The 144,179-nt window shown below is 39.0% G+C and overlaps 6 protein-coding genes and 5 pseudogenes across 6 annotated transcripts in view; 5 read left to right on the top strand and 6 right to left on the bottom strand.

Moving 5' to 3' along the window:
- Window positions 1–24,077: 24,077 nt before the first annotated feature.
- LOC132344537 (RNA-binding motif protein, X chromosome-like) lies at window positions 24,078–37,439 on the bottom strand. Its single transcript, XM_059884225.1, has 9 exons — window positions 37,345–37,439; window positions 34,886–34,998; window positions 34,257–34,363; window positions 31,799–31,973; window positions 29,995–30,141; window positions 28,722–28,833; window positions 27,420–27,542; window positions 27,255–27,343; window positions 24,078–26,634 (listed from the first exon to the last, which is right to left on the bottom strand). Exons 2-9 carry the CDS (start codon window positions 34,992–34,994, stop codon window positions 26,330–26,332), a joined length of 1,167 nt encoding a protein of 388 aa, XP_059740208.1. The 5' UTR covers window positions 34,995–34,998; window positions 37,345–37,439; the 3' UTR covers window positions 24,078–26,329.
- Window positions 37,440–39,850: 2,411 nt separating this feature from the next.
- LOC132344568 (etoposide-induced protein 2.4 homolog) lies at window positions 39,851–40,803 on the top strand (annotated as a pseudogene).
- A 7,215-nt stretch (window positions 40,804–48,018) lies between these two features.
- Window positions 48,019–58,961, bottom strand: LOC132344536 (RNA-binding motif protein, X chromosome-like). The gene is made up of 8 exons (XM_059884224.1): window positions 58,822–58,961; window positions 58,193–58,299; window positions 55,735–55,909; window positions 53,931–54,077; window positions 52,663–52,774; window positions 51,361–51,483; window positions 51,196–51,284; window positions 48,019–50,575 (listed from the first exon to the last, which is right to left on the bottom strand). Exons 1-8 carry the CDS (start codon window positions 58,928–58,930, stop codon window positions 50,271–50,273), a joined length of 1,167 nt encoding a protein of 388 aa, XP_059740207.1. The 5' UTR covers window positions 58,931–58,961; the 3' UTR covers window positions 48,019–50,270.
- A 4,824-nt stretch (window positions 58,962–63,785) lies between these two features.
- LOC132344567 (etoposide-induced protein 2.4 homolog) lies at window positions 63,786–64,738 on the top strand (annotated as a pseudogene).
- Window positions 64,739–71,954: 7,216 nt separating this feature from the next.
- LOC132344535 (RNA-binding motif protein, X chromosome-like) lies at window positions 71,955–82,896 on the bottom strand. Its single transcript, XM_059884223.1, has 8 exons — window positions 82,757–82,896; window positions 82,128–82,234; window positions 79,670–79,844; window positions 77,866–78,012; window positions 76,599–76,710; window positions 75,297–75,419; window positions 75,132–75,220; window positions 71,955–74,511 (listed from the first exon to the last, which is right to left on the bottom strand). The coding sequence occupies exons 1-8, from the start codon at window positions 82,863–82,865 to the stop codon at window positions 74,207–74,209; spliced, it is 1,167 nt and encodes a 388-aa protein (XP_059740206.1). The 5' UTR covers window positions 82,866–82,896; the 3' UTR covers window positions 71,955–74,206.
- A 4,824-nt stretch (window positions 82,897–87,720) lies between these two features.
- Window positions 87,721–88,673, top strand: LOC132344566 (etoposide-induced protein 2.4 homolog; annotated as a pseudogene).
- A 7,215-nt stretch (window positions 88,674–95,888) lies between these two features.
- Window positions 95,889–106,836, bottom strand: LOC132344534 (RNA-binding motif protein, X chromosome-like). Its single transcript, XM_059884222.1, has 8 exons — window positions 106,697–106,836; window positions 106,068–106,174; window positions 103,610–103,784; window positions 101,806–101,952; window positions 100,533–100,644; window positions 99,231–99,353; window positions 99,066–99,154; window positions 95,889–98,445 (listed from the first exon to the last, which is right to left on the bottom strand). Exons 1-8 carry the CDS (start codon window positions 106,803–106,805, stop codon window positions 98,141–98,143), a joined length of 1,167 nt encoding a protein of 388 aa, XP_059740205.1. The 5' UTR covers window positions 106,806–106,836; the 3' UTR covers window positions 95,889–98,140.
- A 4,824-nt stretch (window positions 106,837–111,660) lies between these two features.
- Window positions 111,661–112,613, top strand: LOC132344565 (etoposide-induced protein 2.4 homolog; annotated as a pseudogene).
- Window positions 112,614–119,836: 7,223 nt separating this feature from the next.
- LOC132344533 (RNA-binding motif protein, X chromosome-like) lies at window positions 119,837–130,778 on the bottom strand. The gene is made up of 8 exons (XM_059884221.1): window positions 130,639–130,778; window positions 130,010–130,116; window positions 127,552–127,726; window positions 125,748–125,894; window positions 124,481–124,592; window positions 123,179–123,301; window positions 123,014–123,102; window positions 119,837–122,393 (listed from the first exon to the last, which is right to left on the bottom strand). The coding sequence occupies exons 1-8, from the start codon at window positions 130,745–130,747 to the stop codon at window positions 122,089–122,091; spliced, it is 1,167 nt and encodes a 388-aa protein (XP_059740204.1). The 5' UTR covers window positions 130,748–130,778; the 3' UTR covers window positions 119,837–122,088.
- Window positions 130,779–135,605: 4,827 nt separating this feature from the next.
- LOC132344564 (etoposide-induced protein 2.4 homolog) lies at window positions 135,606–136,558 on the top strand (annotated as a pseudogene).
- A 7,215-nt stretch (window positions 136,559–143,773) lies between these two features.
- The window catches only part of LOC132344532 (RNA-binding motif protein, X chromosome-like), a 10,947-nt gene continuing 10,541 nt past the window's right edge, over window positions 143,774–144,179 (bottom strand). The window contains exon 8 of the mRNA XM_059884220.1: window positions 143,774–144,179. This exon is cut by the window's right edge and continues 2,151 nt beyond it. The gene's annotated coding sequence lies outside the window, so the exon portion shown is untranslated.

Below are 144,179 nucleotides of genomic sequence, written 5' to 3'. Positions count from 1 at the left end.
TCTCTTTCAGAATTTTCCAGTTTATTGTGATACACATAGTCAAGGGCTTTGACACAGTCAATAAGTCAGAAATAGGTGTCTTTCTGGAACTCTCTTGCTTTTTCGATGATCCAATGGATGTTGGCAATTTGACTCTGGTTCCTTTGCCTTTTCTAAAATCAGCTCAAACGTCTCGAAATTCAGTCCATGTATTGTTGAAGCCTGGCTAGGAGAACTTAGAGCATTACTTTACTAGCATGTGAGATGAATGCAACTGTGTGGCAGTTTGAGCGTTCTTTGGCATTGCCTTTCTTTGGGATTGGAATGAAAACTGACTTTTTCCATTCCTGTGGCCACTGAGTTTTCCGAATTTGTTGGCATATGGAGTGTTGCACTTTCATAGCATCATCTTTTAGGATTTTAGGATCAACTGGCATTCCATCACCTCCACTAGCTTTGTAGTGATGCTTCCTAAGGCCCCCTTGACTTCACATTCCAAGATGTCTGGCTCTAGGTGAGTGATCACATAATCGTGATTATCTCAGTCATGAAGATCTTTTTTGTACAGTTCTTCTGTGTGTTATTCGGAGAAGGCAATGGCAACCCACTCCAGTGCTCTTGCCTGGAAAATCCCATTAGACTGAGGAGCCTGGTAGGCTGCAGTCCATGTGGTTGCTAAAAGTCAGATACGACTGAGCGTCTTCACTTTCACTTTCATGCATTGGAGAAGGAAATGGCAACCCACTCCAGTGTTCTTGCCTGAAGAATCCCAGGGATGAGGGAGCCTTGTGGGCTACCATCTATGGGGTTGCACAGAGTTGGACACTACTGAAGCGCCTTAGCAGCAGCAGTCTGTGTATTCTTCCCACCTCTTCTCAATATCTTCTGCTTCTGCTAGGTCCATACCATTTCTGTCCTTTATTGAGCCCATCTTTGCATGAAACTCCAATACTTTGGCCACCTCATGTGACGAGTTGACTTACTGGAGAAGACCCTGATGCTGGGACGGATTGGGGGCAGGAGGAGAAGGGGACGACGGAGGATGAGATGGCTGGATGGCATCACTGACTCGATGGATGTGAGTTTGAGTGAACTCTAGGAGTTGGTGAGGGACAGGGAGGCCTGGCATGCTGTGATTCATGGAGTCACAGAGTCGGCCACGACTGAGCGACTAAACTGAACTTGTATAAAATGTTCCCTTGGTATCGCTAATCTTTTAAAGGATCGCTAGTCTCTCCCAATATATCATTTTCCTCTATTTTCTTGCATTGATTACTGAGGAAGGCTTTCTGATCTCTCCTTGCTATTCTTTGGGACTCTGCATCAAATGTGTATATCTTTCCTTTTCTCCTTTGCTTTTCATGTCTCTTCTTTTCACAGATATTTGTAAGGCTCCTCAGACAGTCATTTTGCTTTCTTGCATTCCTGTACAATGTTATGAATCTGTCCGTAGTTCATCAGGCCCTCTATCAGATCTAGTCCTTTAAATCTTTTTCTCACTTTCACTGTATAGTCATGAGAGATTTGATTTAAGTCATACCCAAATGGTCTAGTGGTTTTTCCTACTTCATTCAAATAGACAAGGGGAAAATATATAATACTTATTTGTTTCCTCCTGCTGCTTAAGAGAGAGATAAAGAATCTCTGACATTTGCAGCCTCTGTTTGAAGACCCTTGGCCTTCCTGCCTGTTACCCTCAATACTTATCCAAGAAAAAAGAAAACACATGTCTATATAAAGACTTTTAGATAAATGTTTACAAAAGCTTTTTTTGTGATAGCCACAACTGAAGCAATTCAAATACTGAATAAATGAATATGGTGCATATGAAATAACCAAACAGAAGTGGTATATCTGCACAATGTAGTAAAGTCAGTAATATAAACAGTGAGATGCATGAGTCAAAATAATTATGCTGATTGAATGAAGCCCTACAAAAAAATTTATATAAAACTTTAGAATGTGAAAACTAATCTGTTGTAACTAAAAACAGATCAGTAGTTTCCTGGGAAGAAGAGTCCATGGAACCAGAAGGACACATTGGAAAACAAGTGATGGATATGTTTGTTGCCTTCAATGTGGTGATGATTTCATGTGTATATACACATGTCAAGAGTTGCCCATTTTACACTTTAAATGTACACAGTTATACCAATTATGCTTCAGAAAAGCTGTTTTAAAAGTTAGAAAACATACACCATATCAGTTATAGGGCCTAGATATATTTCCTTGCCTTAAACAACTAGAAAATGAGAAAATACATATGAAACAGCCACTTACAACACTGGATGACAGTCAAAGCAAGACTGTGAAGGGAAACTAGCAAAGTATCTCCTTCAATGGCACCAGCTTGTTGTCTAAACGGAAAGAACCCAAATGAAGCTGTTGGGTTTGTGGAGTTGAGACAGAGTTCACAGTTGTGGGAGACCAAAGGCATTCAAATTTTCAGGGCGTCGTGCCAGAAAGAAGGGTTCTACACACAGAGAAAAACTCCATTGTCAGGTTAGATACCATGTCTTTGATCTCTGATGATTGCTTTCATGTGAAAAAAATTCTTAAGCAAGAAAAAAGCCAAATGAAAGGAGCAGATGGACCAATACTGGGAGTTTTTACAGGGCTAGAAATTGTTGGCATTATCACCAGCTGGAGTGCAGAACACATAGATTGTATCCTCAGAAGGATATTGCCTTAATCACGGTGCTAAATTAGTCCTTGACTACGTATTGTACTGGACAACATTGAAATGCAAGCCCTGAAAAGATTAAAGTTTCCAAGTAACTGTGAACCAGAACAAAGTCCAGCATTCTCTCCAGGAATCAAACCAAATTTTATATCTAATACTGCAAAACGTCCATTACCTATCATCCAATAAAAAATGACCAAGCATGCCAATCAGTAGGAAAATATGACTTGTAACTGGGAGGAAAACAACAGAAATATGCCCAGGAATTAGAGAGATGATGAAACTGGCAGGCAAAGATGTTTAAATTGTGATGATAAATCTTATAAATATATTCTATGATGTTAAAGGAAAACATGAACTTAATTATGAGAGAAATAGAAGATATAAAAGAAAACCCAAGTGGTACATCTGGAGGTGGAAAGAAACAGTAGCTGAGAAACAAATTGTGAACAAAAATTATCATCTCATTGTTACTGGAACTCACTTTGAGGACATCAAGTGACCATTGCATCATAACTTCCTTGGAGACACTTCCTTGGCTGGGAAAAATATATTATTCTGTGTTCTCAAAGTGCTTCAATCTCTTGTTTCAAGTACTTGCCATGGTCATAATATTTCCATTATCCATGAGACTACACATGTCTGTAAGGTCCATTAGAGCAGGAACAATTTTTTGATTACATATATGTAAATTTTACATATATGAAATTTTTTGACTACATAAATGCCAGTGCCAGGAGCAGTGCCAGACTTCAAGAAAGCACTCAATAAATGTATTTTGAATGAATGAATTGCTATCATTAATTTTGTAGTGGATTCATTCAGCCACTCTTATTTAAAGCATCACCTCTGATTGTTCATCAGCATAGTGACCCTGACTGATCACAGGATACGATTCTTACATAACTGCATAAAATGTGCTACCTGCAGGCACTGTTTAGCACAAACAAATGATTCATTGAGTGACCTGGAGTGAGTTCCTTAATGTCTTTCACCTTTGGTTTCCTCAGCTATTGAATAAGGATGTTGAAACCAATGATCTCCCTGGCTCTGATGCTCCAGGACACTGTTATGGTCTGTCTCCAGAAACAATCCCCATGGGGTTCTTGCCTCCTAGTGCCTATACCTTTGAATATGATCTCTCTGCCTTGAATCATGGCTTCTGCTTTGGGCTTTTGGATCTCCAGCCACCAAGTCATGAGAACACTCAAGCAGCCCTTGGGGAAAGGTTCTCATTGAGAGGAGCTCGGACCTCTTGCTTATGCCAGATGAGCAAAACATCCTGGGACAGATCCTCCAGCTCCAGTCAGACCTTCACTTGACTGCAGCTCTACCCACATCTGACCTTAACTTAATGGGAGGTGAGAGCTGCATTGTCCCAGCCAGACTGCTCCTGAATTCCTGACCCACAGGATCTGTGAGTGGTACTAATGGTTTATGCTCTTTTTTTTTTTTTTTTACAGGGATAAATCTTTGCCATTTATTTATCTGCAAAAAAGACTTATCTTGATTATGAAACTCGTGGGCATATACTGATAAAGATACCAACAATCCACCAGAAAAAAATGATTGGCAGAAGATTTGACCAAGCACTTCCCCAAAAAAGATAACCACCCTGTAGGGGCAAATGGCAACCCACTCCAGTTTTCTTGCTTGACAAATTCCATGGGCGAAAGATCCTGGGGGGCCATAGTCCAAGGAGTCACAAAGAATAGGACATATCTTATGACTAAAAGACAGCAATGTGGACTTTTCAGTTTCTGTTATAGGAGTACTGTAAGAAGCTAAATAAATAAAAGCATTATTTGTGATTTAAAAACAAAAATAGATTACCAAAAGGAAATAAGTATATTAAAAGGTGCCCCATATTATCACCCATGAGAAAATGACAAGGCAAAACCACAGTGGCTATCAAATCCCTGACAACATGTACTGTTTTAAAGAATTAAGTTTTGTGGTAATTTATTATGCAGCAGTTGGGTGCTAGTCCACTGGTAGTTGAAGTTGTCCCTCCTTCACTTCTTCATTATTTCTGCTGTAGAGAAAACACTAACTCAGTCTCCAAAATGGACATCTTTCCCAACTTGGAGATCAAGTTGGGGGCTTGGAATCTTGATCAAAATGCTCCAGGAAGGTACAAGCACCTCTTTTCTTCATTGGCCCCAGCAGGTCTGATACTACCTTGTCTCCACTCTTATTCTCCCCATTCTTTTCCCTCTTTTTATCACCAGCAATTTTTACACAGTTTCAACTGCTTCACTCCCATTCTGCTTCTGATTTTCCAGGTGACCTTGGTCCTTTTCTCCTGAATGATTTTTCCAAGTTCCATAATCAGTTTTGAATGTCCTTGGAGTCCCTGTGGACACAGAGCAGGTGTTGAACAAGTATTATTTAGCACTTTGGTACAGGTTCTCCAGAAACCTGACCCTGAGCAAGGACTAAGGTTCTAGTGATTTGATTTGAAGGTGCAAGCCTAGGGCAATGGAGGCAAGAGATACAAAGAAATGGGTCAAACAGTGGTGTGATGCTATGCAACACTTCACTGTGGTGGTTTTGTTTCCCTGCAAGTTTCCCCTGAGCAGTGATGGGACACCAGGTTTAATCATCCCAGAGCTTGTTCAGAAGGGCTTCAGGAATGAATCATGATCCAGGGTCATTTATGGAAGAATCGAAGGTGGAGGAATGTATCTACCCTGCTCCTGCCTTCTACCTCTAAGGTTAACATTCACCCAAAGGGAACTTAGCTCCCTACCATTCTCCACTTCCTTGATGACTGCCCAGGAAGCCAGAGTCTACACCCTTGATAAGAATTTCATCTGCATTCAAAGGTGGAAGGAATCCAGGGGCAAGTTGGACACCAGGTGAGAGAGAGCACAGTCACTGAGGAACCTGTGAAACCATACAGGATATGTGTCTCATACAGTTACCTCGTGGCTGGTTTGAAGGCCTGGCTTCTTGTTCTGACTGTATAGGTTCCTGCAGTGTGTGATGTGGGGGGAGATCAGTGGAGCTGCTTGTTAATGGGAGCTGGCCCTTGCAGGTTTCAAAACAGATGGACACAGCCAAATCCTGGCACTCAAAAATGTGGGATTTCTTTCTGCAGCCAGCTGGAGGGAAGATCTTATCTCTCAACTGAGAAGGGTCTTTGAAACAGTTGCACCCACCAGCTTAGAAAATGGAATTTAATGGAGTACAACTGGAGTTTTTGAGCAATCACTGGGTTATTGTAGATAAAATTTAAAGGCTCTAACACACCATTTCTTTTTTGCTAGAAAGACAGGTGTTTCCTCCCAAGAGTTCTTCACAAACTTAAAAGCAACCTCAGGAAACTGGTTACAACCAGTAGGTGGAGGTACCCATGGTCCCTCAGAATCACAGTGTGCCAGAAGGCCAGTCAAGTTCTCATTAACAGATGAGGATGGATGATTGGGTAGGTGGAGACTGTATGGATGGATAGATGGGTGAGTGGGTGGATAAAGTTGCTGCTCAGTTTTGAAAAACTACGAGGTGTTGTCCTCATGTTAAAAACCATGAGGTGGTATTTTATAGGACATTAAATGCCCATTTCCTAGAGGCAATCAAATAAGTCATAACTGGATTTTTACCATATGAGTCCCTCCAACATTTAGTTTTCCTGTCCCTGACACAGCTGCCCTCTGTGATCACCCAGTCTTCGGGCTTCTTATCAGCTCCATGCTTTATCTTTGCTTTGGAGAGGCAAGAAGCAGCACAAACCCTCCAACAGGAGTCTGGAACTGTAACTTGTACTGACATGCACTGGTGTTATCCACTTAGTGCCTGGTAACCTAAATAGGAGATCTGACTGATTTTGATCCCAGGAAGAGAAGTAGGAGCCCTGCCCTGCTCCTGCCACTCAAAGCCAAGCATCAAGCCAGTACTTTGGCCCCAAGTCCTGCCTGACAACACCAACCTTTATGATGTGGTATTGTTTTCCTTTCCTGTGCCTGTCATTATGTTTCAGAGCTGATATCTGGCAAAATACTGGTTGAGGGAGCAGTGTCTATGGGTAGGGTAGGCCATGCAATCCTCTCAGCTGCTGACAGTACTCACCACAGATGGTTATAGGGCCTCAAAAGACCCTCTGGGGGACCTCAGTGCCTCCTAGAAGTCAGATCCTAGCTGAAAATACCCCAGCAGCCCTTCTCCTGCCTCCCTTTCCACCCTTCAATTCTTCCAGCTGTAAGAGGGATGAAACTGAAGGAGAGGTTTTTGAGAAGATCCCCAAGGAGTCACACTGTGGTGAAGCCCACTACATAATTTATAAAATTAAGATGTGGGGCCCCTTGTTTGAAAAAGCAGGAAAGTGTTGTTAGAGGTCCTAAAACATAAGGCCCTTTACCTTTTTTTGTAGTCTCCTCTGACATGCTCATGGTGATTTTTATTTGCTATGCAATGCCACTCCAAATATAAAAACATACATATTATTTATTAATATTAGAATGATCTTTACCCTTCATCTTTAGATTACACAATGATGGTTCTAGATGTACACAGAACTTTTAGCTCAGATGCGGCACCACCAAGGTGACACAGGGGATATTTCATAAATATACATGGATCTCTAGTTCATTGCTTCCAGAACAGTGTAAAAGCTGCATCAGACTATTCTTATTTCCCTTTTTGATACACAGATATTTTACCAAAATTTTCCACCCTCAAGGGAAAATAAACTGTGGTTGCACTTTTTGTGTGTGTGTGTCCTCATTTTGAGTGTAAAGTAAACGGTCAATACAGGGAACTAATGCTAGAGTGTGGCTGAGTTCCTTACCCTTTCTTAGGACATGATCATTTTCTTTATGCATTTCAGGAAAGTTGAAGAATGCTTACAGTGGTGAGCTGAAGTCCATACCCTCTGTGTACTTGAACTCATTGATCCTCTTGACAACACCACATGGCAAGTTACTTAGATTTTTCAGAAAAAAATTGGAGGCACTGGGAGGTTAAATGACTTGCTCAGGGACTTGCACCCCTCCCCCACCAGAGCTGGGATGCAGGCTTAAGTAGCTGGCCCTGGAGTCCTAGACCCACCCACTAGGCTCACCTGCTGTTCAAGACAAATCAAGGGAAGACCTGGGGGAGTCATAACCTTCTCCTTTCATCCTTCTTCTTTATTTGGGTCTATATATCAGGTCTGGGGTGAGTGGAACATCTGTCCCATTCAGGGGGAATCCATAACATCACTTTCTTAAAAATGCACCCTTGCTTGAGCCCAAATCAAGGGGCTTGAGTGACATTTTAAAGATGATAAGGTGAGTAAAGTTCAGTCTTAGAGTCTGATGGGGCCAAATGAGTTGGGGGAGGGCATCTGGGGTTCTCAGAGAAGGCAATGAAACTCCACTCCAGTACTCATGCCTGGAAAGTCCCATGGACAGAGGAGCCTGGTAGGCTGCAGTCCATGGGGTCCTGAAGAGTCGGACATGACTGAGCGACTTCACTTTCACTTTTCACTTTCATGCATTGGAGAAGGAAATGGCAACCCACTCCAGTGTTCTTGCCTGGAGAATCCCAGAGATGGGGGAGCCTGGTGGGCTGCCGTCCATGGGGTTTGCACAGAGTCGGACATGATGGAAGCAACTCAGCAGCAGTTGGGGTTCTGAGGAAGCCCCTTCCTCCCAGCCATTCTTGGGATCAGAGGTGGAGGAGTTTGCATGAGAACTAGGCAATGAAGCCCCAGCTTGGTTTTCCTCACCTTTAGTGAAGGACACATATGAGAACATGCACACACACACACACACACACCTACACACACACACACACACACAGGACCCAGCTCCACTTCCAGGACATGTTGTTAGAAAATGACTTCCTTCACCACCACCTCCTCTTTCCCAAAGTGACTCACAGGTGGTTCCCACCTGCCTGGAAAGGCCTTGCCTACAAATTCACTGAGTCAAAGGAAAAGCCAGAATTCTGGACTGCAGAAATCAGCAAGGAGCAACAGGATAAGGGAGCTGACAATTCCCTGTGGGTCTTGTGTGAGTAGGGAACGGCAGAAGGATAAGTAGGGCAGGGGTCCTGGAGCAGAATGAAGAGTTAGGGACCTCATAAAGGAGGGATGGGCAGGATAAGATAAGAACTTCACCTAGAGTACCTGGGAGCTGGAGGGAGCCCTTCTATATCCAGTGATTTTACACTGGCCCGAAATGGTTCCTCAGCAAACAGCCATCTAGTCCTGTTCAGTCATATTTATGACATAGTTATAACAATGCTAGTTACTTTTGCCCCAAGTAGCATGCACTTTTCTAGTTAGCCATCCAAACAGGGTTATGCCAGATGAGAGCCGAACCTCACTGCTCTTCACACACAGATTAAGAGGCAGAAACCCCTAGTCCCTTGTACCATAAAGACATCTGTATCTGGTGCATTGACACAGTTTGAGGTTTGTTCCCTAAACTAGTCTTGCAGACACAAACTTCAGTATTCCATCATTTAGGAAGTAAAGACAAAAAGTGCAGTCATTCCCTCAGTATCCACGGGTGATTGGTTCAAACACCGCCCCCCACCACCACCAGCACAATAAACTCTGTGGATGTTCAAGTTCCTTCTATACAGTGCCATAGAACCAGGGTTCTCTGTACCCATGGGTTCCACAGACCCTGAATCCAGGGATGGGGCACCCTCTGTGAGAAGACTGTACAGAATAACTGGAAACTAACTCCCACAGACTGGTGCCTGGACTTGGAGAAAGGATATCAATGAAGGGAAGCTCTGGTATAAAGTGATGTTGTCATGATTCTCAGAGCAGTTACTTTCCGCTGTTAGCTTTTCATATTCCCAGAATGCAGAAGTCATTCCCTGATTTTCTCCTTCTTTTCTGTGGTCAAGTGCCTTGAGGGGAATCGTACTGATTAGTGAGAGTCAGGAGCACAGAAGACTTTCTTTCCTCTCCTATGTCCTTTTTTGAGTTGTAACACTCTATTTATCTCTAAACATCTTGTTTGGAGACCATCAGGCATGAATGCCTGACACAAATGTCATATAACGTTGTTAATGTCATATGGCTGACAAAGACAAGGAAGAGGGCCCTGATAGATGGACAGGTGTTAAATTTCATCCCCCCCACACAGACCATTACTGTCAGTGCAAAAAGATGTGATGTTTTCTGTTGCCTCATACAGTAATTCCGGAAGGGCTATTGTAAGGTCATTACTCACTTCTCAGGAAATTTTCTGTTTCTGGGTTCTCTATTACCCTCCTCAAAAAAGTGGTTATGGACCCAGGGTTGAGGGACAATAATTGCTGTTCCCTTTCAACATAAAGGTCAGGGGTCCTTCATTTCAAAGGCCAAAAAGATTTTGTGGCCCAGATAAAATTTATCTCTCTTAAAGGGCAGTGGAAAATTAATTCACCTCCCAGCTGTCATGTCTGGCCAGTTTGAGTGACAAAACGGGTTTGAGCTTATGAGAACAAACAATAACATGCTCTCACTTTTCTTTTTATAGACAAACAAAGGAGACCCCAAAATGTCAGTGTTGCAGTTGAAGAACAGTTCTGTAAAAACAAAACAAAACACATTTTTCTCCCTTTGTTATCAGTTATCTTCTGTTAACTGTTTCTTTACAGTTATCTGTCAATATTATTTTGTCTCTAGCAAAGATACTGACACTATGATGATATAGTTATGTTTATAGAAGATAGAGGACAGACTTTCCTGCTTGTCCTGTGGCTAAAAATCTACTTCCCAATGGAAGGAATATGGGTTTCATGCCTGGTCATAGAGTTAAGGTCCCACATGCTGAGGAACCACAACCACTGAGTCCATATAATGCAAGTACAAAAACCTTCACACAAGCAGAGCCCACACTCCACAACAAGAGAAGCCCACACACCATAACAAAAACCCAGAGCAGCCAAAAAATTTAAAAAATGATATCTGTTTTCATCTTGGCTTGCAGATTTCCAGTTTTCTTCTGGCTTTGACACTGGAGAGCTGGGATTTTGAATGACCAGCAGTTGGAGGTTGACCCCTGGCTGGCTGACCCACCCATCCCTGAGTTCATCTCCATCAACCACCAATGAGATTGAACATATCACTTGGCAGTACAAACACCACAGACCATTCCTTTCAGGTTGTTGTGGGTCACCATGTAAACAAAGACATCTTAATATTAAGAATAATTTGCTCCTTAATAGAAATGGTCTCTCTGTAAACAAAGATTAACCTGGAAACCATCAGAGTCATTCCTTGTTGCCAGCCCCATCACATGCCTGTCCTACTTTCATCTGCTTGCCTAGAGGTCTTAATTTTCATGACATATGAGGTGCCAGGCATAAGGTCTTGGACTCTGTTGCAAAGCACTATAAAAAGGCAGATGAATGACTGTGTCAACCATAAATACCCTAGAAAGTTAAGTGTTAAACCAAAGTTAATAATATTGTCCTCCAATGTAGGTTATGGCAGCATCACCAGAGCTGTTTAAAATGAAAACAAAACAAAACAAAAACAAACAAACAAAAAAAACCCAATAAACTCTCAGGGAGCTAAAGGATCCCTCCACTGCCATTGTCCCTGCAGTGCAACCAGGAAAGTTATTAAATGTCAGTCCATTTGGTGTGCTTGGAAACCTTTAGTCTGATGGAAAGAGGACCTGTCCCTACAAATAACTGAACTTGATCTCTTTAAATGAGAAGTCTCAGGACCAGAAAGCCCTTATGGAATGTAGAAATGACTCTTCGAATGTCTTTTTGAGGAAACAGGGCCCCTGACCCTTCACCCTGACTCAGCCTGCCCACCCACACCAGTTTGTGTGTGGGCTTTCTTGATGTAAATTGTGGAAGAAGGTGAGAAAACATTCTCTGCTCAAGGTCCTCTCGGAGGAAAGCTTGGCAACCCACTCCAGTATTCTTACTTGGAGAATCCTATGGACAGAGGAGCCTGGCAAGCTATATTCCATAGTGTTGCAAAGAGTCAGACACAACTGAAACTATTTAGCACTAATGCCCACTCTAGGTCCTGCCTGACCACCCATCACTAGGTGCAGTGTTGATAATTTAGTAAGCACTGTGCTTGACTTCCACCTCCTGTAGGGGCTTGTCTGTAAGGATTTGCCAGGTGGGGAGCCTGTAAAAAGAACTGCATGCTTATGTGAATAACCAGAAGCTTACTTTGCAAGGTTCCATAGTTGTGCTGTCTTTGCCCAAGTAAATTCCAAGCTGAAATTCTATATTCCAGCCCCTGTTAGGAAAGTCCTAACTGTTCTTCATCTCTTGCTCATCATCCAGTAGTAAGATGGGTAGCTGTTGTGGTTTTTGTTGTTTTCTCCTATAAGTTCCTTCCAAGATCCAAGAAAAAGAGTCAGTGTCATTGAGAAGATGAGTCAAAATGCTCCAGTGGCAAGCTGGGTTCACCAGAAGCAGACACCAGGGGGAGATTCTAGTGAAAATGAGTCTTTAGGAAGTGTTTTGTAGGATAGGAAAACAGGACTGGGGAGGGGAGGAGGACAGACAAGGGTATGATGTCAGTCCATGTCCCTGGGAAGGTAATGCTGGCACAATCCCTCAGGGACACCATGTAGGTGACACCTAAATGTCCCCATCTGGGATGAGGGAGTTGGACAGTTTATAGCTATCTGTCATCAGTTAAAGGGCTGCAGGGGCAGGACATGCAGGGAATGTGGCCAAGGCTATGCCCATGGTCCGTCTTCTGATATAGATGCAGGTGCTGCTGGGAGCAGAAGCCCCAGGGGAGATATTGTGCTCAGAAATGCTAAACAGGGACTTCCTTGTTGGTCCAGTGACTAGGACTCCATGCTCCCAATTCATGGCACCCAGTTTGACCACTGGTCAAGGAACTAGATGCCACATGCTGCAACAAAGCTAGAAGGTCCTGTGTAAGATTCAGCTCAGCCAAATGAACAAAATTAATAATTAAAAAATGAACATTTTTAAAAAGAAAAATCAAGTTGTCAAAGGGGAGAAAAGTTATATAAAGAAAAGAAACACTAAACAATCTTACTACTACTAAGCCACTTCAGTCATGTCTGACTCTGTGCGACCCCATAGACGGCAGCCCACCAGGCACCCCCGTCCCTGGGATTCTCCAGGCAAGAACACTGCAATGCGTTGCCATTTCCTTCTCCAATGCATTAAAGTGAAAAGTGAAAGTGAAGTCACTCAATTGTGCCCAACCTTCAGCGACCTCATGGACTGCAGCCTTCCAGGCTCCTCCATCCATGGGATTTTCCAGTCAATGTTGACATTGGACTGACAGCTGCTGCCACACACCCAACACACAGTAAAATAAAGCAAATAAAGGAACTAAAGGTTTACTTCTATGTTCAGTGACTTGTTAGTTACTCAGTCATACAGCAAACACTTATTGAACACCTGCTATGTTTGTCATTGTGCTAAACGCAGAGGATTTTTAAAAAAGAAGGTAGTACCAATCGTGTGCTTGAGGAGTATAATAGTGTGGGGTAGGGAATATGTGCCTAATGTCCACCACCCAGCTCAGGTTCAGATCCCACTAGTCCTAACTTCCATTCTGGTCTGTTCCACCTGGAAGAAGTTTTCTTTAGAATGATGTAGTTCAGGGGCTTCAGGGCTGTACGAACACAGCACCTGGCATCTGTGGATGAGAAGCACAACTGGAGTGTGGGGTATTATTAGTAATAAAAGTGGCATTTAGCAACACAAAAAATGAATAAGCTGAGATCAGAGTTTTGCTCTGCATTGAAGGAAATGTTCTGGCTCTCAGAGATACTTTATCTAAGAATCAAAGTCTCCCATAGTTACAAAACATGTCTTCCCCAGATTGATTTGGGACCTGAGAATTTTTCTGATGTCTTCATATTGGTTAGTGCCTTGCTGATTCCAAGCAATGTGGCATGTAGGCAGCACTTCAGCTACAGCTCAGGTGGGTTTACTTAAGGTCATGTCCATCTATTACCCTCAACCTTCCAATCATGGTCAGGAGGGAGGGACAAGTTCAGTCACTCATTCGTGTCCAACTCTTCACGCCCCTGAATCACAGCACACCAGGCTTCCCTGTCCATCACCAACTCCCTGAGTTCACTCATACTCACATCCATCGAGTCAATGATGCCATCCAGCCATCTCATCCTCTGTCGTCCCCTTCTCCTGCTGCCCCCAGTCCCTCCCAGCATCAGTCTTCTCCAATGAGTCAACTCTTCATATGAAGTGGCCAAAGTACTGGAGTTTCAGGTTCAGCATCATTCCCTCCAAAGAAATCCCAGGGCTGATCTCCTTCAGAATGGACTGGTTGGATTTCCTTGCAGTCCAAGGGACTCTCAAGAGCCTTCCCCAACACCACAGTTCAAAAGCATCAATTCTTCGGAACTCAGCCTTCTTCACGGTCCAACTCTCACATCCATACATGACCACAGGAAAAACAATAGCCTTGACTAGACGGACCTTTGTTGGCAAAGTAATGTCTCTGCTTTTTAATATGCTATCTAGGTTGGTCATAACTTTTCTTCCAAGGAGTAAGCGTCTTGTAATTTCATGACTGCCGTCACCATCTGCAGTGATTTTGGAGCCCCAAAAAATAGAATTTGACATTGTTTCCACTATTTCCCCATCTATTTCCCATGAAGTGATGGGACCAGTTGCCATGATCTTCATTTTCTGAATGTTGAGCTTTAAGCCAACTTTTTCCCTCTCCACTTTCACTTTCATCAAGAGACTTTTTAGTTCCTCTTCACTTTCTGCCATAAGGGTGGTGTCATCTGCATATTTGAAGTTATTGATATTTCTCCAGGCAATCTTGATTCCAGTTTGTGTTTCTTCCAGTCCAGCGTTTCTCATGATGTACTCTGCATAGAAGTTAAATAAGCAGGGTGACAATATACAGCCTTGACGTACTCCTTTTCCTATTTGGAACAAGTCTGTTGTTCCATGTCCAGTTCTAACTGTTGCTTCCTGATCTGCATATAGGTTTCTCAAGAGGCAGGTCAGGTGGTCTGGTATTCCCTTGAAGAATTTTCCACAGTTTATTGTGATCCACACAGTCAAGGCTTTGGCATAGTCAATAAAGCAGAAATAGATGTTTTTTCTGGAACTCTCTTGCGTTTTCCATGATCCAGTGGATGTTGGCAATTTGATCTCTGGTTCCTCTGCCTTTTCTAAATCCAGCTCAAAACATCTGGAAGTTAACAGTTCACGTACTTTCAAAGCCTGGCTTGGAGAATTTTGAGCATTACTTTGCTAGGGTGTGAGCTGAGTGCAATTTTGCAGTAGTTTGAGCATTCTTTGGCATTTCCTTTATTTGGGATTGAAATGAAAACTGACCTTTTCCAGTTCTGTGGCCACTACTGAGTTTTCCAAATTTGCTGACACAAGGAGTGGAGCACTTTCACAGCATCAAGTTTTAGGATTTGAAACAGCTCAATTGGAATTCCATCACCTCTTCTAGCTTTGTTCATATTGATGCTTCGTAAAGCCCATTTGACTTCACGTTCCAGGATGTCTGGCTTTAGATGAATGATCACACCATCATGGTTATCTAGGTCATGAAGATCTTTTACTACATTCTAATAAGAGGGACTGATATTTGAGAAAGATTATCAGACATCCTCAGACTGCTCTTTGAACCAAGTAGTCTGCATACATATTTTGTGGTTACAACAGTTGAGCCCCTTCCATTTGCGAACTTTAAATTCTCAGTCACTAATATACCAACACTGCTATGAGTCTGAGATAATGTGAGCATCCCTGTGCCACTAATTCCTTACTTAGATAGGCTCTGGAGATTTAATCATTTCTTCTAAAGCTACACACTTTCCTTCTGTGACCTACAGATTAAATTTATATGTTGTGGCTAGACTATGAGCCAGGGCCTGAGGCAAGGCATTTTGGAGGATTTTGAAAGTATTTTTGGCCCTGGGGTCCACAGCAACTGATCAGTATTTGCTTTTTGAATCTTACTCAGTGAAAATCACTTGGTCACGTTCAACTCTTTGTGACCCCAGCCAGAATACTGGAGTGTGTAGCCATTCCCTTCTCCAGAGGATCTTCCCAACTAGGGATCAAACCTCAGTCTCCTACATTGCCAGCAGATTCTTTACCAGCTGAGCCACAAGGGAAGTCCAAGAATTCTGGAGTAGTTAGCTTATCTCTTCTCCAGGGGATCTTTCCAACCCAGGAATTGAACTCTGGTCTCCTGCATTACAGGTAGATTTTTTACCATCTGAGCTCTCAGGGAAGCCTGAGACTCAGTAAGGAGATGATATATAAAGCAACTATCCATATCCAGGAATCCAAATCCTACAGTTGCCCATGACTCCTAAAAATCTTGTCTCAAAGTATCTGGCTTTAAGCTTTGATCTGACTCTCATGTCCTAAGGCTTTGGTGCCCTGGAGGATTATAAGACCCAGATATTGGACCAAAATCTGATGTATTTGTGCTTTAGTCTTTGACACCTTGTAATTACAGTGTGCTAGGAAATTTAATAGTCACTCTGTGGCTGAGGAGCTTAATTCCTCAATGGCCATACATAACAAGACATCATTCAAAACTGTAGCCTGTTGATATGCAAATCTCTGTAAGTCCCAAGACAAAGTCAATCCGAACAAGTGAGAGATGTCTCAAAACCCTGTGGTAACACAGCCCAAGAGAGTTGCACACTTGGACAAACAAACAAAACTGACTTACCTTGGCTAATGGAATGTTGATAGAGGCATCTTTTAAATCTAGAACTGTAAACCATTTGGCATTTTCAGGTACAGTTGAGGGCAAAGTATAAAGATTGGGAACCAAGGGGTGAAAGGGCACAAGTGCCTCACTGATAATTCTCAAATCTTGAACTAGGTGTTACTGACCATTAGGCTTCCTAACACCTAATATGGAGGAATTACAAGGGTTATAACAAGATCCTAATAACCCTTCTTCTAAGTTCTATGATTGATCACAGTCCTTCCTTGGCCTTTGACCTTAGGGGATACTGTTTTTGATAAGGGAAGGAAGTAGGGTCTTTAAGTCTGATAAACTTAGCTCTGCATACTTAGCTATTCCAATTTGTCCTTCTCAGCCCATACTTCTGGATCCACCTGAGGGGTGGAGGGGTTCATGTTCATGTGCACAGAAGCTTAAATTATTACCAATATATTTCATCCCAACAAGGAAGAAGTGTTCTCAGGCATTATTAAAAAGGCATGTGAGTTTAAAAAGAACCAGAGTTTCAATTACAGCTATGAGGTTGACTAAAATAGTACTTTTTTATTTGGCCAGTCCTCTTACAGCTGCAGATGCAGAGAGCATACTGGAGGTCTCTGTGAGAATGGAGAATGTAGCCCCAGTATCTAAAAAGAAATCAGTAAGCCAGCCACCATCAGTTGTACCCTGGACTCCTCAGATGCTTTATAAAGGGGAACTGTGTGGGTACCCCAGGCCTCATCAGTCTTGGTTACTGGGAGGTTCCAATTACTGGAGCCTCTGTCTCTGGGGATTGTTCCTCCTCCAGTGTGTTCCTTTACAGACCAGGCCTGGGGCCAGGGGCAGCATTTTCACATGAAGTGTCTCTCCTTTCCACACAGATAACATATTTGTCCCTTACCTGGGGCTCCCCTGGGCTTGAGGCACACCTTGAATCACTGACTGCCTCATTATAGCCTGTACAGCCATGACTAGGACCTCAGTTTTTCCTTAGTCCTTGGCTGTTTACATTTCTCTTCCTAGTGCACACCCATAGGTGGAAATCAGTGTCATAAGATTGTCCCTCCATCTTTAGACACTAGTGCAAAGTGGTGTGCCAAACTTGGTTACCCACACTTCTGTCAAACTTGGTTAAAAATTATAGGTTTTCATTATCCCCATCTTTGGATTCAATAATTTACTGTAGTGATGTATATAACCCAGAAAAACATTTCTTACATTTACCATATTATAAAGGAAACAAATTGAACAGCCAGAACAGAAGACAAAGATCTGGAAAGATCTCAGGCTTTCCATGGAGTTTGAGTTGTACCTTTCTGGTACATGAATTCATTTTTTTCCACCAATCTGGAATCTATACAAACCAGTTTGTTTGGTCTTTAAAAGTTCTGATACACATGTATAAGTGGTGAAGGTAGTCATTAATGATTAACTGAATCCTCAATTCTTCCCATTTCTCAGGAAACCAGGAGTTAAGGGAAACTTCTAAATCTCTAATCTCATAATTAGTTTCACTGGTAACCAGTCTCCATTCTAAAGCTGTCAAGTGGCAACCAAAAGTTACCTCTTTATTGTAAACTCATATATTTTTAAAAGAAGCTTATAAATAACAAAATGCAGTCCTGTTACCAAAACCACTCAGGCAATTCCAAAGGTTTTAGCAATTCTGTGCCTGTAACTTGGAATAAAAAATCTAGTACCTATCACATACATATATACATATTTTATATGGGATTCCTGGATAGCTCTGCTGGTAAAGAATCAGTCTGCAATGTAGGACTGAAAGTGAAAGTGAAGTGAAATGAATTCGCTCAGTCATGTCAGACTCTTTGCGACCCCATGGACTGTAGCTTACCAGGCTCCTCTGTCCATGGGATTTTCCAGGCAACAGTACTGGAGTGGATTGCCATTTCCTTCTCCAGGGGATCTTCCCTACGTAGGGATCAAACCCGGGTCTCCCGCATTGTAGACCACTGGGAAGTCCAATGCAATGTAGGAGACCTTGGTTCAATTCCTGATTGGTAAAATTCCCCTGGAGAAGGGATAGGCTACCCACTCCAGTATTCCTGGGCTGCCCTGCTGCCTCAGATGATAAAGAATCCACTTGGAAGACAGGAGTCCTGGGTTCCATCCCTGGGTTATAAAGATCCTGTGATGGAGGGGATGGCAACCCACTCTAGTATTCATACCTGGAGAATCCGTATGGACAGAGGAGCCTGGTGGACTACGGTCCACAGGGTCACAGAGTTGGACATGACTAAGCACAGCATAGCACATACATATTTTATATATGTGTGTGTGTATGTTTTATACATGCATATTATATATATAAATTCAATTACATACACACACATATGTACAGAATGAACCACAAGTCCCCGTGTTGCAGGAAGGGGGACCCCTTCCAGGCCCCAAGCATGGTTACCTGACACTCAGAAATGAATTGTCTGAGAAAACACTTGTGCTAACAAAGCAAATGACTTTATTGGGAAAGGGTACCCAGTTGGAGAACAGGATAAAGAAATCCAGGAGAACTGCTCTTCCAGGTGGCTGGAAGCCTCGGGTTTTATGGTGATGGGATTAGTTTCCAAGTTGTATTTGGCCAGGCATTTTGATGTAAGGTCCTTCTTGGCAAAACAGACATTGTTCAACCAAGAAGGGTGCCAGTGAATATAATTCTAGAAAGTGTTAGAACACATAGTGTCTCCTTTTGATCTTTCCTGAACTCTTCTGTTGGTGGTGGCTTACTATTTCCAGGTTCCTTACCAGGACCTCCTGTCATAAAATAACTCACATAAATGGTTACTATATGCCTTGATAGGGTGGGCAGTTTCAGTGCGTTTCACAGAACATTTCTATAAACACCAGTTCATCGGTGTTTATAGATTAAGGCTGCATCATGGCATTTATAGGGATGCTTTCCACAGACACGTCCATAGACTTTCCAATGGTTGGATCATGGTACTTAACAGGGACACTTTCCATAGACTAGACAGACAGATAATAATTATATGCATTATATGAAATTTATATTTATGCAAATTTTAACTGTTATCTTTAGGGGTTTTATGGCTTATACCTAATAATGTAGGTCAACTTAAAGCTTCCAAGTCAGCATATTCAAAGGACAAGTTCAGAATAGAGTGAGAAATCAAGAAAATTTTATTTCAATAATTATTAATTTCTTAATCCTGACAAGAAATAAAATATGAGTGGAGAGAAAAAAATAAGATTAAATCTTAGATGGTATCTTGACAAAATCACATTATGTGTCAACTATAAATTGCTACTTGCCAAGAGCACTGCCAATAGCTGAACATTTACTATCTGCCCTGTGCTGCTGCAGCTGCCAACTATCAACACCCCTTGAGAGTCCAGTGTGGACTGAGGCATTCTGTGCTCCAGGCAATCTAGTCAGACAGGTTTTAGATAGTTGGTCATTTTCAGGAACTGATTTCATGATCCCAATCCCTGCATCTCATGATTAGAAAAGCATTAAATCCCTTGGTAGTGACATCAGCTCTTTGACTACCGGAAAATCTTTTGTAAACTGAATATTTAATTGTATTGAACTCCCCTTCACCAGGGGCTTCCCTGGTGGCTCACTGCTTGCAATGCAAGAGACCTGGATTTGATCCCTGGGTCAGGAAGATCCCCTGGGTCAGGAAATGGTAAGCCACTCCAGAGAATTCCATGGACAGAGAAACTGCAGGTTACAGTCTATGGAGTCACAGAGTCTGACATGCCTGAACAATTAACACTTTCACTCTCCCCGTTACCAAAATATAACATATTGATCTCTCCTGACCCACCTCTTTGGAGCAGTCTCTCAGAGCTATCTGAGGTGCTGTCTCCTGCACTGCAGTCCTGATTTTGTTACAAATACAACCTGTAATTTTCAAGTTGTGCATCTTTGTAGTTGACAGAAATCTGAGTCTTACTTACTCATGAACAAAATTAAATGTTAAGTTGTATAGCTAAAATTCTGTTTTGTGGCATAAATGTATTTTTCAGTGACTACCATGTAGTTACTTTTTAGCATGTGAGATGAGTGCCATTGTGTGGTAGTTTGAGCATTCCTTGGCATTGCCTTTCTTTGGGATTGGAAAGAAAACTGACCTTCTCCAGTCCCGTGGCCAGTGCTGAGGTTTTCCAGTAGTCTTGTATGGATGTGAGAACTGGACTGTGAAAAAACTGAGCCCCCAAGAATTGATGCTTTTGAACTGTGGTGTTGGAGAAGACTCTTGAGAGTCCCGTGGACTGCAAGGAGATCCAACCAGTCCTGGGTGTTCTTTGGAAGGAATGATGGTGAAGCTTAAACTCCAGTACTTTGGCCACCTCATGCGACGACTTGACTCATTGGAAAAGACTCTGATGCTGGGAGGGATTGGGGGCAGGAGGAAAAGGGGACAATAGAGGATGAGATGGCTGGATTGCATCACGGACTCAGTGGATGTGGGTTTGGGTGAACCCCGGGAGCTGGTGATGGACAGGGAGGTGTGGCCTGCTGCAATTCATGGGGTCGCAGAGTCCGACATGACTGAGCGACTAAACTGAACTGAACCATGCAATTAAATGACAGTAAAACTAAGGAGGTTTTAGTTGTTACAACAGGCAGATAGCTATGAGAACAGAAATGGAGACAGCGGCCATGTGGCAGGAAATTATTCGTCCTGTAAACAGCAGGGGTCCACAGGTAGACAAAAGCAGGAATGTCCAGACTGACAGGAATTCACACGTTTTCAATGATAAGTGTCCCAAAGCCAGCAAAGAAATGTGGGGAATGGAAGGAATCTCATTCACATGTCAAGTGAAAGTGAGGTGAAGTCGCTCAGTTGTGTCTGACTCTTCGTGACCCCATGGACTGCAGCCCACCAGGCTCCCCTGTCCCTGGGATTCTCCAGGCAAGAATACTGGAGTGGGTTGCCATTTCCTTCTCCAATATTCACATGTAACATATTGCTTATTTTGCTTTCATTACAAAAAGGTTAGCCTTGCAAAAAAGAAATACTAGATCATGCATCAACACCATGACACTTCTGATTTAAGCTAAATAAAGACAATGGTCCCTCCTCCCCTCAGGAGACTGGAGCTGGGATGAAAATCAGGGAAAGGACCTCCAAAATCCTTCCCCCTTTTGGTTTGTATGCCCTTCATAGCTGGTTTACCAAAGAAGTGCTGAGTAGCACCTCCTCACCTATCTGCCTATTCTCCCTCTAAGGACAAACCCTTGCTTAACTAAAACACTCATTTTACTTAACTTCCTATCTTGAAATTCTCTTTGCAATAAGGCAAGAACCTTAAACTCACTGGGAACAAGATTATTTATTCATGAAGAAGGAACAAATATAGCTTAACAACTAGTAGGAAACTTTTTTTTTCATTAATAGGAGAGACTGATTTACCTTAGAAGTCACCAAATTGAGAGTATCTTTAGAGGTAAAAGCAAAAGTATCTTTAACAACTTAGCAGAAATTACAACAATTCAAAGTTTAACGGAGTATTACTCAGCCATGAAAAAGAATACATTTGAATCAGTTCTAATGAGGTGGATGAAACTGGAGCCTATTATACAGAGTGAAGTAAGCCAGAAAGAAAAACACCAATACAGTATACTAATGCATATATATGGAATTTAGAAAGATGGTAACAATAACCCTGTGTTTGGCAAAACTAATACAATTATGTAAAGTTTAAAAATAAAATAAAATTTAAAAAAAAAAAAAGAAAGAAAGAAACAGTGATGTATAGAACAGTCTTATGGACTCTGTGGGAGAGGGAGAAGGTGGGAAGATATGGGAGAATGGCATTGAAACATGTATAATATCACGAATGAAACAAGTCGCAAGTCCAGGTTCGATGCACGATACTGGATGCTTGGGGCTGGCGCACTGGGATGACCCAGAGGGATGGTATGGGGAGGGAGGAGGGAGGAAGGTTCAGGATGGAGAACACATGTATACCTGTAGCGGATTCATCTCGATATTTGGCAAAACTAATACAATGTTGTAAAGTTTAAAAAAAAAAAAAGAAGTTAACAGTTAGGACTGGACAAGGAACAGACTGGTTCCAAATCAGGAAAGGAGTATGTCAAGGCTGTATACTGTCATTCTGCTTAATTTATATACTGAGTACATCATATGAAATGTCAGATAAGCTGGAGTCAAAAGATTACTGAGAGAAGTATCAATAATCTCAGATGACACCACCCTTATGGCAGAAAGCAAAGAGGAATTCAAGAGCCTCATAATGAACATGAAAGAGGAGAGTGAAAAAGCTGGCCTAACATTCAACATTCAAAAAGCGAAGATCATGGCATCTGGTCCCACAAGCTTCATGGCAAATAGATGAGGAAAATATGCAAACAGTGACAAGCTTTACTTTCTTGGGCTCCAAAAACAACTGCAGATGGTGACTGTATCCATGAAATTAAAAGACAGTTGCTCTTTGGAAGGAAAGATATGATAAACAGCATATGATAGATAGGTATGATGGACAGCATACTAAAAAGAAGGGACATTACTTTGTTGACAAAGGTCCATCTAGTCAAAGTTACTTTTCCAGTAGTCATGTATGGATGTGAGAGTAAGACCATAAAGAAGGCTGAGTGCCAAAGAATTGATGCTTTTGAGCTATGGTGTTGGAGAAGACTCTTGAGAGTCCCTTGGACTGCAAGGACATCCAACCAGTCCATCCTAAACCACATCAGTCCTGGGTGTTCACTGGAAGGACTGATGATGAACTTGAAACTCCAATACTTCGGCCACCTGATGTGAAGAGCTGACTCAACTGAAAAGACCCTGATGCTAGGAAATACTGAGGGCAGGAGAAGGGGACAACAGAGGAAGAGATGGTAGGATGCCATCAGTGACTTGATGGATATGAGTTTGAGCAAGCTCTGGGAGTGGGTGATAGATAGGAAAGCCTGGTGTGCTGCAGTCCATAGGATTGCGGAGTGGAACATGACTCAGCGACTGAGCTGAACTGAAAGTTTAATTCCTCGGAGTGGAAGAAGAAAACAGGGATACAGACCAAATAATAAAAGTGTGTCCTTAAATGATGGCCAGCTTATGCAGGAAATTGAATACTGTAAGTTATTTTTAATAAAATATCACTTAAATTAAAGAACTTTAAACAAAAAGAACACCCATTTATTAATTGCAATACACATAAAATTTCATTCAAAACCTAAGCATTAAACATTACTTTAGGAATGCAGCTAACAGGGCTTCCAGGTGGCTAACTCTTAAAGAATCTGCCACCGAAAAAAATCCAGCAAAACCAAACACAAGTAAACAGGAAAATGTCATTAACAACTGATGTAATAAGGGCCTTTAGTGAGAATCTGTCAGGTTCTAAATAGAGTCTGAATATAATGAAAGATGGGCGGGAAATTCTAAAACATTAAAGTCACTTTTGCCCTAATTCATTGATAAATGTAAAGCAATGTCAGTCAAAACTCCAATGGCTTATGGAACTATATAAAGGAAACAGCCAGAAAAATAAAAGATAAAATTGAACAATAATAGAGGTACTTCCGAAGTAATGTGCTACATGGCAATACATAGCAGAAAATTTCATTAAGAGAAGTAGAAACAAGAGCTGAGAAAAAGATGTGCATACTTTTTAACTTTTATGCTAGTTTTTACTGGAAAAATTGGTGTTTCACTAAGAAATGAAAATAATTCTATCATATATCACAGTAAGAAAAAAAAATAATAGAGTAGGTATAAAAAGCCAAACTAACACTTTTAGAAAGCTATGTAACACTTTAATTTCAAGATAAAAATTCCTAACACAAAGTACTAAAAGTTTACAATACATACAGAACTAATGAAAAATCACAAATGGAAAGTTTTCTCTAACACAAAAACATCAAATAAAAACAAGCAACATACAAGAAGATAACCCCTTTAAGTCAAGACAGTTTCAAGGACTTTTTCCCACTTTTAGATGATTTAAAATTCATAGTTACTAAACACTAAACAAATTATGCCTTTATATTCAGCATACACAGCAAAGCCTGGGATACAGAGTTCTATATCAACATACAGAAGAAGAATACTTCGTTGTGCAGGTTTTTTAACACTGTTTCTAAAGCAACTTGATATTCTTTATTACTAAAAACCAGTTTAATGGCTAGGGTCAACAGAAAGGTACAACATTTCTTACATCAGGAGCATTTTCAACAGGGAATTTTACATTTCTGGGTTAATTGCCATTTTCAAATTAAGCCAACTACAGGAACCTTCAGGTCAAACTGATTTTAAAAACAGTAACTCATTACACATAAACTGTAGAGAAATTTAGTTATAGTTGAAATTTACTTTTTATTCTCTGTACTACAGACAACAAATTCATTTTTGTCGAATGAACACTTTAACAGGACAGGCCTTTAACTTTGGTTATAATTTTCAGAGTTTACTCTTTAACATGCTCAAAAACAGAATCTTTATAGCAATGTTTGGGAGAAATTATTTTCTAGGTTGCCATTCTCATATACTCACGAATGTTGTCACTATTATAACAAGATATCCTGTCAAGGATCTTTCTGTTGCTCAAAGTTTCCAGGGTAGGTAATACAGACACTATCATAATGGATTCATAGGAAATAATTAGAAATTATGCTAGGAAGTTTATATTCTTATTCAGTCCTCACAAACACTACAGCACAACTAAATGAAAGTTATGCTTTCATAATGTCTAGCATCAAAATAGCCGTTTGAGATCTGGTTGCAATTTCAGAAGTTACCAATCTAACTACTTAAAAAATATCCTGTTCTTTCTCAGCTTTGTACTAGGATCAGTAACTTACTGCTTACTTTGTTCCTGCTTACCTGGACAGTGTTGCCTTGAACTTCATGTAAATATCAATGTCACTTTTATGCACTATCCTTTGTCTTGAAAATGTATTCAACTATGCCTTTGACTTCTAACATTTGGAACAATCCTAAGAAATTTCTTAATCTGTCTTCTGAGTTTGCCTCAAATATTGTTAATTGAACCTTTAAAAAGTAAATTTCCCCTAATTTGCTGTTACTTTAAAAGGAAATTGCAAATCTCTCCACTAATTTTGCCAATTCCATTTGTCCTGCAGCTCTTATACTTGTTTCTTAACAAAAAGTTGATGTATTATTATTGATACCTAAATCTACCTATAAAAACCCTTAACTTTCCTTATAGATAAGCCTATACTTTTGGGTTAGATCAAGTACTCCAAAATGAAGTTAAAATCATCATTACTTAAAACACTGCCTTTCCAACAAATCTAGAACTATTTACTTTCATTAAGATACATACTCAGAATACTTAACTAGTTCAATCTCAACTTAGGTACAAATTGTTTTCTTTTTAATCATGGCACTTTTGTCATTAGCCACTTGAATGGCTAAGAAAATTGATACTTAACTTTAGACTTAAACATTTTAGTCATATATCTAAATTTTCTTCTGATTTATACTATTGTTTTAAACAGTTGGACACAACATTTCAGTAAGGACGCAAACATCCCTTTCAGGTTTTTTAGAGACTTGTCAAACCTTTTATACACTGCTTTCAAAAATAGCATGTAATATTTGTTAACCTAAATAGAAAGCAGGTACAGCTTGCAATGGAGAAATACCGTATTGCTTAATTCTGAATGCATTCATGTGCAAAGACACAAAGGGAAACTTTAAGCAAACAGCACAATTCACCCTCCAAACAAGTGTTTTTATGCTTGTTTAACGCACCAGTAAAATAAACAGTGGCATTTCGCAAAACACACTCTGAAAATTTAGACATTAAATTAAAAATTTTTAACTTCTATTTTTCAATTAGCAGACAACTATGAAATTACTTTGAATAACTCTATTTTTCAACTTATCTGAATGATTCTATTTTTCAATTTATCTGAAAATTCATGGAGGGTAAAGTTTACAGCTCTTCCCTCCAAAGCCAATGCTTTTTCTTCAGCAGTACTCAAGTATGAATTAAAACAGAAACTCACACAAAATTTTCCCATGCCAACAAAACATGGTATGTGAGTATTATTTTTAGTATCTGTTTCGGCCTACTCTTTCAGATCGGTTTCCCCCATGACCTCCCCTGGAAGCCTCATAACCTGAGCTACTGTATGACTCATGAGGAGCAGGGTACACCCTATCCTTGGAGGATGGAAATCCTTGTTCTTGTCTTCCACCACGGTCACGACCACTTAAGTATGTATCACTTCGGCTGCATGAGTAACTTTTCTGCCCTCCTCCATTTCTATCTCTTGTACTGCTATAATCGTCATAGTGACGACCTCTGCCGTAACTCAGAGGTGGACCTCTTCCTGATACAGCACCGTGGGAGCCCCCTGTGAAATTAATAATTGATAAAATTATAAAATTTTCCCATTACTACTATAACATGACTATAAAGTACTAAATCTTTCAAAGGCTAGCCTTTATCTGCCTCTGTGGTGAAGATATGAACTAGTAGCCATGGTGAAGGGGCTTTCACATTTATTTAAAAAGAGCAGTATTTTTTAGCTCCAGTGGTTGAGAAGGCAATGGCAACCCACTCCAGTGTTCTTGCCTGGAGAATCCCAGGGACAGGGGAGCCTGGTGGGCTGCCATCTATGGGGTTGCACAGAGTCGGACGTGACTGAAATGACTCAGCAGCAGTTTAAAGTAAATATTAATTTTTTGGAAAAGACTAAAATTTTGAACTTCATAATGTTCCTATGCTTCATACTCTTAATAGCACTTTTGTTTTTAAAAATGTTACAGTAATTTTTGTGATTAAAAAATGTAAGCTGCCAAATTACCCTTCATATCATTTTAAATGACTGATCAAAACTAATTCAAACCAATCAATTAGGTAGAAATTACTTTTTTTTTCCCCTGAGAAATTAGAAGTAAACTTGAGTAAATGATGTAGATCTAGCATGTCAATTCTAATTCTGTCCTTTCTGAGTTGTAACTGTACTCTTACCATAACTCCTATATGAATCCCTGTAAGAGCCTCCACTTCGATGTTCAGAATAATCTCTATCACGGCTTCCACCATAGCCATCATGATCACTAAATTTAAGAGAATTAATGTTAAAGAAAAAATTTCCATAAGTTATTTGATTAGAAACAGAATTGTTTATAGTACCTATGTCCTCTAGAGGAATGATCATCCCAAGAACTTGAATGGCCGTAATCATGGTATGCATAGTCTCTAGATGGTGGAGCATAATTCTTGGTGTCTCGCGAACTTGGATCTCTGCCTGAGTAACTTAAAACAAACAAACAAAAATAAATGAAAAGAATTCATACTGAATTCATACAGACAAAAAAAGTTTTAAATTCAGAGGATCTCAATATACTTTTCTTCAAGGAAGATATATAATGATGAACAAGAATGTAAAACACTGCTTAACATCATTATTTTTTTAGGAAGAAAAAAAGTTTTTCAATCTGAATGAGACACCTACTCTGCACCTAGTAGACAGGCTAACCCTAATATAAAGCATCAGGTGTTGGTGAGCATGCAGAAATCCTGTGTGTGCACAGTAAATAGAAAGCTGTGTCAGACTCTTAGTGACCTTGTGGACTGTAGCCCACCAGGCCCCTCTATTGATGGGATTTTTCAAGCAAGAATATGGAGTAAATTGCTGTTTTCTCATCCAGGGTATCTTCCCCACCTTGGGATTGAATCTGAGTCTCTTGCGTTGGCAGGTGGGCTCTTAGCACTGCACCACCAGTGCAGTTATGGAGAAGATGAATGGTTCCTTAAAATACTGAAAATACTGTATGACCCAGGAATTCCAATTCAGAGTTTACACTCTGAATTGAAAGCAGGTACTCCAATGTTTGTACGCTTTAACCATAAAGATGGATAAACAAACAATGTTAACTATACATATAATGGTAGTTTAACCCCCACTCAAAAACTGAAGTACTGATTCATGCTTCAGCAAGGATTATCTTTGAAAACACTCACACTAATGGAAAAGCCACATATTAAAGGTCACATATTGTTAAGGCTTCCATGTGGCTCAGTTGGTAAAGCATCTGACTGCAATATGGAAGACCAGGGTCCAATCCCTCAGGAAGATCCTCTGGAGAATGGAATGGCTACCCACTACAGTATTCTGGCCTGGAGAACTCCATGGGCAGTGGGGCCTGGCAGGCTACAGTGAACGTATGATATATTCAGGATTAGGTAAATTTACAGACACATGACGTAGGTGGGTGTCTCCTAGGGACACGGGGGGATAAAAATGGGAGCAACTGCTTATAGATTTTGTTTTGGGGTGATGAAATGTTTTGGAACTGAACAGAGATAGCGGTTGCAGAATTCTGAGTAGTTTAAATGCTACTGAACTGTTCACTTTTAAAATTTTGTTAGATACATTTTACCTCAACAAAATTAACTATGACTTAAAAATTCATGTATTTTATTTTTCTTTACCTGTCTTTAGTAGCATAACCATAATCTCTTGGTGACACATAGTTATCTCTCCGAGAAGACACTGGCTGTCTACGAGGACCTCCTCTGTAATTTTCTCTCCGCAATACTGGACCTTTAATTTAAAAATGCTCACATAAGTATCTCAGAATTGAGAGTAATATTTCAAAGAAAAATTCGAAAGACTGGTGTGTCTCCTCTCTCCAAAACAATTGAAAAAAAATACTTATAAAATCCGATTCATGCACATTTAGCTTGCTTTATAAATGTAATTTCTGAACATTTTATTTCCTGACATCTTCTGCTCCCTGTACATTTTGGATAATCTTTAAATTACAAGTAATAGAATCTCTCAAACTTTGAGTAAAGTCTAATTATTTTTTTGAAACTATTTTCACAGGTTCAATCACAAAGTACTTGATTTTTTCCTAATGTTGATAAATTTAACATAAACTGCAACCTGAATTACTGACCTTTCCAAATGATAGTACTATTGAGTTCAACTACTTATTAGCAATAAAGGGCTCATTTGAAAAATGCTACCTCTTCCAAAACAGGAAAACTATTTACTGTAAATAATACTCACTTCTTGTGCTAATTCTTACTAATTCCTGGTGGTCAGACTTCTCTTGTTTTGTTTGCTCACTAGGCTAATAATCTAATGAAACTTTAGGTTTCTAAGCTTCTTTTGTATTTTGAAATCAATACCATAATACACTTAGCTTCATTAATATTCTATACATAAAAATGACAATTTGATAATGATTCAAAGTTTTTAGCTGTATCAAGAGCAAACAATGTAAAAATATGTTAAGAATCCAAACTACAGTTAATATGACAAGTTTCAGTTACTGTTTATAATTACATGAACCAGGTAGCCAATATAACATAGCTAAACTACTCTACATTCCAAATCGCTGACTCATGGGATATTAGTTTTCATGAAAATACTTGATCTTGAAACCACGTGAAAAATCCTACTAAGCAGCAAATGTTAGCAACTTCAAAAAAAAAAAAAAAAAAAAAACCCAAGGAATTCTCTAGCAAGCATAGATTTAAAAGAAATGTCTTCCCCACTTCTATGTTAATCACCTACCACACATCTATAATTAGATGCTAAAGAATTATTTTTCATCCACAAATCAACTAGTGATCAACAAACATGTCCATGTAATTCTCTTTTCATTTTGCTTCTTAAAGTTAAGGATTGATTTTTAAATAGCTCACGTTTACTAACTACTCAGAAACAATAGTCTCTATATTATATAACGTTTACCTCGTCCTCTCATTCCACTACTGCTTCGCCCTTGAACAGAAGGAGCAGATCTTTTAGGAGAAGGACCTTGACATCTTGAAGATGGTCCTTTTTTAACTGGATAGGGTCCTCTTGAAGAGCTCGTGTTGAGACTATATCCATTATCACCTGTATTTCAATGCAATTTTTTAGGTAGAGTAAACATTCTTAAAGTTTAAGTTTTGCTTACTGTTTATAGATCTTTAATAAAGAACTACCATTGCCTTCAGCATTTGTATTTGTCTAAACCAATAAAACTATTTCCTCATGTGATACATCAGTTAGTACAATTCAGTCAGTTTGAAAAATTTATGAAATGATTAAAGAACCACTGCTGTGATAGTAGTCTGAAGAGAATAGAGGAGGTGGAGAAAAACCAGGATAAAATAAAATTTTAAACACACTGGGAGGAAAATAATTCATACAATTCTGGTGTCAAAAAAGCTTTTAAAAATGTAACACAATAGGTGTTATGTCAAAACAATAAAAAAAATATGCACCTAAAAGTATAAAAAACTCCTTTTATAGGAAAAAATGCAACTTCTCCAACAACCTTGGATCATTTAGTAACCTAGTACATATTTACTTGGAGTAAAAACAAAAAACCCTGCTTTTAAGTGAATCCACACAGATCTGCTTTGTTCAAGGATCAACCTTTACTGTTAATTTTTCAAGGAAAAGGCTATGTTCTGTTCAACTCTAATAGTATTTAAGAATGCATGGTAAGTAATGAAATCTTTTTATCTAACTAGAAAAATGTTTACAGATATATTCCAGTTACACTTGGGAGAGTACACTTTGCAGAATATGAGCTAGTAAACTTTTCTCATCTCCTGAGAAAATAACAGAACTGTGTGATCTTATAATGAACACACCCTGTAACAGAACTTTTAAAAATATTTTCTAAAAAATCACACATCTGGTTGTCAAAAACAGAAGTGAAATGTTTTATTTTTCAAGATTGGTTATTGTTAGTAGAGGAGACAAAGTTTGTTAGATATATGGAAGTTTATGAATGGAAAGTGCCTCCCTTCTTTCTTACCAAGTAAAAACTTCTTTGAAAATATTTCATAATACCATTTGCAGTAACTCACTGTTCTCTAACACACACAAACATGCATATGTATGTACATATATGTAATTATACATACAAAACAGAGGCTTTTACATCTGTATCAAAGACAACTTTTCCAAAATGCAAATTTTATTACAACAGAACCCAGGAACAAAAGCACCATATCAAAATGACAGTGGAGAATTGCATAGAGTTGTCTGCACATACATGCTCAAGACAAATACTACAAGGTCAGTCCAAAAATACACAATGTTCACCCCTGAACTGTGTTATCTGTTATGTAATCTTCAAAGTTCTCCAGTACTTTTTACAATACAGTAGGACTACTCTGAGAGTATATACATGTCTTTTTAATAGTTTAAATAAAGTTATTTGCCAAAATTGGAAAATTCTAATGTATGATCAACAGCAATGAATTGTGTAGAAAAACTGTTAAAGAGGCATCGATAACAATGGTAAAAAAAAAGAATAAAATTTAAGCCATTTCCCTGTAAGATGATGAACTTTTTTTGCACATAAGTAATTTTATAACTACAACAATTCTTTACAACTTAGAAATAATTCTGATTATCAATAATGGTAATTTTCTCATTTAATATATTCTTGTAGATTATTCTTCTCATTAACAATGCAATAGACATTGAGATTTACTAGATGTTCAAACTTAACAGTTTTTCAGTGCTATGGCGTCCTTGTATTTTAATACATTACCAAAGTTTCCTCCATGAGACATACGCCCTCTTGCTCCACCAGATCCTCCTCTTTCCCATCTCAGATTTCTTGGATGGCCCCTGTTTCTTGCAGGGGGTTGCAGTTTCTGTCTACCACCACTTTCAAAAGATGGTTTATTGGCTTGTTCTACTTTAATTGTTTTTCCATCCAAAAACTATAAGATTAAGTACAACATCAGTAATGTTACATAAATTTTAACTTATTATTGCAATGAATTAAATCAGTATTTTTCCCCAAAGCAAACATTTTTTTCCTGAAATGACTGTGCTCTTCAATATGATGAACAAGACTTAATTGGCAATTGCCTTTCCTAAGTCATCCAACACAAAGCGTATGTATTTACTATTAGAACTTCCTGAACGGTTCTCTGGTATTAAATGATGAGTATCTCTCCTTTACCATGAAAAAGCACACATTTTTATTTTCTATAACATGCTTCATTTTAGTAAATTTTCCATTTAAAATTTCAGCTTCCCAAGGGTATGTAAAAGTATGCCTATTACTTATTCAAAATAATTGTTCCTATCATAATTATATTTTAGCATTTGTTCTATTAGACACAAACATAAATTTTCTCAATATAACTGCTGCTCTGTATTTACTCTAGTTCTAATAATTTTCTTCATTTTTCTTTTTTTAAAAATAGAACCTTTATTTGGCCATTAACATTTCTTGCCTTATACAACTGTTTTATTTTCTGTTCCCAGGGGGTTACTGACCGTAATGCTACTTCGTATTTTTCAGAAATGCTTAAATTTAATCTTCCAATATCTGCCTTAATATTTTACAGAGACCAAAAGGAGTTTTGAAAACCTAATAGGAATCATACTATATACACTCTTGTTATTTCACATTATTTTTGGAAAACAATTTTAAATCCTAAATTTCCACCAGGACTTCTGGCTGAAATGGCCTCTAGATCAATACAATCATCCTCAAAAGCCATTTTCCCCTCATCTTAGGGTCTCATTTTCTATATCTTGGTTCAAAATATTTTCCACAAATTCATGCAGTGTCTCTTTCCCAACTCAGGATTTAGCAAATATTCCTAGATATACTGAAAAAAACAGTATTCACCACCCGATGAGCTCCACCAAAATTACTACTTTATTTTCCTTAACATTTCTGCGTGTAAAATTAATGTTTCTATTTGTACGTTTTTTCCCTTCACCCAGAACGCCAGTGCTTAAGAAAATAAATATTTTGTCTCATCCACAACCATTAACCAGCTAACTAAATTCAATCAATGCCTCGCAATATAACACCTATTGAATAAAAATTACTCAAGTGTAATTTCAGATTACATGTTCCAGTGCTTGACAACTAGAACAAATAAAAAAAAAAAAAAAAGAGGAATTAGTTACCATCAAGTATTCTCAAGGAAAATTTATCTCTGTGACCCAAAGCTGAGTCAAACTTAACTTTTAGGTACTACCATATCTGAAAAATTAAAGGACAAGGGTCAACATGTGTCACATGTGTGAAATATACTAGAACCATAACTGTAGATAATAGGGAATTAATGTATTTGCACTAAGGGAATGTAGAAGTTCCAGAGATAATTTAACAACAGGATATCATGAGTACAAAAGCCTATTACCCACAATATAAAATGGGGGAGATACAGACTTCCTTTTTATTTAATGTAACAATCCACAGACGGGGCACATCCTGGAGCAAACACAGTGCTCCATAGCTAGCTAAAGAAATGGGATGGGGAGGGAAGTGGGAGGGAGATAACATTTGTATGCTTATGGCTAATTCATGCTGATACACGGCAGAAACCAACACAATACTGTAAAGCAATTCTCCAGTTTTTTAAAAAAGTTCAGCTTCTACGGGACAAATTTTTATTCCTAACACTGATACACTGAAGAGTGACTTAAATAGAAAATGCCAAGACTTAAAATACAGTATGAAATACGGGGAGAGTGCTGAAGGTTAAAACCTATTTGTATTTACACCTGAATGTTAATAGAAGACAGATTTAATCTGTTTTGTTAATGCTGGTATTAACTTCAATCTCTTCCCAACCAGAGGAACTAGTATTTATGTGACAAAAAGGAGTGAAGCCTTACAAAGCATTATACTACTGTAACAATAAAGAAATCTATGCTGCTGCTGCTAAGTCACTTCAGTCGTGTCCGACTCTGTGCGACCCCATAGACGGCAGCCCACCAGGCTCCCCTGTCCCTGGGGTTCTCCAGGCAAGAACGCTGGAGTGGGTTGCCATTTCCTTCTCCAGCGCATGAAAGTGAAAAGTGCAAGTGAAGTCACTCAGTCGTGTCAAACTCTGCAACCCCATGGACTGCAGCCCACCAGGCTCCTCCGCCCATGGGATTTTCCAGGCAAGAGTACTGGAGTGGGGTGCCATTGCCTTCTCCAAAAGAAATCTATCAATAGTGTTAAATGAAGAACATACATTATTAAGACTTACCTTTCCATTCATTTCTTTGGCAGCATCCTTTGCATCTGCGGGGCTCTCAAAAGTAATGAAAGCAAAGCCTCTCGACTTGTTTGTGTTCCGATCCTTTATCAAGAGAACTGTAATACACGTAAATCTTTTAAATTTAAAATGTCACATAAAATTGAACTTTACTATTTTCAAAATTATCACTCCTTTGACAATTTCTCATAAGACCCTTTAACATACTTGAATGTTATCAACACAGTACAAACTTTTGAAAGTTACTTAAAAACAAAAATCTATATATCGTTTTATACATGATATAAAAATATCACATAACTTGATTTTTATATATTATTCCTAGTATTCTAAAAATGAACAGTAAATCTCAATAATTCTACTATTACCATGTCTTATTCTCTTTCACATCCCAGGACCACTAGTACATTTTAAAGGCACTGTTTTCTTCCCTTTTCAGTAAGAGGAGACCCTTTCACTGACTGCCAAGTACTTGCCCAATTAAAAAAACAAAAACCTGAAACTACTCATAGTTGTCCATGGATATATATCAAGTAGACATTTGCTTTAAAGAGTTACGTATGTTGATTCTAGAGTTCGATTCAGTTCAGTCACTCAGTCATATCCGATTCTAGAGTTACCTTCCACAATGTGACCATATTTCCCAAATTCAGCTTCAAGAGACTCCTCCGTTGTTTCAGCACTGAGGCCTCCTATTAACAGTTTTCCAGGCCGATCTGCTTCCATCATTTTACTGTTAGGTGGCAAAAAATATACCAAAGAACAAATTATGAGCCAAAATGTTCCAATATCATTTAAAAAGAACTGAACTTTTAAAAATGTTTACTTAAAATACAAGGAAGCTTGTAACGCAAAAAGGAAAACAAGCCCTGACCTAATGAATGCTGTTTTTTTACAGATAACAAAAACCTGTAAGTTTAAATTACATTAGAAGGCTGCTGGAAAACTGTTTTGAGCTGCAGTGTTTAAAGAATTCACTCATTAAAACCTAAATACAGTATCTAAGTTTTATAAAATGTACATAAAATACACTAAACACATTTTCAAATTTCCCCATTTTCTCACGTTTATATTGATTACACAACAAATAATCTGTAAAATACACTTAAATTTAAAAACTTCTACAATACTAAGTCATAAAAGCCACAAGAGAATAAAATACTTTGCTGAGGAAAATTTAACCTGTGGTTACTTATTTTGGTAAACTAAGAATCATAGCTCCAGACAAAATAATGTTAACTTTTATGAACATTAAAATTTGACCATTTTCGTTAAGTTAATCAACAGTTCAACATTTGAAAACTTTAGTTTTAAGTCATATAAGTAAAATGGTTCGGTATACTGGTTAAGTTTTTCAACTACTGTCACTATCTCAGAGAAAAACTGTTTAAAAAAAAAAAGAGTGCACGTGAAACAAAATGGAGCCTGGGCTGTTACATCCAGATGCGCAATTAGCAGACTCAAGGCAAGGGAGAAAATCTGAGTTATACACCAAAGCAATATCCCATGACTAGTAGCCAGAAGCCAAGAGAGAAAAGCTGGATTAGGCACCAAAGCAACAGCCCCCACAACTAGCAGCCCCAAGCCAAGGGAGAAAAGCCAGGTTAAACACCAAAGCAATAGTCCGGTGCCCTAGCAGCCCCAAGGCAAGGAGGAAAAAAAAAAAAAAAAAAAAAAGCCAAATTACACACTAGAGTAACATTCAGCCCAACTAGCAGCCCCAAGTGGAGGGAGAAAAGTCGCGTTACCCACCAAAGCAGCATTCCGCACAACTAGCAGCCCCAAGCCAACGGAGAAAAGGCGAATTACACACCAGAGCAACATTCTGCACGACTAAGCCCCCGCAACTAGCAGCCCCAAGCCAAGGGAGAAAAGCCGGTTTACACACCAAAGCAACAGTCCGGTAAACTAGCAGCCCCAAGGCAAGGGAAACAAACAAACAAACAAACAAAAAAGCCAAATTACACACTAGAGCAACATTCAGCCCAACTAGCAGCCCCAAGTGGAGGGAGAAAAGCCGCGTTACCCACCAAAGTAGCATTCCGCACAACTAGCAGCCCCAAGCCAACGGAAAAAAGCCAAACTACACACCAGAGCAACATTCTGCACAACTAGAAGACCCTAGCGGAGGGAGAAATTTCGCATTACACACCAAAGAAGCATTCCGCGCCTCTAACAGGCACCAGCCAACGGGGGAAAAAATGCATTACACACCAAAGCAACATTCTGCATGACTAGCGGTCCCAACTGGAGAAAGAAATGGCAACCCACTCCAGTATTCGTGCCTGGAGAATCCCAGGGACGGGGGAGCCTGGTGGGCTGCGGTCTATAGGGTCGCACAGAGTCAGAGACGACTGAAGCAGCGGCCCCAAGTGGACAGCAAAAAAGCCGCATTACACACCAAAGCCACATTTTGCGAGAAACCAACGCAACATTCCACATGACTAGCAGCCCCAAACCAACGGAAAAAAGCCGAACTGCACACCAAGGCAACACTGCACACGACTAGCAGCCCCAAACCAACAGGGAAAAAATGAATTACACACCGAAAGCAACCAACATCCCGCCCTAGTAGCCATAAGCTTGTGGAGAAAGATCCAGCCTTATACATCAAAGAAAAGTTACAAAGCAAAAACAGCTTTCTCAGTCCCAGGGTAGGAGTATACGCCCAGTATATCCTCCCACAGCCAACATCCAGACATTTCAAACCCCCTTCTTCATCCCACCCCCGCTCCGCCCCCACCTCGTCCATCGCATCCCCAAGCCCTCCATTCAGACAAAAGAACCCTCAAACTTCACTGGCTTTCCATTGCTACTTCAGGCACTGATTCTCCAAGGAATAAAAATTAAAGATATTTTTCAAGAAATAAACTAATAAGACTTTTCAAGATAATGTACACACACACACACACACATATATATACATACACTCAGCTATTAGGTCTTACGGGAAAAAACCTGACAGGAAAAGTCAGTCTGAGTTACCATTTTTCTCCAGTAAAAACTGACACTATACCTATAAACATGTTCTCATAAGGTATAAATCTGTTTTTTGATCTTAAAATGCCCAATTCTTTACTTTTTTTTTTTGTCTCGGTCTTCCGAACACACACCACCAAAGCCCCTGAGTCGACTGCTAGCTAAACTAATTTTGAACGCAGCCCTGCCTCTTCCGTCAAGCGCATAAAGAACCGGATGTACGGCACGAGGAGACGAGCGTAAGGAACCTGGATGTATCGCGAGATGAGCCGCAGAGAAAGTAGGGCAGGAAGAAAATACAGAGGTGGAGGAGGGGTAAATGGAGACCTTTGAGGGAAAGTCTAAAAAAAAAAAAAAATAAACCAAAAATAAAAAGAGCAAAATATTCTACTAGGTTTACCAGTCGGGTTAACTTAATCACTATAAAATACAAAAGAGAACTTCTACCATCACATGTTTTCATAATTTATTGCCGTCTCATATGTCACCAATATGACCACTCTTGAGTGGCATATTCTTTAATTGTGTGATTTCCCTTTTTCTTAATACAAAAGAAAAGGATAAATAATGAAAATATTTAAACCATTTAGGAGTTAAAAGCCTTAGTGTCTTTGAAGTAAACATATTTGGAATTTTCTCATTAAGCAAATAAAGGTAATGTTTTTCACTAAAAATCCCAAAAGTAACAAAATGAAGAGATCCACTAAGGACAAACTCTGCAATTTCTGTCACCTCAGCTAATGCATGTCTATACCTGAAAGAACTCTGCTGACAGATTATTTTTCCCTATATAAAATTCTTCCTTCTAGGAATTAACATGTAAAATCATATCTAATAGAAGAAAATACACTTAACGAAGGAGAGAACTAAAACTTATTTTCCAAGGGTTTCTTTAGAATTTATCTAGTTTATATAGCCATTATATATATATATATATATATATGTATATATATATATACACATACATACATATATACACATAGTCGCTTCAGTCGTGTCTGACTCTCTGCGACTCCATAGAGGGCAGCCCACCAGGCTCTGCCATCCCTGGGATTCTCCAGGCAAGAACACTGGAATGGGTTGCCATTTCCTTCTCCAATGCGTGAAAGTGAAAAGTGAAAATTGAAAGGGAAGTCACTCAGTCGTGTCCGACTGTTAGCGACCCCATGGACTGCAGCCTACCAGGCTCCTCTGTATATGGGATTTTCCAGGCAAGAGTACTGGAGTGGGGTGCCACTGCCTTCTCCAATATGCACATATGTACATAAATATTTATACATATATGAAATTTAATATACTTATATACATATATATGTAAGTATATTAAATTTTACTATTCTTATAAAGCAATACTATAGCTCCATTTTCAGTGCTTATGTCTTATTTTAATACTGATGTCTACTAATCTTTATATTTCCCCGTTTACAAAAATACTTAGAATTTCTTAGTAAGCCATTATAAATAAGTAATATAGTGTTGACTGGTTCTTCTAAAGTAGTGATTGATCTTTCTAATATATCTTCTTTAGGTAAATCCATGGAGAAGGAAATGGCAACCCATTTTGGTATTCTTGCCTTAAGAAGCCTACGGACAGAAGAGCACTGGGGCACTGGCGAGCCCCAGTCCATGGGGTCTCAAAGAATGGGACAAGACTGAGCAAACATACTGTAGGTAAATGGAGCTTCTGTGATGACTCAGTGGAAAAGAATCTTCCTCCAATACAGAAGACCTGAGTTTGATCCCTGGCTCAGAATGATCCCCTGAAGAAGGAAATGTCAACCCTCTCCAGTATTCTTGCCCAGAGAAGTCCATGGACAGAGGAGCCTGGCAGGTTACAGGCCATGGAGTTGCAAAGAGTCAGAGACAACTAAGCAGTCAAGAACATGTAGGTGAACAACTCAGCAGTGAAATCATGCACCAAAGGTAAACACACCTTAATATATTTGTATAAGATATAGTTTAGAAAATCGTTTTTAATGTAATGCTTACCAGTCTATTAGTATTAATGTCTTACTACAGAACCATTCTAATAGAATATGTCTATATTACTATATTCTTACTTGAAAGTTTTCCTATGGCTCTATTAGTATTAGTTACCTTTTTTCATTTCACCAGGTAAAATGGGCCCTTTGTTTTCATATCTCTTTTGGAAAGTAAATGCCATTGATGGATTTTACTGATATTGCAGTAACTAATGTTACAAAAATTAAAACACGTAAGCAGTTACAGTCAACTAATAATCAGATGATAATCAGTTCAAATAAAGAATTACTACATTAACCAATGAGAGTACACATTTGAAAAGCATTACTGGAAATAAAGCATTATGATCGCTGCCATGAGAACATGCTCCAGTGATTTAAAAAATGATTCATACACATGACAGTGATTTGTCACTTTCTGTACACTTATCAGAATAAATCAGCCATTTATTGTGATACAAAAATGTACACTGCAGTGCAGACACAGTGTCCCCTGCCCTGGGAATGCCTGGGTAGGAACTGGTGGCCAGGAGTGGAGTAGCTCAAAGGAGCCAGAGGCCAGTGGTGGATAAGGGTTGCAGCTGGAGCCAGAGCCAAGATAGAGAAGCTACTGAGTCCTTCATGATGAAATATTTGGGGAAACCTCTTTCTCTCCTTTCTGTAGTTGATAGTTTGGACAGTGAAGTGATGGCTGAATGTCACAACCTTTCTGCAGGACCTTGCCAGGGAAATCAGACTCTGTCTTGGGAATTTGTACCGTCTCAAAGTTGGATGCTCAAATTCAACAAAAGAGGGAGGAGTAGCATCAAAAAAGGGCAAGCAGTATCCTGGCTCAGGGGGAAGCCCAGAGCACAGAGAGGAAGCAGGAAAGTGAGCCAAATGTTGTTGGGAGAACTTTTCACTGCTGCACTTGTGATGCTGGAGTTTTCTGATTCAGTCTCCTCTTGTTTTATGGACTTTTCAGTCCTGTGCTTCAGTCAGTAGTGGCCCATATTATTGGTAATCCATCTCTACATGGAGATTTTTGGTCATAGCTGAAGTTCTTCAGCTCAGTGATCTCTCTTTGTGCTCCCCCACTTCATTCTCATCAATGTTGTGAACATGATTTGGTTCCAGGATTTAGCTGACCTGGCATTTGAGAGGTCAAGGAGGGAACCTCACCCATTCGCTAACAGCAGAGTAACTGCTGACATGCTCTTTAGCCTTTCACTGCAGTCTCTCTTCCTCCTCCAGGGTATGTTTGTCAGCCTCTTTACCATTCATTTTGGCCAGTTGCTTAGTCTCCTGCATACATCCCTTCTCTATTCACTTCCGTACCCATTATGTTGCTTTGAAAATCGTTGGTATTGCTTTGAAAATCATTGGTTCAATAAAGGAACTGGAATGCCCCAGCAGTATCAACATAGAAAGAAACTGCCCTTACTACTTTGGATTTGGTTTACCCCTGGATTTCCATTGTAAGATGGCAATGCACTCTCCTGCATTGTGGCTGCCTCTTCTCTATCCTCTTTCTTTTGGTTGCCTTGCTCCACCTGTCAAACTCGCACTGGTCATCTGTTTTGCATAAGCTAATGTAAACCTTTTTGGGCTACTTTCTCACATTAACCCACCGTCACCATCTCCCACTGAGGCCAAAGTCTGTTCTTTATATGTCTGTTTCTTCTTTGCTGCCCAGCACCACCTACAAGGTCCTCAACTCCATATATTTGTGTTAACGGACAGTGTTTGTCTTTCTCTTTCTGACTTACTTCACGCAGTATAGCAGGCTCCACGTTCATTCCATCTCATTAGAACTGACATGGATGCGTTCCGTGTTAGAGCTGTGTAAGACACCGCTGTGTATGTGTACTCCAACTTCCTTATCCCTTCATCTGCTGATGGACACATAGGCTGCTTCCACGTCCTAGCTATTGTAAATAGTTCTACGCTGAAGACTGGGATACCCGTTTTTTACTATGTGCTTCTAGGGCATGTAAACGTTCACAGACACGCCCCCCTGGGAACTGACTTGAAAGAATCAAGCTGTCTTTAGTGTTTTCGGGGAGGGTAAGTGTACATATCTCTGTCTCTCTCTGTTTTGCAAGGAACCCCCTCCCCCCAGCTTTTGAGACACTTACGATGGTGTGCCCCCCTTCACCTAAAATAGAAAACCGAAGAAGCTGCTTCACGTGAAGACCAATGGCCAGCATAGTTCTCTTGGACGGGAAAGTAGTGAAGAGTGGTCTGGTGCTGAAGTGGATCGAGAGTGAGACACCAGTAAACCTGAATTAATTGCAAAGGAAAAATAAAAAGCATCAGCTGCATGTGGGCGCGTATTGTTTGGGCAGGTCCTCAGGACAAACACTTCAGCTGCATGTAGGAGAGTCAGTCCACCGCGTGGGAATTACCAGTCCGTGGAGATTCGTAGAGGGGGCTAAGTCATATGTTGGGGTTGTGTCAGGGGGTGCAGTTCTTCCCGTGGGGTGGGGGTTGGGGAGGATGGAGAAGGAAGACGAGGGGCCCATTGACTGTGGGTCTGGCAGTTTTACAAGGGAAATGTGGATGTTCGTGGAAAGGGTCTGGTGAACAAGGGCCAGAGATTGAAACAGTGGAACGCAATTCTGTTGGAAGGTGGTGGCCCGGGTATCCTCTCTGTTGCCTATCATCAGACACTTGAATAAGAGTACAGAACAAGGGAAAAGCCTTAACATTGAACTCGCTATGAACCTCGAAGGCCACATGTGTATGAGTGTGTATATGAGTGCACGGTCAGCTTTGCTGAGAGTCCGCTTCCCAGAGCTGGGGTTCCAGGTAACATCTTAGGGGATCGTGTATAAGGTATATGGAGGGGGGCTGTGGCCTAGGGAGAAAGTGAGGGGTGGGAAGGCAGTGAGGATATTAGTTTCTGGCAAAAGTGACCAGGGGAAAAGAGAAAATGCAAGGAATCAGATAAAGGAAAACAGATCCCATCGTAGATGTTAGAGCTCATGTGAACTCTGTTATTTTTTCCAGGAACTCAGCTTCGGTACAGCGTGTCCAGGGGCAGAAGTGAGGGGAAAGAGGCTGTTAGGGCGAGCCTACGCAGCCATGTGCTCTGTGTCCCATGCTGCTACTGCTGCTGCTGCTGCTGCTGCTGCTGCTGCTGCTGCTGCAGCTCAGGGGTCAATATCCCTTTTTCCAGGAAGGCTTAAGGCCTTTGCCCAAGGCCCTCTGCCAGGCCAAGCTGTAGGAAAAACATTTTTCTCACCAGCCCTGTGGTGACCGTTTCTCTTCCTTGCGGGACGGCTCAGCACAGAATGTTTTCAACCACAAGGGAGCTGTCCTTCATCTAGGGCTTTGCCACTACTGTGTGGGCCAAGGGCCAGTGGGAACACCTGGAGCATATGGAGCTCACTGAAGGACTGGTCAGCACTTAGGGTGGTCCTTCTGAAGTAGATGACTGCTTTCTGGAATCGCGTCCACCTCTGGATTGAGCAAAAGACAGACTGGCACAAATGGAGTAGGCAGAGTTCGTCTGTCCCCCCACTGTTGTCCTCTCATCCCAGATAGAAGGGCTCCACCGTGGGCATGCCTGAGGGTGATGTCCCACATGACGTTCTGTCCCACATGAAGTTCTCACTCTACAACTTTTCTCCCTGAAGCAGCACCTCTTTTGAGGGCAAAGGGTAAAGTTCACAGGTTTTATGGATGTCCTCTTCACGGTGCCCTGCATGAGATCTCCTGCCCAGGGCCAGCTTTTGCATTTGAGCATGTACACCCCAGCTTTGCCCCTTCTACAGAGACGCATCTACAGCGCTAGAAGGCAAGGCTTGGCCGTCTCTGGGTGCTTTCTGAACAAGCAGCCCAGGAGACACTGGAAACAGGTCTTCTTACTCTCTGAATCTGTAAACGTCCAAGAATCCGTGGGGCTCCGGCAGGCTGGTACCTGTCTTTCCCAGCCCTAGTTCAAAACAAAACAAAGCAGAAACTATGGTGTGATAACTCTACAGCGGGTGTGAGATGGCATACTGGGGCATGGTTTTCGGGACCTTAGACTGGGCTCATTCTAGGGACTGCATGGCATTTACCCACATTCAGAAGTTTCCGTAAGGCATTGCAAAGAAGTTAAAGACAAGAAAAGTTTAGGACAGGGTCCCCCAGGGCCTAATATTTCCTGCCAGTGCTTCAGGACCAGGGCTGGCTTTAGCTCTAACCTGTCCTCGAGTGGAGTGCAGAGATAGTCTTCGTTGACTGGATGGATGGTCATCCTCTGGAGACTTGCCGTGACTTGTGTCCCAGGCTCTCTAGGGCTTTCACTTGGGCCCTAAAGGCTAGGTGCTCTTAGAGTTGACTGCACACTTGGATGTGTCGTGTAAGGTTTTCCTCCACCGAATAGCAGCTGCCAACTATCAACACCCCTTGAGAGTCCAGTGTGGACTGAGGCATTCTGTGCTCCAGGCAATCTAGTCAGACAGGTTTTAGATAGTTGGTCATTTTCAGGAACTGATTTCATGATCCCAATCCCTGCATCTCATGATTAGAAAAGCATTAAATCCCTTGGTAGTGACATCAGCTCTTTGACTACCGGAAAATCTTTTGTAAACTGAATATTTAATTGTATTGAACTCCCCTTCACCAGGGGCTTCCCTGGTGGCTCACTGCTTGCAATGCAAGAGACCTGGATTTGATCCCTGGGTCAGGAAGATCCCCTGGGTCAGGAAATGGTAAGCCACTCCAGAGAATTCCATGGACAGAGAAACTGCAGGTTACAGTCTATGGAGTCACAGAGTCTGACATGCCTGAACAATTAACACTTTCACTCTCCCCGTTACCAAAATATAACATATTGATCTCTCCTGACCCACCTCTTTGGAGCAGTCTCTCAGAGCTATCTGAGGTGCTGTCTCCTGCACTGCAGTCCTGATTTTGTTACAAATACAACCTGTAATTTTCAAGTTGTGCATCTTTGTAGTTGACAGAAATCTGAGTCTTACTTACTCATGAACAAAATTAAATGTTAAGTTGTATAGCTAAAATTCTGTTTTGTGGCATAAATGTATTTTTCAGTGACTACCATGTAGTTACTTTTTAGCATGTGAGATGAGTGCCATTGTGTGGTAGTTTGAGCATTCCTTGGCATTGCCTTTCTTTGGGATTGGAAAGAAAACTGACCTTCTCCAGTCCCGTGGCCAGTGCTGAGGTTTTCCAGTAGTCTTGTATGGATGTGAGAACTGGACTGTGAAAAAACTGAGCCCCCAAGAATTGATGCTTTTGAACTGTGGTGTTGGAGAAGACTCTTGAGAGTCCCGTGGACTGCAAGGAGATCCAACCAGTCCTGGGTGTTCTTTGGAAGGAATGATGGTGAAGCTTAAACTCCAGTACTTTGGCCACCTCATGCGACGACTTGACTCATTGGAAAAGACTCTGATGCTGGGAGGGATTGGGGGCAGGAGGAAAAGGGGACAATAGAGGATGAGATGGCTGGATTGCATCACGGACTCAGTGGATGTGGGTTTGGGTGAACCCCGGGAGCTGGTGATGGACAGGGAGGTGTGGCCTGCTGCAATTCATGGGGTCGCAGAGTCCGACATGACTGAGCGACTAAACTGAACTGAACCATGCAATTAAATGACAGTAAAACTAAGGAGGTTTTAGTTGTTACAACAGGCAGATAGCTATGAGAACAGAAATGGAGACAGCGGCCATGTGGCAGGAAATTATTCGTCCTGTAAACAGCAGGGGTCCACAGGTAGACAAAAGCAGGAATGTCCAGACTGACAGGAATTCACACGTTTTCAATGATAAGTGTCCCAAAGCCAGCAAAGAAATGTGGGGAATGGAAGGAATCTCATTCACATGTCAAGTGAAAGTGAGGTGAAGTCGCTCAGTTGTGTCTGACTCTTCGTGACCCCATGGACTGCAGCCCACCAGGCTCCCCTGTCCCTGGGATTCTCCAGGCAAGAATACTGGAGTGGGTTGCCATTTCCTTCTCCAATATTCACATGTAACATATTGCTTATTTTGCTTTCATTACAAAAAGGTTAGCCTTGCAAAAAAGAAATACTAGATCATGCATCAACACCATGACACTTCTGATTTAAGCTAAATAAAGACAATGGTCCCTCCTCCCCTCAGGAGACTGGAGCTGGGATGAAAATCAGGGAAAGGACCTCCAAAATCCTTCCCCCTTTTGGTTTGTATGCCCTTCATAGCTGGTTTACCAAAGAAGTGCTGAGTAGCACCTCCTCACCTATCTGCCTATTCTCCCTCTAAGGACAAACCCTTGCTTAACTAAAACACTCATTTTACTTAACTTCCTATCTTGAAATTCTCTTTGCAATAAGGCAAGAACCTTAAACTCACTGGGAACAAGATTATTTATTCATGAAGAAGGAACAAATATAGCTTAACAACTAGTAGGAAACTTTTTTTTTCATTAATAGGAGAGACTGATTTACCTTAGAAGTCACCAAATTGAGAGTATCTTTAGAGGTAAAAGCAAAAGTATCTTTAACAACTTAGCAGAAATTACAACAATTCAAAGTTTAACGGAGTATTACTCAGCCATGAAAAAGAATACATTTGAATCAGTTCTAATGAGGTGGATGAAACTGGAGCCTATTATACAGAGTGAAGTAAGCCAGAAAGAAAAACACCAATACAGTATACTAATGCATATATATGGAATTTAGAAAGATGGTAACAATAACCCTGTGTTTGGCAAAACTAATACAATTATGTAAAGTTTAAAAATAAAATAAAATTAAAAAAAAAAAAAGAAAGAAAGAAACAGTGATGTATAGAACAGTCTTATGGACTCTGTGGGAGAGGGAGAAGGTGGGAAGATATGGGAGAATGGCATTGAAACATGTATAATATCACGAATGAAACAAGTCGCAAGTCCAGGTTCGATGCACGATACTGGATGCTTGGGGCTGGCGCACTGGGATGACCCAGAGGGATGGTATGGGGAGGGAGGAGGGAGGAAGGTTCAGGATGGAGAACACATGTATACCTGTAGCGGATTCATCTCGATATTTGGCAAAACTAATACAATGTTGTAAAGTTTAAAAAAAAAAAAAGAAGTTAACAGTTAGGACTGGACAAGGAACAGACTGGTTCCAAATCAGGAAAGGAGTATGTCAAGGCTGTATACTGTCATTCTGCTTAATTTATATACTGAGTACATCATATGAAATGTCAGATAAGCTGGAGTCAAAAGATTACTGAGAGAAGTATCAATAATCTCAGATGACACCACCCTTATGGCAGAAAGCAAAGAGGAATTCAAGAGCCTCATAATGAACATGAAAGAGGAGAGTGAAAAAGCTGGCCTAACATTCAACATTCAAAAAGCGAAGATCATGGCATCTGGTCCCACAAGCTTCATGGCAAATAGATGAGGAAAATATGCAAACAGTGACAAGCTTTACTTTCTTGGGCTCCAAAAACAACTGCAGATGGTGACTGTATCCATGAAATTAAAAGACAGTTGCTCTTTGGAAGGAAAGATATGATAAACAGCATATGATAGATAGGTATGATGGACAGCATACTAAAAAGAAGGGACATTACTTTGTTGACAAAGGTCCATCTAGTCAAAGTTACTTTTCCAGTAGTCATGTATGGATGTGAGAGTAAGACCATAAAGAAGGCTGAGTGCCAAAGAATTGATGCTTTTGAGCTATGGTGTTGGAGAAGACTCTTGAGAGTCCCTTGGACTGCAAGGACATCCAACCAGTCCATCCTAAACCACATCAGTCCTGGGTGTTCACTGGAAGGACTGATGATGAACTTGAAACTCCAATACTTCGGCCACCTGATGTGAAGAGCTGACTCAACTGAAAAGACCCTGATGCTAGGAAATACTGAGGGCAGGAGAAGGGGACAACAGAGGAAGAGATGGTAGGATGCCATCAGTGACTTGATGGATATGAGTTTGAGCAAGCTCTGGGAGTGGGTGATAGATAGGAAAGCCTGGTGTGCTGCAGTCCATAGGATTGCGGAGTGGAACATGACTCAGCGACTGAGCTGAACTGAAAGTTTAATTCCTCGGAGTGGAAGAAGAAAACAGGGATACAGACCAAATAATAAAAGTGTGTCCTTAAATGATGGCCAGCTTATGCAGGAAATTGAATACTGTAAGTTATTTTTAATAAAATATCACTTAAATTAAAGAACTTTAAACAAAAAGAACACCCATTTATTAATTGCAATACACATAAAATTTCATTCAAAACCTAAGCATTAAACATTACTTTAGGAATGCAGCTAACAGGGCTTCCAGGTGGCTAACTCTTAAAGAATCTGCCACCGAAAAAAATCCAGCAAAACCAAACACAAGTAAACAGGAAAATGTCATTAACAACTGATGTAATAAGGGCCTTTAGTGAGAATCTGTCAGGTTCTAAATAGAGTCTGAATATAATGAAAGATGGGCGGGAAATTCTAAAACATTAAAGTCACTTTTGCCCTAATTCATTGATAAATGTAAAGCAATGTCAGTCAAAACTCCAATGGCTTATGGAACTATATAAAGGAAACAGCCAGAAAAATAAAAGATAAAATTGAACAATAATAGAGGTACTTCCGAAGTAATGTGCTACATGGCAATACATAGCAGAAAATTTCATTAAGAGAAGTAGAAACAAGAGCTGAGAAAAAGATGTGCATACTTTTTAACTTTTATGCTAGTTTTTACTGGAAAAATTGGTGTTTCACTAAGAAATGAAAATAATTCTATCATATATCACAGTAAGAAAAAAAAATAATAGAGTAGGTATAAAAAGCCAAACTAACACTTTTAGAAAGCTATGTAACACTTTAATTTCAAGATAAAAATTCCTAACACAAAGTACTAAAAGTTTACAATACATACAGAACTAATGAAAAATCACAAATGGAAAGTTTTCTCTAACACAAAAACATCAAATAAAAACAAGCAACATACAAGAAGATAACCCCTTTAAGTCAAGACAGTTTCAAGGACTTTTTCCCACTTTTAGATGATTTAAAATTCATAGTTACTAAACACTAAACAAATTATGCCTTTATATTCAGCATACACAGCAAAGCCTGGGATACAGAGTTCTATATCAACATACAGAAGAAGAATACTTCGTTGTGCAGGTTTTTTAACACTGTTTCTAAAGCAACTTGATATTCTTTATTACTAAAAACCAGTTTAATGGCTAGGGTCAACAGAAAGGTACAACATTTCTTACATCAGGAGCATTTTCAACAGGGAATTTTACATTTCTGGGTTAATTGCCATTTTCAAATTAAGCCAACTACAGGAACCTTCAGGTCAAACTGATTTTAAAAACAGTAACTCATTACACATAAACTGTAGAGAAATTTAGTTATAGTTGAAATTTACTTTTTATTCTCTGTACTACAGACAACAAATTCATTTTTGTCGAATGAACACTTTAACAGGATAGGCCTTTAACTTTGGTTATAATTTTCAGAGTTTACTCTTTAACATGCTCAAAAACAGAATCTTTATAGCAATGTTTGGGAGAAATTATTTTCTAGGTTGCCATTCTCATATACTCACGAATGTTGTCACTATTATAACAAGATATCCTGTCAAGGATCTTTCTGTTGCTCAAAGTTTCCAGGGTAGGTAATACAGACACTATCATAATGGATTCATAGGAAATAATTAGAAATTATGCTAGGAAGTTTATATTCTTATTCAGTCCTCACAAACACTACAGCACAACTAAATGAAAGTTATGCTTTCATAATGTCTAGCATCAAAATAGCCGTTTGAGATCTGGTTGCAATTTCAGAAGTTACCAATCTAACTACTTAAAAAATATCCTGTTCTTTCTCAGCTTTGTACTAGGATCAGTAACTTACTGCTTACTTTGTTCCTGCTTACCTGGACAGTGTTGCCTTGAACTTCATGTAAATATCAATGTCACTTTTATGCACTATCCTTTGTCTTGAAAATGTATTCAACTATGCCTTTGACTTCTAACATTTGGAACAATCCTAAGAAATTTCTTAATCTGTCTTCTGAGTTTGCCTCAAATATTGTTAATTGAACCTTTAAAAAGTAAATTTCCCCTAATTTGCTGTTACTTTAAAAGGAAATTGCAAATCTCTCCACTAATTTTGCCAATTCCATTTGTCCTGCAGCTCTTATACTTGTTTCTTAACAAAAAGTTGATGTATTATTATTGATACCTAAATCTACCTATAAAAACCCTTAACTTTCCTTATAGATAAGCCTATACTTTTGGGTTAGATCAAGTACTCCAAAATGAAGTTAAAATCATCATTACTTAAAACACTGCCTTTCCAACAAATCTAGAACTATTTACTTTCATTAAGATACATACTCAGAATACTTAACTAGTTCAATCTCAACTTAGGTACAAATTGTTTTCTTTTTAATCATGGCACTTTTGTCATTAGCCACTTGAATGGCTAAGAAAATTGATACTTAACTTTAGACTTAAACATTTTAGTCATATATCTAAATTTTCTTCTGATTTATACTATTGTTTTAAACAGTTGGACACAACATTTCAGTAAGGACGCAAACATCCCTTTCAGGTTTTTTAGAGACTTGTCAAACCTTTTATACACTGCTTTCAAAAATAGCATGTAATATTTGTTAACCTAAATAGAAAGCAGGTACAGCTTGCAATGGAGAAATACCGTATTGCTTAATTCTGAATGCATTCATGTGCAAAGACACAAAGGGAAACTTTAAGCAAACAGCACAATTCACCCTCCAAACAAGTGTTTTTATGCTTGTTTAACGCACCAGTAAAATAAACAGTGGCATTTCGCAAAACACACTCTGAAAATTTAGACATTAAATTAAAAATTTTTAACTTCTATTTTTCAATTAGCAGACAACTATGAAATTACTTTGAATAACTCTATTTTTCAACTTATCTGAATGATTCTATTTTTCAATTTATCTGAAAATTCATGGAGGGTAAAGTTTACAGCTCTTCCCTCCAAAGCCAATGCTTTTTCTTCAGCAGTACTCAAGTATGAATTAAAACAGAAACTCACACAAAATTTTCCCATGCCAACAAAACATGGTATGTGAGTATTATTTTTAGTATCTGTTTCGGCCTACTCTTTCAGATCGGTTTCCCCCATGACCTCCCCTGGAAGCCTCATAACCTGAGCTACTGTATGACTCATGAGGAGCAGGGTACACCCTATCCTTGGAGGATGGAAATCCTTGTTCTTGTCTTCCACCACGGTCACGACCACTTAAGTATGTATCACTTCGGCTGCATGAGTAACTTTTCTGCCCTCCTCCATTTCTATCTCTTGTACTGCTATAATCGTCATAGTGACGACCTCTGCCGTAACTCAGAGGTGGACCTCTTCCTGATACAGCACCGTGGGAGCCCCCTGTGAAATTAATAATTGATAAAATTATAAAATTTTCCCATTACTACTATAACATGACTATAAAGTACTAAATCTTTCAAAGGCTAGCCTTTATCTGCCTCTGTGGTGAAGATATGAACTAGTAGCCATGGTGAAGGGGCTTTCACATTTATTTAAAAAGAGCAGTATTTTTTAGCTCCAGTGGTTGAGAAGGCAATGGCAACCCACTCCAGTGTTCTTGCCTGGAGAATCCCAGGGACAGGGGAGCCTGGTGGGCTGCCATCTATGGGGTTGCACAGAGTCGGACGTGACTGAAATGACTCAGCAGCAGTTTAAAGTAAATATTAATTTTTTGGAAAAGACTAAAATTTTGAACTTCATAATGTTCCTATGCTTCATACTCTTAATAGCACTTTTGTTTTTAAAAATGTTACAGTAATTTTTGTGATTAAAAAATGTAAGCTGCCAAATTACCCTTCATATCATTTTAAATGACTGATCAAAACTAATTCAAACCAATCAATTAGGTAGAAATTACTTTTTTTTTCCCCTGAGAAATTAGAAGTAAACTTGAGTAAATGATGTAGATCTAGCATGTCAATTCTAATTCTGTCCTTTCTGAGTTGTAACTGTACTCTTACCATAACTCCTATATGAATCCCTGTAAGAGCCTCCACTTCGATGTTCAGAATAATCTCTATCACGGCTTCCACCATAGCCATCATGATCACTAAATTTAAGAGAATTAATGTTAAAGAAAAAATTTCCATAAGTTATTTGATTAGAAACAGAATTGTTTATAGTACCTATGTCCTCTAGAGGAATGATCATCCCAAGAACTTGAATGGCCGTAATCATGGTATGCATAGTCTCTAGATGGTGGAGCATAATTCTTGGTGTCTCGCGAACTTGGATCTCTGCCTGAGTAACTTAAAACAAACAAACAAAAATAAATGAAAAGAATTCATACTGAATTCATACAGACAAAAAAAGTTTTAAATTCAGAGGATCTCAATATACTTTTCTTCAAGGAAGATATATAATGATGAACAAGAATGTAAAACACTGCTTAACATCATTATTTTTTTAGGAAGAAAAAAAGTTTTTCAATCTGAATGAGACACCTACTCTGCACCTAGTAGACAGGCTAACCCTAATATAAAGCATCAGGTGTTGGTGAGCATGCAGAAATCCTGTGTGTGCACAGTAAATAGAAAGCTGTGTCAGACTCTTAGTGACCTTGTGGACTGTAGCCCACCAGGCCCCTCTATTGATGGGATTTTTCAAGCAAGAATATGGAGTAAATTGCTGTTTTCTCATCCAGGGTATCTTCCCCACCTTGGGATTGAATCTGAGTCTCTTGCGTTGGCAGGTGGGCTCTTAGCACTGCACCACCAGTGCAGTTATGGAGAAGATGAATGGTTCCTTAAAATACTGAAAATACTGTATGACCCAGGAATTCCAATTCAGAGTTTACACTCTGAATTGAAAGCAGGTACTCCAATGTTTGTACGCTTTAACCATAAAGATGGATAAACAAACAATGTTAACTATACATATAATGGTAGTTTAACCCCCACTCAAAAACTGAAGTACTGATTCATGCTTCAGCAAGGATTATCTTTGAAAACACTCACACTAATGGAAAAGCCACATATTAAAGGTCACATATTGTTAAGGCTTCCATGTGGCTCAGTTGGTAAAGCATCTGACTGCAATATGGAAGACCAGGGTCCAATCCCTCAGGAAGATCCTCTGGAGAATGGAATGGCTACCCACTACAGTATTCTGGCCTGGAGAACTCCATGGGCAGTGGGGCCTGGCAGGCTACAGTGAACGTATGATATATTCAGGATTAGGTAAATTTACAGACACATGACGTAGGTGGGTGTCTCCTAGGGACACGGGGGGATAAAAATGGGAGCAACTGCTTATAGATTTTGTTTTGGGGTGATGAAATGTTTTGGAACTGAACAGAGATAGCGGTTGCAGAATTCTGAGTAGTTTAAATGCTACTGAACTGTTCACTTTTAAAATTTTGTTAGATACATTTTACCTCAACAAAATTAACTATGACTTAAAAATTCATGTATTTTATTTTTCTTTACCTGTCTTTAGTAGCATAACCATAATCTCTTGGTGACACATAGTTATCTCTCCGAGAAGACACTGGCTGTCTACGAGGACCTCCTCTGTAATTTTCTCTCCGCAATACTGGACCTTTAATTTAAAAATGCTCACATAAGTATCTCAGAATTGAGAGTAATATTTCAAAGAAAAATTCGAAAGACTGGTGTGTCTCCTCTCTCCAAAACAATTGAAAAAAAATACTTATAAAATCCGATTCATGCACATTTAGCTTGCTTTATAAATGTAATTTCTGAACATTTTATTTCCTGACATCTTCTGCTCCCTGTACATTTTGGATAATCTTTAAATTACAAGTAATAGAATCTCTCAAACTTTGAGTAAAGTCTAATTATTTTTTTGAAACTATTTTCACAGGTTCAATCACAAAGTACTTGATTTTTTCCTAATGTTGATAAATTTAACATAAACTGCAACCTGAATTACTGACCTTTCCAAATGATAGTACTATTGAGTTCAACTACTTATTAGCAATAAAGGGCTCATTTGAAAAATGCTACCTCTTCCAAAACAGGAAAACTATTTACTGTAAATAATACTCACTTCTTGTGCTAATTCTTACTAATTCCTGGTGGTCAGACTTCTCTTGTTTTGTTTGCTCACTAGGCTAATAATCTAATGAAACTTTAGGTTTCTAAGCTTCTTTTGTATTTTGAAATCAATACCATAATACACTTAGCTTCATTAATATTCTATACATAAAAATGACAATTTGATAATGATTCAAAGTTTTTAGCTGTATCAAGAGCAAACAATGTAAAAATATGTTAAGAATCCAAACTACAGTTAATATGACAAGTTTCAGTTACTGTTTATAATTACATGAACCAGGTAGCCAATATAACATAGCTAAACTACTCTACATTCCAAATCGCTGACTCATGGGATATTAGTTTTCATGAAAATACTTGATCTTGAAACCACGTGAAAAATCCTACTAAGCAGCAAATGTTAGCAACTTCAAAAAAAAAAAAAAAAACCCAAGGAATTCTCTAGCAAGCATAGATTTAAAAGAAATGTCTTCCCCACTTCTATGTTAATCACCTACCACACATCTATAATTAGATGCTAAAGAATTATTTTTCATCCACAAATCAACTAGTGATCAACAAACATGTCCATGTAATTCTCTTTTCATTTTGCTTCTTAAAGTTAAGGATTGATTTTTAAATAGCTCACGTTTACTAACTACTCAGAAACAATAGTCTCTATATTATATAACGTTTACCTCGTCCTCTCATTCCACTACTGCTTCGCCCTTGAACAGAAGGAGCAGATCTTTTAGGAGAAGGACCTTGACATCTTGAAGATGGTCCTTTTTTAACTGGATAGGGTCCTCTTGAAGAGCTCGTGTTGAGACTATATCCATTATCACCTGTATTTCAATGCAATTTTTTAGGTAGAGTAAACATTCTTAAAGTTTAAGTTTTGCTTACTGTTTATAGATCTTTAATAAAGAACTACCATTGCCTTCAGCATTTGTATTTGTCTAAACCAATAAAACTATTTCCTCATGTGATACATCAGTTAGTACAATTCAGTCAGTTTGAAAAATTTATGAAATGATTAAAGAACCACTGCTGTGATAGTAGTCTGAAGAGAATAGAGGAGGTGGAGAAAAACCAGGATAAAATAAAATTTTAAACACACTGGGAGGAAAATAATTCATACAATTCTGGTGTCAAAAAAGCTTTTAAAAATGTAACACAATAGGTGTTATGTCAAAACAATAAAAAAAATATGCACCTAAAAGTATAAAAAACTCCTTTTATAGGAAAAAATGCAACTTCTCCAACAACCTTGGATCATTTAGTAACCTAGTACATATTTACTTGGAGTAAAAACAAAAAACCCTGCTTTTAAGTGAATCCACACAGATCTGCTTTGTTCAAGGATCAACCTTTACTGTTAATTTTTCAAGGAAAAGGCTATGTTCTGTTCAACTCTAATAGTATTTAAGAATGCATGGTAAGTAATGAAATCTTTTTATCTAACTAGAAAAATGTTTACAGATATATTCCAGTTACACTTGGGAGAGTACACTTTGCAGAATATGAGCTAGTAAACTTTTCTCATCTCCTGAGAAAATAACAGAACTGTGTGATCTTATAATGAACACACCCTGTAACAGAACTTTTAAAAATATTTTCTAAAAAATCACACATCTGGTTGTCAAAAACAGAAGTGAAATGTTTTATTTTTCAAGATTGGTTATTGTTAGTAGAGGAGACAAAGTTTGTTAGATATATGGAAGTTTATGAATGGAAAGTGCCTCCCTTCTTTCTTACCAAGTAAAAACTTCTTTGAAAATATTTCATAATACCATTTGCAGTAACTCACTGTTCTCTAACACACACAAACATGCATATGTATGTACATATATGTAATTATACATACAAAACAGAGGCTTTTACATCTGTATCAAAGACAACTTTTCCAAAATGCAAATTTTATTACAACAGAACCCAGGAACAAAAGCACCATATCAAAATGACAGTGGAGAATTGCATAGAGTTGTCTGCACATACATGCTCAAGACAAATACTACAAGGTCAGTCCAAAAATACACAATGTTCACCCCTGAACTGTGTTATCTGTTATGTAATCTTCAAAGTTCTCCAGTACTTTTTACAATACAGTAGGACTACTCTGAGAGTATATACATGTCTTTTTAATAGTTTAAATAAAGTTATTTGCCAAAATTGGAAAATTCTAATGTATGATCAACAGCAATGAATTGTGTAGAAAAACTGTTAAAGAGGCATCGATAACAATGGTAAAAAAAAAGAATAAAATTTAAGCCATTTCCCTGTAAGATGATGAACTTTTTTTGCACATAAGTAATTTTATAACTACAACAATTCTTTACAACTTAGAAATAATTCTGATTATCAATAATGGTAATTTTCTCATTTAATATATTCTTGTAGATTATTCTTCTCATTAACAATGCAATAGACATTGAGATTTACTAGATGTTCAAACTTAACAGTTTTTCAGTGCTATGGCGTCCTTGTATTTTAATACATTACCAAAGTTTCCTCCATGAGACATACGCCCTCTTGCTCCACCAGATCCTCCTCTTTCCCATCTCAGATTTCTTGGATGGCCCCTGTTTCTTGCAGGGGGTTGCAGTTTCTGTCTACCACCACTTTCAAAAGATGGTTTATTGGCTTGTTCTACTTTAATTGTTTTTCCATCCAAAAACTATAAGATTAAGTACAACATCAGTAATGTTACATAAATTTTAACTTATTATTGCAATGAATTAAATCAGTATTTTTCCCCAAAGCAAACATTTTTTTCCTGAAATGACTGTGCTCTTCAATATGATGAACAAGACTTAATTGGCAATTGCCTTTCCTAAGTCATCCAACACAAAGCGTATGTATTTACTATTAGAACTTCCTGAACGGTTCTCTGGTATTAAATGATGAGTATCTCTCCTTTACCATGAAAAAGCACACATTTTTATTTTCTATAACATGCTTCATTTTAGTAAATTTTCCATTTAAAATTTCAGCTTCCCAAGGGTATGTAAAAGTATGCCTATTACTTATTCAAAATAATTGTTCCTATCATAATTATATTTTAGCATTTGTTCTATTAGACACAAACATAAATTTTCTCAATATAACTGCTGCTCTGTATTTACTCTAGTTCTAATAATTTTCTTCATTTTTCTTTTTTTAAAAATAGAACCTTTATTTGGCCATTAACATTTCTTGCCTTATACAACTGTTTTATTTTCTGTTCCCAGGGGGTTACTGACCGTAATGCTACTTCGTATTTTTCAGAAATGCTTAAATTTAATCTTCCAATATCTGCCTTAATATTTTACAGAGACCAAAAGGAGTTTTGAAAACCTAATAGGAATCATACTATATACACTCTTGTTATTTCACATTATTTTTGGAAAACAATTTTAAATCCTAAATTTCCACCAGGACTTCTGGCTGAAATGGCCTCTAGATCAATACAATCATCCTCAAAAGCCATTTTCCCCTCATCTTAGGGTCTCATTTTCTATATCTTGGTTCAAAATATTTTCCACAAATTCATGCAGTGTCTCTTTCCCAACTCAGGATTTAGCAAATATTCCTAGATATACTGAAAAAAACAGTATTCACCACCCGATGAGCTCCACCAAAATTACTACTTTATTTTCCTTAACATTTCTGCGTGTAAAATTAATGTTTCTATTTGTACGTTTTTTCCCTTCACCCAGAACGCCAGTGCTTAAGAAAATAAATATTTTGTCTCATCCACAACCATTAACCAGCTAACTAAATTCAATCAATGCCTCGCAATATAACACCTATTGAATAAAAATTACTCAAGTGTAATTTCAGATTACATGTTCCAGTGCTTGACAACTAGAACAAATAAAAAAAAAAAAAAAAGAGGAATTAGTTACCATCAAGTATTCTCAAGGAAAATTTATCTCTGTGACCCAAAGCTGAGTCAAACTTAACTTTTAGGTACTACCATATCTGAAAAATTAAAGGACAAGGGTCAACATGTGTCACATGTGTGAAATATACTAGAACCATAACTGTAGATAATAGGGAATTAATGTATTTGCACTAAGGGAATGTAGAAGTTCCAGAGATAATTTAACAACAGGATATCATGAGTACAAAAGCCTATTACCCACAATATAAAATGGGGGAGATACAGACTTCCTTTTTATTTAATGTAACAATCCACAGACGGGGCACATCCTGGAGCAAACACAGTGCTCCATAGCTAGCTAAAGAAATGGGATGGGGAGGGAAGTGGGAGGGAGATAACATTTGTATGCTTATGGCTAATTCATGCTGATACACGGCAGAAACCAACACAATACTGTAAAGCAATTCTCCAGTTTTTTAAAAAAGTTCAGCTTCTACGGGACAAATTTTTATTCCTAACACTGATACACTGAAGAGTGACTTAAATAGAAAATGCCAAGACTTAAAATACAGTATGAAATACGGGGAGAGTGCTGAAGGTTAAAACCTATTTGTATTTACACCTGAATGTTAATAGAAGACAGATTTAATCTGTTTTGTTAATGCTGGTATTAACTTCAATCTCTTCCCAACCAGAGGAACTAGTATTTATGTGACAAAAAGGAGTGAAGCCTTACAAAGCATTATACTACTGTAACAATAAAGAAATCTATGCTGCTGCTGCTAAGTCACTTCAGTCGTGTCCGACTCTGTGCGACCCCATAGACGGCAGCCCACCAGGCTCCCCTGTCCCTGGGGTTCTCCAGGCAAGAACGCTGGAGTGGGTTGCCATTTCCTTCTCCAGCGCATGAAAGTGAAAAGTGCAAGTGAAGTCACTCAGTCGTGTCAAACTCTGCAACCCCATGGACTGCAGCCCACCAGGCTCCTCCGCCCATGGGATTTTCCAGGCAAGAGTACTGGAGTGGGGTGCCATTGCCTTCTCCAAAAGAAATCTATCAATAGTGTTAAATGAAGAACATACATTATTAAGACTTACCTTTCCATTCATTTCTTTGGCAGCATCCTTTGCATCTGCGGGGCTCTCAAAAGTAATGAAAGCAAAGCCTCTCGACTTGTTTGTGTTCCGATCCTTTATCAAGAGAACTGTAATACACGTAAATCTTTTAAATTTAAAATGTCACATAAAATTGAACTTTACTATTTTCAAAATTATCACTCCTTTGACAATTTCTCATAAGACCCTTTAACATACTTGAATGTTATCAACACAGTACAAACTTTTGAAAGTTACTTAAAAACAAAAATCTATATATCGTTTTATACATGATATAAAAATATCACATAACTTGATTTTTATATATTATTCCTAGTATTCTAAAAATGAACAGTAAATCTCAATAATTCTACTATTACCATGTCTTATTCTCTTTCACATCCCAGGACCACTAGTACATTTTAAAGGCACTGTTTTCTTCCCTTTTCAGTAAGAGGAGACCCTTTCACTGACTGCCAAGTACTTGCCCAATTAAAAAAACAAAAACCTGAAACTACTCATAGTTGTCCATGGATATATATCAAGTAGACATTTGCTTTAAAGAGTTACGTATGTTGATTCTAGAGTTCGATTCAGTTCAGTCACTCAGTCATATCCGATTCTAGAGTTACCTTCCACAATGTGACCATATTTCCCAAATTCAGCTTCAAGAGACTCCTCCGTTGTTTCAGCACTGAGGCCTCCTATTAACAGTTTTCCAGGCCGATCTGCTTCCATCATTTTACTGTTAGGTGGCAAAAAATATACCAAAGAACAAATTATGAGCCAAAATGTTCCAATATCATTTAAAAAGAACTGAACTTTTAAAAATGTTTACTTAAAATACAAGGAAGCTTGTAACGCAAAAAGGAAAACAAGCCCTGACCTAATGAATGCTGTTTTTTTACAGATAACAAAAACCTGTAAGTTTAAATTACATTAGAAGGCTGCTGGAAAACTGTTTTGAGCTGCAGTGTTTAAAGAATTCACTCATTAAAACCTAAATACAGTATCTAAGTTTTATAAAATGTACATAAAATACACTAAACACATTTTCAAATTTCCCCATTTTCTCACGTTTATATTGATTACACAACAAATAATCTGTAAAATACACTTAAATTTAAAAACTTCTACAATACTAAGTCATAAAAGCCACAAGAGAATAAAATACTTTGCTGAGGAAAATTTAACCTGTGGTTACTTATTTTGGTAAACTAAGAATCATAGCTCCAGACAAAATAATGTTAACTTTTATGAACATTAAAATTTGACCATTTTTGTTAAGTTAATCAACAGTTCAACATTTGAAAACTTTAGTTTTAAGTCATATAAGTAAAATGGTTCGGTATACTGGTTAAGTTTTTCAACTACTGTCACTATCTCAGAGAAAAACTGTTTAAAAAAAAAAAGAGTGCACGTGAAACAAAATGGAGCCTGGGCTGTTACATCCAGATGCGCAATTAGCAGACTCAAGGCAAGGGAGAAAATCTGAGTTATACACCAAAGCAATATCCCATGACTAGTAGCCAGAAGCCAAGAGAGAAAAGCTGGATTAGGCACCAAAGCAACAGCCCCCACAACTAGCAGCCCCAAGCCAAGGGAGAAAAGCCAGGTTAAACACCAAAGCAATAGTCCGGTGCCCTAGCAGCCCCAAGGCAAGGAGGAAAAAAAAAAAAAAAAAAGCCAAATTACACACTAGAGTAACATTCAGCCCAACTAGCAGCCCCAAGTGGAGGGAGAAAAGTCGCGTTACCCACCAAAGCAGCATTCCGCACAACTAGCAGCCCCAAGCCAACGGAGAAAAGGCGAATTACACACCAGAGCAACATTCTGCACGACTAAGCCCCCGCAACTAGCAGCCCCAAGCCAAGGGAGAAAAGCCGGTTTACACACCAAAGCAACAGTCCGGTAAACTAGCAGCCCCAAGGCAAGGGAAACAAACAAACAAACAAACAAAAAAGCCAAATTACACACTAGAGCAACATTCAGCCCAACTAGCAGCCCCAAGTGGAGGGAGAAAAGCCGCGTTACCCACCAAAGTAGCATTCTGCACAACTAGCAGCCCCAAGCCAACGGAAAAAAGCCAAACTACACACCAGAGCAACATTCTGCACAACTAGAAGACCCTAGCGGAGGGAGAAATTTCGCATTACACACCAAAGAAGCATTCCGCGCCTCTAACAGGCACCAGCCAACGGGGGAAAAAATGCATTACACACCAAAGCAACATTCTGCATGACTAGCGGTCCCAACTGGAGAAAGAAATGGCAACCCACTCCAGTATTCGTGCCTGGAGAATCCCAGGGACGGGGGAGCCTGGTGGGCTGCGGTCTATAGGGTCGCACAGAGTCAGAGACGACTGAAGCAGCGGCCCCAAGTGGACAGCAAAAAAGCCGCATTACACACCAAAGCCACATTTTGCGAGAAACCAACGCAACATTCCACATGACTAGCAGCCCCAAACCAACGGAAAAAAGCCGAACTGCACACCAAGGCAACACTGCACACGACTAGCAGCCCCAAACCAACAGGGAAAAAATGAATTACACACCGAAAGCAACCAACATCCCGCCCTAGTAGCCATAAGCTTGTGGAGAAAGATCCAGCCTTATACATCAAAGAAAAGTTACAAAGCAAAAACAGCTTTCTCAGTCCCAGGGTAGGAGTATACGCCCAGTATATCCTCCCACAGCCAACATCCAGACATTTCAAACCCCCTTCTTCATCCCACCCCCGCTCCGCCCCCACCTCGTCCATCGCATCCCCAAGCCCTCCATTCAGACAAAAGAACCCTCAAACTTCACTGGCTTTCCATTGCTACTTCAGGCACTGATTCTCCAAGGAATAAAAATTAAAGATATTTTTCAAGAAATAAACTAATAAGACTTTTCAAGATAATGTACACACACACACACACACACATATATATACATACACTCAGCTATTAGGTCTTACGGGAAAAAACCTGACAGGAAAAGTCAGTCTGAGTTACCATTTTTCTCCAGTAAAAACTGACACTATACCTATAAACATGTTCTCATAAGGTATAAATCTGTTTTTTGATCTTAAAATGCCCAATTCTTTACTTTTTTTTTTGTCTCGGTCTTCCGAACACACACCACCAAAGCCCCTGAGTCGACTGCTAGCTAAACTAATTTTGAACGCAGCCCTGCCTCTTCCGTCAAGCGCATAAAGAACCGGATGTACGGCACGAGGAGACGAGCGTAAGGAACCTGGATGTATCGCGAGATGAGCCGCAGAGAAAGTAGGGCAGGAAGAAAATACAGAGGTGGAGGAGGGGTAAATGGAGACCTTTGAGGGAAAGTCTAAAAAAAAAAAAAAATAAACCAAAAATAAAAAGAGCAAAATATTCTACTAGGTTTACCAGTCGGGTTAACTTAATCACTATAAAATACAAAAGAGAACTTCTACCATCACATGTTTTCATAATTTATTGCCGTCTCATATGTCACCAATATGACCACTCTTGAGTGGCATATTCTTTAATTGTGTGATTTCCCTTTTTCTTAATACAAAAGAAAAGGATAAATAATGAAAATATTTAAACCATTTAGGAGTTAAAAGCCTTAGTGTCTTTGAAGTAAACATATTTGGAATTTTCTCATTAAGCAAATAAAGGTAATGTTTTTCACTAAAAATCCCAAAAGTAACAAAATGAAGAGATCCACTAAGGACAAACTCTGCAATTTCTGTCACCTCAGCTAATGCATGTCTATACCTGAAAGAACTCTGCTGACAGATTATTTTTCCCTATATAAAATTCTTCCTTCTAGGAATTAACATGTAAAATCATATCTAATAGAAGAAAATACACTTAACGAAGGAGAGAACTAAAACTTATTTTCCAAGGGTTTCTTTAGAATTTATCTAGTTTATATAGCCATTATATATATATATATATATATATGTATATATATATATATACACATACATACATATATACACATAGTCGCTTCAGTCGTGTCTGACTCTCTGCGACTCCATAGAGGGCAGCCCACCAGGCTCTGCCATCCCTGGGATTCTCCAGGCAAGAACACTGGAATGGGTTGCCATTTCCTTCTCCAATGCGTGAAAGTGAAAAGTGAAAATTGAAAGGGAAGTCACTCAGTCGTGTCCGACTGTTAGCGACCCCATGGACTGCAGCCTACCAGGCTCCTCTGTATATGGGATTTTCCAGGCAAGAGTACTGGAGTGGGGTGCCACTGCCTTCTCCAATATGCACATATGTACATAAATATTTATACATATATGAAATTTAATATACTTATATACATATATATGTAAGTATATTAAATTTTACTATTCTTATAAAGCAATACTATAGCTCCATTTTCAGTGCTTATGTCTTATTTTAATACTGATGTCTACTAATCTTTATATTTCCCCGTTTACAAAAATACTTAGAATTTCTTAGTAAGCCATTATAAATAAGTAATATAGTGTTGACTGGTTCTTCTAAAGTAGTGATTGATCTTTCTAATATATCTTCTTTAGGTAAATCCATGGAGAAGGAAATGGCAACCCATTTTGGTATTCTTGCCTTAAGAAGCCTACGGACAGAAGAGCACTGGGGCACTGGCGAGCCCCAGTCCATGGGGTCTCAAAGAATGGGACAAGACTGAGCAAACATACTGTAGGTAAATGGAGCTTCTGTGATGACTCAGTGGAAAAGAATCTTCCTCCAATACAGAAGACCTGAGTTTGATCCCTGGCTCAGAATGATCCCCTGAAGAAGGAAATGTCAACCCTCTCCAGTATTCTTGCCCAGAGAAGTCCATGGACAGAGGAGCCTGGCAGGTTACAGGCCATGGAGTTGCAAAGAGTCAGAGACAACTAAGCAGTCAAGAACATGTAGGTGAACAACTCAGCAGTGAAATCATGCACCAAAGGTAAACACACCTTAATATATTTGTATAAGATATAGTTTAGAAAATCGTTTTTAATGTAATGCTTACCAGTCTATTAGTATTAATGTCTTACTACAGAACCATTCTAATAGAATATGTCTATATTACTATATTCTTACTTGAAAGTTTTCCTATGGCTCTATTAGTATTAGTTACCTTTTTTCATTTCACCAGGTAAAATGGGCCCTTTGTTTTCATATCTCTTTTGGAAAGTAAATGCCATTGATGGATTTTACTGATATTGCAGTAACTAATGTTACAAAAATTAAAACACGTAAGCAGTTACAGTCAACTAATAATCAGATGATAATCAGTTCAAATAAAGAATTACTACATTAACCAATGAGAGTACACATTTGAAAAGCATTACTGGAAATAAAGCATTATGATCGCTGCCATGAGAACATGCTCCAGTGATTTAAAAAATGATTCATACACATGACAGTGATTTGTCACTTTCTGTACACTTATCAGAATAAATCAGCCATTTATTGTGATACAAAAATGTACACTGCAGTGCAGACACAGTGTCCCCTGCCCTGGGAATGCCTGGGTAGGAACTGGTGGCCAGGAGTGGAGTAGCTCAAAGGAGCCAGAGGCCAGTGGTGGATAAGGGTTGCAGCTGGAGCCAGAGCCAAGATAGAGAAGCTACTGAGTCCTTCATGATGAAATATTTGGGGAAACCTCTTTCTCTCCTTTCTGTAGTTGATAGTTTGGACAGTGAAGTGATGGCTGAATGTCACAACCTTTCTGCAGGACCTTGCCAGGGAAATCAGACTCTGTCTTGGGAATTTGTACCGTCTCAAAGTTGGATGCTCAAATTCAACAAAAGAGGGAGGAGTAGCATCAAAAAAGGGCAAGCAGTATCCTGGCTCAGGGGGAAGCCCAGAGCACAGAGAGGAAGCAGGAAAGTGAGCCAAATGTTGTTGGGAGAACTTTTCACTGCTGCACTTGTGATGCTGGAGTTTTCTGATTCAGTCTCCTCTTGTTTTATGGACTTTTCAGTCCTGTGCTTCAGTCAGTAGTGGCCCATATTATTGGTAATCCATCTCTACATGGAGATTTTTGGTCATAGCTGAAGTTCTTCAGCTCAGTGATCTCTCTTTGTGCTCCCCCACTTCATTCTCATCAATGTTGTGAACATGATTTGGTTCCAGGATTTAGCTGACCTGGCATTTGAGAGGTCAAGGAGGGAACCTCACCCATTCGCTAACAGCAGAGTAACTGCTGACATGCTCTTTAGCCTTTCACTGCAGTCTCTCTTCCTCCTCCAGGGTATGTTTGTCAGCCTCTTTACCATTCATTTTGGCCAGTTGCTTAGTCTCCTGCATACATCCCTTCTCTATTCACTTCCGTACCCATTATGTTGCTTTGAAAATCGTTGGTATTGCTTTGAAAATCATTGGTTCAATAAAGGAACTGGAATGCCCCAGCAGTATCAACATAGAAAGAAACTGCCCTTACTACTTTGGATTTGGTTTACCCCTGGATTTCCATTGTAAGATGGCAATGCACTCTCCTGCATTGTGGCTGCCTCTTCTCTATCCTCTTTCTTTTGGTTGCCTTGCTCCACCTGTCAAACTCGCACTGGTCATCTGTTTTGCATAAGCTAATGTAAACCTTTTTGGGCTACTTTCTCACATTAACCCACCGTCACCATCTCCCACTGAGGCCAAAGTCTGTTCTTTATATGTCTGTTTCTTCTTTGCTGCCCAGCACCACCTACAAGGTCCTCAACTCCATATATTTGTGTTAACGGACAGTGTTTGTCTTTCTCTTTCTGACTTACTTCACGCAGTATAGCAGGCTCCACGTTCATTCCATCTCATTAGAACTGACATGGATGCGTTCCGTGTTAGAGCTGTGTAAGACACCGCTGTGTATGTGTACTCCAACTTCCTTATCCCTTCATCTGCTGATGGACACATAGGCTGCTTCCACGTCCTAGCTATTGTAAATAGTTCTACGCTGAAGACTGGGATACCCGTTTTTTACTATGTGCTTCTAGGGCATGTAAACGTTCACAGACACGCCCCCCTGGGAACTGACTTGAAAGAATCAAGCTGTCTTTAGTGTTTTCGGGGAGGGTAAGTGTACATATCTCTGTCTCTCTCTGTTTTGCAAGGAACCCCCTCCCCCCAGCTTTTGAGACACTTACGATGGTGTGCCCCCCTTCACCTAAAATAGAAAACCGAAGAAGCTGCTTCACGTGAAGACCAATGGCCAGCATAGTTCTCTTGGACGGGAAAGTAGTGAAGAGTGGTCTGGTGCTGAAGTGGATCGAGAGTGAGACACCAGTAAACCTGAATTAATTGCAAAGGAAAAATAAAAAGCATCAGCTGCATGTGGGCGCGTATTGTTTGGGCAGGTCCTCAGGACAAACACTTCAGCTGCATGTAGGAGAGTCAGTCCACCGCGTGGGAATTACCAGTCCGTGGAGATTCGTAGAGGGGGCTAAGTCATATGTTGGGGTTGTGTCAGGGGGTGCAGTTCTTCCCGTGGGGTGGGGGTTGGGGAGGATGGAGAAGGAAGACGAGGGGCCCATTGACTGTGGGTCTGGCAGTTTTACAAGGGAAATGTGGATGTTCGTGGAAAGGGTCTGGTGAACAAGGGCCAGAGATTGAAACAGTGGAACGCAATTCTGTTGGAAGGTGGTGGCCCGGGTATCCTCTCTGTTGCCTATCATCAGACACTTGAATAAGAGTACAGAACAAGGGAAAAGCCTTAACATTGAACTCGCTATGAACCTCGAAGGCCACATGTGTATGAGTGTGTATATGAGTGCACGGTCAGCTTTGCTGAGAGTCCGCTTCCCAGAGCTGGGGTTCCAGGTAACATCTTAGGGGATCGTGTATAAGGTATATGGAGGGGGGCTGTGGCCTAGGGAGAAAGTGAGGGGTGGGAAGGCAGTGAGGATATTAGTTTCTGGCAAAAGTGACCAGGGGAAAAGAGAAAATGCAAGGAATCAGATAAAGGAAAACAGATCCCATCGTAGATGTTAGAGCTCATGTGAACTCTGTTATTTTTTCCAGGAACTCAGCTTCGGTACAGCGTGTCCAGGGGCAGAAGTGAGGGGAAAGAGGCTGTTAGGGCGAGCCTACGCAGCCATGTGCTCTGTGTCCCATGCTGCTACTGCTGCTGCTGCTGCTGCTGCTGCTGCTGCTGCTGCTGCAGCTCAGGGGTCAATATCCCTTTTTCCAGGAAGGCTTAAGGCCTTTGCCCAAGGCCCTCTGCCAGGCCAAGCTGTAGGAAAAACATTTTTCTCACCAGCCCTGTGGTGACCGTTTCTCTTCCTTGCGGGACGGCTCAGCACAGAATGTTTTCAACCACAAGGGAGCTGTCCTTCATCTAGGGCTTTGCCACTACTGTGTGGGCCAAGGGCCAGTGGGAACACCTGGAGCATATGGAGCTCACTGAAGGACTGGTCAGCACTTAGGGTGGTCCTTCTGAAGTAGATGACTGCTTTCTGGAATCGCGTCCACCTCTGGATTGAGCAAAAGACAGACTGGCACAAATGGAGTAGGCAGAGTTCGTCTGTCCCCCCACTGTTGTCCTCTCATCCCAGATAGAAGGGCTCCACCGTGGGCATGCCTGAGGGTGATGTCCCACATGACGTTCTGTCCCACATGAAGTTCTCACTCTACAACTTTTCTCCCTGAAGCAGCACCTCTTTTGAGGGCAAAGGGTAAAGTTCACAGGTTTTATGGATGTCCTCTTCACGGTGCCCTGCATGAGATCTCCTGCCCAGGGCCAGCTTTTGCATTTGAGCATGTACACCCCAGCTTTGCCCCTTCTACAGAGACGCATCTACAGCGCTAGAAGGCAAGGCTTGGCCGTCTCTGGGTGCTTTCTGAACAAGCAGCCCAGGAGACACTGGAAACAGGTCTTCTTACTCTCTGAATCTGTAAACGTCCAAGAATCCGTGGGGCTCCGGCAGGCTGGTACCTGTCTTTCCCAGCCCTAGTTCAAAACAAAACAAAGCAGAAACTATGGTGTGATAACTCTACAGCGGGTGTGAGATGGCATACTGGGGCATGGTTTTCGGGACCTTAGACTGGGCTCATTCTAGGGACTGCATGGCATTTACCCACATTCAGAAGTTTCCGTAAGGCATTGCAAAGAAGTTAAAGACAAGAAAAGTTTAGGACAGGGTCCCCCAGGGCCTAATATTTCCTGCCAGTGCTTCAGGACCAGGGCTGGCTTTAGCTCTAACCTGTCCTCGAGTGGAGTGCAGAGATAGTCTTCGTTGACTGGATGGATGGTCATCCTCTGGAGACTTGCCGTGACTTGTGTCCCAGGCTCTCTAGGGCTTTCACTTGGGCCCTAAAGGCTAGGTGCTCTTAGAGTTGACTGCACACTTGGATGTGTCGTGTAAGGTTTTCCTCCACCGAATAGCAGCTGCCAACTATCAACACCCCTTGAGAGTCCAGTGTGGACTGAGGCATTCTGTGCTCCAGGCAATCTAGTCAGACAGGTTTTAGATAGTTGGTCATTTTCAGGAACTGATTTCATGATCCCAATCCCTGCATCTCATGATTAGAAAAGCATTAAATCCCTTGGTAGTGACATCAGCTCTTTGACTACCGGAAAATCTTTTGTAAACTGAATATTTAATTGTATTGAACTCCCCTTCACCAGGGGCTTCCCTGGTGGCTCACTGCTTGCAATGCAAGAGACCTGGATTTGATCCCTGGGTCAGGAAGATCCCCTGGGTCAGGAAATGGTAAGCCACTCCAGAGAATTCCATGGACAGAGAAACTGCAGGTTACAGTCTATGGAGTCACAGAGTCTGACATGCCTGAACAATTAACACTTTCACTCTCCCCGTTACCAAAATATAACATATTGATCTCTCCTGACCCACCTCTTTGGAGCAGTCTCTCAGAGCTATCTGAGGTGCTGTCTCCTGCACTGCAGTCCTGATTTTGTTACAAATACAACCTGTAATTTTCAAGTTGTGCATCTTTGTAGTTGACAGAAATCTGAGTCTTACTTACTCATGAACAAAATTAAATGTTAAGTTGTATAGCTAAAATTCTGTTTTGTGGCATAAATGTATTTTTCAGTGACTACCATGTAGTTACTTTTTAGCATGTGAGATGAGTGCCATTGTGTGGTAGTTTGAGCATTCCTTGGCATTGCCTTTCTTTGGGATTGGAAAGAAAACTGACCTTCTCCAGTCCCGTGGCCAGTGCTGAGGTTTTCCAGTAGTCTTGTATGGATGTGAGAACTGGACTGTGAAAAAACTGAGCCCCCAAGAATTGATGCTTTTGAACTGTGGTGTTGGAGAAGACTCTTGAGAGTCCCGTGGACTGCAAGGAGATCCAACCAGTCCTGGGTGTTCTTTGGAAGGAATGATGGTGAAGCTTAAACTCCAGTACTTTGGCCACCTCATGCGACGACTTGACTCATTGGAAAAGACTCTGATGCTGGGAGGGATTGGGGGCAGGAGGAAAAGGGGACAATAGAGGATGAGATGGCTGGATTGCATCACGGACTCAGTGGATGTGGGTTTGGGTGAACCCCGGGAGCTGGTGATGGACAGGGAGGTGTGGCCTGCTGCAATTCATGGGGTCGCAGAGTCCGACATGACTGAGCGACTAAACTGAACTGAACCATGCAATTAAATGACAGTAAAACTAAGGAGGTTTTAGTTGTTACAACAGGCAGATAGCTATGAGAACAGAAATGGAGACAGCGGCCATGTGGCAGGAAATTATTCGTCCTGTAAACAGCAGGGGTCCACAGGTAGACAAAAGCAGGAATGTCCAGACTGACAGGAATTCACACGTTTTCAATGATAAGTGTCCCAAAGCCAGCAAAGAAATGTGGGGAATGGAAGGAATCTCATTCACATGTCAAGTGAAAGTGAGGTGAAGTCGCTCAGTTGTGTCTGACTCTTCGTGACCCCATGGACTGCAGCCCACCAGGCTCCCCTGTCCCTGGGATTCTCCAGGCAAGAATACTGGAGTGGGTTGCCATTTCCTTCTCCAATATTCACATGTAACATATTGCTTATTTTGCTTTCATTACAAAAAGGTTAGCCTTGCAAAAAAGAAATACTAGATCATGCATCAACACCATGACACTTCTGATTTAAGCTAAATAAAGACAATGGTCCCTCCTCCCCTCAGGAGACTGGAGCTGGGATGAAAATCAGGGAAAGGACCTCCAAAATCCTTCCCCCTTTTGGTTTGTATGCCCTTCATAGCTGGTTTACCAAAGAAGTGCTGAGTAGCACCTCCTCACCTATCTGCCTATTCTCCCTCTAAGGACAAACCCTTGCTTAACTAAAACACTCATTTTACTTAACTTCCTATCTTGAAATTCTCTTTGCAATAAGGCAAGAACCTTAAACTCACTGGGAACAAGATTATTTATTCATGAAGAAGGAACAAATATAGCTTAACAACTAGTAGGAAACTTTTTTTTTTCATTAATAGGAGAGACTGATTTACCTTAGAAGTCACCAAATTGAGAGTATCTTTAGAGGTAAAAGCAAAAGTATCTTTAACAACTTAGCAGAAATTACAACAATTCAAAGTTTAACGGAGTATTACTCAGCCATGAAAAAGAATACATTTGAATCAGTTCTAATGAGGTGGATGAAACTGGAGCCTATTATACAGAGTGAAGTAAGCCAGAAAGAAAAACACCAATACAGTATACTAATGCATATATATGGAATTTAGAAAGATGGTAACAATAACCCTGTGTTTGGCAAAACTAATACAATTATGTAAAGTTTAAAAATAAAATAAAATTAAAAAAAAAAAAAGAAAGAAAGAAACAGTGATGTATAGAACAGTCTTATGGACTCTGTGGGAGAGGGAGAAGGTGGGAAGATATGGGAGAATGGCATTGAAACATGTATAATATCACGAATGAAACAAGTCGCAAGTCCAGGTTCGATGCACGATACTGGATGCTTGGGGCTGGCGCACTGGGATGACCCAGAGGGATGGTATGGGGAGGGAGGAGGGAGGAAGGTTCAGGATGGAGAACACATGTATACCTGTAGCGGATTCATCTCGATATTTGGCAAAACTAATACAATGTTGTAAAGTTTAAAAAAAAAAAAAGAAGTTAACAGTTAGGACTGGACAAGGAACAGACTGGTTCCAAATCAGGAAAGGAGTATGTCAAGGCTGTATACTGTCATTCTGCTTAATTTATATACTGAGTACATCATATGAAATGTCAGATAAGCTGGAGTCAAAAGATTACTGAGAGAAGTATCAATAATCTCAGATGACACCACCCTTATGGCAGAAAGCAAAGAGGAATTCAAGAGCCTCATAATGAACATGAAAGAGGAGAGTGAAAAAGCTGGCCTAACATTCAACATTCAAAAAGCGAAGATCATGGCATCTGGTCCCACAAGCTTCATGGCAAATAGATGAGGAAAATATGCAAACAGTGACAAGCTTTACTTTCTTGGGCTCCAAAAACAACTGCAGATGGTGACTGTATCCATGAAATTAAAAGACAGTTGCTCTTTGGAAGGAAAGATATGATAAACAGCATATGATAGATAGGTATGATGGACAGCATACTAAAAAGAAGGGACATTACTTTGTTGACAAAGGTCCATCTAGTCAAAGTTACTTTTCCAGTAGTCATGTATGGATGTGAGAGTAAGACCATAAAGAAGGCTGAGTGCCAAAGAATTGATGCTTTTGAGCTATGGTGTTGGAGAAGACTCTTGAGAGTCCCTTGGACTGCAAGGACATCCAACCAGTCCATCCTAAACCACATCAGTCCTGGGTGTTCACTGGAAGGACTGATGATGAACTTGAAACTCCAATACTTCGGCCACCTGATGTGAAGAGCTGACTCAACTGAAAAGACCCTGATGCTAGGAAATACTGAGGGCAGGAGAAGGGGACAACAGAGGAAGAGATGGTAGGATGCCATCAGTGACTTGATGGATATGAGTTTGAGCAAGCTCTGGGAGTGGGTGATAGATAGGAAAGCCTGGTGTGCTGCAGTCCATAGGATTGCGGAGTGGAACATGACTCAGCGACTGAGCTGAACTGAAAGTTTAATTCCTCGGAGTGGAAGAAGAAAACAGGGATACAGACCAAATAATAAAAGTGTGTCCTTAAATGATGGCCAGCTTATGCAGGAAATTGAATACTGTAAGTTATTTTTAATAAAATATCACTTAAATTAAAGAACTTTAAACAAAAAGAACACCCATTTATTAATTGCAATACACATAAAATTTCATTCAAAACCTAAGCATTAAACATTACTTTAGGAATGCAGCTAACAGGGCTTCCAGGTGGCTAACTCTTAAAGAATCTGCCACCGAAAAAAATCCAGCAAAACCAAACACAAGTAAACAGGAAAATGTCATTAACAACTGATGTAATAAGGGCCTTTAGTGAGAATCTGTCAGGTTCTAAATAGAGTCTGAATATAATGAAAGATGGGCGGGAAATTCTAAAACATTAAAGTCACTTTTGCCCTAATTCATTGATAAATGTAAAGCAATGTCAGTCAAAACTCCAATGGCTTATGGAACTATATAAAGGAAACAGCCAGAAAAATAAAAGATAAAATTGAACAATAATAGAGGTACTTCCGAAGTAATGTGCTACATGGCAATACATAGCAGAAAATTTCATTAAGAGAAGTAGAAACAAGAGCTGAGAAAAAGATGTGCATACTTTTTAACTTTTATGCTAGTTTTTACTGGAAAAATTGGTGTTTCACTAAGAAATGAAAATAATTCTATCATATATCACAGTAAGAAAAAAAAATAATAGAGTAGGTATAAAAAGCCAAACTAACACTTTTAGAAAGCTATGTAACACTTTAATTTCAAGATAAAAATTCCTAACACAAAGTACTAAAAGTTTACAATACATACAGAACTAATGAAAAATCACAAATGGAAAGTTTTCTCTAACACAAAAACATCAAATAAAAACAAGCAACATACAAGAAGATAACCCCTTTAAGTCAAGACAGTTTCAAGGACTTTTTCCCACTTTTAGATGATTTAAAATTCATAGTTACTAAACACTAAACAAATTATGCCTTTATATTCAGCATACACAGCAAAGCCTGGGATACAGAGTTCTATATCAACATACAGAAGAAGAATACTTCGTTGTGCAGGTTTTTTAACACTGTTTCTAAAGCAACTTGATATTCTTTATTACTAAAAACCAGTTTAATGGCTAGGGTCAACAGAAAGGTACAACATTTCTTACATCAGGAGCATTTTCAACAGGGAATTTTACATTTCTGGGTTAATTGCCATTTTCAAATTAAGCCAACTACAGGAACCTTCAGGTCAAACTGATTTTAAAAACAGTAACTCATTACACATAAACTGTAGAGAAATTTAGTTATAGTTGAAATTTACTTTTTATTCTCTGTACTACAGACAACAAATTCATTTTTGTCGAATGAACACTTTAACAGGACAGGCCTTTAACTTTGGTTATAATTTTCAGAGTTTACTCTTTAACATGCTCAAAAACAGAATCTTTATAGCAATGTTTGGGAGAAATTATTTTCTAGGTTGCCATTCTCATATACTCACGAATGTTGTCACTATTATAACAAGATATCCTGTCAAGGATCTTTCTGTTGCTCAAAGTTTCCAGGGTAGGTAATACAGACACTATCATAATGGATTCATAGGAAATAATTAGAAATTATGCTAGGAAGTTTATATTCTTATTCAGTCCTCACAAACACTACAGCACAACTAAATGAAAGTTATGCTTTCATAATGTCTAGCATCAAAATAGCCGTTTGAGATCTGGTTGCAATTTCAGAAGTTACCAATCTAACTACTTAAAAAATATCCTGTTCTTTCTCAGCTTTGTACTAGGATCAGTAACTTACTGCTTACTTTGTTCCTGCTTACCTGGACAGTGTTGCCTTGAACTTCATGTAAATATCAATGTCACTTTTATGCACTATCCTTTGTCTTGAAAATGTATTCAACTATGCCTTTGACTTCTAACATTTGGAACAATCCTAAGAAATTTCTTAATCTGTCTTCTGAGTTTGCCTCAAATATTGTTAATTGAACCTTTAAAAAGTAAATTTCCCCTAATTTGCTGTTACTTTAAAAGGAAATTGCAAATCTCTCCACTAATTTTGCCAATTCCATTTGTCCTGCAGCTCTTATACTTGTTTCTTAACAAAAAGTTGATGTATTATTATTGATACCTAAATCTACCTATAAAAACCCTTAACTTTCCTTATAGATAAGCCTATACTTTTGGGTTAGATCAAGTACTCCAAAATGAAGTTAAAATCATCATTACTTAAAACACTGCCTTTCCAACAAATCTAGAACTATTTACTTTCATTAAGATACATACTCAGAATACTTAACTAGTTCAATCTCAACTTAGGTACAAATTGTTTTCTTTTTAATCATGGCACTTTTGTCATTAGCCACTTGAATGGCTAAGAAAATTGATACTTAACTTTAGACTTAAACATTTTAGTCATATATCTAAATTTTCTTCTGATTTATACTATTGTTTTAAACAGTTGGACACAACATTTCAGTAAGGACGCAAACATCCCTTTCAGGTTTTTTAGAGACTTGTCAAACCTTTTATACACTGCTTTCAAAAATAGCATGTAATATTTGTTAACCTAAATAGAAAGCAGGTACAGCTTGCAATGGAGAAATACCGTATTGCTTAATTCTGAATGCATTCATGTGCAAAGACACAAAGGGAAACTTTAAGCAAACAGCACAATTCACCCTCCAAACAAGTGTTTTTATGCTTGTTTAACGCACCAGTAAAATAAACAGTGGCATTTCGCAAAACACACTCTGAAAATTTAGACATTAAATTAAAAATTTTTAACTTCTATTTTTCAATTAGCAGACAACTATGAAATTACTTTGAATAACTCTATTTTTCAACTTATCTGAATGATTCTATTTTTCAATTTATCTGAAAATTCATGGAGGGTAAAGTTTACAGCTCTTCCCTCCAAAGCCAATGCTTTTTCTTCAGCAGTACTCAAGTATGAATTAAAACAGAAACTCACACAAAATTTTCCCATGCCAACAAAACATGGTATGTGAGTATTATTTTTAGTATCTGTTTCGGCCTACTCTTTCAGATCGGTTTCCCCCATGACCTCCCCTGGAAGCCTCATAACCTGAGCTACTGTATGACTCATGAGGAGCAGGGTACACCCTATCCTTGGAGGATGGAAATCCTTGTTCTTGTCTTCCACCACGGTCACGACCACTTAAGTATGTATCACTTCGGCTGCATGAGTAACTTTTCTGCCCTCCTCCATTTCTATCTCTTGTACTGCTATAATCGTCATAGTGACGACCTCTGCCGTAACTCAGAGGTGGACCTCTTCCTGATACAGCACCGTGGGAGCCCCCTGTGAAATTAATAATTGATAAAATTATAAAATTTTCCCATTACTACTATAACGTGACTATAAAGTACTAAATCTTTCAAAGGCTAGCCTTTATCTGCCTCTGTGGTGAAGATATGAACTAGTAGCCATGGTGAAGGGGCTTTCACATTTATTTAAAAAGAGCAGTATTTTTTAGCTCCAGTGGTTGAGAAGGCAATGGCAACCCACTCCAGTGTTCTTGCCTGGAGAATCCCAGGGACAGGGGAGCCTGGTGGGCTGCCATCTATGGGGTTGCACAGAGTCGGACGTGACTGAAATGACTCAGCAGCAGTTTAAAGTAAATATTAATTTTTTGGAAAAGACTAAAATTTTGAACTTCATAATGTTCCTATGCTTCATACTCTTAATAGCACTTTTGTTTTTAAAAATGTTACAGTAATTTTTGTGATTAAAAAATGTAAGCTGCCAAATTACCCTTCATATCATTTTAAATGACTGATCAAAACTAATTCAAACCAATCAATTAGGTAGAAATTACTTTTTTTTTCCCCTGAGAAATTAGAAGTAAACTTGAGTAAATGATGTAGATCTAGCATGTCAATTCTAATTCTGTCCTTTCTGAGTTGTAACTGTACTCTTACCATAACTCCTATATGAATCCCTGTAAGAGCCTCCACTTCGATGTTCAGAATAATCTCTATCACGGCTTCCACCATAGCCATCATGATCACTAAATTTAAGAGAATTAATGTTAAAGAAAAAATTTCCATAAGTTATTTGATTAGAAACAGAATTGTTTATAGTACCTATGTCCTCTAGAGGAATGATCATCCCAAGAACTTGAATGGCCGTAATCATGGTATGCATAGTCTCTAGATGGTGGAGCATAATTCTTGGTGTCTCGCGAACTTGGATCTCTGCCTGAGTAACTTAAAACAAACAAACAAAAATAAATGAAAAGAATTCATACTGAATTCATACAGACAAAAAAAGTTTTAAATTCAGAGGATCTCAATATACTTTTCTTCAAGGAAGATATATAATGATGAACAAGAATGTAAAACACTGCTTAACATCATTATTTTTTTAGGAAGAAAAAAAGTTTTTCAATCTGAATGAGACACCTACTCTGCACCTAGTAGACAGGCTAACCCTAATATAAAGCATCAGGTGTTGGTGAGCATGCAGAAATCCTGTGTGTGCACAGTAAATAGAAAGCTGTGTCAGACTCTTAGTGACCTTGTGGACTGTAGCCCACCAGGCCCCTCTATTGATGGGATTTTTCAAGCAAGAATATGGAGTAAATTGCTGTTTTCTCATCCAGGGTATCTTCCCCACCTTGGGATTGAATCTGAGTCTCTTGCATTGGCAGGTGGGCTCTTAGCACTGCACCACCAGTGCAGTTATGGAGAAGATGAATGGTTCCTTAAAATACTGAAAATACTGTATGACCCAGGAATTCCAATTCAGAGTTTACACTCTGAATTGAAAGCAGGTACTCCAATGTTTGTACGCTTTAACCATAAAGATGGATAAACAAACAATGTTAACTATACATATAATGGTAGTTTAACCCCCACTCAAAAACTGAAGTACTGATTCATGCTTCAGCAAGGATTATCTTTGAAAACACTCACACTAATGGAAAAGCCACATATTAAAGGTCACATATTGTTAAGGCTTCCATGTGGCTCAGTTGGTAAAGCATCTGACTGCAATATGGAAGACCAGGGTCCAATCCCTCAGGAAGATCCTCTGGAGAATGGAATGGCTACCCACTACAGTATTCTGGCCTGGAGAACTCCATGGGCAGTGGGGCCTGGCAGGCTACAGTGAACGTATGATATATTCAGGATTAGGTAAATTTACAGACACATGACGTAGGTGGGTGTCTCCTAGGGACACGGGGGGATAAAAATGGGAGCAACTGCTTATAGATTTTGTTTTGGGGTGATGAAATGTTTTGGAACTGAACAGAGATAGCGGTTGCAGAATTCTGAGTAGTTTAAATGCTACTGAACTGTTCACTTTTAAAATTTTGTTAGATACATTTTACCTCAACAAAATTAACTATGACTTAAAAATTCATGTATTTTATTTTTCTTTACCTGTCTTTAGTAGCATAACCATAATCTCTTGGTGACACATAGTTATCTCTCCGAGAAGACACTGGCTGTCTACGAGGACCTCCTCTGTAATTTTCTCTCCGCAATACTGGACCTTTAATTTAAAAATGCTCACATAAGTATCTCAGAATTGAGAGTAATATTTCAAAGAAAAATTCGAAAGACTGGTGTGTCTCCTCTCTCCAAAACAATTGAAAAAAAATACTTATAAAATCCGATTCATGCACATTTAGCTTGCTTTATAAATGTAATTTCTGAACATTTTATTTCCTGACATCTTCTGCTCCCTGTACATTTTGGATAATCTTTAAATTACAAGTAATAGAATCTCTCAAACTTTGAGTAAAGTCTAATTATTTTTTTGAAACTATTTTCACAGGTTCAATCACAAAGTACTTGATTTTTTCCTAATGTTGATAAATTTAACATAAACTGCAACCTGAATTACTGACCTTTCCAAATGATAGTACTATTGAGTTCAACTACTTATTAGCAATAAAGGGCTCATTTGAAAAATGCTACCTCTTCCAAAACAGGAAAACTATTTACTGTAAATAATACTCACTTCTTGTGCTAATTCTTACTAATTCCTGGTGGTCAGACTTCTCTTGTTTTGTTTGCTCACTAGGCTAATAATCTAATGAAACTTTAGGTTTCTAAGCTTCTTTTGTATTTTGAAATCAATACCATAATACACTTAGCTTCATTAATATTCTATACATAAAAATGACAATTTGATAATGATTCAAAGTTTTTAGCTGTATCAAGAGCAAACAATGTAAAAATATGTTAAGAATCCAAACTACAGTTAATATGACAAGTTTCAGTTACTGTTTATAATTACATGAACCAGGTAGCCAATATAACATAGCTAAACTACTCTACATTCCAAATCGCTGACTCATGGGATATTAGTTTTCATGAAAATACTTGATCTTGAAACCACGTGAAAAATCCTACTAAGCAGCAAATGTTAGCAACTTCAAAAAAAAAAAAAAAACCCAAGGAATTCTCTAGCAAGCATAGATTTAAAAGAAATGTCTTCCCCACTTCTATGTTAATCACCTACCACACATCTATAATTAGATGCTAAAGAATTATTTTTCATCCACAAATCAACTAGTGATCAACAAACATGTCCATGTAATTCTCTTTTCATTTTGCTTCTTAAAGTTAAGGATTGATTTTTAAATAGCTCACGTTTACTAACTACTCAGAAACAATAGTCTCTATATTATATAACGTTTACCTCGTCCTCTCATTCCACTACTGCTTCGCCCTTGAACAGAAGGAGCAGATCTTTTAGGAGAAGGACCTTGACATCTTGAAGATGGTCCTTTTTTAACTGGATAGGGTCCTCTTGAAGAGCTCGTGTTGAGACTATATCCATTATCACCTGTATTTCAATGCAATTTTTTAGGTAGAGTAAACATTCTTAAAGTTTAAGTTTTGCTTACTGTTTATAGATCTTTAATAAAGAACTACCATTGCCTTCAGCATTTGTATTTGTCTAAACCAATAAAACTATTTCCTCATGTGATACATCAGTTAGTACAATTCAGTCAGTTTGAAAAATTTATGAAATGATTAAAGAACCACTGCTGTGATAGTAGTCTGAAGAGAATAGAGGAGGTGGAGAAAAACCAGGATAAAATAAAATTTTAAACACACTGGGAGGAAAATAATTCATACAATTCTGGTGTCAAAAAAGCTTTTAAAAATGTAACACAATAGGTGTTATGTCAAAACAATAAAAAAAATATGCACCTAAAAGTATAAAAAACTCCTTTTATAGGAAAAAATGCAACTTCTCCAACAACCTTGGATCATTTAGTAACCTAGTACATATTTACTTGGAGTAAAAACAAAAAACCCTGCTTTTAAGTGAATCCACACAGATCTGCTTTGTTCAAGGATCAACCTTTACTGTTAATTTTTCAAGGAAAAGGCTATGTTCTGTTCAACTCTAATAGTATTTAAGAATGCATGGTAAGTAATGAAATCTTTTTATCTAACTAGAAAAATGTTTACAGATATATTCCAGTTACACTTGGGAGAGTACACTTTGCAGAATATGAGCTAGTAAACTTTTCTCATCTCCTGAGAAAATAACAGAACTGTGTGATCTTATAATGAACACACCCTGTAACAGAACTTTTAAAAATATTTTCTAAAAAATCACACATCTGGTTGTCAAAAACAGAAGTGAAATGTTTTATTTTTCAAGATTGGTTATTGTTAGTAGAGGAGACAAAGTTTGTTAGATATATGGAAGTTTATGAATGGAAAGTGCCTCCCTTCTTTCTTACCAAGTAAAAACTTCTTTGAAAATATTTCATAATACCATTTGCAGTAACTCACTGTTCTCTAACACACACAAACATGCATATGTATGTACATATATGTAATTATACATACAAAACAGAGGCTTTTACATCTGTATCAAAGACAACTTTTCCAAAATGCAAATTTTATTACAACAGAACCCAGGAACAAAAGCACCATATCAAAATGACAGTGGAGAATTGCATAGAGTTGTCTGCACATACATGCTCAAGACAAATACTACAAGGTCAGTCCAAAAATACACAATGTTCACCCCTGAACTGTGTTATCTGTTATGTAATCTTCAAAGTTCTCCAGTACTTTTTACAATACAGTAGGACTACTCTGAGAGTATATACATGTCTTTTTAATAGTTTAAATAAAGTTATTTGCCAAAATTGGAAAATTCTAATGTATGATCAACAGCAATGAATTGTGTAGAAAAACTGTTAAAGAGGCATCGATAACAATGGTAAAAAAAAAGAATAAAATTTAAGCCATTTCCCTGTAAGATGATGAACTTTTTTTGCACATAAGTAATTTTATAACTACAACAATTCTTTACAACTTAGAAATAATTCTGATTATCAATAATGGTAATTTTCTCATTTAATATATTCTTGTAGATTATTCTTCTCATTAACAATGCAATAGACATTGAGATTTACTAGATGTTCAAACTTAACAGTTTTTCAGTGCTATGGCGTCCTTGTATTTTAATACATTACCAAAGTTTCCTCCATGAGACATACGCCCTCTTGCTCCACCAGATCCTCCTCTTTCCCATCTCAGATTTCTTGGATGGCCCCTGTTTCTTGCAGGGGGTTGCAGTTTCTGTCTACCACCACTTTCAAAAGATGGTTTATTGGCTTGTTCTACTTTAATTGTTTTTCCATCCAAAAACTATAAGATTAAGTACAACATCAGTAATGTTACATAAATTTTAACTTATTATTGCAATGAATTAAATCAGTATTTTTCCCCAAAGCAAACATTTTTTTCCTGAAATGACTGTGCTCTTCAATATGATGAACAAGACTTAATTGGCAATTGCCTTTCCTAAGTCATCCAACACAAAGCGTATGTATTTACTATTAGAACTTCCTGAACGGTTCTCTGGTATTAAATGATGAGTATCTCTCCTTTACCATGAAAAAGCACACATTTTTATTTTCTATAACATGCTTCATTTTAGTAAATTTTCCATTTAAAATTTCAGCTTCCCAAGGGTATGTAAAAGTATGCCTATTACTTATTCAAAATAATTGTTCCTATCATAATTATATTTTAGCATTTGTTCTATTAGACACAAACATAAATTTTCTCAATATAACTGCTGCTCTGTATTTACTCTAGTTCTAATAATTTTCTTCATTTTTCTTTTTTTAAAAATAGAACCTTTATTTGGCCATTAACATTTCTTGCCTTATACAACTGTTTTATTTTCTGTTCCCAGGGGGTTACTGACCGTAATGCTACTTCGTATTTTTCAGAAATGCTTAAATTTAATCTTCCAATATCTGCCTTAATATTTTACAGAGACCAAAAGGAGTTTTGAAAACCTAATAGGAATCATACTATATACACTCTTGTTATTTCACATTATTTTTGGAAAACAATTTTAAATCCTAAATTTCCACCAGGACTTCTGGCTGAAATGGCCTCTAGATCAATACAATCATCCTCAAAAGCCATTTTCCCCTCATCTTAGGGTCTCATTTTCTATATCTTGGTTCAAAATATTTTCCACAAATTCATGCAGTGTCTCTTTCCCAACTCAGGATTTAGCAAATATTCCTAGATATACTGAAAAAAACAGTATTCACCACCCGATGAGCTCCACCAAAATTACTACTTTATTTTCCTTAACATTTCTGCGTGTAAAATTAATGTTTCTATTTGTACGTTTTTTCCCTTCACCCAGAACGCCAGTGCTTAAGAAAATAAATATTTTGTCTCATCCACAACCATTAACCAGCTAACTAAATTCAATCAATGCCTCGCAATATAACACCTATTGAATAAAAATTACTCAAGTGTAATTTCAGATTACATGTTCCAGTGCTTGACAACTAGAACAAATAAAAAAAAAAAAAAAAGAGGAATTAGTTACCATCAAGTATTCTCAAGGAAAATTTATCTCTGTGACCCAAAGCTGAGTCAAACTTAACTTTTAGGTACTACCATATCTGAAAAATTAAAGGACAAGGGTCAACATGTGTCACATGTGTGAAATATACTAGAACCATAACTGTAGATAATAGGGAATTAATGTATTTGCACTAAGGGAATGTAGAAGTTCCAGAGATAATTTAACAACAGGATATCATGAGTACAAAAGCCTATTACCCACAATATAAAATGGGGGAGATACAGACTTCCTTTTTATTTAATGTAACAATCCACAGACGGGGCACATCCTGGAGCAAACACAGTGCTCCATAGCTAGCTAAAGAAATGGGATGGGGAGGGAAGTGGGAGGGAGATAACATTTGTATGCTTATGGCTAATTCATGCTGATACACGGCAGAAACCAACACAATACTGTAAAGCAATTCTCCAGTTTTTTAAAAAAGTTCAGCTTCTACGGGACAAATTTTTATTCCTAACACTGATACACTGAAGAGTGACTTAAATAGAAAATGCCAAGACTTAAAATACAGTATGAAATACGGGGAGAGTGCTGAAGGTTAAAACCTATTTGTATTTACACCTGAATGTTAATAGAAGACAGATTTAATCTGTTTTGTTAATGCTGGTATTAACTTCAATCTCTTCCCAACCAGAGGAACTAGTATTTATGTGACAAAAAGGAGTGAAGCCTTACAAAGCATTATACTACTGTAACAATAAAGAAATCTATGCTGCTGCTGCTAAGTCACTTCAGTCGTGTCCGACTCTGTGCGACCCCATAGACGGCAGCCCACCAGGCTCCCCTGTCCCTGGGGTTCTCCAGGCAAGAACGCTGGAGTGGGTTGCCATTTCCTTCTCCAGCGCATGAAAGTGAAAAGTGCAAGTGAAGTCACTCAGTCGTGTCAAACTCTGCAACCCCATGGACTGCAGCCCACCAGGCTCCTCCGCCCATGGGATTTTCCAGGCAAGAGTACTGGAGTGGGGTGCCATTGCCTTCTCCAAAAGAAATCTATCAATAGTGTTAAATGAAGAACATACATTATTAAGACTTACCTTTCCATTCATTTCTTTGGCAGCATCCTTTGCATCTGCGGGGCTCTCAAAAGTAATGAAAGCAAAGCCTCTCGACTTGTTTGTGTTCCGATCCTTTATCAAGAGAACTGTAATACACGTAAATCTTTTAAATTTAAAATGTCACATAAAATTGAACTTTACTATTTTCAAAATTATCACTCCTTTGACAATTTCTCATAAGACCCTTTAACATACTTGAATGTTATCAACACAGTACAAACTTTTGAAAGTTACTTAAAAACAAAAATCTATATATCGTTTTATACATGATATAAAAATATCACATAACTTGATTTTTATATATTATTCCTAGTATTCTAAAAATGAACAGTAAATCTCAATAATTCTACTATTACCATGTCTTATTCTCTTTCACATCCCAGGACCACTAGTACATTTTAAAGGCACTGTTTTCTTCCCTTTTCAGTAAGAGGAGACCCTTTCACTGACTGCCAAGTACTTGCCCAATTAAAAAAACAAAAACCTGAAACTACTCATAGTTGTCCATGGATATATATCAAGTAGACATTTGCTTTAAAGAGTTACGTATGTTGATTCTAGAGTTCGATTCAGTTCAGTCACTCAGTCATATCCGATTCTAGAGTTACCTTCCACAATGTGACCATATTTCCCAAATTCAGCTTCAAGAGACTCCTCCGTTGTTTCAGCACTGAGGCCTCCTATTAACAGTTTTCCAGGCCGATCTGCTTCCATCATTTTACTGTTAGGTGGCAAAAAATATACCAAAGAACAAATTATGAGCCAAAATGTTCCAATATCATTTAAAAAGAACTGAACTTTTAAAAATGTTTACTTAAAATACAAGGAAGCTTGTAACGCAAAAAGGAAAACAAGCCCTGACCTAATGAATGCTGTTTTTTTACAGATAACAAAAACCTGTAAGTTTAAATTACATTAGAAGGCTGCTGGAAAACTGTTTTGAGCTGCAGTGTTTAAAGAATTCACTCATTAAAACCTAAATACAGTATCTAAGTTTTATAAAATGTACATAAAATACACTAAACACATTTTCAAATTTCCCCATTTTCTCACGTTTATATTGATTACACAACAAATAATCTGTAAAATACACTTAAATTTAAAAACTTCTACAATACTAAGTCATAAAAGCCACAAGAGAATAAAATACTTTGCTGAGGAAAATTTAACCTGTGGTTACTTATTTTGGTAAACTAAGAATCATAGCTCCAGACAAAATAATGTTAACTTTTATGAACATTAAAATTTGACCATTTTTGTTAAGTTAATCAACAGTTCAACATTTGAAAACTTTAGTTTTAAGTCATATAAGTAAAATGGTTCGGTATACTGGTTAAGTTTTTCAACTACTGTCACTATCTCAGAGAAAAACTGTTTAAAAAAAAAAAGAGTGCACGTGAAACAAAATGGAGCCTGGGCTGTTACATCCAGATGCGCAATTAGCAGACTCAAGGCAAGGGAGAAAATCTGAGTTATACACCAAAGCAATATCCCATGACTAGTAGCCAGAAGCCAAGAGAGAAAAGCTGGATTAGGCACCAAAGCAACAGCCCCCACAACTAGCAGCCCCAAGCCAAGGGAGAAAAGCCAGGTTAAACACCAAAGCAATAGTCCGGTGCCCTAGCAGCCCCAAGGCAAGGAGGAAAAAAAAAAAAAAAAAAGCCAAATTACACACTAGAGTAACATTCAGCCCAACTAGCAGCCCCAAGTGGAGGGAGAAAAGTCGCGTTACCCACCAAAGCAGCATTCCGCACAACTAGCAGCCCCAAGCCAACGGAGAAAAGGCGAATTACACACCAGAGCAACATTCTGCACGACTAAGCCCCCGCAACTAGCAGCCCCAAGCCAAGGGAGAAAAGCCGGTTTACACACCAAAGCAACAGTCCGGTAAACTAGCAGCCCCAAGGCAAGGGAAACAAACAAACAAACAAACAAAAAAGCCAAATTACACACTAGAGCAACATTCAGCCCAACTAGCAGCCCCAAGTGGAGGGAGAAAAGCCGCGTTACCCACCAAAGTAGCATTCTGCACAACTAGCAGCCCCAAGCCAACGGAAAAAAGCCAAACTACACACCAGAGCAACATTCTGCACAACTAGAAGACCCTAGCGGAGGGAGAAATTTCGCATTACACACCAAAGAAGCATTCCGCGCCTCTAACAGGCACCAGCCAACGGGGGAAAAAATGCATTACACACCAAAGCAACATTCTGCATGACTAGCGGTCCCAACTGGAGAAAGAAATGGCAACCCACTCCAGTATTCGTGCCTGGAGAATCCCAGGGACGGGGGAGCCTGGTGGGCTGCGGTCTATAGGGTCGCACAGAGTCAGAGACGACTGAAGCAGCGGCCCCAAGTGGACAGCAAAAAAGCCGCATTACACACCAAAGCCACATTTTGCGAGAAACCAACGCAACATTCCACATGACTAGCAGCCCCAAACCAACGGAAAAAAGCCGAACTGCACACCAAGGCAACACTGCACACGACTAGCAGCCCCAAACCAACAGGGAAAAAATGAATTACACACCGAAAGCAACCAACATCCCGCCCTAGTAGCCATAAGCTTGTGGAGAAAGATCCAGCCTTATACATCAAAGAAAAGTTACAAAGCAAAAACAGCTTTCTCAGTCCCAGGGTAGGAGTATACGCCCAGTATATCCTCCCACAGCCAACATCCAGACATTTCAAACCCCCTTCTTCATCCCACCCCCGCTCCGCCCCCACCTCGTCCATCGCATCCCCAAGCCCTCCATTCAGACAAAAGAACCCTCAAACTTCACTGGCTTTCCATTGCTACTTCAGGCACTGATTCTCCAAGGAATAAAAATTAAAGATATTTTTCAAGAAATAAACTAATAAGACTTTTCAAGATAATGTACACACACACACACACACACATATATATACATACACTCAGCTATTAGGTCTTACGGGAAAAAACCTGACAGGAAAAGTCAGTCTGAGTTACCATTTTTCTCCAGTAAAAACTGACACTATACCTATAAACATGTTCTCATAAGGTATAAATCTGTTTTTTGATCTTAAAATGCCCAATTCTTTACTTTTTTTTTTGTCTCGGTCTTCCGAACACACACCACCAAAGCCCCTGAGTCGACTGCTAGCTAAACTAATTTTGAACGCAGCCCTGCCTCTTCCGTCAAGCGCATAAAGAACCGGATGTACGGCACGAGGAGACGAGCGTAAGGAACCTGGATGTATCGCGAGATGAGCCGCAGAGAAAGTAGGGCAGGAAGAAAATACAGAGGTGGAGGAGGGGTAAATGGAGACCTTTGAGGGAAAGTCTAAAAAAAAAAAAAAATAAACCAAAAATAAAAAGAGCAAAATATTCTACTAGGTTTACCAGTCGGGTTAACTTAATCACTATAAAATACAAAAGAGAACTTCTACCATCACATGTTTTCATAATTTATTGCCGTCTCATATGTCACCAATATGACCACTCTTGAGTGGCATATTCTTTAATTGTGTGATTTCCCTTTTTCTTAATACAAAAGAAAAGGATAAATAATGAAAATATTTAAACCATTTAGGAGTTAAAAGCCTTAGTGTCTTTGAAGTAAACATATTTGGAATTTTCTCATTAAGCAAATAAAGGTAATGTTTTTCACTAAAAATCCCAAAAGTAACAAAATGAAGAGATCCACTAAGGACAAACTCTGCAATTTCTGTCACCTCAGCTAATGCATGTCTATACCTGAAAGAACTCTGCTGACAGATTATTTTTCCCTATATAAAATTCTTCCTTCTAGGAATTAACATGTAAAATCATATCTAATAGAAGAAAATACACTTAACGAAGGAGAGAACTAAAACTTATTTTCCAAGGGTTTCTTTAGAATTTATCTAGTTTATATAGCCATTATATATATATATATATATATATGTATATATATATATATACACATACATACATATATACACATAGTCGCTTCAGTCGTGTCTGACTCTCTGCGACTCCATAGAGGGCAGCCCACCAGGCTCTGCCATCCCTGGGATTCTCCAGGCAAGAACACTGGAATGGGTTGCCATTTCCTTCTCCAATGCGTGAAAGTGAAAAGTGAAAATTGAAAGGGAAGTCACTCAGTCGTGTCCGACTGTTAGCGACCCCATGGACTGCAGCCTACCAGGCTCCTCTGTATATGGGATTTTCCAGGCAAGAGTACTGGAGTGGGGTGCCACTGCCTTCTCCAATATGCACATATGTACATAAATATTTATACATATATGAAATTTAATATACTTATATACATATATATGTAAGTATATTAAATTTTACTATTCTTATAAAGCAATACTATAGCTCCATTTTCAGTGCTTATGTCTTATTTTAATACTGATGTCTACTAATCTTTATATTTCCCCGTTTACAAAAATACTTAGAATTTCTTAGTAAGCCATTATAAATAAGTAATATAGTGTTGACTGGTTCTTCTAAAGTAGTGATTGATCTTTCTAATATATCTTCTTTAGGTAAATCCATGGAGAAGGAAATGGCAACCCATTTTGGTATTCTTGCCTTAAGAAGCCTACGGACAGAAGAGCACTGGGGCACTGGCGAGCCCCAGTCCATGGGGTCTCAAAGAATGGGACAAGACTGAGCAAACATACTGTAGGTAAATGGAGCTTCTGTGATGACTCAGTGGAAAAGAATCTTCCTCCAATACAGAAGACCTGAGTTTGATCCCTGGCTCAGAATGATCCCCTGAAGAAGGAAATGTCAACCCTCTCCAGTATTCTTGCCCAGAGAAGTCCATGGACAGAGGAGCCTGGCAGGTTACAGGCCATGGAGTTGCAAAGAGTCAGAGACAACTAAGCAGTCAAGAACATGTAGGTGAACAACTCAGCAGTGAAATCATGCACCAAAGGTAAACACACCTTAATATATTTGTATAAGATATAGTTTAGAAAATCGTTTTTAATGTAATGCTTACCAGTCTATTAGTATTAATGTCTTACTACAGAACCATTCTAATAGAATATGTCTATATTACTATATTCTTACTTGAAAGTTTTCCTATGGCTCTATTAGTATTAGTTACCTTTTTTCATTTCACCAGGTAAAATGGGCCCTTTGTTTTCATATCTCTTTTGGAAAGTAAATGCCATTGATGGATTTTACTGATATTGCAGTAACTAATGTTACAAAAATTAAAACACGTAAGCAGTTACAGTCAACTAATAATCAGATGATAATCAGTTCAAATAAAGAATTACTACATTAACCAATGAGAGTACACATTTGAAAAGCATTACTGGAAATAAAGCATTATGATCGCTGCCATGAGAACATGCTCCAGTGATTTAAAAAATGATTCATACACATGACAGTGATTTGTCACTTTCTGTACACTTATCAGAATAAATCAGCCATTTATTGTGATACAAAAATGTACACTGCAGTGCAGACACAGTGTCCCCTGCCCTGGGAATGCCTGGGTAGGAACTGGTGGCCAGGAGTGGAGTAGCTCAAAGGAGCCAGAGGCCAGTGGTGGATAAGGGTTGCAGCTGGAGCCAGAGCCAAGATAGAGAAGCTACTGAGTCCTTCATGATGAAATATTTGGGGAAACCTCTTTCTCTCCTTTCTGTAGTTGATAGTTTGGACAGTGAAGTGATGGCTGAATGTCACAACCTTTCTGCAGGACCTTGCCAGGGAAATCAGACTCTGTCTTGGGAATTTGTACCGTCTCAAAGTTGGATGCTCAAATTCAACAAAAGAGGGAGGAGTAGCATCAAAAAAGGGCAAGCAGTATCCTGGCTCAGGGGGAAGCCCAGAGCACAGAGAGGAAGCAGGAAAGTGAGCCAAATGTTGTTGGGAGAACTTTTCACTGCTGCACTTGTGATGCTGGAGTTTTCTGATTCAGTCTCCTCTTGTTTTATGGACTTTTCAGTCCTGTGCTTCAGTCAGTAGTGGCCCATATTATTGGTAATCCATCTCTACATGGAGATTTTTGGTCATAGCTGAAGTTCTTCAGCTCAGTGATCTCTCTTTGTGCTCCCCCACTTCATTCTCATCAATGTTGTGAACATGATTTGGTTCCAGGATTTAGCTGACCTGGCATTTGAGAGGTCAAGGAGGGAACCTCACCCATTCGCTAACAGCAGAGTAACTGCTGACATGCTCTTTAGCCTTTCACTGCAGTCTCTCTTCCTCCTCCAGGGTATGTTTGTCAGCCTCTTTACCATTCATTTTGGCCAGTTGCTTAGTCTCCTGCATACATCCCTTCTCTATTCACTTCCGTACCCATTATGTTGCTTTGAAAATCGTTGGTATTGCTTTGAAAATCATTGGTTCAATAAAGGAACTGGAATGCCCCAGCAGTATCAACATAGAAAGAAACTGCCCTTACTACTTTGGATTTGGTTTACCCCTGGATTTCCATTGTAAGATGGCAATGCACTCTCCTGCATTGTGGCTGCCTCTTCTCTATCCTCTTTCTTTTGGTTGCCTTGCTCCACCTGTCAAACTCGCACTGGTCATCTGTTTTGCATAAGCTAATGTAAACCTTTTTGGGCTACTTTCTCACATTAACCCACCGTCACCATCTCCCACTGAGGCCAAAGTCTGTTCTTTATATGTCTGTTTCTTCTTTGCTGCCCAGCACCACCTACAAGGTCCTCAACTCCATATATTTGTGTTAACGGACAGTGTTTGTCTTTCTCTTTCTGACTTACTTCACGCAGTATAGCAGGCTCCACGTTCATTCCATCTCATTAGAACTGACATGGATGCGTTCCGTGTTAGAGCTGTGTAAGACACCGCTGTGTATGTGTACTCCAACTTCCTTATCCCTTCATCTGCTGATGGACACATAGGCTGCTTCCACGTCCTAGCTATTGTAAATAGTTCTACGCTGAAGACTGGGATACCCGTTTTTTACTATGTGCTTCTAGGGCATGTAAACGTTCACAGACACGCCCCCCTGGGAACTGACTTGAAAGAATCAAGCTGTCTTTAGTGTTTTCGGGGAGGGTAAGTGTACATATCTCTGTCTCTCTCTGTTTTGCAAGGAACCCCCTCCCCCCAGCTTTTGAGACACTTACGATGGTGTGCCCCCCTTCACCTAAAATAGAAAACCGAAGAAGCTGCTTCACGTGAAGACCAATGGCCAGCATAGTTCTCTTGGACGGGAAAGTAGTGAAGAGTGGTCTGGTGCTGAAGTGGATCGAGAGTGAGACACCAGTAAACCTGAATTAATTGCAAAGGAAAAATAAAAAGCATCAGCTGCATGTGGGCGCGTATTGTTTGGGCAGGTCCTCAGGACAAACACTTCAGCTGCATGTAGGAGAGTCAGTCCACCGCGTGGGAATTACCAGTCCGTGGAGATTCGTAGAGGGGGCTAAGTCATATGTTGGGGTTGTGTCAGGGGGTGCAGTTCTTCCCGTGGGGTGGGGGTTGGGGAGGATGGAGAAGGAAGACGAGGGGCCCATTGACTGTGGGTCTGGCAGTTTTACAAGGGAAATGTGGATGTTCGTGGAAAGGGTCTGGTGAACAAGGGCCAGAGATTGAAACAGTGGAACGCAATTCTGTTGGAAGGTGGTGGCCCGGGTATCCTCTCTGTTGCCTATCATCAGACACTTGAATAAGAGTACAGAACAAGGGAAAAGCCTTAACATTGAACTCGCTATGAACCTCGAAGGCCACATGTGTATGAGTGTGTATATGAGTGCACGGTCAGCTTTGCTGAGAGTCCGCTTCCCAGAGCTGGGGTTCCAGGTAACATCTTAGGGGATCGTGTATAAGGTATATGGAGGAGGGCTGTGGCCTAGGGAGAAAGTGAGGGGTGGGAAGGCAGTGAGGATATTAGTTTCTGGCAAAAGTGACCAGGGGAAAAGAGAAAATGCAAGGAATCAGATAAAGGAAAACAGATCCCATCGTAGATGTTAGAGCTCATGTGAACTCTGTTATTTTTTCCAGGAACTCAGCTTTGGTACAGCGTGTCCAGGGGCAGAAGTGAGGGGAAAGAGGCTGTTAGGGCGAGCCTACGCAGCCATGTGCTCTGTGTCCCATGCTGCTACTGCTGCTGCTGCTGCTGCTGCTGCTGCTGCTGCTGCTGCAGCTCAGGGGTCAATATCCCTTTTTCCAGGAAGGCTTAAGGCCTTTGCCCAAGGCCCTCTGCCAGGCCAAGCTGTAGGAAAAACATTTTTCTCACCAGCCCTGTGGTGACCGTTTCTCTTCCTTGCGGGACGGCTCAGCACAGAATGTTTTCAACCACAAGGGAGCTGTCCTTCATCTAGGGCTTTGCCACTACTGTGTGGGCCAAGGGCCAGTGGGAACACCTGGAGCATATGGAGCTCACTGAAGGACTGGTCAGCACTTAGGGTGGTCCTTCTGAAGTAGATGACTGCTTTCTGGAATCGCGTCCACCTCTGGATTGAGCAAAAGACAGACTGGCACAAATGGAGTAGGCAGAGTTCGTCTGTCCCCCCACTGTTGTCCTCTCATCCCAGATAGAAGGGCTCCACCGTGGGCATGCCTGAGGGTGATGTCCCACATGACGTTCTGTCCCACATGAAGTTCTCACTCTACAACTTTTCTCCCTGAAGCAGCACCTCTTTTGAGGGCAAAGGGTAAAGTTCACAGGTTTTATGGATGTCCTCTTCACGGTGCCCTGCATGAGATCTCCTGCCCAGGGCCAGCTTTTGCATTTGAGCATGTACACCCCAGCTTTGCCCCTTCTACAGAGACGCATCTACAGCGCTAGAAGGCAAGGCTTGGCCGTCTCTGGGTGCTTTCTGAACAAGCAGCCCAGGAGACACTGGAAACAGGTCTTCTTACTCTCTGAATCTGTAAACGTCCAAGAATCCGTGGGGCTCCGGCAGGCTGGTACCTGTCTTTCCCAGCCCTAGTTCAAAACAAAACAAAGCAGAAACTATGGTGTGATAACTCTACAGCGGGTGTGAGATGGCATACTGGGGCATGGTTTTCGGGACCTTAGACTGGGCTCATTCTAGGGACTGCATGGCATTTACCCACATTCAGAAGTTTCCGTAAGGCATTGCAAAGAAGTTAAAGACAAGAAAAGTTTAGGACAGGGTCCCCCAGGGCCTAATATTTCCTGCCAGTGCTTCAGGACCAGGGCTGGCTTTAGCTCTAACCTGTCCTCGAGTGGAGTGCAGAGATAGTCTTCGTTGACTGGATGGATGGTCATCCTCTGGAGACTTGCCGTGACTTGTGTCCCAGGCTCTCTAGGGCTTTCACTTGGGCCCTAAAGGCTAGGTGCTCTTAGAGTTGACTGCACACTTGGATGTGTCGTGTAAGGTTTTCCTCCACCGAATAGCAGCTGCCAACTATCAACACCCCTTGAGAGTCCAGTGTGGACTGAGGCATTCTGTGCTCCAGGCAATCTAGTCAGACAGGTTTTAGATAGTTGGTCATTTTCAGGAACTGATTTCATGATCCCAATCCCTGCATCTCATGATTAGAAAAGCATTAAATCCCTTGGTAGTGACATCAGCTCTTTGACTACCGGAAAATCTTTTGTAAACTGAATATTTAATTGTATTGAACTCCCCTTCACCAGGGGCTTCCCTGGTGGCTCACTGCTTGCAATGCAAGAGACCTGGATTTGATCCCTGGGTCAGGAAGATCCCCTGGGTCAGGAAATGGTAAGCCACTCCAGAGAATTCCATGGACAGAGAAACTGCAGGTTACAGTCTATGGAGTCACAGAGTCTGACATGCCTGAACAATTAACACTTTCACTCTCCCCGTTACCAAAATATAACATATTGATCTCTCCTGACCCACCTCTTTGGAGCAGTCTCTCAGAGCTATCTGAGGTGCTGTCTCCTGCACTGCAGTCCTGATTTTGTTACAAATACAACCTGTAATTTTCAAGTTGTGCATCTTTGTAGTTGACAGAAATCTGAGTCTTACTTACTCATGAACAAAATTAAATGTTAAGTTGTATAGCTAAAATTCTGTTTTGTGGCATAAATGCATTTTTCAGTGACTACCATGTAGTTACTTTTTAGCATGTGAGATGAGTGCCATTGTGTGGTAGTTTGAGCATTCCTTGGCATTGCCTTTCTTTGGGATTGGAAAGAAAACTGACCTTCTCCAGTCCCGTGGCCAGTGCTGAGGTTTTCCAGTAGTCTTGTATGGATGTGAGAACTGGACTGTGAAAAAACTGAGCCCCCAAGAATTGATGCTTTTGAACTGTGGTGTTGGAGAAGACTCTTGAGAGTCCCGTGGACTGCAAGGAGATCCAACCAGTCCTGGGTGTTCTTTGGAAGGAATGATGGTGAAGCTTAAACTCCAGTACTTTGGCCACCTCATGCGACGACTTGACTCATTGGAAAAGACTCTGATGCTGGGAGGGATTGGGGGCAGGAGGAAAAGGGGACAATAGAGGATGAGATGGCTGGATTGCATCACGGACTCAGTGGATGTGGGTTTGGGTGAACCCCGGGAGCTGGTGATGGACAGGGAGGTGTGGCCTGCTGCAATTCATGGGGTCGCAGAGTCCGACATGACTGAGCGACTAAACTGAACTGAACCATGCAATTAAATGACAGTAAAACTAAGGAGGTTTTAGTTGTTACAACAGGCAGATAGCTATGAGAACAGAAATGGAGACAGCGGCCATGTGGCAGGAAATTATTCGTCCTGTAAACAGCAGGGGTCCACAGGTAGACAAAAGCAGGAATGTCCAGACTGACAGGAATTCACACGTTTTCAATGATAAGTGTCCCAAAGCCAGCAAAGAAATGTGGGGAATGGAAGGAATCTCATTCACATGTCAAGTGAAAGTGAGGTGAAGTCGCTCAGTTGTGTCTGACTCTTCGTGACCCCATGGACTGCAGCCCACCAGGCTCCCCTGTCCCTGGGATTCTCCAGGCAAGAATACTGGAGTGGGTTGCCATTTCCTTCTCCAATATTCACATGTAACATATTGCTTATTTTGCTTTCATTACAAAAAGGTTAGCCTTGCAAAAAAGAAATACTAGATCATGCATCAACACCATGACACTTCTGATTTAAGCTAAATAAAGACAATGGTCCCTCCTCCCCTCAGGAGACTGGAGCTGGGATGAAAATCAGGGAAAGGACCTCCAAAATCCTTCCCCCTTTTGGTTTGTATGCCCTTCATAGCTGGTTTACCAAAGAAGTGCTGAGTAGCACCTCCTCACCTATCTGCCTATTCTCCCTCTAAGGACAAACCCTTGCTTAACTAAAACACTCATTTTACTTAACTTCCTATCTTGAAATTCTCTTTGCAATAAGGCAAGAACCTTAAACTCACTGGGAACAAGATTATTTATTCATGAAGAAGGAACAAATATAGCTTAACAACTAGTAGGAAACTTTTTTTTTCATTAATAGGAGAGACTGATTTACCTTAGAAGTCACCAAATTGAGAGTATCTTTAGAGGTAAAAGCAAAAGTATCTTTAACAACTTAGCAGAAATTACAACAATTCAAAGTTTAACGGAGTATTACTCAGCCATGAAAAAGAATACATTTGAATCAGTTCTAATGAGGTGGATGAAACTGGAGCCTATTATACAGAGTGAAGTAAGCCAGAAAGAAAAACACCAATACAGTATACTAATGCATATATATGGAATTTAGAAAGATGGTAACAATAACCCTGTGTTTGGCAAAACTAATACAATTATGTAAAGTTTAAAAATAAAATAAAATTAAAAAAAAAAAAAGAAAGAAAGAAACAGTGATGTATAGAACAGTCTTATGGACTCTGTGGGAGAGGGAGAAGGTGGGAAGATATGGGAGAATGGCATTGAAACATGTATAATATCACGAATGAAACAAGTCGCAAGTCCAGGTTCGATGCACGATACTGGATGCTTGGGGCTGGCGCACTGGGATGACCCAGAGGGATGGTATGGGGAGGGAGGAGGGAGGAAGGTTCAGGATGGAGAACACATGTATACCTGTAGCGGATTCATCTCGATATTTGGCAAAACTAATACAATGTTGTAAAGTTTAAAAAAAAAAAAAGAAGTTAACAGTTAGGACTGGACAAGGAACAGACTGGTTCCAAATCAGGAAAGGAGTATGTCAAGGCTGTATACTGTCATTCTGCTTAATTTATATACTGAGTACATCATATGAAATGTCAGATAAGCTGGAGTCAAAAGATTACTGAGAGAAGTATCAATAATCTCAGATGACACCACCCTTATGGCAGAAAGCAAAGAGGAATTCAAGAGCCTCATAATGAACATGAAAGAGGAGAGTGAAAAAGCTGGCCTAACATTCAACATTCAAAAAGCGAAGATCATGGCATCTGGTCCCACAAGCTTCATGGCAAATAGATGAGGAAAATATGCAAACAGTGACAAGCTTTACTTTCTTGGGCTCCAAAAACAACTGCAGATGGTGACTGTATCCATGAAATTAAAAGACAGTTGCTCTTTGGAAGGAAAGATATGATAAACAGCATATGATAGATAGGTATGATGGACAGCATACTAAAAAGAAGGGACATTACTTTGTTGACAAAGGTCCATCTAGTCAAAGTTACTTTTCCAGTAGTCATGTATGGATGTGAGAGTAAGACCATAAAGAAGGCTGAGTGCCAAAGAATTGATGCTTTTGAGCTATGGTGTTGGAGAAGACTCTTGAGAGTCCCTTGGACTGCAAGGACATCCAACCAGTCCATCCTAAACCACATCAGTCCTGGGTGTTCACTGGAAGGACTGATGATGAACTTGAAACTCCAATACTTCGGCCACCTGATGTGAAGAGCTGACTCAACTGAAAAGACCCTGATGCTAGGAAATACTGAGGGCAGGAGAAGGGGACAACAGAGGAAGAGATGGTAGGATGCCATCAGTGACTTGATGGATATGAGTTTGAGCAAGCTCTGGGAGTGGGTGATAGATAGGAAAGCCTGGTGTGCTGCAGTCCATAGGATTGCAGAGTGGAACATGACTCAGCGACTGAGCTGAACTGAAAGTTTAATTCCTCGGAGTGGAAGAAGAAAACAGGGATACAGACCAAATAATAAAAGTGTGTCCTTAAATGATGGCCAGCTTATGCAGGAAATTGAATACTGTAAGTTATTTTTAATAAAATATCACTTAAATTAAAGAACTTTAAACAAAAAGAACACCCATTTATTAATTGCAATACACATAAAATTTCATTCAAAACCTAAGCATTAAACATTACTTTAGGAATGCAGCTAACAGGGCTTCCAGGTGGCTAACTCTTAAAGAATCTGCCACCGAAAAAAATCCAGCAAAACCAAACACAAGTAAACAGGAAAATGTCATTAACAACTGATGTAATAAGGGCCTTTAGTGAGAATCTGTCAGGTTCTAAATAGAGTCTGAATATAATGAAAGATGGGCGGGAAATTCTAAAACATTAAAGTCACTTTTGCCCTAATTCATTGATAAATGTAAAGCAATGTCAGTCAAAACTCCAATGGCTTATGGAACTATATAAAGGAAACAGCCAGAAAAATAAAAGATAAAATTGAACAATAATAGAGGTACTTCCGAAGTAATGTGCTACATGGCAATACATAGCAGAAAATTTCATTAAGAGAAGTAGAAACAAGAGCTGAGAAAAAGATGTGCATACTTTTTAACTTTTATGCTAGTTTTTACTGGAAAAATTGGTGTTTCACTAAGAAATGAAAATAATTCTATCATATATCACAGTAAGAAAAAAAAATAATAGAGTAGGTATAAAAAGCCAAACTAACACTTTTAGAAAGCTATGTAACACTTTAATTTCAAGATAAAAATTCCTAACACAAAGTACTAAAAGTTTACAATACATACAGAACTAATGAAAAATCACAAATGGAAAGTTTTCTCTAACACAAAAACATCAAATAAAAACAAGCAACATACAAGAAGATAACCCCTTTAAGTCAAGACAGTTTCAAGGACTTTTTCCCACTTTTAGATGATTTAAAATTCATAGTTACTAAACACTAAACAAATTATGCCTTTATATTCAGCATACACAGCAAAGCCTGGGATACAGAGTTCTATATCAACATACAGAAGAAGAATACTTCGTTGTGCAGGTTTTTTAACACTGTTTCTAAAGCAACTTGATATTCTTTATTACTAAAAACCAGTTTAATGGCTAGGGTCAACAGAAAGGTACAACATTTCTTACATCAGGAGCATTTTCAACAGGGAATTTTACATTTCTGGGTTAATTGCCATTTTCAAATTAAGCCAACTACAGGAACCTTCAGGTCAAACTGATTTTAAAAACAGTAACTCATTACACATAAACTGTAGAGAAATTTAGTTATAGTTGAAATTTACTTTTTATTCTCTGTACTACAGACAACAAATTCATTTTTGTCGAATGAACACTTTAACAGGACAGGCCTTTAACTTTGGTTATAATTTTCAGAGTTTACTCTTTAACATGCTCAAAAACAGAATCTTTATAGCAATGTTTGGGAGAAATTATTTTCTAGGTTGCCATTCTCATATACTCACGAATGTTGTCACTATTATAACAAGATATCCTGTCAAGGATCTTTCTGTTGCTCAAAGTTTCCAGGGTAGGTAATACAGACACTATCATAATGGATTCATAGGAAATAATTAGAAATTATGCTAGGAAGTTTATATTCTTATTCAGTCCTCACAAACACTACAGCACAACTAAATGAAAGTTATGCTTTCATAATGTCTAGCATCAAAATAGCCGTTTGAGATCTGGTTGCAATTTCAGAAGTTACCAATCTAACTACTTAAAAAATATCCTGTTCTTTCTCAGCTTTGTACTAGGATCAGTAACTTACTGCTTACTTTGTTCCTGCTTACCTGGACAGTGTTGCCTTGAACTTCATGTAAATATCAATGTCACTTTTATGCACTATCCTTTGTCTTGAAAATGTATTCAACTATGCCTTTGACTTCTAACATTTGGAACAATCCTAAGAAATTTCTTAATCTGTCTTCTGAGTTTGCCTCAAATATTGTTAATTGAACCTTTAAAAAGTAAATTTCCCCTAATTTGCTGTTACTTTAAAAGGAAATTGCAAATCTCTCCACTAATTTTGCCAATTCCATTTGTCCTGCAGCTCTTATACTTGTTTCTTAACAAAAAGTTGATGTATTATTATTGATACCTAAATCTACCTATAAAAACCCTTAACTTTCCTTATAGATAAGCCTATACTTTTGGGTTAGATCAAGTACTCCAAAATGAAGTTAAAATCATCATTACTTAAAACACTGCCTTTCCAACAAATCTAGAACTATTTACTTTCATTAAGATACATACTCAGAATACTTAACTAGTTCAATCTCAACTTAGGTACAAATTGTTTTCTTTTTAATCATGGCACTTTTGTCATTAGCCACTTGAATGGCTAAGAAAATTGATACTTAACTTTAGACTTAAACATTTTAGTCATATATCTAAATTTTCTTCTGATTTATACTATTGTTTTAAACAGTTGGACACAACATTTCAGTAAGGACGCAAACATCCCTTTCAGGTTTTTTAGAGACTTGTCAAACCTTTTATACACTGCTTTCAAAAATAGCATGTAATATTTGTTAACCTAAATAGAAAGCAGGTACAGCTTGCAATGGAGAAATACCGTATTGCTTAATTCTGAATGCATTCATGTGCAAAGACACAAAGGGAAACTTTAAGCAAACAGCACAATTCACCCTCCAAACAAGTGTTTTTATGCTTGTTTAACGCACCAGTAAAATAAACAGTGGCATTTCGCAAAACACACTCTGAAAATTTAGACATTAAATTAAAAATTTTTAACTTCTATTTTTCAATTAGCAGACAACTATGAAATTACTTTGAATAACTCTATTTTTCAACTTATCTGAATGATTCTATTTTTCAATTTATCTGAAAATTCATGGAGGGTAAAGTTTACAGCTCTTCCCTCCAAAGCCAATGCTTTTTCTTCAGCAGTACTCAAGTATGAATTAAAACAGAAACTCACACAAAATTTTCCCATGCCAACAAAACATGGTATGTGAGTATTATTTTTAGTATCTGTTTCGGCCTACTCTTTCAGATCGGTTTCCCCCATGACCTCCCCTGGAAGCCTCATAACCTGAGCTACTGTATGACTCATGAGGAGCAGGGTACACCCTATCCTTGGAGGATGGAAATCCTTGTTCTTGTCTTCCACCACGGTCACGACCACTTAAGTATGTATCACTTCGGCTGCATGAGTAACTTTTCTGCCCTCCTCCATTTCTATCTCTTGTACTGCTATAATCGTCATAGTGACGACCTCTGCCGTAACTCAGAGGTGGACCTCTTCCTGATACAGCACCGTGGGAGCCCCCTGTGAAATTAATAATTGATAAAATTATAAAATTTTCCCATTACTACTATAACATGACTATAAAGTACTAAATCTTTCAAAGGCTAGCCTTTATCTGCCTCTGTGGTGAAGATATGAACTAGTAGCCATGGTGAAGGGGCTTTCACATTTATTTAAAAAGAGCAGTATTTTTTAGCTCCAGTGGTTGAGAAGGCAATGGCAACCCACTCCAGTGTTCTTGCCTGGAGAATCCCAGGGACAGGGGAGCCTGGTGGGCTGCCATCTATGGGGTTGCACAGAGTCGGACGTGACTGAAATGACTCAGCAGCAGTTTAAAGTAAATATTAATTTTTTGGAAAAGACTAAAATTTTGAACTTCATAATGTTCCTATGCTTCATACTCTTAATAGCACTTTTGTTTTTAAAAATGTTACAGTAATTTTTGTGATTAAAAAATGTAAGCTGCCAAATTACCCTTCATATCATTTTAAATGACTGATCAAAACTAATTCAAACCAATCAATTAGGTAGAAATTACTTTTTTTTTCCCCTGAGAAATTAGAAGTAAACTTGAGTAAATGATGTAGATCTAGCATGTCAATTCTAATTCTGTCCTTTCTGAGTTGTAACTGTACTCTTACCATAACTCCTATATGAATCCCTGTAAGAGCCTCCACTTCGATGTTCAGAATAATCTCTATCACGGCTTCCACCATAGCCATCATGATCACTAAATTTAAGAGAATTAATGTTAAAGAAAAAATTTCCATAAGTTATTTGATTAGAAACAGAATTGTTTATAGTACCTATGTCCTCTAGAGGAATGATCATCCCAAGAACTTGAATGGCCGTAATCATGGTATGCATAGTCTCTAGATGGTGGAGCATAATTCTTGGTGTCTCGCGAACTTGGATCTCTGCCTGAGTAACTTAAAACAAACAAACAAAAATAAATGAAAAGAATTCATACTGAATTCATACAGACAAAAAAAGTTTTAAATTCAGAGGATCTCAATATACTTTTCTTCAAGGAAGATATATAATGATGAACAAGAATGTAAAACACTGCTTAACATCATTATTTTTTTAGGAAGAAAAAAAGTTTTTCAATCTGAATGAGACACCTACTCTGCACCTAGTAGACAGGCTAACCCTAATATAAAGCATCAGGTGTTGGTGAGCATGCAGAAATCCTGTGTGTGCACAGTAAATAGAAAGCTGTGTCAGACTCTTAGTGACCTTGTGGACTGTAGCCCACCAGGCCCCTCTATTGATGGGATTTTTCAAGCAAGAATATGGAGTAAATTGCTGTTTTCTCATCCAGGGTATCTTCCCCACCTTGGGATTGAATCTGAGTCTCTTGCATTGGCAGGTGGGCTCTTAGCACTGCACCACCAGTGCAGTTATGGAGAAGATGAATGGTTCCTTAAAATACTGAAAATACTGTATGACCCAGGAATTCCAATTCAGAGTTTACACTCTGAATTGAAAGCAGGTACTCCAATGTTTGTACGCTTTAACCATAAAGATGGATAAACAAACAATGTTAACTATACATATAATGGTAGTTTAACCCCCACTCAAAAACTGAAGTACTGATTCATGCTTCAGCAAGGATTATCTTTGAAAACACTCACACTAATGGAAAAGCCACATATTAAAGGTCACATATTGTTAAGGCTTCCATGTGGCTCAGTTGGTAAAGCATCTGACTGCAATATGGAAGACCAGGGTCCAATCCCTCAGGAAGATCCTCTGGAGAATGGAATGGCTACCCACTACAGTATTCTGGCCTGGAGAACTCCATGGGCAGTGGGGCCTGGCAGGCTACAGTGAACGTATGATATATTCAGGATTAGGTAAATTTACAGACACATGACGTAGGTGGGTGTCTCCTAGGGACACGGGGGGATAAAAATGGGAGCAACTGCTTATAGATTTTGTTTTGGGGTGATGAAATGTTTTGGAACTGAACAGAGATAGCGGTTGCAGAATTCTGAGTAGTTTAAATGCTACTGAACTGTTCACTTTTAAAATTTTGTTAGATACATTTTACCTCAACAAAATTAACTATGACTTAAAAATTCATGTATTTTATTTTTCTTTACCTGTCTTTAGTAGCATAACCATAATCTCTTGGTGACACATAGTTATCTCTCCGAGAAGACACTGGCTGTCTACGAGGACCTCCTCTGTAATTTTCTCTCCGCAATACTGGACCTTTAATTTAAAAATGCTCACATAAGTATCTCAGAATTGAGAGTAATATTTCAAAGAAAAATTCGAAAGACTGGTGTGTCTCCTCTCTCCAAAACAATTGAAAAAAAATACTTATAAAATCCGATTCATGCACATTTAGCTTGCTTTATAAATGTAATTTCTGAACATTTTATTTCCTGACATCTTCTGCTCCCTGTACATTTTGGATAATCTTTAAATTACAAGTAATAGAATCTCTCAAACTTTGAGTAAAGTCTAATTATTTTTTTGAAACTATTTTCACAGGTTCAATCACAAAGTACTTGATTTTTTCCTAATGTTGATAAATTTAACATAAACTGCAACCTGAATTACTGACCTTTCCAAATGATAGTACTATTGAGTTCAACTACTTATTAGCAATAAAGGGCTCATTTGAAAAATGCTACCTCTTCCAAAACAGGAAAACTATTTACTGTAAATAATACTCACTTCTTGTGCTAATTCTTACTAATTCCTGGTGGTCAGACTTCTCTTGTTTTGTTTGCTCACTAGGCTAATAATCTAATGAAACTTTAGGTTTCTAAGCTTCTTTTGTATTTTGAAATCAATACCATAATACACTTAGCTTCATTAATATTCTATACATAAAAATGACAATTTGATAATGATTCAAAGTTTTTAGCTGTATCAAGAGCAAACAATGTAAAAATATGTTAAGAATCCAAACTACAGTTAATATGACAAGTTTCAGTTACTGTTTATAATTACATGAACCAGGTAGCCAATATAACATAGCTAAACTACTCTACATTCCAAATCGCTGACTCATGGGATATTAGTTTTCATGAAAATACTTGATCTTGAAACCACGTGAAAAATCCTACTAAGCAGCAAATGTTAGCAACTTCAAAAAAAAAAAAAAAAAAAAAACCCAAGGAATTCTCTAGCAAGCATAGATTTAAAAGAAATGTCTTCCCCACTTCTATGTTAATCACCTACCACACATCTATAATTAGATGCTAAAGAATTATTTTTCATCCACAAATCAACTAGTGATCAACAAACATGTCCATGTAATTCTCTTTTCATTTTGCTTCTTAAAGTTAAGGATTGATTTTTAAATAGCTCACGTTTACTAACTACTCAGAAACAATAGTCTCTATATTATATAACGTTTACCTCGTCCTCTCATTCCACTACTGCTTCGCCCTTGAACAGAAGGAGCAGATCTTTTAGGAGAAGGACCTTGACATCTTGAAGATGGTCCTTTTTTAACTGGATAGGGTCCTCTTGAAGAGCTCGTGTTGAGACTATATCCATTATCACCTGTATTTCAATGCAATTTTTTAGGTAGAGTAAACATTCTTAAAGTTTAAGTTTTGCTTACTGTTTATAGATCTTTAATAAAGAACTACCATTGCCTTCAGCATTTGTATTTGTCTAAACCAATAAAACTATTTCCTCATGTGATACATCAGTTAGTACAATTCAGTCAGTTTGAAAAATTTATGAAATGATTAAAGAACCACTGCTGTGATAGTAGTCTGAAGAGAATAGAGGAGGTGGAGAAAAACCAGGATAAAATAAAATTTTAAACACACTGGGAGGAAAATAATTCATACAATTCTGGTGTCAAAAAAGCTTTTAAAAATGTAACACAATAGGTGTTATGTCAAAACAATAAAAAAAATATGCACCTAAAAGTATAAAAAACTCCTTTTATAGGAAAAAATGCAACTTCTCCAACAACCTTGGATCATTTAGTAACCTAGTACATATTTACTTGGAGTAAAAACAAAAAACCCTGCTTTTAAGTGAATCCACACAGATCTGCTTTGTTCAAGGATCAACCTTTACTGTTAATTTTTCAAGGAAAAGGCTATGTTCTGTTCAACTCTAATAGTATTTAAGAATGCATGGTAAGTAATGAAATCTTTTTATCTAACTAGAAAAATGTTTACAGATATATTCCAGTTACACTTGGGAGAGTACACTTTGCAGAATATGAGCTAGTAAACTTTTCTCATCTCCTGAGAAAATAACAGAACTGTGTGATCTTATAATGAACACACCCTGTAACAGAACTTTTAAAAATATTTTCTAAAAAATCACACATCTGGTTGTCAAAAACAGAAGTGAAATGTTTTATTTTTCAAGATTGGTTATTGTTAGTAGAGGAGACAAAGTTTGTTAGATATATGGAAGTTTATGAATGGAAAGTGCCTCCCTTCTTTCTTACCAAGTAAAAACTTCTTTGAAAATATTTCATAATACCATTTGCAGTAACTCACTGTTCTCTAACACACACAAACATGCATATGTATGTACATATATGTAATTATACATACAAAACAGAGGCTTTTACATCTGTATCAAAGACAACTTTTCCAAAATGCAAATTTTATTACAACAGAACCCAGGAACAAAAGCACCATATCAAAATGACAGTGGAGAATTGCATAGAGTTGTCTGCACATACATGCTCAAGACAAATACTACAAGGTCAGTCCAAAAATACACAATGTTCACCCCTGAACTGTGTTATCTGTTATGTAATCTTCAAAGTTCTCCAGTACTTTTTACAATACAGTAGGACTACTCTGAGAGTATATACATGTCTTTTTAATAGTTTAAATAAAGTTATTTGCCAAAATTGGAAAATTCTAATGTATGATCAACAGCAATGAATTGTGTAGAAAAACTGTTAAAGAGGCATCGATAACAATGGTAAAAAAAAAGAATAAAATTTAAGCCATTTCCCTGTAAGATGATGAACTTTTTTTGCACATAAGTAATTTTATAACTACAACAATTCTTTACAACTTAGAAATAATTCTGATTATCAATAATGGTAATTTTCTCATTTAATATATTCTTGTAGATTATTCTTCTCATTAACAATGCAATAGACATTGAGATTTACTAGATGTTCAAACTTAACAGTTTTTCAGTGCTATGGCGTCCTTGTATTTTAATACATTACCAAAGTTTCCTCCATGAGACATACGCCCTCTTGCTCCACCAGATCCTCCTCTTTCCCATCTCAGATTTCTTGGATGGCCCCTGTTTCTTGCAGGGGGTTGCAGTTTCTGTCTACCACCACTTTCAAAAGATGGTTTATTGGCTTGTTCTACTTTAATTGTTTTTCCATCCAAAAACTATAAGATTAAGTACAACATCAGTAATGTTACATAAATTTTAACTTATTATTGCAATGAATTAAATCAGTATTTTTCCCCAAAGCAAACATTTTTTTCCTGAAATGACTGTGCTCTTCAATATGATGAACAAGACTTAATTGGCAATTGCCTTTCCTAAGTCATCCAACACAAAGCGTATGTATTTACTATTAGAACTTCCTGAACGGTTCTCTGGTATTAAATGATGAGTATCTCTCCTTTACCATGAAAAAGCACACATTTTTATTTTCTATAACATGCTTCATTTTAGTAAATTTTCCATTTAAAATTTCAGCTTCCCAAGGGTATGTAAAAGTATGCCTATTACTTATTCAAAATAATTGTTCCTATCATAATTATATTTTAGCATTTGTTCTATTAGACACAAACATAAATTTTCTCAATATAACTGCTGCTCTGTATTTACTCTAGTTCTAATAATTTTCTTCATTTTTCTTTTTTTAAAAATAGAACCTTTATTTGGCCATTAACATTTCTTGCCTTATACAACTGTTTTATTTTCTGTTCCCAGGGGGTTACTGACCGTAATGCTACTTCGTATTTTTCAGAAATGCTTAAATTTAATCTTCCAATATCTGCCTTAATATTTTACAGAGACCAAAAGGAGTTTTGAAAACCTAATAGGAATCATACTATATACACTCTTGTTATTTCACATTATTTTTGGAAAACAATTTTAAATCCTAAATTTCCACCAGGACTTCTGGCTGAAATGGCCTCTAGATCAATACAATCATCCTCAAAAGCCATTTTCCCCTCATCTTAGGGTCTCATTTTCTATATCTTGGTTCAAAATATTTTCCACAAATTCATGCAGTGTCTCTTTCCCAACTCAGGATTTAGCAAATATTCCTAGATATACTGAAAAAAACAGTATTCACCACCCGATGAGCTCCACCAAAATTACTACTTTATTTTCCTTAACATTTCTGCGTGTAAAATTAATGTTTCTATTTGTACGTTTTTTCCCTTCACCCAGAACGCCAGTGCTTAAGAAAATAAATATTTTGTCTCATCCACAACCATTAACCAGCTAACTAAATTCAATCAATGCCTCGCAATATAACACCTATTGAATAAAAATTACTCAAGTGTAATTTCAGATTACATGTTCCAGTGCTTGACAACTAGAACAAATAAAAAAAAAAAAAAAAGAGGAATTAGTTACCATCAAGTATTCTCAAGGAAAATTTATCTCTGTGACCCAAAGCTGAGTCAAACTTAACTTTTAGGTACTACCATATCTGAAAAATTAAAGGACAAGGGTCAACATGTGTCACATGTGTGAAATATACTAGAACCATAACTGTAGATAATAGGGAATTAATGTATTTGCACTAAGGGAATGTAGAAGTTCCAGAGATAATTTAACAACAGGATATCATGAGTACAAAAGCCTATTACCCACAATATAAAATGGGGGAGATACAGACTTCCTTTTTATTTAATGTAACAATCCACAGACGGGGCACATCCTGGAGCAAACACAGTGCTCCATAGCTAGCTAAAGAAATGGGATGGGGAGGGAAGTGGGAGGGAGATAACATTTGTATGCTTATGGCTAATTCATGCTGATACACGGCAGAAACCAACACAATACTGTAAAGCAATTCTCCAGTTTTTTAAAAAAGTTCAGCTTCTACGGGACAAATTTTTATTCCTAACACTGATACACTGAAGAGTGACTTAAATAGAAAATGCCAAGACTTAAAATACAGTATGAAATACGGGGAGAGTGCTGAAGGTTAAAACCTATTTGTATTTACACCTGAATGTTAATAGAAGACAGATTTAATCTGTTTTGTTAATGCTGGTATTAACTTCAATCTCTTCCCAACCAGAGGAACTAGTATTTATGTGACAAAAAGGAGTGAAGCCTTACAAAGCATTATACTACTGTAACAATAAAGAAATCTATGCTGCTGCTGCTAAGTCACTTCAGTCGTGTCCGACTCTGTGCGACCCCATAGACGGCAGCCCACCAGGCTCCCCTGTCCCTGGGGTTCTCCAGGCAAGAACGCTGGAGTGGGTTGCCATTTCCTTCTCCAGCGCATGAAAGTGAAAAGTGCAAGTGAAGTCACTCAGTCGTGTCAAACTCTGCAACCCCATGGACTGCAGCCCACCAGGCTCCTCCGCCCATGGGATTTTCCAGGCAAGAGTACTGGAGTGGGGTGCCATTGCCTTCTCCAAAAGAAATCTATCAATAGTGTTAAATGAAGAACATACATTATTAAGACTTACCTTTCCATTCATTTCTTTGGCAGCATCCTTTGCATCTGCGGGGCTCTCAAAAGTAATGAAAGCAAAGCCTCTCGACTTGTTTGTGTTCCGATCCTTTATCAAGAGAACTGTAATACACGTAAATCTTTTAAATTTAAAATGTCACATAAAATTGAACTTTACTATTTTCAAAATTATCACTCCTTTGACAATTTCTCATAAGACCCTTTAACATACTTGAATGTTATCAACACAGTACAAACTTTTGAAAGTTACTTAAAAACAAAAATCTATATATCGTTTTATACATGATATAAAAATATCACATAACTTGATTTTTATATATTATTCCTAGTATTCTAAAAATGAACAGTAAATCTCAATAATTCTACTATTACCATGTCTTATTCTCTTTCACATCCCAGGACCACTAGTACATTTTAAAGGCACTGTTTTCTTCCCTTTTCAGTAAGAGGAGACCCTTTCACTGACTGCCAAGTACTTGCCCAATTAAAAAAACAAAAACCTGAAACTACTCATAGTTGTCCATGGATATATATCAAGTAGACATTTGCTTTAAAGAGTTACGTATGTTGATTCTAGAGTTCGATTCAGTTCAGTCACTCAGTCATATCCGATTCTAGAGTTACCTTCCACAATGTGACCATATTTCCCAAATTCAGCTTCAAGAGACTCCTCCGTTGTTTCAGCACTGAGGCCTCCTATTAACAGTTTTCCAGGCCGATCTGCTTCCATCATTTTACTGTTAGGTGGCAAAAAATATACCAAAGAACAAATTATGAGCCAAAATGTTCCAATATCATTTAAAAAGAACTGAACTTTTAAAAATGTTTACTTAAAATACAAGGAAGCTTGTAACGCAAAAAGGAAAACAAGCCCTGACCTAATGAATGCTGTTTTTTTACAGATAACAAAAACCTGTAAGTTTAAATTACATTAGAAGGCTGCTGGAAAACTGTTTTGAGCTGCAGTGTTTAAAGAATTCACTCATTAAAACCTAAATACAGTATCTAAGTTTTATAAAATGTACATAAAATACACTAAACACATTTTCAAATTTCCCCATTTTCTCACGTTTATATTGATTACACAACAAATAATCTGTAAAATACACTTAAATTTAAAAACTTCTACAATACTAAGTCATAAAAGCCACAAGAGAATAAAATACTTTGCTGAGGAAAATTTAACCTGTGGTTACTTATTTTGGTAAACTAAGAATCATAGCTCCAGACAAAATAATGTTAACTTTTATGAACATTAAAATTTGACCATTTTCGTTAAGTTAATCAACAGTTCAACATTTGAAAACTTTAGTTTTAAGTCATATAAGTAAAATGGTTCGGTATACTGGTTAAGTTTTTCAACTACTGTCACTATCTCAGAGAAAAACTGTTTAAAAAAAAAAAGAGTGCACGTGAAACAAAATGGAGCCTGGGCTGTTACATCCAGATGCGCAATTAGCAGACTCAAGGCAAGGGAGAAAATCTGAGTTATACACCAAAGCAATATCCCATGACTAGTAGCCAGAAGCCAAGAGAGAAAAGCTGGATTAGGCACCAAAGCAACAGCCCCCACAACTAGCAGCCCCAAGCCAAGGGAGAAAAGCCAGGTTAAACACCAAAGCAATAGTCCGGTGCCCTAGCAGCCCCAAGGCAAGGAGGAAAAAAAAAAAAAAAAAAAAAGCCAAATTACACACTAGAGTAACATTCAGCCCAACTAGCAGCCCCAAGTGGAGGGAGAAAAGTCGCGTTACCCACCAAAGCAGCATTCCGCACAACTAGCAGCCCCAAGCCAACGGAGAAAAGGCGAATTACACACCAGAGCAACATTCTGCACGACTAAGCCCCCGCAACTAGCAGCCCCAAGCCAAGGGAGAAAAGCCGGTTTACACACCAAAGCAACAGTCCGGTAAACTAGCAGCCCCAAGGCAAGGGAAACAAACAAACAAACAAACAAAAAAGCCAAATTACACACTAGAGCAACATTCAGCCCAACTAGCAGCCCCAAGTGGAGGGAGAAAAGCCGCGTTACCCACCAAAGTAGCATTCCGCACAACTAGCAGCCCCAAGCCAACGGAAAAAAGCCAAACTACACACCAGAGCAACATTCTGCACAACTAGAAGACCCTAGCGGAGGGAGAAATTTCGCATTACACACCAAAGAAGCATTCCGCGCCTCTAACAGGCACCAGCCAACGGGGGAAAAAATGCATTACACACCAAAGCAACATTCTGCATGACTAGCGGTCCCAACTGGAGAAAGAAATGGCAACCCACTCCAGTATTCGTGCCTGGAGAATCCCAGGGACGGGGGAGCCTGGTGGGCTGCGGTCTATAGGGTCGCACAGAGTCAGAGACGACTGAAGCAGCGGCCCCAAGTGGACAGCAAAAAAGCCGCATTACACACCAAAGCCACATTTTGCGAGAAACCAACGCAACATTCCACATGACTAGCAGCCCCAAACCAACGGAAAAAAGCCGAACTGCACACCAAGGCAACACTGCACACGACTAGCAGCCCCAAACCAACAGGGAAAAAATGAATTACACACCGAAAGCAACCAACATCCCGCCCTAGTAGCCATAAGCTTGTGGAGAAAGATCCAGCCTTATACATCAAAGAAAAGTTACAAAGCAAAAACAGCTTTCTCAGTCCCAGGGTAGGAGTATACGCCCAGTATATCCTCCCACAGCCAACATCCAGACATTTCAAACCCCCTTCTTCATCCCACCCCCGCTCCGCCCCCACCTCGTCCATCGCATCCCCAAGCCCTCCATTCAGACAAAAGAACCCTCAAACTTCACTGGCTTTCCATTGCTACTTCAGGCACTGATTCTCCAAGGAATAAAAATTAAAGATATTTTTCAAGAAATAAACTAATAAGACTTTTCAAGATAATGTACACACACACACACACACATATATATACATACACTCAGCTATTAGGTCTTACGGGAAAAAACCTGACAGGAAAAGTCAGTCTGAGTTACCATTTTTCTCCAGTAAAAACTGACACTATACCTATAAACATGTTCTCATAAGGTATAAATCTGTTTTTTGATCTTAAAATGCCCAATTCTTTACTTTTTTTTTTGTCTCGGTCTTCCGAACACACACCACCAAAGCCCCTGAGTCGACTGCTAGCTAAACTAATTTTGAACGCAGCCCTGCCTCTTCCGTCAAGCGCATAAAGAACCGGATGTACGGCACGAGGAGACGAGCGTAAGGAACCTGGATGTATCGCGAGATGAGCCGCAGAGAAAGTAGGGCAGGAAGAAAATACAGAGGTGGAGGAGGGGTAAATGGAGACCTTTGAGGGAAAGTCTAAAAAAAAAAAAAAAATAAACCAAAAATAAAAAGAGCAAAATATTCTACTAGGTTTACCAGTCGGGTTAACTTAATCACTATAAAATACAAAAGAGAACTTCTACCATCACATGTTTTCATAATTTATTGCCGTCTCATATGTCACCAATATGACCACTCTTGAGTGGCATATTCTTTAATTGTGTGATTTCCCTTTTTCTTAATACAAAAGAAAAGGATAAATAATGAAAATATTTAAACCATTTAGGAGTTAAAAGCCTTAGTGTCTTTGAAGTAAACATATTTGGAATTTTCTCATTAAGCAAATAAAGGTAATGTTTTTCACTAAAAATCCCAAAAGTAACAAAATGAAGAGATCCACTAAGGACAAACTCTGCAATTTCTGTCACCTCAGCTAATGCATGTCTATACCTGAAAGAACTCTGCTGACAGATTATTTTTCCCTATATAAAATTCTTCCTTCTAGGAATTAACATGTAAAATCATATCTAATAGAAGAAAATACACTTAACGAAGGAGAGAACTAAAACTTATTTTCCAAGGGTTTCTTTAGAATTTATCTAGTTTATATAGCCATTATATATATATATATATATATATGTATATATATATATACACATACATACATATATACACATAGTCGCTTCAGTCGTGTCTGACTCTCTGCGACTCCATAGAGGGCAGCCCACCAGGCTCTGCCATCCCTGGGATTCTCCAGGCAAGAACACTGGAATGGGTTGCCATTTCCTTCTCCAATGCGTGAAAGTGAAAAGTGAAAATTGAAAGGGAAGTCACTCAGTCGTGTCCGACTGTTAGCGACCCCATGGACTGCAGCCTACCAGGCTCCTCTGTATATGGGATTTTCCAGGCAAGAGTACTGGAGTGGGGTGCCACTGCCTTCTCCAATATGCACATATGTACATAAATATTTATACATATATGAAATTTAATATACTTATATACATATATATGTAAGTATATTAAATTTTACTATTCTTATAAAGCAATACTATAGCTCCATTTTCAGTGCTTATGTCTTATTTTAATACTGATGTCTACTAATCTTTATATTTCCCCGTTTACAAAAATACTTAGAATTTCTTAGTAAGCCATTATAAATAAGTAATATAGTGTTGACTGGTTCTTCTAAAGTAGTGATTGATCTTTCTAATATATCTTCTTTAGGTAAATCCATGGAGAAGGAAATGGCAACCCATTTTGGTATTCTTGCCTTAAGAAGCCTATGGACAGAAGAGCACTGGGGCACTGGCGAGCCCCAGTCCATGGGGTCTCAAAGAATGGGACAAGACTGAGCAAACATACTGTAGGTAAATGGAGCTTCTGTGATGACTCAGTGGAAAAGAATCTTCCTCCAATACAGAAGACCTGAGTTTGATCCCTGGCTCAGAATGATCCCCTGAAGAAGGAAATGTCAACCCTCTCCAGTATTCTTGCCCAGAGAAGTCCATGGACAGAGGAGCCTGGCAGGTTACAGGCCATGGAGTTGCAAAGAGTCAGAGACAACTAAGCAGTCAAGAACATGTAGGTGAACAACTCAGCAGTGAAATCATGCACCAAAGGTAAACACACCTTAATATATTTGTATAAGATATAGTTTAGAAAATCGTTTTTAATGTAATGCTTACCAGTCTATTAGTATTAATGTCTTACTACAGAACCATTCTAATAGAATATGTCTATATTACTATATTCTTACTTGAAAGTTTTCCTATGGCTCTATTAGTATTAGTTACCTTTTTTCATTTCACCAGGTAAAATGGGCCCTTTGTTTTCATATCTCTTTTGGAAAGTAAATGCCATTGATGGATTTTACTGATATTGCAGTAACTAATGTTACAAAAATTAAAACACGTAAGCAGTTACAGTCAACTAATAATCAGATGATAATCAGTTCAAATAAAGAATTACTACATTAACCAATGAGAGTACACATTTGAAAAGCATTACTGGAAATAAAGCATTATGATCGCTGCCATGAGAACATGCTCCAGTGATTTAAAAAATGATTCATACACATGACAGTGATTTGTCACTTTCTGTACACTTATCAGAATAAATCAGCCATTTATTGTGATACAAAAATGTACACTGCAGTGCAGACACAGTGTCCCCTGCCCTGGGAATGCCTGGGTAGGAACTGGTGGCCAGGAGTGGAGTAGCTCAAAGGAGCCAGAGGCCAGTGGTGGATAAGGGTTGCAGCTGGAGCCAGAGCCAAGATAGAGAAGCTACTGAGTCCTTCATGATGAAATATTTGGGGAAACCTCTTTCTCTCCTTTCTGTAGTTGATAGTTTGGACAGTGAAGTGATGGCTGAATGTCACAACCTTTCTGCAGGACCTTGCCAGGGAAATCAGACTCTGTCTTGGGAATTTGTACCGTCTCAAAGTTGGATGCTCAAATTCAACAAAAGAGGGAGGAGTAGCATCAAAAAAGGGCAAGCAGTATCCTGGCTCAGGGGGAAGCCCAGAGCACAGAGAGGAAGCAGGAAAGTGAGCCAAATGTTGTTGGGAGAACTTTTCACTGCTGCACTTGTGATGCTGGAGTTTTCTGATTCAGTCTCCTCTTGTTTTATGGACTTTTCAGTCCTGTGCTTCAGTCAGTAGTGGCCCATATTATTGGTAATCCATCTCTACATGGAGATTTTTGGTCATAGCTGAAGTTCTTCAGCTCAGTGATCTCTCTTTGTGCTCCCCCACTTCATTCTCATCAATGTTGTGAACATGATTTGGTTCCAGGATTTAGCTGACCTGGCATTTGAGAGGTCAAGGAGGGAACCTCACCCATTCGCTAACAGCAGAGTAACTGCTGACATGCTCTTTAGCCTTTCACTGCAGTCTCTCTTCCTCCTCCAGGGTATGTTTGTCAGCCTCTTTACCATTCATTTTGGCCAGTTGCTTAGTCTCCTGCATACATCCCTTCTCTATTCACTTCCGTACCCATTATGTTGCTTTGAAAATCGTTGGTATTGCTTTGAAAATCATTGGTTCAATAAAGGAACTGGAATGCCCCAGCAGTATCAACATAGAAAGAAACTGCCCTTACTACTTTGGATTTGGTTTACCCCTGGATTTCCATTGTAAGATGGCAATGCACTCTCCTGCATTGTGGCTGCCTCTTCTCTATCCTCTTTCTTTTGGTTGCCTTGCTCCACCTGTCAAACTCGCACTGGTCATCTGTTTTGCATAAGCTAATGTAAACCTTTTTGGGCTACTTTCTCACATTAACCCACCGTCACCATCTCCCACTGAGGCCAAAGTCTGTTCTTTATATGTCTGTTTCTTCTTTGCTGCCCAGCACCACCTACAAGGTCCTCAACTCCATATATTTGTGTTAACGGACAGTGTTTGTCTTTCTCTTTCTGACTTACTTCACGCAGTATAGCAGGCTCCACGTTCATTCCATCTCATTAGAACTGACATGGATGCGTTCCGTGTTAGAGCTGTGTAAGACACCGCTGTGTATGTGTACTCCAACTTCCTTATCCCTTCATCTGCTGATGGACACATAGGCTGCTTCCACGTCCTAGCTATTGTAAATAGTTCTACGCTGAAGACTGGGATACCCGTTTTTTACTATGTGCTTCTAGGGCATGTAAACGTTCACAGACACGCCCCCCTGGGAACTGACTTGAAAGAATCAAGCTGTCTTTAGTGTTTTCGGGGAGGGTAAGTGTACATATCTCTGTCTCTCTCTGTTTTGCAAGGAACCCCCTCCCCCCAGCTTTTGAGACACTTACGATGGTGTGCCCCCCTTCACCTAAAATAGAAAACCGAAGAAGCTGCTTCACGTGAAGACCAATGGCCAGCATAGTTCTCTTGGACGGGAAAGTAGTGAAGAGTGGTCTGGTGCTGAAGTGGATCGAGAGTGAGACACCAGTAAACCTGAATTAATTGCAAAGGAAAAATAAAAAGCATCAGCTGCATGTGGGCGCGTATTGTTTGGGCAGGTCCTCAGGACAAACACTTCAGCTGCATGTAGGAGAGTCAGTCCACCGCGTGGGAATTACCAGTCCGTGGAGATTCGTAGAGGGGGCTAAGTCATATGTTGGGGTTGTGTCAGGGGGTGCAGTTCTTCCCGTGGGGTGGGGGTTGGGGAGGATGGAGAAGGAAGACGAGGGGCCCATTGACTGTGGGTCTGGCAGTTTTACAAGGGAAATGTGGATGTTCGTGGAAAGGGTCTGGTGAACAAGGGCCAGAGATTGAAACAGTGGAACGCAATTCTGTTGGAAGGTGGTGGCCCGGGTATCCTCTCTGTTGCCTATCATCAGACACTTGAATAAGAGTACAGAACAAGGGAAAAGCCTTAACATTGAACTCGCTATGAACCTCGAAGGCCACATGTGTATGAGTGTGTATATGAGTGCACGGTCAGCTTTGCTGAGAGTCCGCTTCCCAGAGCTGGGGTTCCAGGTAACATCTTAGGGGATCGTGTATAAGGTATATGGAGGGGGGCTGTGGCCTAGGGAGAAAGTGAGGGGTGGGAAGGCAGTGAGGATATTAGTTTCTGGCAAAAGTGACCAGGGGAAAAGAGAAAATGCAAGGAATCAGATAAAGGAAAACAGATCCCATCGTAGATGTTAGAGCTCATGTGAACTCTGTTATTTTTTCCAGGAACTCAGCTTCGGTACAGCGTGTCCAGGGGCAGAAGTGAGGGGAAAGAGGCTGTTAGGGCGAGCCTACGCAGCCATGTGCTCTGTGTCCCATGCTGCTACTGCTGCTGCTGCTGCTGCTGCTGCTGCTGCTGCTGCTGCAGCTCAGGGGTCAATATCCCTTTTTCCAGGAAGGCTTAAGGCTTTTGCCCAAGGCCCTCTGCCAGGCCAAGCTGTAGGAAAAACATTTTTCTCACCAGCCCTGTGGTGACCGTTTCTCTTCCTTGCGGGACGGCTCAGCACAGAATGTTTTCAACCACAAGGGAGCTGTCCTTCATCTAGGGCTTTGCCACTACTGTGTGGGCCAAGGGCCAGTGGGAACACCTGGAGCATATGGAGCTCACTGAAGGACTGGTCAGCACTTAGGGTGGTCCTTCTGAAGTAGATGACTGCTTTCTGGAATCGCGTCCACCTCTGGATTGAGCAAAAGACAGACTGGCACAAATGGAGTAGGCAGAGTTCGTCTGTCCCCCCACTGTTGTCCTCTCATCCCAGATAGAAGGGCTCCACCGTGGGCATGCCTGAGGGTGATGTCCCACATGACGTTCTGTCCCACATGAAGTTCTCACTCTACAACTTTTCTCCCTGAAGCAGCACCTCTTTTGAGGGCAAAGGGTAAAGTTCACAGGTTTTATGGATGTCCTCTTCACGGTGCCCTGCATGAGATCTCCTGCCCAGGGCCAGCTTTTGCATTTGAGCATGTACACCCCAGCTTTGCCCCTTCTACAGAGACGCATCTACAGCGCTAGAAGGCAAGGCTTGGCCGTCTCTGGGTGCTTTCTGAACAAGCAGCCCAGGAGACACTGGAAACAGGTCTTCTTACTCTCTGAATCTGTAAACGTCCAAGAATCCGTGGGGCTCCGGCAGGCTGGTACCTGTCTTTCCCAGCCCTAGTTCAAAACAAAACAAAGCAGAAACTATGGTGTGATAACTCTACAGCGGGTGTGAGATGGCATACTGGGGCATGGTTTTCGGGACCTTAGACTGGGCTCATTCTAGGGACTGCATGGCATTTACCCACATTCAGAAGTTTCCGTAAGGCATTGCAAAGAAGTTAAAGACAAGAAAAGTTTAGGACAGGGTCCCCCAGGGCCTAATATTTCCTGCCAGTGCTTCAGGACCAGGGCTGGCTTTAGCTCTAACCTGTCCTCGAGTGGAGTGCAGAGATAGTCTTCGTTGACTGGATGGATGGTCATCCTCTGGAGACTTGCCGTGACTTGTGTCCCAGGCTCTCTAGGGCTTTCACTTGGGCCCTAAAGGCTAGGTGCTCTTAGAGTTGACTGCACACTTGGATGTGTCGTGTAAGGTTTTCCTCCACCGAATAGCAGCTGCCAACTATCAACACCCCTTGAGAGTCCAGTGTGGACTGAGGCATTCTGTGCTCCAGGCAATCTAGTCAGACAGGTTTTAGATAGTTGGTCATTTTCAGGAACTGATTTCATGATCCCAATCCCTGCATCTCATGATTAGAAAAGCATTAAATCCCTTGGTAGTGACATCAGCTCTTTGACTACCGGAAAATCTTTTGTAAACTGAATATTTAATTGTATTGAACTCCCCTTCACCAGGGGCTTCCCTGGTGGCTCACTGCTTGCAATGCAAGAGACCTGGATTTGATCCCTGGGTCAGGAAGATCCCCTGGGTCAGGAAATGGTAAGCCACTCCAGAGAATTCCATGGACAGAGAAACTGCAGGTTACAGTCTATGGAGTCACAGAGTCTGACATGCCTGAACAATTAACACTTTCACTCTCCCCGTTACCAAAATATAACATATTGATCTCTCCTGACCCACCTCTTTGGAGCAGTCTCTCAGAGCTATCTGAGGTGCTGTCTCCTGCACTGCAGTCCTGATTTTGTTACAAATACAACCTGTAATTTTCAAGTTGTGCATCTTTGTAGTTGACAGAAATCTGAGTCTTACTTACTCATGAACAAAATTAAATGTTAAGTTGTATAGCTAAAATTCTGTTTTGTGGCATAAATGTATTTTTCAGTGACTACCATGTAGTTACTTTTTAGCATGTGAGATGAGTGCCATTGTGTGGTAGTTTGAGCATTCCTTGGCATTGCCTTTCTTTGGGATTGGAAAGAAAACTGACCTTCTCCAGTCCCGTGGCCAGTGCTGAGGTTTTCCAGTAGTCTTGTATGGATGTGAGAACTGGACTGTGAAAAAACTGAGCCCCCAAGAATTGATGCTTTTGAACTGTGGTGTTGGAGAAGACTCTTGAGAGTCCCGTGGACTGCAAGGAGATCCAACCAGTCCTGGGTGTTCTTTGGAAGGAATGATGGTGAAGCTTAAACTCCAGTACTTTGGCCACCTCATGCGACGACTTGACTCATTGGAAAAGACTCTGATGCTGGGAGGGATTGGGGGCAGGAGGAAAAGGGGACAATAGAGGATGAGATGGCTGGATTGCATCACGGACTCAGTGGATGTGGGTTTGGGTGAACCCCGGGAGCTGGTGATGGACAGGGAGGTGTGGCCTGCTGCAATTCATGGGGTCGCAGAGTCCGACATGACTGAGCGACTAAACTGAACTGAACCATGCAATTAAATGACAGTAAAACTAAGGAGGTTTTAGTTGTTACAACAGGCAGATAGCTATGAGAACAGAAATGGAGACAGCGGCCATGTGGCAGGAAATTATTCGTCCTGTAAACAGCAGGGGTCCACAGGTAGACAAAAGCAGGAATGTCCAGACTGACAGGAATTCACACGTTTTCAATGATAAGTGTCCCAAAGCCAGCAAAGAAATGTGGGGAATGGAAGGAATCTCATTCACATGTCAAGTGAAAGTGAGGTGAAGTCGCTCAGTTGTGTCTGACTCTTCGTGACCCCATGGACTGCAGCCCACCAGGCTCCCCTGTCCCTGGGATTCTCCAGGCAAGAATACTGGAGTGGGTTGCCATTTCCTTCTCCAATATTCACATGTAACATATTGCTTATTTTGCTTTCATTACAAAAAGGTTAGCCTTGCAAAAAAGAAATACTAGATCATGCATCAACACCATGACACTTCTGATTTAAGCTAAATAAAGACAATGGTCCCTCCTCCCCTCAGGAGACTGGAGCTGGGATGAAAATCAGGGAAAGGACCTCCAAAATCCTTCCCCCTTTTGGTTTGTATGCCCTTCATAGCTGGTTTACCAAAGAAGTGCTGAGTAGCACCTCCTCACCTATCTGCCTATTCTCCCTCTAAGGACAAACCCTTGCTTAACTAAAACACTCATTTTACTTAACTTCCTATCTTGAAATTCTCTTTGCAATAAGGCAAGAACCTTAAACTCACTGGGAACAAGATTATTTATTCATGAAGAAGGAACAAATATAGCTTAACAACTAGTAGGAAACTTTTTTTTTCATTAATAGGAGAGACTGATTTACCTTAGAAGTCACCAAATTGAGAGTATCTTTAGAGGTAAAAGCAAAAGTATCTTTAACAACTTAGCAGAAATTACAACAATTCAAAGTTTAACGGAGTATTACTCAGCCATGAAAAAGAATACATTTGAATCAGTTCTAATGAGGTGGATGAAACTGGAGCCTATTATACAGAGTGAAGTAAGCCAGAAAGAAAAACACCAATACAGTATACTAATGCATATATATGGAATTTAGAAAGATGGTAACAATAACCCTGTGTTTGGCAAAACTAATACAATTATGTAAAGTTTAAAAATAAAATAAAATTTAAAAAAAAAAAAAGAAAGAAAGAAACAGTGATGTATAGAACAGTCTTATGGACTCTGTGGGAGAGGGAGAAGGTGGGAAGATATGGGAGAATGGCATTGAAACATGTATAATATCACGAATGAAACAAGTCGCAAGTCCAGGTTCGATGCACGATACTGGATGCTTGGGGCTGGCGCACTGGGATGACCCAGAGGGATGGTATGGGGAGGGAGGAGGGAGGAAGGTTCAGGATGGAGAACACATGTATACCTGTAGCGGATTCATCTCGATATTTGGCAAAACTAATACAATGTTGTAAAGTTTAAAAAAAAAAAAAAAAAAAAGAAGTTAACAGTTAGGACTGGACAAGGAACAGACTGGTTCCAAATCAGGAAAGGAGTATGTCAAGGCTGTATACTGTCATTCTGCTTAATTTATATACTGAGTACATCATATGAAATGTCAGATAAGCTGGAGTCAAAAGATTACTGAGAGAAGTATCAATAATCTCAGATGACACCACCCTTATGGCAGAAAGCAAAGAGGAATTCAAGAGCCTCATAATGAACATGAAAGAGGAGAGTGAAAAAGCTGGCCTAACATTCAACATTCAAAAAGCGAAGATCATGGCATCTGGTCCCACAAGCTTCATGGCAAATAGATGAGGAAAATATGCAAACAGTGACAAGCTTTACTTTCTTGGGCTCCAAAAACAACTGCAGATGGTGACTGTATCCATGAAATTAAAAGACAGTTGCTCTTTGGAAGGAAAGATATGATAAACAGCATATGATAGATAGGTATGATGGACAGCATACTAAAAAGAAGGGACATTACTTTGTTGACAAAGGTCCATCTAGTCAAAGTTACTTTTCCAGTAGTCATGTATGGATGTGAGAGTAAGACCATAAAGAAGGCTGAGTGCCAAAGAATTGATGCTTTTGAGCTATGGTGTTGGAGAAGACTCTTGAGAGTCCCTTGGACTGCAAGGACATCCAACCAGTCCATCCTAAACCACATCAGTCCTGGGTGTTCACTGGAAGGACTGATGATGAACTTGAAACTCCAATACTTCGGCCACCTGATGTGAAGAGCTGACTCAACTGAAAAGACCCTGATGCTAGGAAATACTGAGGGCAGGAGAAGGGGACAACAGAGGAAGAGATGGTAGGATGCCATCAGTGACTTGATGGATATGAGTTTGAGCAAGCTCTGGGAGTGGGTGATAGATAGGAAAGCCTGGTGTGCTGCAGTCCATAGGATTGCGGAGTGGAACATGACTCAGCGACTGAGCTGAACTGAAAGTTTAATTCCTCGGAGTGGAAGAAGAAAACAGGGATACAGACCAAATAATAAAAGTGTGTCCTTAAATGATGGCCAGCTTATGCAGGAAATTGAATACTGTAAGTTATTTTTAATAAAATATCACTTAAATTAAAGAACTTTAAACAAAAAGAACACCCATTTATTAATTGCAATACACATAAAATTTCATTCAAAACCTAAGCATTAAACATTACTTTAGGAATGCAGCTAACAGGGCTTCCAGGTGGCTAACTCTTAAAGAATCTGCCACCGAAAAAAATCCAGCAAAACCAAACACAAGTAAACAGGAAAATGTCATTAACAACTGATGTAATAAGGGCCTTTAGTGAGAATCTGTCAGGTTCTAAATAGAGTCTGAATATAATGAAAGATGGGCGGGAAATTCTAAAACATTAAAGTCACTTTTGCCCTAATTCATTGATAAATGTAAAGCAATGTCAGTCAAAACTCCAATGGCTTATGGAACTATATAAAGGAAACAGCCAGAAAAATAAAAGATAAAATTGAACAATAATAGAGGTACTTCCGAAGTAATGTGCTACATGGCAATACATAGCAGAAAATTTCATTAAGAGAAGTAGAAACAAGAGCTGAGAAAAAGATGTGCATACTTTTTAACTTTTATGCTAGTTTTTACTGGAAAAATTGGTGTTTCACTAAGAAATGAAAATAATTCTATCATATATCACAGTAAGAAAAAAAAATAATAGAGTAGGTATAAAAAGCCAAACTAACACTTTTAGAAAGCTATGTAACACTTTAATTTCAAGATAAAAATTCCTAACACAAAGTACTAAAAGTTTACAATACATACAGAACTAATGAAAAATCACAAATGGAAAGTTTTCTCTAACACAAAAACATCAAATAAAAACAAGCAACATACAAGAAGATAACCCCTTTAAGTCAAGACAGTTTCAAGGACTTTTTCCCACTTTTAGATGATTTAAAATTCATAGTTACTAAACACTAAACAAATTATGCCTTTATATTCAGCATACACAGCAAAGCCTGGGATACAGAGTTCTATATCAACATACAGAAGAAGAATACTTCGTTGTGCAGGTTTTTTAACACTGTTTCTAAAGCAACTTGATATTCTTTATTACTAAAAACCAGTTTAATGGCTAGGGTCAACAGAAAGGTACAACATTTCTTACATCAGGAGCATTTTCAACAGGGAATTTTACATTTCTGGGTTAATTGCCATTTTCAAATTAAGCCAACTACAGGAACCTTCAGGTCAAACTGATTTTAAAAACAGTAACTCATTACACATAAACTGTAGAGAAATTTAGTTATAGTTGAAATTTACTTTTTATTCTCTGTACTACAGACAACAAATTCATTTTTGTCGAATGAACACTTTAACAGGACAGGCCTTTAACTTTGGTTATAATTTTCAGAGTTTACTCTTTAACATGCTCAAAAACAGAATCTTTATAGCAATGTTTGGGAGAAATTATTTTCTAGGTTGCCATTCTCATATACTCACGAATGTTGTCACTATTATAACAAGATATCCTGTCAAGGATCTTTCTGTTGCTCAAAGTTTCCAGGGTAGGTAATACAGACACTATCATAATGGATTCATAGGAAATAATTAGAAATTATGCTAGGAAGTTTATATTCTTATTCAGTCCTCACAAACACTACAGCACAACTAAATGAAAGTTATGCTTTCATAATGTCTAGCATCAAAATAGCCGTTTGAGATCTGGTTGCAATTTCAGAAGTTACCAATCTAACTACTTAAAAAATATCCTGTTCTTTCTCAGCTTTGTACTAGGATCAGTAACTTACTGCTTACTTTGTTCCTGCTTACCTGGACAGTGTTGCCTTGAACTTCATGTAAATATCAATGTCACTTTTATGCACTATCCTTTGTCTTGAAAATGTATTCAACTATGCCTTTGACTTCTAACATTTGGAACAATCCTAAGAAATTTCTTAATCTGTCTTCTGAGTTTGCCTCAAATATTGTTAATTGAACCTTTAAAAAGTAAATTTCCCCTAATTTGCTGTTACTTTAAAAGGAAATTGCAAATCTCTCCACTAATTTTGCCAATTCCATTTGTCCTGCAGCTCTTATACTTGTTTCTTAACAAAAAGTTGATGTATTATTATTGATACCTAAATCTACCTATAAAAACCCTTAACTTTCCTTATAGATAAGCCTATACTTTTGGGTTAGATCAAGTACTCCAAAATGAAGTTAAAATCATCATTACTTAAAACACTGCCTTTCCAACAAATCTAGAACTATTTACTTTCATTAAGATACATACTCAGAATACTTAACTAGTTCAATCTCAACTTAGGTACAAATTGTTTTCTTTTTAATCATGGCACTTTTGTCATTAGCCACTTGAATGGCTAAGAAAATTGATACTTAACTTTAGACTTAAACATTTTAGTCATATATCTAAATTTTCTTCTGATTTATACTATTGTTTTAAACAGTTGGACACAACATTTCAGTAAGGACGCAAACATCCCTTTCAGGTTTTTTAGAGACTTGTCAAACCTTTTATACACTGCTTTCAAAAATAGCATGTAATATTTGTTAACCTAAATAGAAAGCAGGTACAGCTTGCAATGGAGAAATACCGTATTGCTTAATTCTGAATGCATTCATGTGCAAAGACACAAAGGGAAACTTTAAGCAAACAGCACAATTCACCCTCCAAACAAGTGTTTTTATGCTTGTTTAACGCACCAGTAAAATAAACAGTGGCATTTCGCAAAACACACTCTGAAAATTTAGACATTAAATTAAAAATTTTTAACTTCTATTTTTCAATTAGCAGACAACTATGAAATTACTTTGAATAACTCTATTTTTCAACTTATCTGAATGATTCTATTTTTCAATTTATCTGAAAATTCATGGAGGGTAAAGTTTACAGCTCTTCCCTCCAAAGCCAATGCTTTTTCTTCAGCAGTACTCAAGTATGAATTAAAACAGAAACTCACACAAAATTTTCCCATGCCAACAAAACATGGTATGTGAGTATTATTTTTAGTATCTGTTTCGGCCTACTCTTTCAGATCGGTTTCCCCCATGACCTCCCCTGGAAGCCTCATAACCTGAGCTACTGTATGACTCATGAGGAGCAGGGTACACCCTATCCTTGGAGGATGGAAATCCTTGTTCTTGTCTTCCACCACGGTCACGACCACTTAAGTATGTATCACTTCGGCTGCATGAGTAACTTTTCTGCCCTCCTCCATTTCTATCTCTTGTACTGCTATAATCGTCATAGTGACGACCTCTGCCGTAACTCAGAGGTGGACCTCTTCCTGATACAGCACCGTGGGAGCCCCCTGTGAAATTAATAATTGATAAAATTATAAAATTTTCCCATTACTACTATAACATGACTATAAAGTACTAAATCTTTCAAAGGCTAGCCTTTATCTGCCTCTGTGGTGAAGATATGAACTAGTAGCCATGGTGAAGGGGCTTTCACATTTATTTAAAAAGAGCAGTATTTTTTAGCTCCAGTGGTTGAGAAGGCAATGGCAACCCACTCCAGTGTTCTTGCCTGGAGAATCCCAGGGACAGGGGAGCCTGGTGGGCTGCCATCTATGGGGTTGCACAGAGTCGGACGTGACTGAAATGACTCAGCAGCAGTTTAAAGTAAATATTAATTTTTTGGAAAAGACTAAAATTTTGAACTTCATAATGTTCCTATGCTTCATACTCTTAATAGCACTTTTGTTTTTAAAAATGTTACAGTAATTTTTGTGATTAAAAAATGTAAGCTGCCAAATTACCCTTCATATCATTTTAAATGACTGATCAAAACTAATTCAAACCAATCAATTAGGTAGAAATTACTTTTTTTTTCCCCTGAGAAATTAGAAGTAAACTTGAGTAAATGATGTAGATCTAGCATGTCAATTCTAATTCTGTCCTTTCTGAGTTGTAACTGTACTCTTACCATAACTCCTATATGAATCCCTGTAAGAGCCTCCACTTCGATGTTCAGAATAATCTCTATCACGGCTTCCACCATAGCCATCATGATCACTAAATTTAAGAGAATTAATGTTAAAGAAAAAATTTCCATAAGTTATTTGATTAGAAACAGAATTGTTTATAGTACCTATGTCCTCTAGAGGAATGATCATCCCAAGAACTTGAATGGCCGTAATCATGGTATGCATAGTCTCTAGATGGTGGAGCATAATTCTTGGTGTCTCGCGAACTTGGATCTCTGCCTGAGTAACTTAAAACAAACAAACAAAAATAAATGAAAAGAATTCATACTGAATTCATACAGACAAAAAAAGTTTTAAATTCAGAGGATCTCAATATACTTTTCTTCAAGGAAGATATATAATGATGAACAAGAATGTAAAACACTGCTTAACATCATTATTTTTTTAGGAAGAAAAAAAGTTTTTCAATCTGAATGAGACACCTACTCTGCACCTAGTAGACAGGCTAACCCTAATATAAAGCATCAGGTGTTGGTGAGCATGCAGAAATCCTGTGTGTGCACAGTAAATAGAAAGCTGTGTCAGACTCTTAGTGACCTTGTGGACTGTAGCCCACCAGGCCCCTCTATTGATGGGATTTTTCAAGCAAGAATATGGAGTAAATTGCTGTTTTCTCATCCAGGGTATCTTCCCCACCTTGGGATTGAATCTGAGTCTCTTGCGTTGGCAGGTGGGCTCTTAGCACTGCACCACCAGTGCAGTTATGGAGAAGATGAATGGTTCCTTAAAATACTGAAAATACTGTATGACCCAGGAATTCCAATTCAGAGTTTACACTCTGAATTGAAAGCAGGTACTCCAATGTTTGTACGCTTTAACCATAAAGATGGATAAACAAACAATGTTAACTATACATATAATGGTAGTTTAACCCCCACTCAAAAACTGAAGTACTGATTCATGCTTCAGCAAGGATTATCTTTGAAAACACTCACACTAATGGAAAAGCCACATATTAAAGGTCACATATTGTTAAGGCTTCCATGTGGCTCAGTTGGTAAAGCATCTGACTGCAATATGGAAGACCAGGGTCCAATCCCTCAGGAAGATCCTCTGGAGAATGGAATGGCTACCCACTACAGTATTCTGGCCTGGAGAACTCCATGGGCAGTGGGGCCTGGCAGGCTACAGTGAACGTATGATATATTCAGGATTAGGTAAATTTACAGACACATGACGTAGGTGGGTGTCTCCTAGGGACACGGGGGGATAAAAATGGGAGCAACTGCTTATAGATTTTGTTTTGGGGTGATGAAATGTTTTGGAACTGAACAGAGATAGCGGTTGCAGAATTCTGAGTAGTTTAAATGCTACTGAACTGTTCACTTTTAAAATTTTGTTAGATACATTTTACCTCAACAAAATTAACTATGACTTAAAAATTCATGTATTTTATTTTTCTTTACCTGTCTTTAGTAGCATAACCATAATCTCTTGGTGACACATAGTTATCTCTCCGAGAAGACACTGGCTGTCTACGAGGACCTCCTCTGTAATTTTCTCTCCGCAATACTGGACCTTTAATTTAAAAATGCTCACATAAGTATCTCAGAATTGAGAGTAATATTTCAAAGAAAAATTCGAAAGACTGGTGTGTCTCCTCTCTCCAAAACAATTGAAAAAAAATACTTATAAAATCCGATTCATGCACATTTAGCTTGCTTTATAAATGTAATTTCTGAACATTTTATTTCCTGACATCTTCTGCTCCCTGTACATTTTGGATAATCTTTAAATTACAAGTAATAGAATCTCTCAAACTTTGAGTAAAGTCTAATTATTTTTTTGAAACTATTTTCACAGGTTCAATCACAAAGTACTTGATTTTTTCCTAATGTTGATAAATTTAACATAAACTGCAACCTGAATTACTGACCTTTCCAAATGATAGTACTATTGAGTTCAACTACTTATTAGCAATAAAGGGCTCATTTGAAAAATGCTACCTCTTCCAAAACAGGAAAACTATTTACTGTAAATAATACTCACTTCTTGTGCTAATTCTTACTAATTCCTGGTGGTCAGACTTCTCTTGTTTTGTTTGCTCACTAGGCTAATAATCTAATGAAACTTTAGGTTTCTAAGCTTCTTTTGTATTTTGAAATCAATACCATAATACACTTAGCTTCATTAATATTCTATACATAAAAATGACAATTTGATAATGATTCAAAGTTTTTAGCTGTATCAAGAGCAAACAATGTAAAAATATGTTAAGAATCCAAACTACAGTTAATATGACAAGTTTCAGTTACTGTTTATAATTACATGAACCAGGTAGCCAATATAACATAGCTAAACTACTCTACATTCCAAATCGCTGACTCATGGGATATTAGTTTTCATGAAAATACTTGATCTTGAAACCACGTGAAAAATCCTACTAAGCAGCAAATGTTAGCAACTTCAAAAAAAAAAAAAAAACCCAAGGAATTCTCTAGCAAGCATAGATTTAAAAGAAATGTCTTCCCCACTTCTATGTTAATCACCTACCACACATCTATAATTAGATGCTAAAGAATTATTTTTCATCCACAAATCAACTAGTGATCAACAAACATGTCCATGTAATTCTCTTTTCATTTTGCTTCTTAAAGTTAAGGATTGATTTTTAAATAGCTCACGTTTACTAACTACTCAGAAACAATAGTCTCTATATTATATAACGTTTACCTCGTCCTCTCATTCCACTACTGCTTCGCCCTTGAACAGAAGGAGCAGATCTTTTAGGAGAAGGACCTTGACATCTTGAAGATGGTCCTTTTTTAACTGGATAGGGTCCTCTTGAAGAGCTCGTGTTGAGACTATATCCATTATCACCTGTATTTCAATGCAATTTTTTAGGTAGAGTAAACATTCTTAAAGTTTAAGTTTTGCTTACTGTTTATAGATCTTTAATAAAGAACTACCATTGCCTTCAGCATTTGTATTTGTCTAAACCAATAAAACTATTTCCTCATGTGATACATCAGTTAGTACAATTCAGTCAGTTTGAAAAATTTATGAAATGATTAAAGAACCACTGCTGTGATAGTAGTCTGAAGAGAATAGAGGAGGTGGAGAAAAACCAGGATAAAATAAAATTTTAAACACACTGGGAGGAAAATAATTCATACAATTCTGGTGTCAAAAAAGCTTTTAAAAATGTAACACAATAGGTGTTATGTCAAAACAATAAAAAAAATATGCACCTAAAAGTATAAAAAACTCCTTTTATAGGAAAAAATGCAACTTCTCCAACAACCTTGGATCATTTAGTAACCTAGTACATATTTACTTGGAGTAAAAACAAAAAACCCTGCTTTTAAGTGAATCCACACAGATCTGCTTTGTTCAAGGATCAACCTTTACTGTTAATTTTTCAAGGAAAAGGCTATGTTCTGTTCAACTCTAATAGTATTTAAGAATGCATGGTAAGTAATGAAATCTTTTTATCTAACTAGAAAAATGTTTACAGATATATTCCAGTTACACTTGGGAGAGTACACTTTGCAGAATATGAGCTAGTAAACTTTTCTCATCTCCTGAGAAAATAACAGAACTGTGTGATCTTATAATGAACACACCCTGTAACAGAACTTTTAAAAATATTTTCTAAAAAATCACACATCTGGTTGTCAAAAACAGAAGTGAAATGTTTTATTTTTCAAGATTGGTTATTGTTAGTAGAGGAGACAAAGTTTGTTAGATATATGGAAGTTTATGAATGGAAAGTGCCTCCCTTCTTTCTTACCAAGTAAAAACTTCTTTGAAAATATTTCATAATACCATTTGCAGTAACTCACTGTTCTCTAACACACACAAACATGCATATGTATGTACATATATGTAATTATACATACAAAACAGAGGCTTTTACATCTGTATCAAAGACAACTTTTCCAAAATGCAAATTTTATTACAACAGAACCCAGGAACAAAAGCACCATATCAAAATGACAGTGGAGAATTGCATAGAGTTGTCTGCACATACATGCTCAAGACAAATACTACAAGGTCAGTCCAAAAATACACAATGTTCACCCCTGAACTGTGTTATCTGTTATGTAATCTTCAAAGTTCTCCAGTACTTTTTACAATACAGTAGGACTACTCTGAGAGTATATACATGTCTTTTTAATAGTTTAAATAAAGTTATTTGCCAAAATTGGAAAATTCTAATGTATGATCAACAGCAATGAATTGTGTAGAAAAACTGTTAAAGAGGCATCGATAACAATGGTAAAAAAAAAGAATAAAATTTAAGCCATTTCCCTGTAAGATGATGAACTTTTTTTGCACATAAGTAATTTTATAACTACAACAATTCTTTACAACTTAGAAATAATTCTGATTATCAATAATGGTAATTTTCTCATTTAATATATTCTTGTAGATTATTCTTCTCATTAACAATGCAATAGACATTGAGATTTACTAGATGTTCAAACTTAACAGTTTTTCAGTGCTATGGCGTCCTTGTATTTTAATACATTACCAAAGTTTCCTCCATGAGACATACGCCCTCTTGCTCCACCAGATCCTCCTCTTTCCCATCTCAGATTTCTTGGATGGCCCCTGTTTCTTGCAGGGGGTTGCAGTTTCTGTCTACCACCACTTTCAAAAGATGGTTTATTGGCTTGTTCTACTTTAATTGTTTTTCCATCCAAAAACTATAAGATTAAGTACAACATCAGTAATGTTACATAAATTTTAACTTATTATTGCAATGAATTAAATCAGTATTTTTCCCCAAAGCAAACATTTTTTTCCTGAAATGACTGTGCTCTTCAATATGATGAACAAGACTTAATTGGCAATTGCCTTTCCTAAGTCATCCAACACAAAGCGTATGTATTTACTATTAGAACTTCCTGAACGGTTCTCTGGTATTAAATGATGAGTATCTCTCCTTTACCATGAAAAAGCACACATTTTTATTTTCTATAACATGCTTCATTTTAGTAAATTTTCCATTTAAAATTTCAGCTTCCCAAGGGTATGTAAAAGTATGCCTATTACTTATTCAAAATAATTGTTCCTATCATAATTATATTTTAGCATTTGTTCTATTAGACACAAACATAAATTTTCTCAATATAACTGCTGCTCTGTATTTACTCTAGTTCTAATAATTTTCTTCATTTTTCTTTTTTTAAAAATAGAACCTTTATTTGGCCATTAACATTTCTTGCCTTATACAACTGTTTTATTTTCTGTTCCCAGGGGGTTACTGACCGTAATGCTACTTCGTATTTTTCAGAAATGCTTAAATTTAATCTTCCAATATCTGCCTTAATATTTTACAGAGACCAAAAGGAGTTTTGAAAACCTAATAGGAATCATACTATATACACTCTTGTTATTTCACATTATTTTTGGAAAACAATTTTAAATCCTAAATTTCCACCAGGACTTCTGGCTGAAATGGCCTCTAGATCAATACAATCATCCTCAAAAGCCATTTTCCCCTCATCTTAGGGTCTCATTTTCTATATCTTGGTTCAAAATATTTTCCACAAATTCATGCAGTGTCTCTTTCCCAACTCAGGATTTAGCAAATATTCCTAGATATACTGAAAAAAACAGTATTCACCACCCGATGAGCTCCACCAAAATTACTACTTTATTTTCCTTAACATTTCTGCGTGTAAAATTAATGTTTCTATTTGTACGTTTTTTCCCTTCACCCAGAACGCCAGTGCTTAAGAAAATAAATATTTTGTCTCATCCACAACCATTAACCAGCTAACTAAATTCAATCAATGCCTCGCAATATAACACCTATTGAATAAAAATTACTCAAGTGTAATTTCAGATTACATGTTCCAGTGCTTGACAACTAGAACAAATAAAAAAAAAAAAAAAAGAGGAATTAGTTACCATCAAGTATTCTCAAGGAAAATTTATCTCTGTGACCCAAAGCTGAGTCAAACTTAACTTTTAGGTACTACCATATCTGAAAAATTAAAGGACAAGGGTCAACATGTGTCACATGTGTGAAATATACTAGAACCATAACTGTAGATAATAGGGAATTAATGTATTTGCACTAAGGGAATGTAGAAGTTCCAGAGATAATTTAACAACAGGATATCATGAGTACAAAAGCCTATTACCCACAATATAAAATGGGGGAGATACAGACTTCCTTTTTATTTAATGTAACAATCCACAGACGGGGCACATCCTGGAGCAAACACAGTGCTCCATAGCTAGCTAAAGAAATGGGATGGGGAGGGAAGTGGGAGGGAGATAACATTTGTATGCTTATGGCTAATTCATGCTGATACACGGCAGAAACCAACACAATACTGTAAAGCAATTCTCCAGTTTTTTAAAAAAGTTCAGCTTCTACGGGACAAATTTTTATTCCTAACACTGATACACTGAAGAGTGACTTAAATAGAAAATGCCAAGACTTAAAATACAGTATGAAATACGGGGAGAGTGCTGAAGGTTAAAACCTATTTGTATTTACACCTGAATGTTAATAGAAGACAGATTTAATCTGTTTTGTTAATGCTGGTATTAACTTCAATCTCTTCCCAACCAGAGGAACTAGTATTTATGTGACAAAAAGGAGTGAAGCCTTACAAAGCATTATACTACTGTAACAATAAAGAAATCTATGCTGCTGCTGCTAAGTCACTTCAGTCGTGTCCGACTCTGTGCGACCCCATAGACGGCAGCCCACCAGGCTCCCCTGTCCCTGGGGTTCTCCAGGCAAGAACGCTGGAGTGGGTTGCCATTTCCTTCTCCAGCGCATGAAAGTGAAAAGTGCAAGTGAAGTCACTCAGTCGTGTCAAACTCTGCAACCCCATGGACTGCAGCCCACCAGGCTCCTCCGCCCATGGGATTTTCCAGGCAAGAGTACTGGAGTGGGGTGCCATTGCCTTCTCCAAAAGAAATCTATCAATAGTGTTAAATGAAGAACATACATTATTAAGACTTACCTTTCCATTCATTTCTTTGGCAGCATCCTTTGCATCTGCGGGGCTCTCAAAAGTAATGAAAGCAAAGCCTCTCGACTTGTTTGTGTTCCGATCCTTTATCAAGAGAACTGTAATACACGTAAATCTTTTAAATTTAAAATGTCACATAAAATTGAACTTTACTATTTTCAAAATTATCACTCCTTTGACAATTTCTCATAAGACCCTTTAACATACTTGAATGTTATCAACACAGTACAAACTTTTGAAAGTTACTTAAAAACAAAAATCTATATATCGTTTTATACATGATATAAAAATATCACATAACTTGATTTTTATATATTATTCCTAGTATTCTAAAAATGAACAGTAAATCTCAATAATTCTACTATTACCATGTCTTATTCTCTTTCACATCCCAGGACCACTAGTACATTTTAAAGGCACTGTTTTCTTCCCTTTTCAGTAAGAGGAGACCCTTTCACTGACTGCCAAGTACTTGCCCAATTAAAAAAACAAAAACCTGAAACTACTCATAGTTGTCCATGGATATATATCAAGTAGACATTTGCTTTAAAGAGTTACGTATGTTGATTCTAGAGTTCGATTCAGTTCAGTCACTCAGTCATATCCGATTCTAGAGTTACCTTCCACAATGTGACCATATTTCCCAAATTCAGCTTCAAGAGACTCCTCCGTTGTTTCAGCACTGAGGCCTCCTATTAACAGTTTTCCAGGCCGATCTGCTTCCATCATTTTACTGTTAGGTGGCAAAAAATATACCAAAGAACAAATTATGAGCCAAAATGTTCCAATATCATTTAAAAAGAACTGAACTTTTAAAAATGTTTACTTAAAATACAAGGAAGCTTGTAACGCAAAAAGGAAAACAAGCCCTGACCTAATGAATGCTGTTTTTTTACAGATAACAAAAACCTGTAAGTTTAAATTACATTAGAAGGCTGCTGGAAAACTGTTTTGAGCTGCAGTGTTTAAAGAATTCACTCATTAAAACCTAAATACAGTATCTAAGTTTTATAAAATGTACATAAAATACACTAAACACATTTTCAAATTTCCCCATTTTCTCACGTTTATATTGATTACACAACAAATAATCTGTAAAATACACTTAAATTTAAAAACTTCTACAATACTAAGTCATAAAAGCCACAAGAGAATAAAATACTTTGCTGAGGAAAATTTAACCTGTGGTTACTTATTTTGGTAAACTAAGAATCATAGCTCCAGACAAAATAATGTTAACTTTTATGAACATTAAAATTTGACCATTTTCGTTAAGTTAATCAACAGTTCAACATTTGAAAACTTTAGTTTTAAGTCATATAAGTAAAATGGTTCGGTATACTGGTTAAGTTTTTCAACTACTGTCACTATCTCAGAGAAAAACTGTTTAAAAAAAAAAAGAGTGCACGTGAAACAAAATGGAGCCTGGGCTGTTACATCCAGATGCGCAATTAGCAGACTCAAGGCAAGGGAGAAAATCTGAGTTATACACCAAAGCAATATCCCATGACTAGTAGCCAGAAGCCAAGAGAGAAAAGCTGGATTAGGCACCAAAGCAACAGCCCCCACAACTAGCAGCCCCAAGCCAAGGGAGAAAAGCCAGGTTAAACACCAAAGCAATAGTCCGGTGCCCTAGCAGCCCCAAGGCAAGGAGGAAAAAAAAAAAAAAAAAAAAAGCCAAATTACACACTAGAGTAACATTCAGCCCAACTAGCAGCCCCAAGTGGAGGGAGAAAAGTCGCGTTACCCACCAAAGCAGCATTCCGCACAACTAGCAGCCCCAAGCCAACGGAGAAAAGGCGAATTACACACCAGAGCAACATTCTGCACGACTAAGCCCCCGCAACTAGCAGCCCCAAGCCAAGGGAGAAAAGCCGGTTTACACACCAAAGCAACAGTCCGGTAAACTAGCAGCCCCAAGGCAAGGGAAACAAACAAACAAACAAACAAAAAAGCCAAATTACACACTAGAGCAACATTCAGCCCAACTAGCAGCCCCAAGTGGAGGGAGAAAAGCCGCGTTACCCACCAAAGTAGCATTCCGCACAACTAGCAGCCCCAAGCCAACGGAAAAAAGCCAAACTACACACCAGAGCAACATTCTGCACAACTAGAAGACCCTAGCGGAGGGAGAAATTTCGCATTACACACCAAAGAAGCATTCCGCGCCTCTAACAGGCACCAGCCAACGGGGGAAAAAATGCATTACACACCAAAGCAACATTCTGCATGACTAGCGGTCCCAACTGGAGAAAGAAATGGCAACCCACTCCAGTATTCGTGCCTGGAGAATCCCAGGGACGGGGGAGCCTGGTGGGCTGCGGTCTATAGGGTCGCACAGAGTCAGAGACGACTGAAGCAGCGGCCCCAAGTGGACAGCAAAAAAGCCGCATTACACACCAAAGCCACATTTTGCGAGAAACCAACGCAACATTCCACATGACTAGCAGCCCCAAACCAACGGAAAAAAGCCGAACTGCACACCAAGGCAACACTGCACACGACTAGCAGCCCCAAACCAACAGGGAAAAAATGAATTACACACCGAAAGCAACCAACATCCCGCCCTAGTAGCCATAAGCTTGTGGAGAAAGATCCAGCCTTATACATCAAAGAAAAGTTACAAAGCAAAAACAGCTTTCTCAGTCCCAGGGTAGGAGTATACGCCCAGTATTTCCTCCCACAGCCAACATCCAGACATTTCAAACCCCCTTCTTCATCCCACCCCCGCTCCGCCCCCACCTCGTCCATCGCATCCCCAAGCCCTCCATTCAGACAAAAGAACCCTCAAACTTCACTGGCTTTCCATTGCTACTTCAGGCACTGATTCTCCAAGGAATAAAAATTAAAGATATTTTTCAAGAAATAAACTAATAAGACTTTTCAAGATAATGTACACACACACACACACACATATATATACATACACTCAGCTATTAGGTCTTACGGGAAAAAACCTGACAGGAAAAGTCAGTCTGAGTTACCATTTTTCTCCAGTAAAAACTGACACTATACCTATAAACATGTTCTCATAAGGTATAAATCTGTTTTTTGATCTTAAAATGCCCAATTCTTTACTTTTTTTTTTGTCTCGGTCTTCCGAACACACACCACCAAAGCCCCTGAGTCGACTGCTAGCTAAACTAATTTTGAACGCAGCCCTGCCTCTTCCGTCAAGCGCATAAAGAACCGGATGTACGGCACGAGGAGACGAGCGTAAGGAACCTGGATGTATCGCGAGATGAGCCGCAGAGAAAGTAGGGCAGGAAGAAAATACAGAGGTGGAGGAGGGGTAAATGGAGACCTTTGAGGGAAAGTCTAAAAAAAAAAAAAAATAAACCAAAAATAAAAAGAGCAAAATATTCTACTAGGTTTACCAGTCGGGTTAACTTAATCACTATAAAATACAAAAGAGAACTTCTACCATCACATGTTTTCATAATTTATTGCCGTCTCATATGTCACCAATATGACCACTCTTGAGTGGCATATTCTTTAATTGTGTGATTTCCCTTTTTCTTAATACAAAAGAAAAGGATAAATAATGAAAATATTTAAACCATTTAGGAGTTAAAAGCCTTAGTGTCTTTGAAGTAAACATATTTGGAATTTTCTCATTAAGCAAATAAAGGTAATGTTTTTCACTAAAAATCCCAAAAGTAACAAAATGAAGAGATCCACTAAGGACAAACTCTGCAATTTCTGTCACCTCAGCTAATGCATGTCTATACCTGAAAGAACTCTGCTGACAGATTATTTTTCCCTATATAAAATTCTTCCTTCTAGGAATTAACATGTAAAATCATATCTAATAGAAGAAAATACACTTAACGAAGGAGAGAACTAAAACTTATTTTCCAAGGGTTTCTTTAGAATTTATCTAGTTTATATAGCCATTATATATATATATATATATATATATATGTATATATATATATACACATACATACATATATACACATAGTCGCTTCAGTCGTGTCTGACTCTCTGCGACTCCATAGAGGGCAGCCCACCAGGCTCTGCCATCCCTGGGATTCTCCAGGCAAGAACACTGGAATGGGTTGCCATTTCCTTCTCCAATGCGTGAAAGTGAAAAGTGAAAATTGAAAGGGAAGTCACTCAGTCGTGTCCGACTGTTAGCGACCCCATGGACTGCAGCCTACCAGGCTCCTCTGTATATGGGATTTTCCAGGCAAGAGTACTGGAGTGGGGTGCCACTGCCTTCTCCAATATGCACATATGTACATAAATATTTATACATATATGAAATTTAATATACTTATATACATATATATGTAAGTATATTAAATTTTACTATTCTTATAAAGCAATACTATAGCTCCATTTTCAGTGCTTATGTCTTATTTTAATACTGATGTCTACTAATCTTTATATTTCCCCGTTTACAAAAATACTTAGAATTTCTTAGTAAGCCATTATAAATAAGTAATATAGTGTTGACTGGTTCTTCTAAAGTAGTGATTGATCTTTCTAATATATCTTCTTTAGGTAAATCCATGGAGAAGGAAATGGCAACCCATTTTGGTATTCTTGCCTTAAGAAGCCTATGGACAGAAGAGCACTGGGGCACTGGCGAGCCCCAGTCCATGGGGTCTCAAAGAATGGGACAAGACTGAGCAAACATACTGTAGGTAAATGGAGCTTCTGTGATGACTCAGTGGAAAAGAATCTTCCTCCAATACAGAAGACCTGAGTTTGATCCCTGGCTCAGAATGATCCCCTGAAGAAGGAAATGTCAACCCTCTCCAGTATTCTTGCCCAGAGAAGTCCATGGACAGAGGAGCCTGGCAGGTTACAGGCCATGGAGTTGCAAAGAGTCAGAGACAACTAAGCAGTCAAGAACATGTAGGTGAACAACTCAGCAGTGAAATCATGCACCAAAGGTAAACACACCTTAATATATTTGTATAAGATATAGTTTAGAAAATCGTTTTTAATGTAATGCTTACCAGTCTATTAGTATTAATGTCTTACTACAGAACCATTCTAATAGAATATGTCTATATTACTATATTCTTACTTGAAAGTTTTCCTATGGCTCTATTAGTATTAGTTACCTTTTTTCATTTCACCAGGTAAAATGGGCCCTTTGTTTTCATATCTCTTTTGGAAAGTAAATGCCATTGATGGATTTTACTGATATTGCAGTAACTAATGTTACAAAAATTAAAACACGTAAGCAGTTACAGTCAACTAATAATCAGATGATAATCAGTTCAAATAAAGAATTACTACATTAACCAATGAGAGTACACATTTGAAAAGCATTACTGGAAATAAAGCATTATGATCGCTGCCATGAGAACATGCTCCAGTGATTTAAAAAATGATTCATACACATGACAGTGATTTGTCACTTTCTGTACACTTATCAGAATAAATCAGCCATTTATTGTGATACAAAAATGTACACTGCAGTGCAGACACAGTGTCCCCTGCCCTGGGAATGCCTGGGTAGGAACTGGTGGCCAGGAGTGGAGTAGCTCAAAGGAGCCAGAGGCCAGTGGTGGATAAGGGTTGCAGCTGGAGCCAGAGCCAAGATAGAGAAGCTACTGAGTCCTTCATGATGAAATATTTGGGGAAACCTCTTTCTCTCCTTTCTGTAGTTGATAGTTTGGACAGTGAAGTGATGGCTGAATGTCACAACCTTTCTGCAGGACCTTGCCAGGGAAATCAGACTCTGTCTTGGGAATTTGTACCGTCTCAAAGTTGGATGCTCAAATTCAACAAAAGAGGGAGGAGTAGCATCAAAAAAGGGCAAGCAGTATCCTGGCTCAGGGGGAAGCCCAGAGCACAGAGAGGAAGCAGGAAAGTGAGCCAAATGTTGTTGGGAGAACTTCTCACTGCTGCACTTGTGATGCTGGAGTTTTCTGATTCAGTCTCCTCTTGTTTTATGGACTTTTCAGTCCTGTGCTTCAGTCAGTAGTGGCCCATATTATTGGTAATCCATCTCTACATGGAGATTTTTGGTCATAGCTGAAGTTCTTCAGCTCAGTGATCTCTCTTTGTGCTCCCCCACTTCATTCTCATCAATGTTGTGAACATGATTTGGTTCCAGGATTTAGCTGACCTGGCATTTGAGAGGTCAAGGAGGGAACCTCACCCATTCGCTAACAGCAGAGTAACTGCTGACATGCTCTTTAGCCTTTCACTGCAGTCTCTCTTCCTCCTCCAGGGTATGTTTGTCAGCCTCTTTACCATTCATTTTGGCCAGTTGCTTAGTCTCCTGCATACATCCCTTCTCTATTCACTTCCGTACCCATTATGTTGCTTTGAAAATCGTTGGTATTGCTTTGAAAATCATTGGTTCAATAAAGGAACTGGAATGCCCCAGCAGTATCAACATAGAAAGAAACTGCCCTTACTACTTTGGATTTGGTTTACCCCTGGATTTCCATTGTAAGATGGCAATGCACTCTCCTGCATTGTGGCTGCCTCTTCTCTATCCTCTTTCTTTTGGTTGCCTTGCTCCACCTGTCAAACTCGCACTGGTCATCTGTTTTGCATAAGCTAATGTAAACCTTTTTGGGCTACTTTCTCACATTAACCCACCGTCACCATCTCTCACTGAGGCCAAAGTCTGTTCTTTATATGTCTGTTTCTTCTTTGCTGCCCAGCACCACCTACAAGGTCCTCAACTCCATATATTTGTGTTAACGGACAGTGTTTGTCTTTCTCTTTCTGACTTACTTCACGCAGTATAGCAGGCTCCACGTTCATTCCATCTCATTAGAACTGACATGGATGCGTTCCGTGTTAGAGCTGTGTAAGACACCGCTGTGTATGTGTACTCCAACTTCCTTATCCCTTCATCTGCTGATGGACACATAGGCTGCTTCCACGTCCTAGCTATTGTAAATAGTTCTACGCTGAAGACTGGGATACCCGTTTTTTACTATGTGCTTCTAGGGCATGTAAACGTTCACAGACACGCCCCCCTGGGAACTGACTTGAAAGAATCAAGCTGTCTTTAGTGTTTTCGGGGAGGGTAAGTGTACATATCTCTGTCTCTCTCTGTTTTGCAAGGAACCCCCTCCCCCCAGCTTTTGAGACACTTACGATGGTGTGCCCCCCTTCACCTAAAATAGAAAACCGAAGAAGCTGCTTCACGTGAAGACCAATGGCCAGCATAGTTCTCTTGGACGGGAAAGTAGTGAAGAGTGGTCTGGTGATGAAGTGGATCGAGAGTGAGACACCAGTAAACCTGAATTAATTGCAAAGGAAAAATAAAAAGCATCAGCTGCATGTGGGCGCGTATTGTTTGGGCAGGTCCTCAGGACAAACACTTCAGCTGCATGTAGGAGAGTCAGTCCACCGCGTGGGAATTACCAGTCCGTGGAGATTCGTAGAGGGGGCTAAGTCATATGTTGGGGTTGTGTCAGGGGGTGCAGTTCTTCCCGTGGGGTGGGGGTTGGGGAGGATGGAGAAGGAAGACGAGGGGCCCATTGACTGTGGGTCTGGTTTTACAAGGGAAATGTGGATGTTCGTGGAAAGGGTCTGGTGAACAAGGGCCAGAGATTGAAACAGTGGAACGCAATTCTGTTGGAAGGTGGTGGCCCGGGTATCTTCTCTGTTGCCTATCATCAGACACTTGAATAAGAGTACAGAACAAGGGAAAAGCCTTAACATTGAACTCGCTATGAACCTCGAAGGCCACATGTGTATGAGTGTGTATATGAGTGCACGGTCAGCTTTGCTGAGAGTCCGCTTCCCAGAGCTGGGGTTCCAGGTAACATCTTAGGGGATCGTGTATAAGGTATATGGAGGAGGGCTGTGGCCTAGGGAGAAAGTGAGGGGTGGGAAGGCAGTGAGGATATTAGTTTCTGGCAAAAGTGACCAGGGGAAAAGAGAAAATGCAAGGAATCAGATAAAGGAAAACAGATCCCATCGTAGATGTTAGAGCTCATGTGAACTCTGTTATTTTTTCCAGGAACTCAGCTTCGGTACAGCGTGTCCAGGGGCAGAAGTGAGGGGAAAGAGGCTGTTAGGGCGAGCCTACGCAGCCATGTGCTCTGTGTCCCATGCTGCTGCTGCTGCTGCTGCTGCTGCTGCTGCTGCTGCTGCTGCTGCTGCAGCTCAGGGGTCAATATCCCTTTTTCCAGGAAGGCTTAAGGCCTTTGCCCAAGGCCCTCTGCCAGGCCAAGCTGTAGGAAAAACATTTTTCTCACCAGCCCTGTGGTGACCGTTTCTCTTCCTTGCGGGACGGCTCAGCACAGAATGTTTTCAACCACAAGGGAGCTGTCCTTCATCTAGGGCTTTGCCACTACTGTGTGGGCCAAGGGCCAGTGGGAACACCTGGAGCATATGGAGCTCACTGAAGGACTGGTCAGCACTTAGGGTGGTCCTTCTGAAGTAGATGACTGCTTTCTGGAATCGCGTCCACCTCTGGATTGAGCAAAAGACAGACTGGCACAAATGGAGTAGGCAGAGTTCGTCTGTCCCCCCACTGTTGTCCTCTCATCCCAGATAGAAGGGCTCCACCGTGGGCATGCCTGAGGGTGATGTCCCACATGACGTTCTGTCCCACATGAAGTTCTCACTCTACAACTTTTCTCCCTGAAGCAGCACCTCTTTTGAGGGCAAAGGGTAAAGTTCACAGGTTTTATGGATGTCCTCTTCACGGTGCCCTGCATGAGATCTCCTGCCCAGGGCCAGCTTTTGCATTTGAGCATGTACACCCCAGCTTTGCCCCTTCTACAGAGACGCATCTACAGCGCTAGAAGGCAAGGCTTGGCCGTCTCTGGGTGCTTTCTGAACAAGCAGCCCAGGAGACACTGGAAACAGGTCTTCTTACTCTCTGAATCTGTAAACGTCCAAGAATCCGTGGGGCTCCGGCAGGCTGGTACCTGTCTTTCCCAGCCCTAGTTCAAAACAAAACAAAGCAGAAACTATGGTGTGATAACTCTACAGCGGGTGTGAGATGGCATACTGGGGCATGGTTTTCGGGACCTTAGACTGGGCTCATTCTAGGGACTGCATGGCATTTACCCACATTCAGAAGTTTCCGTAAGGCATTGCAAAGAAGTTAAAGACAAGAAAAGTTTAGGACAGGGTCCCCCAGGGCCTAATATTTCCTGCCAGTGCTTCAGGACCAGGGCTGGCTTTAGCTCTAACCTGTCCTCGAGTGGAGTGCAGAGATAGTCTTCGTTGACTGGATGGATGGTCATCCTCTGGAGACTTGCCGTGACTTGTGTCCCAGGCTCTCTAGGGCTTTCACTTGGGCCCTAAAGGCTAGGTGCTCTTAGAGTTGACTGCACACTTGGATGTGTCGTGTAAGGTTTTCCTCCACCGAATAGCAGCTGCCAACTATCAACACCCCTTGAGAGTCCAGTGTGGACTGAGGCATTCTGTGCTCCAGGCAATCTAGTCAGACAGGTTTTAGATAGTTGGTCATTTTCAGGAACTGATTTCATGATCCCAATCCCTGCATCTCATGATTAGAAAAGCATTAAATCCCTTGGTAGTGACATCAGCTCTTTGACTACCGGAAAATCTTTTGTAAACTGAATATTTAATTGTATTGAACTCCCCTTCACCAGGGGCTTCCCTGGTGGCTCACTGCTTGCAATGCAAGAGACCTGGATTTGATCCCTGGGTCAGGAAGATCCCCTGGGTCAGGAAATGGTAAGCCACTCCAGAGAATTCCATGGACAGAGAAACTGCAGGTTACAGTCTATGGAGTCACAGAGTCTGACATGCCTGAACAATTAACACTTTCACTCTCCCCGTTACCAAAATATAACATATTGATCTCTCCTGACCCACCTCTTTGGAGCAGTCTCTCAGAGCTATCTGAGGTGCTGTCTCCTGCACTGCAGTCCTGATTTTGTTACAAATACAACCTGTAATTTTCAAGTTGTGCATCTTTGTAGTTGACAGAAATCTGAGTCTTACTTACTCATGAACAAAATTAAATGTTAAGTTGTATAGCTAAAATTCTGTTTTGTGGCATAAATGTATTTTTCAGTGACTACCATGTAGTTACTTTTTAGCATGTGAGATGAGTGCCATTGTGTGGTAGTTTGAGCATTCCTTGGCATTGCCTTTCTTTGGGATTGGAAAGAAAACTGACCTTCTCCAGTCCCGTGGCCAGTGCTGAGGTTTTCCAGTAGTCTTGTATGGATGTGAGAACTGGACTGTGAAAAAACTGAGCCCCCAAGAATTGATGCTTTTGAACTGTGGTGTTGGAGAAGACTCTTGAGAGTCCCGTGGACTGCAAGGAGATCCAACCAGTCCTGGGTGTTCTTTGGAAGGAATGATGGTGAAGCTTAAACTCCAGTACTTTGGCCACCTCATGCGACGACTTGACTCATTGGAAAAGACTCTGATGCTGGGAGGGATTGGGGGCAGGAGGAAAAGGGGACAATAGAGGATGAGATGGCTGGATTGCATCACGGACTCAGTGGATGTGGGTTTGGGTGAACCCCGGGAGCTGGTGATGGACAGGGAGGTGTGGCCTGCTGCAATTCATGGGGTCGCAGAGTCCGACATGACTGAGCGACTAAACTGAACTGAACCATGCAATTAAATGACAGTAAAACTAAGGAGGTTTTAGTTGTTACAACAGGCAGATAGCTATGAGAACAGAAATGGAGACAGCGGCCATGTGGCAGGAAATTATTCGTCCTGTAAACAGCAGGGGTCCACAGGTAGACAAAAGCAGGAATGTCCAGACTGACAGGAATTCACACGTTTTCAATGATAAGTGTCCCAAAGCCAGCAAAGAAATGTGGGGAATGGAAGGAATCTCATTCACATGTCAAGTGAAAGTGAGGTGAAGTCGCTCAGTTGTGTCTGACTCTTCGTGACCCCATGGACTGCAGCCCACCAGGCTCCCCTGTCCCTGGGATTCTCCAGGCAAGAATACTGGAGTGGGTTGCCATTTCCTTCTCCAATATTCACATGTAACATATTGCTTATTTTGCTTTCATTACAAAAAGGTTAGCCTTGCAAAAAAGAAATACTAGATCATGCATCAACACCATGACACTTCTGATTTAAGCTAAATAAAGACAATGGTCCCTCCTCCCCTCAGGAGACTGGAGCTGGGATGAAAATCAGGGAAAGGACCTCCAAAATCCTTCCCCCTTTTGGTTTGTATGCCCTTCATAGCTGGTTTACCAAAGAAGTGCTGAGTAGCACCTCCTCACCTATCTGCCTATTCTCCCTCTAAGGACAAACCCTTGCTTAACTAAAACACTCATTTTACTTAACTTCCTATCTTGAAATTCTCTTTGCAATAAGGCAAGAACCTTAAACTCACTGGGAACAAGATTATTTATTCATGAAGAAGGAACAAATATAGCTTAACAACTAGTAGGAAACTTTTTTTTTCATTAATAGGAGAGACTGATTTACCTTAGAAGTCACCAAATTGAGAGTATCTTTAGAGGTAAAAGCAAAAGTATCTTTAACAACTTAGCAGAAATTACAACAATTCAAAGTTTAACGGAGTATTACTCAGCCATGAAAAAGAATACATTTGAATCAGTTCTAATGAGGTGGATGAAACTGGAGCCTATTATACAGAGTGAAGTAAGCCAGAAAGAAAAACACCAATACAGTATACTAATGCATATATATGGAATTTAGAAAGATGGTAACAATAACCCTGTGTTTGGCAAAACTAATACAATTATGTAAAGTTTAAAAATAAAATAAAATTAAAAAAAAAAAAAGAAAGAAAGAAACAGTGATGTATAGAACAGTCTTATGGACTCTGTGGGAGAGGGAGAAGGTGGGAAGATATGGGAGAATGGCATTGAAACATGTATAATATCACGAATGAAACAAGTCGCAAGTCCAGGTTCGATGCACGATACTGGATGCTTGGGGCTGGCGCACTGGGATGACCCAGAGGGATGGTATGGGGAGGGAGGAGGGAGGAAGGTTCAGGATGGAGAACACATGTATACCTGTAGCGGATTCATCTCGATATTTGGCAAAACTAATACAATGTTGTAAAGTTTAAAAAAAAAAAAAGAAGTTAACAGTTAGGACTGGACAAGGAACAGACTGGTTCCAAATCAGGAAAGGAGTATGTCAAGGCTGTATACTGTCATTCTGCTTAATTTATATACTGAGTACATCATATGAAATGTCAGATAAGCTGGAGTCAAAAGATTACTGAGAGAAGTATCAATAATCTCAGATGACACCACCCTTATGGCAGAAAGCAAAGAGGAATTCAAGAGCCTCATAATGAACATGAAAGAGGAGAGTGAAAAAGCTGGCCTAACATTCAACATTCAAAAAGCGAAGATCATGGCATCTGGTCCCACAAGCTTCATGGCAAATAGATGAGGAAAATATGCAAACAGTGACAAGCTTTACTTTCTTGGGCTCCAAAAACAACTGCAGATGGTGACTGTATCCATGAAATTAAAAGACAGTTGCTCTTTGGAAGGAAAGATATGATAAACAGCATATGATAGATAGGTATGATGGACAGCATACTAAAAAGAAGGGACATTACTTTGTTGACAAAGGTCCATCTAGTCAAAGTTACTTTTCCAGTAGTCATGTATGGATGTGAGAGTAAGACCATAAAGAAGGCTGAGTGCCAAAGAATTGATGCTTTTGAGCTATGGTGTTGGAGAAGACTCTTGAGAGTCCCTTGGACTGCAAGGACATCCAACCAGTCCATCCTAAACCACATCAGTCCTGGGTGTTCACTGGAAGGACTGATGATGAACTTGAAACTCCAATACTTCGGCCACCTGATGTGAAGAGCTGACTCAACTGAAAAGACCCTGATGCTAGGAAATACTGAGGGCAGGAGAAGGGGACAACAGAGGAAGAGATGGTAGGATGCCATCAGTGACTTGATGGATATGAGTTTGAGCAAGCTCTGGGAGTGGGTGATAGATAGGAAAGCCTGGTGTGCTGCAGTCCATAGGATTGCAGAGTGGAACATGACTCAGCGACTGAGCTGAACTGAAAGTTTAATTCCTCGGAGTGGAAGAAGAAAACAGGGATACAGACCAAATAATAAAAGTGTGTCCTTAAATGATGGCCAGCTTATGCAGGAAATTGAATACTGTAAGTTATTTTTAATAAAATATCACTTAAATTAAAGAACTTTAAACAAAAAGAACACCCATTTATTAATTGCAATACACATAAAATTTCATTCAAAACCTAAGCATTAAACATTACTTTAGGAATGCAGCTAACAGGGCTTCCAGGTGGCTAACTCTTAAAGAATCTGCCACCGAAAAAAATCCAGCAAAACCAAACACAAGTAAACAGGAAAATGTCATTAACAACTGATGTAATAAGGGCCTTTAGTGAGAATCTGTCAGGTTCTAAATAGAGTCTGAATATAATGAAAGATGGGCGGGAAATTCTAAAACATTAAAGTCACTTTTGCCCTAATTCATTGATAAATGTAAAGCAATGTCAGTCAAAACTCCAATGGCTTATGGAACTATATAAAGGAAACAGCCAGAAAAATAAAAGATAAAATTGAACAATAATAGAGGTACTTCCGAAGTAATGTGCTACATGGCAATACATAGCAGAAAATTTCATTAAGAGAAGTAGAAACAAGAGCTGAGAAAAAGATGTGCATACTTTTTAACTTTTATGCTAGTTTTTACTGGAAAAATTGGTGTTTCACTAAGAAATGAAAATAATTCTATCATATATCACAGTAAGAAAAAAAAATAATAGAGTAGGTATAAAAAGCCAAACTAACACTTTTAGAAAGCTATGTAACACTTTAATTTCAAGATAAAAATTCCTAACACAAAGTACTAAAAGTTTACAATACATACAGAACTAATGAAAAATCACAAATGGAAAGTTTTCTCTAACACAAAAACATCAAATAAAAACAAGCAACATACAAGAAGATAACCCCTTTAAGTCAAGACAGTTTCAAGGACTTTTTCCCACTTTTAGATGATTTAAAATTCATAGTTACTAAACACTAAACAAATTATGCCTTTATATTCAGCATACACAGCAAAGCCTGGGATACAGAGTTCTATATCAACATACAGAAGAAGAATACTTCGTTGTGCAGGTTTTTTAACACTGTTTCTAAAGCAACTTGATATTCTTTATTACTAAAAACCAGTTTAATGGCTAGGGTCAACAGAAAGGTACAACATTTCTTACATCAGGAGCATTTTCA

Source organism: Bos taurus, chromosome Y (genome assembly GCF_002263795.3).
Source record: "Bos taurus isolate L1 Dominette 01449 registration number 42190680 breed Hereford chromosome Y, ARS-UCD2.0, whole genome shotgun sequence".
In the NCBI taxonomy this organism is placed as follows: Eukaryota; Metazoa; Chordata; class Mammalia; order Artiodactyla; family Bovidae; genus Bos; species Bos taurus.
Note: the sequence above shows the minus strand (reverse complement) of the source record. Positions and strands in the feature narration are given on the sequence as shown.

Excerpts from the sequence above, each read along its gene's own strand:
- LOC132344534 (XM_059884222.1), bottom strand. The coding sequence starts at position 106,805 with ATGATGGAAGCAGATCGGCCTGGAAAACTGTTAATAGGAGGCCTCAGT. Across the intron at positions 106,175-106,696 it reads ATATGGTCACATTGTGGAAG|TTCTCTTGATAAAGGATCGG; the intron begins GTAACTCTAGAA and ends CGTGTATTACAG. Across the intron at positions 98,446-99,065 it reads GGATTCATATAGGAGTTATG|GGGGCTCCCACGGTGCTGTA; the intron begins GTAAGAGTACAG and ends TTAATTTCACAG.
- LOC132344533 (XM_059884221.1), bottom strand. The coding sequence starts at position 130,747 with ATGATGGAAGCAGATCGGCCTGGAAAACTGTTAATAGGAGGCCTCAGT. Across the intron at positions 123,103-123,178 it reads CATTCCTCTAGAGGACATAG|TGATCATGATGGCTATGGTG; the intron begins GTACTATAAACA and ends TCTTAAATTTAG. Across the intron at positions 122,394-123,013 it reads GGATTCATATAGGAGTTATG|GGGGCTCCCACGGTGCTGTA; the intron begins GTAAGAGTACAG and ends TTAATTTCACAG.
- LOC132344536 (XM_059884224.1), bottom strand. The coding sequence starts at position 58,930 with ATGATGGAAGCAGATCGGCCTGGAAAACTGTTAATAGGAGGCCTCAGT. Across the intron at positions 52,775-53,930 it reads TAGTGGAATGAGAGGACGAG|GTCCAGTATTGCGGAGAGAA; the intron begins GTAAACGTTATA and ends TTTAAATTAAAG. Across the intron at positions 50,576-51,195 it reads GGATTCATATAGGAGTTATG|GGGGCTCCCACGGTGCTGTA; the intron begins GTAAGAGTACAG and ends TTAATTTCACAG.
- LOC132344535 (XM_059884223.1), bottom strand. The coding sequence starts at position 82,865 with ATGATGGAAGCAGATCGGCCTGGAAAACTGTTAATAGGAGGCCTCAGT. Across the intron at positions 82,235-82,756 it reads ATATGGTCACATTGTGGAAG|TTCTCTTGATAAAGGATCGG; the intron begins GTAACTCTAGAA and ends CGTGTATTACAG. Across the intron at positions 78,013-79,669 it reads GTCTCATGGAGGAAACTTTG|GTGATAATGGATATAGTCTC; the intron begins GTAATGTATTAA and ends ATTGAAATACAG.
- LOC132344537 (XM_059884225.1), bottom strand. The coding sequence starts at position 34,994 with ATGATGGAAGCAGATCGGCCTGGAAAACTGTTAATAGGAGGCCTCAGT. Across the intron at positions 34,364-34,885 it reads ATATGGTCACATTGTGGAAG|TTCTCTTGATAAAGGATCGG; the intron begins GTAACTCTAGAA and ends CGTGTATTACAG. Across the intron at positions 26,635-27,254 it reads GGATTCATATAGGAGTTATG|GGGGCTCCCACGGTGCTGTA; the intron begins GTAAGAGTACAG and ends TTAATTTCACAG.